A 109,327-nucleotide genomic window follows, 5' to 3' on the forward strand; every position below is an offset into this window, starting at 1 on the left:
ATATTTAAGAAAAAAAGTTGTCTTTATTCAATTTAAATACAATAAGAAACAAAAACATGTTTATACAATAAATTAAAAGAAATATAACGTCCGAAAGATAAAGTCAGAAAATCCAATGAAATGCAGCAGAAAGATGAAAGGGGATGCAAACTTCTGTGTGCACATCAGAACAAGATGCCAGTCACCGAAACAGAAGATCATTGCATTAAACATGTAAATCGACTGTAACAAAGTAAACACAATTCTTACACATTCAAATAAAACACAGAACAATTTGGCATTAAATATGACACGGAATCTACACTGCAAAGAAAATAATGTGAACCACAACAGAGGAATTTTAGCTCATTTCAAGACTTACACTTACGTGGGTGACAAGTTTCATTTTAAACTGTGCTCCAGTATTATTGTAATCTAAATGTTGCGTTTCAAAAAAACAGCTTCACTATGAACAGTAAACTACTTATAGAAATACAGACCTACAAAAGTGAGAACTTTTATAAAAGCAGTCTGTGCCAGTGCCTCGAAGCCATCGCTTTTCTTGTCCCTGATCACTGCCGTATTCGCCTGCTCAGGGTTCATCCAGAGGCAGAGAGAAACCAAGAAATGTTGGAGAGTCGGACCTGAAACCAAACCAGCGGAGTCCTGTGCGCCGTGCGCCTCCAACTCCCTCACTGCAGCGAGACGCACTTTGGCAGACGGATTTCAAGGCCCAGAGCGCCCCCTTTCTGTCACACACTCTCTTATATACACAACCTCTCTCTCTGCCGGACACACACATCCTTTGGGATGAGAGAGACCACTTCACATCCTGGTGTGGATCTCAGTGCTGTCTGTTTACAAGCCACAACCCCCATAACCGACTCTCAGGGCAACAGACAGGCACCTGCAGCCTGTTGTTATTTCTTATGTTTGTGTCAACACATTAAACTCGTCCACTTTTCTCCAAACTCTTACAGGACAATCCTGAGAGAAAACGTTAAGTCTGAACTCTTTCCATGGTCAGGATGTGGCTTTATATACAAATGTAATGCTACACAGAACCTGCAAATATGTAGAAATAAAGAAAATCAGGCTTTTTAACACTTATTTTATTTGGGTTGACTTGGAACAGATAAGGCATAATTTAATTTCGTATGGATTTATTTGAGTGCTGAAAACGATTTGGTTATGGCAGCAGTACAAATAAGATAGTATTTGATGCTAGACTAAATAGAGTCATTATTTCATAAGCTTCTGAAGTTTAGGGTGTACCTGTGTGTAAATGGGCTCTTATCAGGGTTAAGAGAGTGAATATAAAGTGCCATATTCACTTAAAAGGGGGGTGAATAACATTTCCTGCAAAGTGAGACATTCAGTCCGGGTTTTTTTTCTGTAAATGAGCAAACGGACCCCTTTCTCTTCTTCTCAGGCCGAACCGGTCGGTGGGGCTCTGGCCCCGCGCGCACCGGTAACCAAGTGAACGACATAAGAGCTGCAAAGCACGCGCCCCGGAGCGCCGGTAGCCCCCGGTAGCCCCTCACACCAATAACCCCGGACAGCGCGAGGCTTCCAGCAAACAGACAGAGAAAAGAGAGAACATAAAGGAGAGACTAGAGAAATATGCAAGTACTGTAAATCAGCCCTGAGAGGGAGCCTGTCAGAATCCCTGCGTGCGTAAACCCGAGTGTGTGAAATAGATAAAGAACACACAACATAAAAAGAAAGAAGGAAAGGTAAAAACCAACTCAGGAACCTTTACTCAGTGATTTCTCCTCACACAGTGATAGACTGAAGCTTGCAGCTGCTTTGAACTAAGTGTCTTTGTTGCCATCAGATGTTTCTAGGAAATTATTCACAGAGGGCTTCTGACATTTGATGTGGCTTTATGGTCAACGGCTAATTTTTTTCTTCCTGCAATCAATGAAGGACACAGAGGAGAGGCCTTGTCCCCACAGAGACAGAGACAGCAGACAGCTGACATTAGAGACATTGGCCACCAGTCAGGCGACAGCTCAGACTCTGTGACTGTTTGGAAAACATCTGTCACCTTTCATGTTGAGCTTTAGTCAAAAAAATCAACCCAGCGTTAAGAATCATAATGCTGTATTGGCTTTACTGGTGAAACAACATATCAGTGACACAAAGACAAACCCACCCATATATCACAACACACAAAACAACTCATTTAGACCTACAGCACAACCCCTCAGAAAATAAAAAAAAGAAATCCACATGGCATGAAATCAACGAGCTTTAACTCTCCTGCTTGAATGTAGGTTACTCTTCTCCCCTCAGACCATTAGTGCGTCTGACTCCACTATTCATTGTGTGAGTGAGAGGCATCTCATTTCCATGACAACCAGAAAGGATATGATACCTTCCCAGCGCAAATTAAATTCAAATCCAGCTTCATTTGGCTCTTTGGACATACGGCCCAGGAACAGGCGATATAATGAATAGCGTGTTGAAGTTTGACATATCAACAGGTTAGACGCACAAAGTTGGAAGAAACAGACAGAGGGTGATATTAAAGGGAATACTCAGCTTGACATGTAAGATTTAGGAAATAAAACCATGCGGACACATATGCCATATTTATAATCCATGTGTTTAGTTTTAAAGTCTGACAGTCAAAAGAGTATGCGCTATACCGCACAATATCAGACACTCATTCATTCATTCCGAATTTACTTACTGGTTTGCTGTAGCGGTTCCGTCTTTAAATGTGGTAATAACCTTGAATGAAATATCCCTTTTCCATCCAGAATAATCACCAAGATTCGAAGTGATGTCGAGAAAAATATAAATGTAAAAAAAAAAATCTCTTAGTAATATCGTAGAAGATCAGGATGCATCGGCGACAAAAAAAAAGTTTCTTCTTGTCACCCTTTTCTAAAGTAAACTTACCAAAAAGTAGAAAAAAATGAAACCGAACATTACAAAATAAAAATCTCCCGGGTGTAAAGGAGTGTGTCTGCGTCCGATCCCGTGAATGTGTCGATGCTGATGGTGTGCTTTGCAAAGTGTGGAGTTGTAACGCTGGTTTGTTTATGTGCGCCGTCTGAGGGGAGAAAGTCATTTATGTGGGCTCTGCCTCCACACTGGTATGCACTACGTCAATGTGACGCCATGGGAGAGGTGACGTCACTCAGCGCCCTCTCTCTCCCTCGCTCTCATACTGTACCAGACACATAAGCCCTGCCGAGCCAGAGACACAGAGACAGAGAGAGAGAGAGCGAGAGAGAGAGAGAAAGAGAGGGGAGTGAATGAGAGCGAGAGAGGCGGTTGGTTTGATGGTTGCAGCGGATGATGCAGAGAGGGATCCGGCGTGCGAGCTTGCATTACCTTGTGCATTGGCCCAAATCTTTCTTTTTAATCAGTAAAACGGAAGGTTCATTTCAACAGCTTAATATTATTTATCAGTGAGGAGTGTTTCTCTAAACGTTCACTTAACACTATCAAAGCACATGAATAAGCGATAAACTTTCTTTGAGAAATAAAGAATATTAGTGGTGTCACTAGTTGTATTTGATATGGTCATTTTATTTCTAAATATACTGCTACTTAGTTTGTTTTACCATGGTGCACTTATCTGTTATCTGTTTTTACTCACTGTTTTTTTTAATTATAACTAACATGTGCCTATTTAAATTTATTTAATATGCAAGTCTATTCCCTTCACTTTATTTGCACTATACTTCTGACGTAAACGTCCCCGTTGTTGGTCAAATAAAGGAATTCTTATTATGAAAAGTAATCAACTACTAATACTTAACTGTACACCATACTTATTGTACTTCAGTATTTCCATTTCATGCAACATCAGCCATAGTTTTTATTGTTGCCTGCACTTGAGAAGGTGTTCAATATCTACTCTGTGCCTTTAATCATTAATAAGCCAACAACAATAATTCTCTGTCATGTTATCTTGTCATGACACAGAACATCAGCAACCCTGTCAATGAAACCTACTAACAGAATATCTAAATTGCTTTTTTCTCAGAACCTTCTTTAACTCATATATTATCTAAAATCCCCACCCTATCATGTAATTTAGTCAATTATCAGGTGTTATGTTATTTTGTAAAGTGGAATAATCTAATTAGACAATTCCCTTTTCTCAAAACAAATCAGATTATTTCAGTAATATCGTTAAAATCAAATAACAGTGTCCAGCCTTGTTCTGTCAAAAACATTGGCACTGAATCCTGACAAAGGGAGTTGCAGGTGGGAAAAAATGATTTTCTCAGTAAATTTTTAATCTAATAAATTACATCATGGGGCTGTTAATAAAACAACCTGAGTTAAAAGCGTGCTTTTGTAATAATAATAATAAAAAAGGCTATATACGAGAACAATTCAAATATATTTTAAAAAGGATATACCCCATGCTTGAGCAAAAGTACTACAACAAATAAACTGTTGCTCAATTTTACTCTGACGCTATTGCAACTTGCATCATATTATACTTATTCTAATTGCAACAACATTTAGTCAATAGTGAGGAAATACTATCACTCACCAGATTAAGAACACTATAGCGGTGGACAGGATAGGAGAAAAGGAATAATCCTTAATTCGTGCTCAACCAACTCAAAATTAAAAAGTTCCTCCGGAGCTGCGAGGAACAATAAATCACAACAGCCAATCAGGAGGCGCGTATTTTATCGTTCAGCGTCCCCACTCTGACCAATGACGAGAACCAAGGGGCGGGGGATGGCTTGACGCACTGAGGCTCGTGATTGACGCAAGCTCTGTTACTAAATTTAGCATCACAGAGGTAGTGAGATAGCAGAGAGCCCATTCATTGTGCCGACTATTTTAGCGGTGTGATTGTGATCCAGCCAAGCCAAATATAGTCGTAGACAGGTATTTTTAGCCGTACAGCGTGTCCCCGCTAAAACCGACCTGGGCGATATAGGATACATGTTGTAATGAGCCAAAATCAGCACACTCAGTGTTATTTATGTTATTCAGTAAGAGATAGTTTTACAGTCTGCTGATATAGCCGTCATACCCAGAGGGATACAACTGTAGAGGGTACATCTCCCTGCTGCTCATAGCTTTTCTCTCTAACCGGGGACGAGGCTGGAAGAGCAGGGAATAAAAAGTCCGTAGTCCCGAAGATATTCCCTTTGGTTCGTCAAGCAGACACAATATACAACAGGTTTGTGAATGTGAGGGTTTGCAAGCATCGTAAAGCAGCGATGCTTCTTCCACACCAGCTGAGCGTACACAGATTTCTTTTAGCCAAGACGGAAAATGAAGTTGGATACAATGCTGCTGCAGGAGAAGTAGCTTTTAGAACTTAAGGTAAAACAAAATATAGCAGAAAACAGCTTCATGGAAGGCTAATGGGAACTGGTATGCCCCAGGAAACCCCTCTCCTTGTTAGATACACATCTGTGCTTTTGCATGCATGTATTCAGAGAAAACTACTTTCAGAACTTGTCATTACCCCAAACTCTCCCCATTCATCACATTTAAGTATATATGCAGTGATTTAGCAGAGTATTCAACATTCCAGTCATGCTAAGTTTGTTATAAAGATTGAGTGATAAAAGCTGCAGAACACTGTGGTCAGTGCCAGGATCAGCTGCAGGGTTTGTACATCACATGCCACCAGGGCTCAGCTAAAAAAAAAACCTCCTGAATCACAGTGCATGGATTTTAAACATAGTTCAACTTGAAAATCCCCTCATCAATTCCAATTATCACACTTGTTCAAACAGTTATGAATAGTTTGTACTATTGTTTTCCATCTAAATGGGGGTGAACCGAATTGGTTTGGTTGAGTGGTTGAATATTACACCTATCATGCTAATCCAGGCATCATTATCAATTATGTCCAGCTCTGATGGGGTTCTCCGTTTGGCATCATGTGCCAGTTTTCAATACACTTAATTGTTGCTGAAGTTGATTTCAGTCCAACTTCATGGTTTATTAGGACAAAACATGTCCTATAGGCAGATTTCTAGTTCTTCTTCATGCCCTGTTCTGTTCTCCCTCTTGTCAGATTTAAAGCAATGTCTGGGTAATCCAGGGTATTTTTTTATGAATCATGAATTAAATTATTATATAAAAGCATGCTTTGGTCTAAGGGTGTCACAATATACCGGCACTAGAAATATGATATGCAAAAATAAAACATTGATATGTTAATAATACATATGATCAAATGATGTAGGTTTATGTTTCGGCAGGTCGACTTTTCCTTTCGGCAGGTCGACTTTTCCTTTGGTTTTCAGTTCATGTTCAAGTTCACTCATTTCATGCTGAAGTGTAATATTTATTTCTGTAAAGTTATGGTTAAAAACACTCCATTATATTTTCATTGTAATTCATTTGCAAATGTAGTTACCTGTTCTCTCCTTCTTGTTAATAGATACTGCATCTTTAAAAATTAAAAATGAGAAGTTTCTAATTGTCTCCTGTCTTCTACCTGTCTTTGTGTTTCCCCTCTCTTTCCTGGCTGGTCAGGGTATCGGATGCCTCGGCTGTGACCTCACCATGATGACGTGTAATCCAGATTAACCTGCTCCCTTTTTTTCTGCCAGACATGGAAGTGATTAGAGATTATGACCATGTCCTTTTTATAGAATTGGACACGTGTGTAATCAACTGCGTCCACCAACATCCCGTGTCAGGTGACTCATTCACAAACACAGTTACACACACAAGCACTTGTTGTCACCATGCAAGAAATGCTTGGATTTATATTCATTTCATTTGTGTCTTAATCTACCCTAACCGTAACAAATGCAGTCTTAGCCAAAAACGTTAGGTATACCTAACGACCCCTTAGAGTTGAACTCTTTTCACTTTGACTTAAGTCTTTAAAAAATCATCTTTATACTGTGGTCAGAGCAAAATCAGAAAGCACATAGTTTTTTATTGACTTTCAACAAGTTAATAAATATAAATCTATTTACCAAACACGCTATCCACTGTAACATCACTTTGTCATTCATGCAATATTATTGTTACTTGCTTCATCTATTCTTCCACTTATTTAGTGTAGTACACTTACACGTGACTGCTTTACAATTTACTTTAAAAGTCACTATTCACTTAGTAAAGACTACTCAGAATAACTACTTCCTAGTAGTATTTAATTTTAGCAACAAAATACTGTTTTCATACATTAATTGCAATTGGGGTTACTTGATATGTGCTTTAAACATATTAAACATTAACCAAATCTCCTAAAATAATGCTATTTATAGTTGCACGTAACAAATCAAAGTAGGGACACAGGTCAAAGTTCAACTATATGCCTTTTATTGTTTTTCCTTCAATAAAAAAAATGAGCTCATCACAACAATAGTAAGCTGTTTTCTTGGAAGCTTGTTCTTGCACACATCAGTCAATTGCAATTAAAGTGTTTTTAGTGTCTTCAGGGTAGTGAAGTTGTAAAGTTTTACGACAACCCTAAAAAAAAGGAAATTTACTGTAGATCATCGATTACAATACCTCTTTCAACATTGATGGCAGTAAACACTGGGTCATGGTGGAAATGGGGAGAAGCTCATCATCATTGATAACATTCAGCATCTAAACAGACTCTTGCCTCATCACGGTCAGAGTCCTGTGTAATACCAAGCACAAATCACATTACGTCAAGGAAAAGTTAATAGTCATGATCAATCGTCACTGTCATAATCTGTCCTGACAACAGGGCCTTCCAGTTTGCACATTAACAAATGTAACAGCAAAACATTTTTGAACAGTTAACAGGTGTCCAATAATGCAGAAGAAATAAATAAAACAATACAGATATAAAATTGTCTTTGCTCTCCTCATTGGTGCAAAGTTACTGAGTAGATTTACTTAATGCATAATGAGTACTTTTACTGTTGGTAATTTAAGTATATTTGATGATAATACTTTTACTACTTGAGTAACATTTCGATTGCAGGACTTTTACTTGTATCAGAGTATTCCTACACTCTGGTAGTTCTACTTTTACCCAAGAACAAGTTCTGAGTATTTCTTCCATCGCTGCATGCACTAGCTAGTGTATGACCACCTTTTACAAAATCCACAACCACTCGGAAAGTCTGCACGCAGATATGGCGAATGACATAATATGAGTCAGTAGGACCAAAGTGGACACGGGAGGCGGAACATACATGTCTTTAAAGTTTGACATCTTATTTTAGTGCCAGAGAGCCAAGTATAGGCCTTATCGGCGTATTATGTGAGGCTACAACGCAGCATGCAACTCTGCAGTCACTTGACGCATAACAACATAGGCAATTCGGAGTAACTGTAACTATGGTAATGTGTTAGAAAGACTATCTGTCACAGGGACCCACATGGATCTATTGTTTATATATACAGTGTATGATTAGGAAAACAGAGAAGTAATAAACCCAGTTAAATGTAAACACCCTCACTATTACCTTTTCTGTGCTTTCACTCAAACTAGCTAGCTAAAGTTGGTTAGAGCTAGCTAACATTGGCAGAAGTCAGAACCACACATTCAGTTATCATTATTTATCGATTTGTGACATAGCTCATTTTCTTTAAAAGACAACGTAGGATTCACACAATGGTAACAATCTACCGACCTCTCTTCCTTTCCTCGGTTTCTGAATCAGCGCCAACACACCTGTAAACGCTTAGCTGAACCTTGGCTACTGCGCATGCTCTGATCAGAGGCTTTCCGTGTTCTTCTTCTGTGGTTTTTAATTCAGCATTTGATGCAACATGATTGTTTTCAGCTAGCCTCCCAAAACAGATACGTTCTTTATATCACACTGCAACTACCACTTCTTCATAAAAAGCAAACGAGAACATTGAACAATCAAACTTGCTGAAGAGGAAGTCACTATGAATCTTCTCTCTGAACTTTGCTTGACATGTTCTCTCCCTTGTTGCAGGGTATATTTTGTCATGACTTAATTCCCCACAAAAAACATCTCGAATGAATGGTGAGTGCATTTTTGAATAGCAGTGACAGGTTGAGTGTCTGCTAACTGTTTAACCTCTGCAGGCTTGTCTGAGTTGTCAGATTTATGAGCGAGGAAGTTAAGGCCTTTGCAAAAGTGCACCTACTAGGCTTTCTTGCCATGGTTGTTAGAGCAAAGCTGTAGCTAGTATATACAGCGGCATAGCATCTTTAGACCTTCTGTACAGAGCTGCTGACAATATGGTTGGCATATTGCAGAGAGACACTCTGAACTCTGGCTTATCACAAAGCAGAAGTGAAAAGTGATTGTGTCAGTTTGAATGAGCTCTCTATGTCTATGGCCAAGGCAACAGCACTCAGCTCTCTGGTGACACGGGAGAAAGAGGAAAGCAGAGAAACAGAGGAAGGCTTTTATCTTCGTGTCACCAAATCTGCTCCAACTGTACGTCAGAGTGCAAGCGAGGACGGGGAGGGGCGGGGGTGCGGGGGAGAGGATTGCTGGCGCAATGGCAGTGTGCTCAATGGTGGCATTCTTCCCTTTCTGAAGAGACACACACAACTCACACACATACACAGCAACACCAGGGGGATTCCCCCTGGGAGTACCCAAGTGAAGTAATACAACCCATCACAGCCTTATCACACCACTGCCCAAAGACAGGAGGGAAGTAGTTCCATGAGCCATGGCACAGGAGGTGTACTGTATATCACTCAGAGATTCTGTGCCATTATGTGATGCTATCATGATGTGTTTTTACACTTTTTGTGTTTGTGTGTGTGTGTGTGTGTGTGTGTGTGTGTGTGTGTGTGTGTGTGTGTGTGTGTGTGTGTGTGTGTGTGTGTGTGTGTGTGTGTGTGTGTGTGTGTGTGTGTCCTATCAGAGGGCAAGAAAGTTAATGCGCAGCAGCTTGTACGTGATGTTCTGTAGTTTCCCTCGCTTATTTGATGGCAGATTTATCCCCATTTTTTTATTATTGCCCCACTATGAAATTTAACAACATGATTCACAGCTCTGTAAATTTGGTGTGTGGCAGTGTATGTAAAACCTGACCCCATGTTGGTTTTTTTAGGTTAATTGGGTGCTTGTTTATCTTATGTACATATGCAAACGTTTTTATATATATGTACAGTAAACGCCTCCTCCATGGATCAATATCTTATACTCAAGGATGAAGAATAAGCATGATAGTCAAGCAAGCCTGTTTAGTGTGATGTGGGATTGGGTAAATTTGCATTCTTACAAATAAATATTTCCTTTTAAACTTCTGCATTGCTGCTGTCCCTGTGAGTACGCATGGAGGCTTCTTCTGACGCAGGTCAACTGGTGCAGTTCTTTCTGTGGTGCAACTCTGTAGCATTGTATCTGTATATGATTTATCATTAAAATTGGAGGTTGAATACAATCTCTGTATTATTATTTGGTATATAAAGCTGCTTATCATAAAATCTGGCTTGACTACTTGTAATAACTGTGACTGTGTGTGGAAAGTTTGTCTACACCCTTCCATCTGGTAATACTGGCAGACAAAACATATATCCATTATTAACCAGTCATCGTTATTTGCTAGGGCGGGTCACAGACGGTATTCAACCAAATTGATAACTGGTGTTGTTCCATGTTAAATGAGGCACTTCAGTTACTGTAGGCCAGTAATTAACAGTTAGAATTGTATTGATGGGTTTGGTCCGTTGATGGATGGGGATATCAGTCATTGTCATGCTACACAAAGCTCAGACAGACTGTGAGCAACAACGATCATGTTCTTGACTGGGCACTGACAAAGTGCAAGTGTTGACAATTGTTGATTTGCAAAAGTAAGGTTGTTTATTTACATCCTGAAAATACTGACAGAGCAGATCTACAATAGAACCCTTCCTCCATCTGCTTATTGTTACTTCACTCGCATATTGCAGAATGATGTAGTGAATATGCAGAGTTTGAGTGTTGAGAATAATTTTCAATTTCTATATTTTAAAAGGATAACGTGTCTCTGCAATTACTGTACCTTACATTTGAGTTAAAAACATGTACATACAATCATGATTTTGTGACATTACAACTAGTTCGTAAGCCAATCATGGTCCTAGATGCATCTTGAAAATTGGAGACTTCTTGTCCTGCAGATACACTTTTGTAATGAAAAATATTTTGTTTATTCATGCAACAGAAACAAAAATAAAATAAAAAATGTGTTTCTATCTTTCCTAGTACATGTCTGATTCTGGTCTTCAAACCAAAAATACTTGAGCATTTGCATATTCTGAACCCACGTGGCAAATACAGAAGTGTGCCAGGTTGCAAACAAGAAAAACAACAAATATGAAGCAATCACTGTATTGAGTAATGGCATCAGATTAAATATTTTCCATGCCTCCCAGGTGTTCCTGGTTTTGGACTTCTTATGAACATCTTTTCTTCCAACTATGAAGCTCTGCTTTCGGTCAGTTTAGTTATCTTGCATTTAAAAAGAAAAAAATCATGTCAATCAATACCAGTGTACCTGCAAATCCAAGCATTGCAATTCACCTGTTATGTGAGATCACTGGAAATAACTTATTGCCTCATTCCTTTGGTTGTGGGTTTAAAACTTAATTACCAGTGGTTAAGTGTGTGTGGGTGTAATTTGTAAGATAGTGTGTGGAAATATGTGAACAGTGGGCGTATGAGTCACCTCAGTGTAGGCAGTTGTTTAAAGGCCACTTTCTAGGACATGTCAGAAACAGGAACAAATGTATTTGTGTATGTTTGTGTGTGTTTGCATGTATGATTTATCCTTTGAGTTTCACATCACAGGATTCCCCGTTTAAATTGAAATACCAGGCAACACACGGCCAGACTCTCCTTGTGGTTGAGATTCAGTAGGTGTCAACTTGAAGAGAAACGATGAGCAGTGCATCAAGTGATGGGGGATTAACCAAATATTTGCATGCACTCTATCAATAAACATCATATTCAACAAGGTGGAAATGGCCCTGAATGTTACTGTGGATGCTATTATTCAAAGTTTGGGAAATTCAGCCTTGTGTTTATATGTATTGTTTGGATTAATACTGATGTATTTGTGTGAGAAACTGTTAACCTTTCACGTGCACTGCTTTGGGTAGAAACTTGCACCATCAGGTTGAATGCCCTCTTGCTGCTCCACTCCCACAACTTCAGCGCTCAGGTATCTACCCGACAGCTCATAATTGCAGTTCAGGCTTAATTAATATAAAGGAGTGATGACATTTTGGAAGCTGAGTCAGTTTCATCGTTGCCCTTCAGATATTCAACACTTGAGCAGAATGTGTTGTGTGTATTCTGTGATTTTTTATTCTGCGTATTAGGTCTAAATATGTGCTTTGTGTTTGACGCCTTGCTTCGGCTAAGAGTAATGTTAGCCTGGGTTATACACTGACCACATGGACGTGTGCATAGGGAGACACACACGCACTCATGCCCGCACACACACACACACACACACACACACACACATACACACACACTTACAGATAAACAAGTGGTTGCATTTCTGCATGAGTCACAGTCGTGGGCAGAGGTGGAAAGTTTCCTTGTTTGGGCTATTCCCCCCTGCTGACACTTTTGATACTTTTTGAAGTGTCGGATGTGTTGCTAATGCAACTTGTAGTGGACAGTGCATTTAGCTCATACTTCCTGCGACTACAAACCTGACCTGAATACCTTCCTTCTCTATTTGCTCGCTGAGAAAAAGACACATACCAAATGTTTTAAAAATAGCAGCTAAGAGGATACTGTTTTAAATAATACATTAAATTAAGTCACTTGGTCACTTATAACAATATCTGCATTATTTGGCTTATTGTATTTGTTTATTTTCTTGACATGTATAAAGTTTATTTCGTCTTCATCTATATTACTTGCACATTGGTCTGCACTATTCTATTCTAGTCAGTTTCTTCTTGCACTATTTTTTAATTTTATTATTATTCTTAGAGAGTACTTAAGATTTTCATTGCCATTTATATACTGTAGCTTGTGTGCATATGACATTAAAGCCGTTGAATCTTGAATTAAACTTGATTATTATTATTATAAATTGATAATCATATTAAAAAAGACTTTCTCAGCACATATTCTCTTTTAAAGATTATATATATATTGTTCTTAAGTAATACCTTATGCAATTTAACTAAAGCTGCAAGAATCAATCCATTAAACGGCAGTTTATTCAATGTTTGTCAAGGAAACTACCAACTAATTACTGGTTCAAGCTTCTTAAATTTGAGGATTTGTTCATTTCTTTTCATAATAGGTAAATAATTGTTAGTTTTGGTATGTTGGTTGCAGCACTAGTTTTAGATTTTGATGGAATAAATCTGCACAGGGAAAATAATGGAGCAAAACATGCCCCTCTTTTATAAACAACCACTGAGGTGTCGCTGAGCATAACCCTGAAACTTAATCTGCTGCAGTTTAGCTACACACTGTGGTTCTACCGGGATTCCACGTGTGAAAGTGTAGCCTAGTCAACATGTTGTTCCTAGAAAAAAGAGTGTGAAACTGCTCTCAGAAAAGTCGACCAAAGAAAGGTTAAGAAAGCAATTTGGCATGATTTAATGGTGTGTTATATCATCACAGTATTTAGTGATGTTTGCATATCAGTTGTCAGCAGAATACTTATTTCATAATGCAAATGTTCCATTTTGTTGCTGACTGGTATTTTTTTATCCATCTAAGTTTTAACAAACACTGACAACTCTACCAGCCATGCACTCACTTCCTCACGGTGTATGAATGAAATGCTTGAAAGGCTGTGTAGAATCTATTGTTAATGGGAATATGTGAGGGTTTATAAACTTCAGGTATGTGCAGCTTAGTTTAGAGAGAGGGAAAAGCAAATGTCATCTTGTAAGGAGGAACCTGTCTGATCATGTCTTCAGCCAGTAGCTGTCTGTGAACATGCACATTTGTATATGTGTGTGGGTGCTTGCATATACATGTAATTGAACAAATTTGCATGTCCTTTTTATAAGGTGACTCATTTAGTGTCATCATTTCATTTTCAAACCTATTAACCTTAGACTCAACTTGTGGGTGGTCATGATTGAAAATAGTTTCTCTATGTAGTGTCACACGATACTTAGCTTTCTTAACCTTTACAAAGGTTTATGGATGGTTGACCTTTAGGAATTTACAGGTAGCAACAGTGTTCAGATGTGTTTGAGCTGTTGGTGATTGTGGCAATATTCAAATATTTTTTAAACATAAAACTCTCAGCTCACCTGAACGTTTTAATCTGTAGGGTATTTTCACTCCTGCATATTTTGGTTCATATTTTGGTGTTTAAAAAAAAAGAACCTCAATGATTTAATGAAGACATGATATTTGTTGTTATTTTCTTCTATTTGCTACAAAATGCTCTCATAATGAATTTTGTTGAAAACATCACCAAAATAACATACCAGACAAATATGAATCAGTTATGGGAATTTTCAAACCTTTCGGTGGTCTGACCTTAAAAAGGTCTTTATTTAAGGTTTTTCAAAGTTGTCCCTCGTAACAAAACCATTACTTGATGTTATTTAAAATGTATCATAATTTGACAGCATGAAACCTATTGCAATCAGTCAAAACCAGAAACAAAACAGTTTCACTTCTTATTTGGGTCAAAATTCATTTTGAGAACTGTTTATTATTTCAGGTTTCAAGACAAGGAAATATAATATAATCATTATTAAAATTGTTTAGATTTATATTCTCAAAATATTTAAGAATAATAATAACAATAATATTATTATTAATAATAATAATAATAATAATAATAATAATAATAAAATATAAATAAAAATATTGCACAAATGTAAAATACAGCTTTTCTTTGTAATTGTTTTTGTTTGCGCAATTTAAACTGTCATGGTACAATTCATGTAACAACTAAGTAAATAAATTCAGGAAATTAAGGTCTAAACATTTTTTAATATTATTTGTTTATGAATTTAATATAAAGTGTCATTAACGTCAGTCGAACAAGAATAAATATGACGGTAAAAAGGAATGCAAAAAAGGAACACAAGGTAATTAAAAGAAAATATGTGAAACATATTTTGCTAGATTCTTATATCCAATGCATATATTTTTTAAATGAATACATTTAAAACAATTTAAATGCAATACCTATTGATAAAGCATATACAGTTTTTTGTATACACTAATGTGAATAATAGACCATACATCCTAGCATGTTAGTTCCTTTCGGAATCTTTCTAAACAACTGTATGCAGTGACCTTCAGTACCCGCTGTTGCATTAGTGGCAACAAGAACTACGCTCTCGTGTAATTTGTCTTCCTTTACTCTCTTTTGTAAAGAAACTAAAAGTCACTGTGCTACAATATGATAAACTAATACAACACGGTGCCTCGTTTGTTCTCATCAGTAACACAAGGATTCATTTTGTTATTTCAGTTGGCTTACACTCAGCCTTGACCTTTTTCTTTTAAAAAGTTCACCTTTTATGATTCACCGCATCTCAACTTTGACATTTAAATTTCACCCTCTTCGCACGAATGAAACCTGGCGCTCAACAATACCTGTGCACGGGAATCTAACATATGCATCATGGCTTATCAGGGCTACTGCGTGGGTACTAGCAATCCACATAAAACATCCATGGGTGCCATTGTGATCTTCCCAGAAGCCACTGATGCGCAGTGAAAGACACTCCCATAAATTTCCATAAGAAATTCTTCCTCTGATGAGAGAGTAGCATCATGCTGATGTTATGCCAGCTGCATACCTGCAGAGCTAGTATTTACGCGTGCCGCTCCCATGACTGGAAGTGCTGACTGTAGTGTGGGAGTGCAGTGCCCAAAAATGTGGATATAATTTGTTTCTGATGTAACATGTTAATAGTAGTTCTGCCGTTTGTGCATAATTTCCAGTAATAATGGAAATCTGTTTTATTGTAAGTAAACCCACACCCAAACACCCACCTGCTGGGGTAATGACAAGTTGGAGAAATTATATTTTAAAAAACAAACATCTTTTAGCATCATTTGAAGACTTAGACTCTCAGCGTCCTTTCCGACACATTAAAAAAACACTTTATAAGCAGACTGGAGGTTTTTGAGGGTTGAGGTTCTGCCGTCCTGGTCTTTCTGCAATTGTAATACCAGGATCCAGTGCTTGAAGTTACTTTGAAGTATGATATATATATATATATATATACAGTATATATATATATATAGCTCCGGAGTGGTCTCTTAATTTTTTCCCGGGCTGTATATGCAATCAAGATGTGAACTAGTTGTTCGATAAAAGCTAATATTATAGTTGTGTAGAAGAACATATAGTTGGAATGCTGTACTCCAACGCTCTTCTACGCACAAAATACTTTATGCTTATTATTATTCCGCCCACATTCCACATCGCAGAAACTCCATTCAAAGATCAAAATGTTCAGCTCGATCGGGAATCGATTGCTTCTATTTTTGTCATTCATAACTTTCATATTTCGACTGATATATCCCATAATTGATTAACATATTCTGCTTAGGAATGAATGGAAAAAATGGTCAGACTTGAAAAATCTTCAAGCAACTTCAACTAACTGCTCCTTCCCCTCAGAAACCTCATTCCAACTTTAAAATGTTACACATCTTTCTGACAGTATTCGTGTTACAAAACTTTTCAATCACCTTTATATTTTTTGAAATATTCAACCTTGTTTGCAGCTTGGTAAAGAGGCCTTCTTCAGATATTGCGCAGCTCGTTAAGGGTTAGAGTGCATGATGTCAGAGCTAGAGTGGAGGAGAGCTTGAAATTCGCCTTACATTTTATTTTTAAACCTGCCATAATTCCCAAACCCTACACTCCTGGGACATAATTCTATGCTTGATTTGTAGGAAAACCTCTCGTAAGTTGAAAAGTTAAAGAAATTTAAGCAAATAACTTTGAGGGCAGAATGTGACAAAAACTTTTCACATGTCTCCATCCCATTGTAAATTTAGCCTCAACTTTCCTCACAGCACCAGCCGGACACCTTTGCACAAACTGCCAAATGAGCCACATTACTGTCCTGAAAATACACAACAAGCACACTATCCGCTCATCAGGTTTCTGAGATGCTCTGAGCGTTGAAATTTCACCCATAGCTGCTACCATTTTTCAACAATAGTTAAAAATGTAAGAGGTTTATTTTTCATTCAGATCAATGGAAAGACTCTCCTTTCACTGATCACTCCACGTTTCCATTGAAACCTTTGATCTCTGGGCACAGGTGTTATGATAACGTCGTCAGCTCAGAGACAAACACACAGACTGGAGTTCAACCGACTGTCTCAGCCTAATCTACTGTCTGATGGAGACTTCATACTGACTTCAACATGTTCCACATATTTTATACATTATTGGTGACATATGGTTTTAGTTCAAAAGCATGCAGTTAAAATATTCTGCTGCCTTTCCAAAGCGGTTTTACTTTCTTTTCTCTTAATACACATTCAAGCCCCTGCTGCTCATGTACCCTTTAAAGCAGCCAGCCCCACTGTCTATTACCAGGTGTCATTGTGGTTCTGTGGTGCTGCATTGGTCACATACTTAGTTAAGATTTATCAATTATAATTAAACTATTGAACATCTTTTAAACATTATTTTTAAAAGTCACTTTTAAAGCCAGCATTGCAGTTCAGCGTCAGCTTTTTAGCATAAAGCATTCCCACTAGCAAATTCTTCAGGAATTGCGTTCTCTAGTTGTTACAGTTGTCTTCTATTTTTACTTCCATTAAGTTGGGTGACAGAAAAAAAGTTCTAATCAGGCCAAGCTCCAAAAGCGCACAGTCCTACATTTCCCATAATGCAACTCAGTAGCGTGATGACTGGATGGCATCATCAAGGTTATTTTTTCAGAATGTATGAAGCTGCTCTCAAACTCATTGAGGATGTTACAGAGCTGTTTGCATAACTTAAGTGCTCCTTGTGATGGATATACTGAACTTCATTGACCTTATTATTCACCAGTGAGTTGATGTATGTGAAATATCGGCTATTGTGACAATAGGAGTGACCATCAGAGCAGCTTTAGCTCTGTCACTCGGAGGAGGAAGACAGCACTCCTCCCTTCTCTTTCTGTTGAATAATCTGCTTACTCACCGGATGTGATTCACCAAGCTAACCCTGTTAGAGAGAGGGTTCTGTTCTCTAAATGTTTGCTCAGTAATGTTGTGTAATGTTTGGAAACTTGTGTGCTTATGAGATAAATAACTTCATTTGAGCCACAGTCTGGCTGGCTGCTGTGCTGCTTTGAAATCCTCATCTAATAGTTGGCTGAGGGGTCATTAGAAAAGGACACAGAGTGACACTTTTGTTTAGGATTGTACCATGACTGCAGAGAATAAACTATTCTGATTGGATAAGAAGTGTGTTGACTTCAATGTATTAGCCTCCATAACCTTAAAAACTCAGTATGTGTGCATTTGTATTTGTATTTGTATGTGCGTACATATACAGCATGTATTCACATTTTGTTTTGTACGACTTTAAATTCTGTTTTTCTGGGGGTTCAAAAATGGATAAATTGCAAATTGTGTATTCAGGTATTTTACACTGAATGTTTAGTAAAGTTGTAATGTTGCTTTTTAAAAAAGTGAAATAAGTTGTAGTCAGAAGGCTACTTGTCTCAGTTGCTCCCATGTCACGACTTCTCCCGCTGTACATGTTGTTAAGCAACATTCATTTTAAGGTTGTAAAAGAACATGTTGACCCATAATATGACAAAACCTTACTTTATGATACACATATTTTGTTTGCTGTAAAGTGGCCGTGTTATGCTGGGTAATGTGATTCATTTACAATAAAGCACCCTGTGTCCAGTGGTAATTTTTGGTAACAGGCCCGCATAGATCAGCATACATGTAGATTGTTCCTTAATCAAAGATTTGTTTGTTTATAAGAACATTTCACGTGATGCAGCCTGTAACACAAATTGAGTATCCTTGAGGTTTAAATCATGTAATGAATATAGTTTGTTTCTAAACCAGTTGCAAAGCCTTTGGAAGAACAACAACTTCAAAAACGTATTTATTTAAGTCTGTATTTTTTAGGAAATCCTACTTATTTTGCATTTAACGTTTTATGTGTATATCAATATGTTGTATGAACATGTCAGCATAAGGCAGAGAGGCTTCTCTTAGAAATCTCTCAGATAGTTTCCAGACCAGACCCAGGTCAAAGACAGGTCATGACTTCAGACTGACCCACTTCCACCGCCCCCTCCTCCTCCTCCTCCTCCTCACCAAAGCCTTCAACATCACTGTCTCTGTTTCACTCTCCTCTCCCCTTACTCTGTGTTCCTGTCTTGCTGTCTCCGGGTAGGTTCTCCTCTCGCTGTTGCCCTTTCTTTAAACTCCCCACTCAGTCTTTCCTCTTTTTCCCTCCTTGTGTTCCTTCACTCCATGAGGGGGAACTTCCACTTCACTTTCTATCCAGGAACAGGCTTCCACTGTGGAAACACAGCTACTTAACACTGCTCCGGTTCACTTTCCACACCGAGCAGGGGAGGGAGAGCTGGGCTTGATTTCACTGAATCCACACTTATTTCCACAAACATGTGAACACAAGCACACATACAGTACATTTTTTTTGACACCATGCTAAATAATGACTTAATTAATTTTGTTACATAAAATTATTTTTCTTGCTACTTTACAAATGTTTTCAAAAAGCACCTGGAAGCACACAATTTTACAGGCATAAGAGAAATATCCCTTTTTATCTCATTGCCATCATTAGCTGCAATCCTATTCAAATCATAGTATAACATCAGACAAACATCCGAAACAACAGCAATATGCAAAGCAGAGGTCTATATCAGTCACTGCGTGCATGGTATTTTAGATATTCTTCTGAAAGACACCTGCTATAATTGTCCACTTATCGCCGTTAATGAAAGACAAGACATGTAGGCAGGAGCTTGCAGGATAACACACACACACACCAAGGAAACACAGGAAGAGTCATGGTATTCAAAGCAGACAGGAATAGAAACAAAATACATGAGGTAACCACAGTTGCGTAAGCAGTAGCCTTTACCTTAACAATGACCATGATCATGGACTTCATTTTGTGTGTGTGTGTGTGTGTGTGTGTGTGTGTGTGTGTGTGTGTGTGTGTGTGTGTGTGTGTGTGTGTGTGAAAAGATGCCTTTTTCTTATGAACATATCTGTTCTTTATATAAGATACTCCTGGGACTTATATAATTCCTGGCACTTTAGGTTTCTGTGTGTGTCTGGAAAGCTTGTGGAACATCAATTGTGTGTGTGTGTGTGTGTGTGTGTGTGTGTGTGTGTGTGTGTGTGTGTGTGTGTGTGTGTGTGTGTGTGTGTGTGTGTGTGTGTGTGTGTGTGTGTGTGTGTGTGTGTGTGTGTGTGTGTGTGTGACGCCTTGGAAGCTCTCCTGGCCACGTCTATGGAAATGCTTCACTGCCCCGCTTTGCTCAGTGGGGACAGCTGTGGAAAGGAGGCTGGATATATCAATGAATGGGGGGTGGGGGCCCTGATGGTTGGATGGAGAAAAAGGAAATGTTAAACTGTAATTCTGCCGGAAAGCAGTTGCAAAATGAGAGTGGAAACGTTTTGCTTTCTTATTCAAACCAGAGCTGCATTTATTTCAATGGGTGCAGTGTTTAAGTTGATGTGACAGGCTTCTGTCAGATTATGCCACAGTTAATTAAGTTTCTTATGATTGTTAATCATGCTTACAGTGCAACCCCCTAACCAAAACAAGCACATTAAACTTCAAATGTTTTTGTTAAAAAGCTACAACAACCTCTCAATTAATAGTTTCTTTTGGTGGATCCTACACCAGATTAAAATATTTCAACAGATAAGTGATTGCCATAAACTTTGGTAAATGTTTTATTCTACTGATTAATTACCTACTTTCATTTACAGACTTCAACGATTCACAGTCCAAATACCCTAAAACTACCTTAAAAGACCCCATGAATGTTCCTCTCATGTCACTTCGAGGTTGATATTTTTTGTATTTGAATGAAATGTTCTGATAACTATTGGATGAATTGCTGTGACTTTGGTACACCCATTCAAGAACGCCTCCGGATACATTTGAAACACTTTGGGGATCCCCTCACTTTCCATCTATTGTTTGTTTACATTATCTACTATACAATATTTGCGTAGAGTCTTGTGGCAAGTCATATGACATTGACCTAGCGTGTAAAGAAAATGTGGAGTGTGCTATTTTCGATTAAGTCTCTCGCATTTGGTTACTGAAGCGTTAAGATTTTTAAACTCACAACTAGTTGTGAAGTTATTCAAATAGCCAGATATTTCAATAATTCAGTGTAATTTATTTCAGTATGCAGAAGTAACTTTTTATCCTGTATTCTAGGGGCTGCCCTTACTTTGCATAATGGGAAGCCCCATTTGGAGCTGTGTCGCATGAGGGATTTGCATGCTAGGTGCAGGTTGCGGTAATCTGTGCAAGTAGCAACAACCTGCCTGATCAAGTGCCTAAGTGCCACTCTACAAGGCACTAATATACCAAAAGGGTTTTCAGCTGTCAGAGTGACTGTGCTGTGCCTCTTTTGAGTTTTTTCTTTGTTTCCCCTTTAAAACATTAGACATGAATTCACCCTGAGAAGCAGCATGTGTGTGAGAGTGTGTATCTTACTTGTAGTGGAAACTCTTTGGGAATCCGTGCCATGGAATGTCTGGGCAGGATTCCCTCGTTTCCCCAGCGGAGCGGACAATTCACACACGACTATCTGTACGCAACATGAACACGTAGCACAGCAAAGCATGGAAACACATTGTCCATTTGTGTGGACTTAACCTCATTTGCAAAGTTCATGGGATCTATGCTTTGGGCTTCTTGCTTCTGAAATTACAAGATGATGTGTTACCAAATCACTAAAACATGATCTCCTTCTCTTTCTGCTTTTTACCACTCTATCTGACTTCTGACACCTTTGCTTTCACTTACTTTGACTTCTCTCTTTTTCTTCTCCTTTCACTGGAAAGCAACTTCAGGTTGACCTTGTGAGTCAGTTCTCCCACGCTGACCACACCAGTGTTGTGTATCCTACACAGACGCTCTTCTGACCCACAATATCATACAGGCACACACACTTTCTGCTGTTGCGTCACTCTCCTCTGGTGTGGCCTGCAACTACTACACAGCTGTTCCTGCTTAGCTGTCAGGGCCATGATGTCAGAGGCCGTAGCGTGTGATTGGCTGACGTCTGAGTGCGTCCTGTGTGTGTGGGATATAGTATGTGGGCTCCTTTCCTCTCTGCCACAGAGACTTGTGGTCGAAACGGTCAATTGATCTGTGACCTTATCCTGCAGGAGTCATTTACGTCTCTCATGTCTCTCGTATCATTTTGTCACCACATTGTAAAAATGTCTGAAGCGGGGGAGAACAACAATGCGAAAGATCCCAGAATTCATTTAGTCACATTTGTGATAAAATCATTGCTCTTTAAAGTTCAAACCAGTGCTTTATGAAGCTTAAGATTTTAAATATCAGAGCACAGGATCATGTACATTTCATTTTTGTAGTTTTGGCTAATGATTTATATCAGTTAGAAATATTACTCACCACATTGTTTGCTGCGATTTGGGTTTTTTGCTTAAACAAAGCCTGATAAGGACAGGAGCAGTCATGAAATCAGATAAGTTAACAAAACAAAACATCTGTAGAGCATATCAAATATATCAAAAATATATAAAACAAATCATAATAATGTAATAAATAAATCTTAACTATGCTGGGTATCGATTAATACTGCATCATACTTTCAGACCGAAGGAAAAACTACATGAATCCATCATGCATACATTTATTCAAACAGAATTAATCCAGGTCTGAAAATGACCCGAGAAGGAAGGCATTATCCCACTAAATCTGAGGATAATTAGATCTCATACAAAATATGGTGGAAGTTCACAAACATAAATAGAAAGAAACACACTGGCAACATCATAACCAGCCACTGAGCAGCAGTACATTTTCCCTTTTTTTACACAATCTTTATGTCTCCAAAAAAAATATTGTGGGTCCACTCAGAAACTAGATACAATGAGACCCTTGTTAATACAACAAGACCCTGGACTTCCTGGTCCTCTGTCAGGTCTGCATTAATAGGAACCAAATGAACCAGTTAAGACCGTCCTTATTAATCCTAATGGTTATAATAATGGAGCTGATGGTCTGAGTTTGAATATGATCAATAGCAGAAAGAGTGCAGCAGGAGCCTTTTGGACAGAAAGGCTTTTTTATCTCTGAATAACTAGGTCAGGCAGAAATGTGTTTGTGTAAAACGTAAAAGGAAATAACCAAAGTGTACCATTTAATTATTCAAGACATATTATTTTGCAATGGATTTAAATAGTGTGTGTGTGTGTGTGTGTATGTGAGTGTCCAGTCATGGTCACCATGGTGAAGTCCTGCTAATCGTCATGACAACTTAAGCCATCAACAGCCATGGTTGTTAGCCAAAATACGTAACTGTCTCCTACGCATCAACACCATTCACACATGCACTAATGCAAACGCTTGCACACACACACACACGACAAAGACGCCCACACACACATCGACGCATGCAACAGATTCAAGCGTCAAAATAGATTTATTTGTTTATGAGATAAAATTAGGGTGTTGTTTACCCTGCTCAGACAGGAGAGGTCCTGAATTACAACTAGATTTAAAAACACTCACACTGCTTTGGTTCCTTTTTAATTTATAAGGGCAGCCTTACTTTGACCATCTAGATAAAATCATAACTTAGAGATCCAAAACCATAAAGGTTTGGTTAGATTTTGCATTATTTTTATATTTATCAAAGCTAGAAGTGATGATTTCTGTTTCTGTCATGAAGTGTTTCTGTGAGAGAGAAGCAGCAAGGGCCTGAAGATGATGCCACCCTGGGGGCTCTCACCACCAGCTCACCCCAGTCACCTCTAAATATACACACACACACACACACACACACACACACACACACACACACACACACACACACACACACACACACACACACACACACACACACACACACACACACACACACCCACCCCCACACCCCCCCCCCCCCCCACACACACACACACACACCCTGCCCCCAGCACACTGCTCGAGATAGAAGAAGCCCCCCCTTCCGTTCCTGTATCTGACCCATTTTCCTTTCTTTGACTACTGTAGACACCGGTGAGCGGCCCTGCTATCCACCCCTCCTTGTTTCCACTGGGGTGGAAATCACTAGTGGAGTGGGGAAAAAGAGGGGAGTGGGTGGAAAGGGGCATTGGAAGATGAGCTCAAGGGAGGAGGAAAGTATCAGGGTGATTGAGTGCGTCCATTAACCCCCCCAGAGGAATACCGCAGGGGGCGAGGGGATGGCCCTTGTACTTGTAAGTGTGTGCATGTTGTTCTATGTGTTTATTGTGGAAGGTTGGAGTTGGTTCTAAAAACATATCTTTCTCTCTTCCATGCTACAGCATGATGTCCTGTACCTCGAACATCAAAACACATTTGAGTTGTGTCTCTTTTTTTTTACTGTACTATTTATTAATATTTTTATATTAAAGTCCATCAAAGCGGCCCTCCAATCAATTAATGCAGATTGCAATAAACATGCATTTTTTTTAATTGTATAAAACTTACAGAGGCTCAAATATAATGACTGATTATTACCTGTTTCAAGTTGAAAACACTGGATCCCACACTGCCTAAATAACTTCCCAATGTCTCTTTGTCAGATCCTTCATGCCTGATAAATGTCCACAACTGTGTGCATTGTATTTTTCCAGTTTAAGATGAGATGACCGGTGATGATATTTGAATAATATTCCCAAACTTGACAAAGCTCTCCATTACACACCTGTTTCACAGGAGGAGGGGTACTCCCCATGAAAATTCACCTTGAAGACAGTTGTGGAGACACTCGATCTAAATAGATAACATAGTGTTGTTTTAATTGATTTTCCACACTGTGTCATCCTCACGTAGTAATTCAGTTCTCAAACACAACTATTTTAAAACTCTTTGTGGGAACTCCAACTTCCAACATGATATGCCAACAATAAGAAACGACAGTATCACAGTAACATCACATTTTACATGACGTCTCTGTTCTCTTTTGTTTCCTTATTCCTCTGGGTGTGCATACAATACTTTAATAATGTCCAATTGGGGATGTTACTGCTTCCTTGATATTTTAAGCGTATTTTAAGTAACATGAACTTTTAACTTCACTATCAAACATAATGTTTCCTTTGAAAAATATGTACGAACAGTTACATTCAGTTTTTGCAATGGAATACTTATGAAGCTACATTTCTAACTGTGTTGAATTTTTAAGTGGGGCGGGAAATCCAGCATATGAAAACGGTATTCAACAATATAAAGGATCATATTTGTTCATAAAGGCCTAAGACATAATGTGTTCCTTGAATGGTGGGTTTGTGTTTGATTTATTCCTTAATGTGTTGCTTTACAAAAACAAGGCTGTGTTTTTGAAACAGAAAGTCTAACTGTATTTTTCTTTTAAAAACAGCATCAGATGGGCCTGCATTTTAAGTTTCAGTGAAAAACACACTATTGGGTAACAGGGTAACACTAATGGTGTTGCCGGAGAACGAGGCTTGTTCTGTGTCCTGTGGGGATCGAGGTTTAAACTGTAAAACTGGGATCACCCGGACAATCTATCGTTCTCCCTGAGCCGTCTGGTGGACCACAGAGAGGGGGGTTTGTAGTCTGGTGATCAAGGTACTGTCGCCCACTCCAGTCTCACTTGCTGGTTTCATCCTGTTAACCATGTGATGTAAATGGAACTGAAAACACCCACTGTGTCTACAGTGCCATGGCAATCACATGACATCAGTATTGTTATGACACAGCTTTATTATCACCTGGTAGTCTCATGGGTTATTTCATAGAGTAGGGTAAAATAGTTGCCAAATGGTTGGTTAGGAGATACTTAATCTGAAACAGTGTTGGAGTCCCTGTGTACTTCTGAACTGAGTTGATGTAGCTGATGACATGAGGATGTTCTGTTAGCTGCAGATCAGCACATTGTTGTAAGAACATTTCTTACGAGTGATTTGTGCATTTCCTTTAGAATCACTACACATATTGCATCTGATTCACCAATGTGCACAGCTGGGTGACTATTGGTGTTTGTGGCAAGGAAGTGCGCACTTTCACTGGTTACTTTTATGTGTAAGTGGATTTCTGTATTTTGGGTATTTGCTAATCCAGGAAAGAGAACTGAGGTATAGACTCTTTTCTAAAAATATACCTTCCATTGCAGCGTTCATCACTTCCTCTTTCTGACTCACCATGCCTGAACTCACACACACATACAGTGTATGTTCATGTAATTTAACGAGGCTTAACAATTTCCTTATCTTGCATTGCGTGGTTACAATGTTGTGTGTGCCTTTGATTGTGTGTCTGTGTGTGTGAGTGGAAAGTGCTTTGGAGTAATGGCACAATGTGTGGGCTGGGAAACAGCTGGTGGCTTCAATTAACACACATGGATGCAAAGATACTTGTGTTACAAAGGGTAACATGATGTACTGCGATAGTACATGTATGTATGTATGTATGTATATATATATATATATATATACATATATATATGTGTGCACTATGTGTCTGTGATTGTGAGTGTGTGTGTGTCATTGTGTGTTTGAGTGGCTTACTGAGAAATAGTGAGAGTTGGAAAGTGGTGTCTCACCATGTGACGTAGGTTTCTGGTGTTTCCAAACCAAAGAAGTGGAACCAGTAGTGACGATGATGTGATGTCATCGCCGAGCCTTCTTTCTCAATCTAAATGCGACCCCACGTCTCATGCTTCTCTTTTGTTACTTTCTTTTTATCTTTGCCTATATTTCCATCTCTCTTTGTGTCTGTGTCTGAACAGTATCTGTCTCTCTGTGCACTTGTCTGTCTTTATCTCTTGCTTTGCCTCTCGTTGCACTGTAGGGGAGTAGGCGTTCGCTGGCTGGTTTTTTTTTTATGAATGGGATGTGTTGTTTACTCTCTTTGACAGAGCTATTTCTGTCAGCGCTGATGATGAACACATACACTGTGACCACTAACTTCCTCCTCTATTGCCCTGCTTCCTCTCATTGGCTAAGGCTCTCCTCTCAATGGCAAAGGCTCTGCGTCGTGTGTGTATGTGTACGCATATGCATGTGGGCCAGATTTTGAGGGGTCTCAGCAGGGATAAGAGATAATTGATAAAAACATATCCTGTTTCCAAGGGTGAAAGAAACCGTTTTTTTCCAATTGATGTCACACAGCCCAAACGTCAAACGAACACATTTACATTTCAAAAGTATGACTTCAGCATCCTCACAGTTAGCAAGTAATATGCAACTTTCTTGATGGTTGGGAGAATATATCTTCACCCAAATGACAATTTTTACATCCTTCTACCATGAAAAAAATACTAGTGAAACTTTACACTGAGTATATGCTTTTCCCCTTCGCCCCATTGTAAATGTTTTTAACTGACAAAAATACAATTATTTTATTGAACTTCATTAAAACAGATTTTCCTCCAGATTGTATGTTTCTTTCGAAAGATATTTTGCTTTTACTAAGACCGCCATCAATACTGATCGGAACTGTATGTTTGTTTATCTGCTGTGTTAAACTATCTAAAACGGTGTAGCATGGACCAAATAAGAACCCATTTATTTGTTGTGTTTATCCAAATAACTGGGTGGAAGCACATTATTTTGCATCTTAACAGTCATGAACACATATAGCCATCCAAAGAGCTTGTGAATGCAGCAAGTGCCATTCCAGTATATAATTGTACTATGATTATTAGATAGATTTTCCTGTTTCATTTATCCCCAATAGATTAATTCCCAAATGTGTTAAATATATGGCTTAGAATAAATACATTAATAGTTTAACTCCCTTAAGATCACTTAAGAGTCTTTCATTTTATTGCAATATTGGTGTTATTATCAATGACACTTCATAAGTTGCTGCACCTGCATAGAGAAGCGGTTTTGTAAATGCTGTCAGGATTATGAGTTTTTATGTAACCTCCTCGAAGCCTGGAAAAAAAATGCACAGGAACGCTAGAAGGCATTTACGCTCACATACTCTAAATGGATCCGCCATGCTTAGGATCATGCAAACATGCAAAGCCTGAGGTTGCATTTTTTTGGATGAGAATATTAGAGGACAGGTGCAGTCCTGTAGCTTATTACCCATGTACTTGAAATACACACATGAATGGAGGGTTTTTGCATGCTTGTGCTTGTGTGTGGGTGTGTGTGTTAGTAGTCTTAGTCGGGGGAGATGTTTGACTGATGTGTGAATGAGTGGGGTTTGTAGGGTTAGGGTTTTAAATTACAGGTTGTGTCGGAGGGCATGAGGGTCATGGTTACGTTGACTTGATCCTTTTGTTATGTGACTTAGATGAAATGCAACGTGCAGAAAGTCAAAACCTTATGTTTGAATTCCCTCTAGTGTTATGTTGCTTCTTGGACGGTTCAGATGAAGATCTGAATTTTTAATTAGCATGCCATAAAAGATATTTTGTAACAAGTGACATTCAGTGCTTAAAAACACAAACACACTTGAGCACACATGGACACTCACACAACAAAGCTCTCAAATATGTATCTCTACTTTACAGTATGCTGTAACACATTCAACCATTATGTTTATTTTGTGTGTGTCCTGAAGAGATGAGTGTATTACTACATCATATATCATACTTAATCTGTATGTGTGCTGTATAATGTAATTTAATAGAGTTTGGTCACCTTCATTACAAATATATTTTAGTTAGAGTTAGTTTTAGTTTTGTTTTACTGGTTTTTGCATTGTGTATCTGAGATTCCTGCTGACAGACCGTGCTGCCAATAAACCTTTCTGTCAATCTTCCCCATGGGGCAACTGTGGTACTACAAACCAAAAAAATATGCACAAAATGCATTCTTCCCACAGAGTACCAAAACATTTGACAACGCACCCACCACGTTTCGGCGTTTTCAACAATGTCAACATTTTAAAACCTGCCACCGTCAGTCCAACAACCGCTTTTTGCTGGTATATACTGTACATGCAGGTGTGTGTATGTATGTGTGTGTGCCTGTGTGTAAGGCGCGTTGGAGGAAGATCATCAAATTAGCAAAGAAATCATAGAAAACAGACAACACACAGATTTAGTCATTCAATTCCCTGACCCTACCTCCAACTGCTTAAAAATGTAAGTATTACTGTCCATAATATTACTTTTTAATACAATGTGCATTCATGTAAATCTTTCCTAGAGCCTCTTGGTGTTGCGTCTGTGTGTCTGTGTGTCTGTGTGACTGTGTGTCTGTCTGTCTGTGTGTCTGTGCGTCTGTGTGTCTGTGTGTCTATGTGACTGTGTCTGTGTGTCTGTTTGTCTGTGCGTCTGAGCGTCTGTGTGTCTGTCTGTCTGTGTGACTGTGTGTCTGTGTGTCTGTTTGTCTGTGTGTCTGAGTGTCTGTCTGTGTGACTGTGTGTCTGTGTGTCTGTGTGTCTGTGTGTCTGTGTGTCTGTGTGTCTACTCTTAGCCTTGTTGCTAATTTATCCCAATGGTCATTTGTGGTATGCAATAGAAAAATCCCATGCGGTTTTAAAAACATTTACAAATGACATACAACTCAGAGACAGATCATTATGTTAGTATTTCAAAACACACAGAAACTGCAAAGCCAGGTTTTGATGGACAGTAGAAACCAGACACTTAATATTTAATGTTTAAAGTGAGACTCAATCAGGTGGCAGTGACATGTCTCTTATCCTTTATAATTTTTCACAGCCTGTTATCATTTCTATTAATTAGTTACCCTAAATACACATTGTTGTGTTTAAGCAACTAAAGAATGTATGAAAACAATGTGCAAAAAAGTTTGAGTTTTAACAAGTTATCCTGCTCTGTCTCCCACTCACTACACTGTCCAATATTTCTTTTACCAAAATTCAGTATCGACATCTTCTCCTGCCTGCTGAGTGTGTTTTGTGTGTGTGTGTGTGTGTGTGTGTGTGTGTGTGTGTGTGTGTGTGTGTGTGTGTGTGTGTGTGTGTGTGTGTTTGTGTGTGTGTGTGTGTGTGTTTGAACTGCTCTGAGGACATCCAGTTTGAGTGTTTCTCCTCCAGTGCTCTTTCCGGTTGAGGAACAGTAGTTTTTCTGTCGATGGGGCTTATGGATTGGCACATTCAGCGTCCCTGCCCCCACTCGCTCGCCCACACATGCAAACACAGGAACAAACTAGATTCATACTTTGTTTCATTGGTCAGGTGACAGATGAGGGACTTTTTATTGCGTGAATTATGCAAAACGCTAAAAAAGTGAGACAATAGTCTTGTCATATTGAGCACATAATTGTGTTGTTGTTGGTCTGTGCATTGTAGAGAGAGAGAGACACACAGAGAGCTCTTTCAAACACATGTTAACCACAACGCCTCATGTGCTGGAACAGAAGAACATGCTGTTCCTTCAAGAACATCGCCAATACTGATACCATACAGAGTCATAAGAAGAGTCTGTGTGTTTGTGGAAATGGGTTTGTGTCCGAAGTCAAACAGCCAGTGCATTAGCACATTAATAGCAAGTAGACTTGCAGTTACTATGTTTGTAGGTTCATGTATTGAAATACTAAGTCATTTTCTCAAATGCACAAAACAAAATCCACATGTATTCATCATTAATATGAATGGCAGACTTTTTGGATTGGTCTAGGATGATACTTCTCGTCATTTTAATGTCCTTTCTCATTACATTAAGGATTAAATAGTCTTCAGGGGTTTGTTGTGATTCTTTAGGATTATTTATATTGTTACACATAGAATAAAATAAGTCTTCCATTCCCGTTAATCAAGTTTAACTCATGGGAAAAAAAACAACACAGTCCTAATCTTACAAATGTATGTTGTAATTAGGAATAAAAATAAACCTTGATCAATTTAAAACTGCTGCAGCCTTTTTCTATTTCGACCACAAACAGGTGGTTGATGTTAGCTGATGCTATAAAACACTAGATAGGCATTGCTCCATATAATGCTAATAATTATGTCATTTTACTTTTGCAGCAGTCACACTACCTTTTTGAACTTACCATGATCCCATAACTGTTGTGTTCAGCAGAAGTGACGTTTGCTTTAACCTGGTCAGGGTTTCAGGGAGTAGGAACCTATCCCAACATGTACAGAAGCAGTGAGAAGCAGGATATTTCAGCAGTAAATCACAAGGCATGCACATTCGTACCTACAGGCAATACAGAGCTACTACCTGCGTTTATATTGACTGTGAGCGAAAACAGAGCACTTGGAGGAGCTTCTCGCTTTAACACGAAACTCCTTACCACTGATTGGCATCCTTTATCTGTACCCTCTTGTTGTTATTTGCAGGGTTGTCAGAGTTGGTGTCACCTAAAACTGGATATGAATTAAAAGGTCGCCAGTCTATCACCAGGTTAAAATAGAGTATAGTGTAAATCACGCACATTCACATCTATTAACAATTGAGAGTCACCAGTAAAATGTACAATAAGTGGGATTATTTGGATGCGGCACCTAGTGAGGATGCCACCTGGAGGATAGACCTAGGACCAGGTGGAAGGATTATATCTCTTCGCTGGCCTGGGAGCGCCTTGGAATCCCCCAGTCAGAGCTGGTTGATGTGGCCAGGGAAAGAGAAGTTTTGGGCTGTTTGCTGGAGCTGTTACCTCCGCGACCCTGACGGATAAGCGGGAGAAGATGGATGGATGGATGGATGGCTTGTAAACCCAAAATTCAAAGTTGCCCCCTCCTTCTCAACTCAACGAGATTAATGGCTTTGTTTGCTTTTTGTCTTACTACATTTGCTTGACACCTTCAATGTCACAAATAACTTCTCCTGTTTTTCAGTCATTTGATCCTGTCAGGTTTATAAATAAAACTGATTCCATCAGTTTTGCTGATGAAATCTCCGGGGTGTGTTGCTGTGACAGCAGAAAAAAAAATTGGTGATGGGGTTAAAACTGCGACCAGATAACTGCATTACAGAATGACATTACATGAATGTCTTACTCCAAGAGCTTTACTATATGCACCGGGGACACGGTAAGCTGGGAAAGACTACAAACAAACACATGCACACACGCACATAGCCACACTCACTTATCCAATTAGGACATTAGTTTGTTGCAGGCTGGGCGGGCCTCATCGGACCAACACTGATCCAATTATTAGTGGATGGATAGGCCGGGCAATCCCAGTGTTTCCCAGCTCTAAGGTGCTTAAGCGGCAATATGCCACCGCATCAGGAGGACACCTCATACGCACAAAGGATCCCCTTGCTATTTTTGTGGACATATACGCTGTGTGCCCGGTGAGTCAACAAAGATGAGGAAGAAGCCAAGAAGCGACTTCCACTCAGTCAGCATAGTTGCAGAGAGTGAACGTAGAGCTTAGCCAGGGAGAGAGACTTTCCCCTACGCACAGCTCTGACTACACAAAACTCCTAATCACATGCCAGGAATAGTCACAGACATATACACTCTGGAAATTATTAACACAAACCCAGAACAATCAACGGATGGAAGACCTTGGGATGCTGCCTTCACCCGCCAAACATGCACTCATTTTCCATGTGCTAGAAAACTATTGATACCATTTGTAGTGTGTGTGTGTGTGTGTGTGTGTGTGTGTGTGTGTGTGTGTGTGTGTGTGTGTGTGTGTGTGTGTGTGTGTGTGTGTGTGTGAGTGTGTGGATATGTGTATTTTCCAAGAGCCTCTTCATCAAACAACACACCACAATGAGGCACACTCCAAACAAGGCCACAAGTCCATACAGTTGCTCTTAACTAACACTCACTGTGTAGTGAGGCTCTGCAGAGCTGTTATATTCTCTTTTATTCTCTTTTACTCACACACACACTCTCACACCCCCACGACACACACACTGTGTACTATATTAACGGCTGCAAAGGCAGCGTGGTTGAGTACAATGGCCTTAACTCTTTTCATGGGACAAACTGTGGTTTTTCGATGTTGAAGTCACTTACTCACGTGAATATTCCACATAAACATTCACAGAATCAAACACACACTGCAGGCAGGAAAAATATGCCACTGTCACTGTCCATTTTTGTGATACAAAGCTCATAAAGAGGAGAGTTAATTGTGTCTACCATGTGTCATGTCAGGTCCTCCCTGATGCTAATGTACCATTCATCTGTGTTAAAGAACAATAATGACTCTCAGCACAGAGAGCCTCACTGAAGCACTCAGAGTGAAGCCCTGCTGTCCACTTGTCTGTCTGTGTGCTCCACTGTTTCAGCTATTACCCTGTTTGTATTTATCTGTCTGTCTTTCATCCAAACTTCGCTGTCCATCTGTTTGTCTGTCTATGTTGCCTTTTATTGTCTGTTTCCATGTTTTTGTCTCTGTCTTTTTCACTGTCTTACTTTCCCTTTCTTTTCTTTTGTGTCAGGCCTTCCGGTTGTACAGACTTACAAAGAAATTAAAACAATTTCGCGAATTTACACCCAATGTCAAAACATATTATTTTTACTGGAAAGGCAGGCTTGTGACAAGGGGACATTGTTTACTGTAAACTATGTGGTACGTTGTCTTCATGCAGCAGGCAGCACTGCAATTTTGGGTGTGCACAGACACAAAATCTAATTAAAATCTGTTTATCTTTGCTGCTTTTAAGAAATCTGGCCGCTTTTTTAGTCCTTTCAGAGCCTTATGCATACAAGTGTTTGTGTGGGTGTGCGTGTGTGTGTGTGTGTGTTGTACTAAAGTCTTATCCTGTCCCAGACAGCTCTCTATGTTTCCCAGGCGAGCAGCATATGCTTGCAGTTGTCCAGTGTGGGGGAATGGACTGTCTGACATGGAAAAGTGAAGGGAGGAGAGGAACTGAGGTTTCAGCTCAAGGGGACGTGGGGGGATAGCACATAGCCCTGGGGAGGTTTAACGATGAACAGTATGTGTGTGTGTGTGTGTGTGTGTGTGTGTGTGTGTGTGTGTGTGTGTGTGTGTGTGTGTGTGTGTGTGTGTGTGTGTGTGTGTGTGTGTGTGTGTGTGTGTGTGTGTGCGCAGGCCTGAGGTAAACTAGGGAATGTTGATGCTGATGTGTCTTGATGGACTCTTACACAGACAGACCCTGCCTGTGACTCACAGACGAGACGCACGTATCCCCTGTGGGACGGCCCAAGGAACACACACACACACACACACACACACACACACACACACACACACACACACACACACACACACACACACACACACACACACACACACACACACACACACACACACACACACACACACACATTCATATGCTTGCCAGGTTAGATATCTGTGGAAGCCACTCATGGATCTTGTTCTAGCAGGAGAGAGGAAAGAGGGATTGAAGCGGCGAGGGGGTGTGGGATCAGCAGGACGTTTGACTGCAATTCTTTAGAGACTGAATCTTTGCACTTGAAACATTTTATTGTGCGCTGCAATTTTTTCCTCAGTAAATTTCCTTGTGAAATTGGATTGCGATTTCTTGGGGTTTCGCGCTCACCTCTGGTTCACCCTTACATTGGAATAAATGTGTGCGAGTACAATGTTCTGTTCTGTTAGCGCCTATCTGCCTATAGTGTCAAACCATGAATAGTGCTTATTGAGCTGCTGTGGGAGTGCGAGGGAGTTTTTTTGGGTGCATGGATGACTTCTCTCAGGGCAATGACCACACACGTTTAGGACAGTGGCCAAAGGATGCAGGCTTAATAAAGATGGATGATGAGGAGAGTGAGGCGGCAGTGAAGTCGTAGCTCTGAGCCAAAGACTTTGCCTCATTCTGTCCCTGACTCACTCAGACATTAAAACATGAGTAAAAAGCGAACATACATTAGCCATTCCATGAGTACAATCAATTGTGCGTGTACATTTGTTAAGATAGAGACGAAGATAAAAACACAATCTTGCAGACACAGAAAGAGCCAACGGGTTAATATGAGCTGTTTGTGACTCCAACCGTATGCTCGTTATTATAGTGCTGGGAGCCGTCAAGTGACAGATATCTCACACACACACACACACACACACACACACACACACACACACACACACACACACACACACACACACACACACACACACACACACACACACACACACACACACACACACACACTACACACACACACACATACACACACACACATACACACACACATATACACAATGGATGATCAGTCTGTCATTTAGAGATCCAAGCATTCCTCACAAGTGACTGCCCATTTATTAAAAAGAAACAGAGGTTGACCTCGATATCAGCACGGTCCTGTCATCAGCTGTTAGATGCTGCATGTGCTTCTCTGTGGACTTGAATCCAATAAGTTTGATTTTCTGAGGTAATGATGTCTGTGTTTAAGGAGATGGTAAGAGACGAGATGTACCATCACAGTTTGAATTTCTGTAGTAAAATTAAGACATAATTGGAGCTTGCCCTTGGATAGATATTGTGCTTTGTCAGATGCTGAAACATAAATGAACAAGGCCCAGGGGCGAAAATATAACCTTGAAGGTTCTTGATGTTTCTGTAAATTTATAGCACAGCAATTTAGGAGCATCATTTCGCCCTATTCAAAAGTTCTCTGTAAGCTGCCAGCTATTCATACTTGAATGCATCTATTGTCCCTCATGGGCTATACTGTAGGTAAGTTGTGGGAACTGGTGACAGTGGGATTCTTTCCATTACATTATGCGTATAAAGGAAGAAAAAAACATGAAACCCGAAGTAGAATATGTTGGCTCTACAAGCCAGCAGTAGGAGTAAAATGGCAAAAACTGTGCCATAACACAAAACAGGGAAAAACAGAGGCATTATTATTTTCTGTGAAAGGTTTCCAGCAGTGGAAAACAAGCGTGAATGTGTGTACATTATGAGACAAAACAAATAAAAATTAGACAAATGGACTGCATATTTGCCAACATGCATGTATTATGTCTTTGTTTTGATGTTGGCATTCAGAAATATGGTAAAGTGTGTACGTGTTTATTTCGGGGTGTGTGTGTGTGTGTGTGTGTGTGTGTGTGTGTGTGTGTGTGTGTGTGTGTGTGTGTGTGTGTGTGTGTGTGTGTGTGTGTGTGTGTGTGTGTGTGTGTTGGAGAGGCTGTCCCATCCCAACGGCAATGAGGGATGCCCACAACTACATATTGTGGTTAATCTGGCATGAGCCCTGTGTATCAGAGGTATAAGGTAAGCGTGTCATGTTCTTTCCCTCAAACCGCTCCAACATCCGGCAAGGTGTGCCTCTATATTGTTTCTGACATCATGTTAATATCAGTTCCTGAACCTGATCCGTGTCCATTGTCTCAGCCATTGTAACAGAAATGATGACGGATAGGACAGAAAGACTGAAAAACAGATGATCTACGCCACATGTGAAAGGATCATAGTTTTGGCTGTCAGCTCTATCAGTAATAATATCATTGTACTAACCAGGATAAAGGGATTTTCCATTGATATTATGCATATATTTTCATTTGTTAATACTGCTAACTATGCAAACAGTTATAAAAGTTTAAGTAAAAGCTTGATTCGCACTACAGACATCATCAAGTCAGGATGTTTCTGCTTCTGCTGCACCACTTTTTATATTTTATTGTCTGTCCTCTGCTCACTCATAAGTAAAAACAATGTGATCCCATAGTCAACAGTGGAGCCAATATTGCTGTTTGACGTAACTTCAGAATACACCAAATATATTAGAAAGGTCTGTCCTAAGCCATTACTAGTTTCTGCAAAAACTAAAATTCTACTGAAATTCTGTTTTTCTTGTCTTTTCAAACTTTGCTGTGCTGAGATTGTGTTCTCTGATCTCAACAATTCTTTGGTGTGTAAATTGTTGTCTTAACTGATAAAAACAATGACAACAACTTTGGAAATTAGACTGAAATAAGACCCTCTTTAAATCTATAGTCATTCTTTAATGAATAGTTTTTTAATTTGGCCTTTAATTGCTGTCTAAATGGGTGTCAACACACTCTAGATGGGCTTTGAACTGATGGTAACAGGGACAGAGAAAGTGTGTCACCTCTCACCACCTTCTCCCTGCATTCCTTTCATCTGTGAGCCTCTTTCTTTTTTCCTCTGCATGACTTCATGACTGCATAGAATATGTTGTATTGCTCTCTGGACTGCTATTAGGTAATTGTCTGCAGTGCTCGTCTGCAGTGAGGAATAAACCTGACCACTTAGGTATCTGAGGAATCCAAAGTATCAACACATTCTGGCTGATAACACGGGAACAGCCTGATTCCTATCACCTGTGATGGTGTAATGGTCTCTGTCTATGAGTGTGTTTGGGTGTGTGGGAGTCAGATGTGTTGTGTCCTCATACCATAATAGGCTTCTCCGAATAACTGTGCCATAATTCTAGTCTCGTGAGTAGATACAGCCGGCTCTGGCCTCAAAAGGAAGAGAGAGAGAGGGGGAGACAGTTGCTGTAACTCTCACTTTCACTCTCTCTGTTTGAAACACACACAGACACTGGACTCTAATACAGACAGCAATGTTTCCGGAAGGAATTCCAGGCATCCCGGGAACTATCTTTCTGATTCCTAAAGGCTTAGTATTATGCTCATCCTGTCTAGATCCTCAGCCAAGAAACACACAGTTCAAAAAGCCCAGATATCCACTCGGATGAGCTGAATTTACGTTGTGACTGAGCAGCGGGGAATGCTGCTGTAATCCTGGCAGCAGTGAAACCACGAGTGATGAATTCCAACAGGGATGCTGAGCTGGCAAACGCTCACGGGAATACCACAGAGGCAACAGGATATTTGCAATATGGTCAGGAGAGATAACCTGTTGATGACCAAGATTGTGTCTCACTTCACTTAAATTCGTGTTGTGGAGTTGAGAGGTGGGATTTCACCAAAGCTCCCCTTACTCTCGAGCTGCTTTCAAAGCTGTTTATGTCAAACCCACAGGCTCCTAGATACATTTCTATCACTGTGAGGGTAAATGCAAAACGATACGATAAACGTTTATTGTCAGATCAAGTCTGAAATTGTACTTGCATCACAGCAGCTCCATTTGCAACATCAAACAAGGGCAGATATTAAGGCACAATACAAGGAAAACAAACATTTAACACAACATCACCATCGTTGAGGAGAACCATGTCAAAGACCCTCAAACGTACATTTGACCTGGGATTCAGCTCTGTATTTAATTTGAGGATTGACTGGTTCAAGGAGGGCATCATCAAAACTTTATCAAGTCGTAGGGCCGTGTATCTACGAATTCATGGTAACAATTCATCCTCAGACCTTCATGAGTGAGGGTCTTGAATTTCCTGTAATTAAGTTTGTGGTGGTCCATCAACTTACTAATCCACTGTAGTTCTTCTTTTATCATGTGCTGATACTGTTGTGGCAGTTTAGTTTCAGTGTATTGAGTGTGAGCTATCGGAATATAATCAGAAATATTTCACATTCAAGGCCAATTCCCACTTGTTCCGTCACTCAAATTTGAGATCTCGCACTCCACAGTGGACGACGGGTGAGTGAGTGCTTTGGAGTGTGTTTGAGTGTGCAGCCGGTGGAGTGCTGTGTCCATGAAAGACTCTTCTTCCCCACACTCGGCGGGAAGAGCAGAGTGGGCTGCCGTGGAATTGAGAACCCTCGTCCCCTTCAGTACAGTGGGAGTGAGCCACCGGGTCCGCGCTAAGTGCTACCGGGCACTATTACTGTGAAAAGGACCCCTCTCTAGGGTGTCCTTTCAAGTGTCTGCTGAACGGGACACTACTGAAAGCCACTGCCAAATAGTGTGTGGGTTTGTGTGTGTGTCTGCATGTGTGGGCCAGCTTGTAAAATATGTTGCTGGGAAGGTTTGTGCAGCTGAAACCAGATCAGGTATGTGTGACAGCGCACCGCGTGAGTGTGCATTTATAGAGCAGTGCGTGTGTTTGTGCCAGGTTACAGTATTAAGCGACAGCAGTGTGTTTGTACAGGAAACTAATAGCTGCACGGCTGATATAAGTGGATCAGTTTCCATCACACTCTGTGGTGTAGAAGCGCCTGATTCAGCAGGTGTCCCCCCTGAATGTCCTCGCTGTTCTCTGGCTCCTCGCCAAGTGACGGAGTGTCCTGAGGAGGGTTTGGCTTGTGATGTTTGCTGATCACTGACCTGCCAGGGGTCACACTCAATCTTAACGTCAAACCAGATGAGGTATATTTTTCAGTCAAAGCCTTGCAAATGCTTATAAAGCAGTTAATTCATTCATATGCCAGGTATTTATTTCAACAATAAAGAGATGGAATTGAAAGGGATACAAACAACTAATAACATATTAATACAAAAACTAAAAAATAATTGATCAAATTGAAATGAAAGGAATACTTCAACTACTCGCCTAGTGTTACTTTGAATGCTTACTTTTTATGCATGTCTCCTCTGTGAACAAAAGATAATAAAATTAATACAGACTCTCACACAACTTGTGCATTATCCATATGTCATTCAACTAAATGGACGCTCACTACTTCCCTTACACATTTGTTTGCACTAAAACCCTCCCTGCTTTTATACACCTCAGATACTTGGGAAAGTCGGGTGCGTGAGAATAAGGCGCAAGGCAAAAAAAATCAAGAATTCAAGGTATCCAGTCGTTAACAAAGGGTGAGTAATTATGTCAAAGTCAACTTTATTATCATTATCTCTGATTGTGTTGCTAACAGGGAGACCGAAAAATCTGTTTCGCACTGTCCCAAACACAAAAAATGGTGAATACAGACATACACAAAATAAAGATTAAAGATTTAAAAAAGGCACATTTCTAAATATAATAATTTAGCAGTCTGGTAGATTAAAAACAGGTGAGTATGTGACAATGAATGAAAATGACAATGTTACAAATATTTTAATACACGTATGATCTATTTTTTGGTTAAAATAACAATAATGGAAAACAGAAAAAGCAATCCTAACTTAAACAGTATAACATAAGATAGGCTTATACCAATATTGTGAAAAATAACATGATATAAAAAAGTAAATGCTAACTGGATATTAAAAGGGAACTATTTTATTTACCAATGGGCTTAATGCTGATGCCAACCCTATTATCAATGATGGGGTGCTCTGGGGCCTTGTTGTGGCAAAGCTCTACTAATCTTCTATGAGAGCTCTCATAGGTTTCATCTGTGCTCGTTGGCAACATGCACCCTTGAAGACTTTAGGATTGCAGTGATTAATTTGTGGCAGAGGTGTTTCTGGAGTATAAACTAATGGAGAAGGAAAGAATCTTTGGAGTTTGTTGACAAAGCTAATTAAGTATGTCTTTGAGTTGAGTGTTTCTCAATTGCTAAAACATGGCTCAGTTGAGGGTGTCAATCCTCTTTGGGTGTCCGTCATGGAAATTAAAGTACACCTGGTGCTTTAAGGTTAATTTGCATACTCTAGATGAAAATTTGCCAGAAGGCTTACCAGTGCTGGCAGGAGAAAACCTGCTATTTAAGGGTTCAGCTGACAGGGATGACATGTCAGTGGTTGAAGTTACGTTGAAACTGGATACTGATTCTTATCCTGAACTCTTTCCAGGCGCTGATCTGGGATGTTGCTACAGTACTGCATTGGTAGTTTTGAGGAGGGTCAGTAAGTAACACTATTAGCAGAAAGTCTCTTCAAGTTAAAGCAGTTGTGAAGAGTTTGACAAGTTTAATTCTTGGTCCTATAATTTGTGGGGGGCCGTAAAATGACAGGAGGTGCGATCATGTTCGAAGCACATAAACATATGTGTGTGTGCTTGTATGCACATGTGTGTTACATAAACCCATAATTACACTGTAAGAAGGAAGTGGAATAATACATGAATACAGTATGTTAGTACACATACGTGCACACACACACTTTACTTAAACAGCATCATGAGTTGGCAGTGGGCTCCTTTTCCACCTCAGGTCAGGTTTAGTTCATATACAAAGAGTGTGTGTATGTGTGTGTGTGTGTGTGTGTGTGTGTGTGTGTGTGTGTGTGTGTGTGTGTGTGTGTGTGTGTGTGTGTGTGTGTGTGCGTGTGTGCGTGCGTGTGTGTGTGCATATGTGTGTGTGTGTGTGTGGTGTGTGTGTGTGTGTGTGTGTGTGTGTGTGTGCGTGTGTGTGTGTGTGTGTGTGTGTGTATGTATGGTAACTCTGCTCCAGTTTTATTTTTAAAGTGAGCGCAGACAAAGGCCTCCAGTCAGACTGCTCTGAGAACAGAACCTTGGGAACATGACCAGTGGCTGTTGCGTCACATAGTGTGTGTGTTTGTTTGAAAGGGAGAAAGACTGTAGCTGACTCTTGTCTTGTAAAGAAGTCACTTGTTCAAGCTGAAAAGAAACTAAGAGGAAAAACTTTGAAAATCCTTGCCAGATGTGCAAGCAAACACACACACACACACACACACACACACACACACACACACACACACACACACACACACACACACACACACACACACACACACACACACACACACACACACACACACACACACTAACACTGTGCCCTTAAAATCTGGATTAGTGGACATTAGAATGTCAAGAGACGTCACTGTGTGATGTCATAGGATGGATTTTATAGGCAATAGGAGAAATTCTCCTAAACACACAGACGCACACACACACACACACACACACACACACACACACACACACACACACACACACACACACACACACACACACACACACATACACACACACACACACACACACACACACACACACACACACACACACACACACACACACACACACACACACACACACACACACACACACACAAACACATTGTTGAAGCACAGTGATGAAAATGTGCCTGTACACAGACCACAACACCGCCAGCAAAGAACTTTCTCAAAAGGTTTATAATGACGAAAAACCAAGAGGAAAGGCAAGAAGGTGTAAGGGAGGAGTGGAAGTGAGGAGATGAGGTAGGAGGAGAGAGGAACTGGAAAGAAAAGGAAAGCGTCAAGTAGAAAGGACGGATACAATTGAATAGATAAATAGAAGTGACATTAAAAAAGAAGAGAGGAGAGGAAATGATAGAAGTAATGATAAAATAAGTATAGGGGTTAAAGGAAGGAGAGAAGACAAGCGGACATGAAAAGTAGGAGAGGGTAGAAGATGAGAGGTAGTGGATCACCTCCCTCATGTACTTTCACTCTGTTCATTAGTACTTATGAAGCTTCATAAACCACAGACAGAATTCAGGGAAGCCTAGCCTGAATAACATTACATCACACACACACACACACACACACACACACACACACACACACACACACACACACACACACACACACACACACACACACACACACACACACACACACACACACACACACACACACACACACACACACACAAACTTCTGCCAGCCCCCGTCTTGCATTTCTTTCTTTCTTCCTGTGTTTTCAAGTCTTTATTTTCCAGCCCTCATGACGCACTCTGGCATAATGAAACTGTTAAGAGGAGTCCGGTAGAGGCTGGGGCTGAGACCAAGAGGGGGTGGAGGTGGGTGGGAGTGTAAAGTGACACCACACCAGGGCACTATATTTACAACGTGCCTATTTAACACACCAACTATTTATAGTTCCCAGATCTTTTCTCAGCGTCCGGCACACACTGTTGCACCGTCACAACCACAGGCATCAGATGGCACCGGAGGATTTACACTGCACTGCGCTGCCAAAGGGAACACGCCTTATCCTCTAGCATGTTCCTGCACAGACCCAACCTCACGCTCCAGTAGCCCCCCCACCACCCTCCAGTTCACACTTGCTCCTTTAAGACAGTCACTCTTTGCCACTCTGCTTGCCTTCTTGTCTCTCACAGATCTGTGTGTTCTTAAGATGAAACTAAAGGAAAATGTAATCCTGTTTCTTTCTCAGGTTGATTAGGCTACTACCAAGGACAAGGAGACAGGCAAAACAGGTGGGTTAAGCGAAGAGGTTTCAAATGTGATTGCACATGATCATATGCAGAAACATAACACTCAAGTGGAGAAGTATTTCGATTCTTGATCGAAATACTTCCTCCACCGATTCTTGATCAAAATACTGCAATACAAAAATCAATCACAAGTAAAAGTCCTGCAATGTGAAAGTAGGTCATTCATATCGAAAAAAGGTTCAAAATGACAGTCACAGTAATAGTTACATTATTATTTTGTACATATTACTGGTATATTAATGTGTGAGGAGCATTTTATTGTTAGCATTTGTTATACTCTTGGTTGGTTGTATCAACAATAGTGACGATGATCATACTTATGTTTGTATGTCAAATCTGAATATGTTGGTAACTAGTGACTAAACTTAGAGACCCCCCTCCCCCCTAAATTGTAGAGCAACAGGAGCAACACAAGACTTTATCGTGTTTCTGTTATGGTTTGACTCATGAGGAAGGGAATTTATTTATCTGTTTCTGTCTCTTAGTGCCCAAACCTCACTAACAATCTCTTATACACTAAAGTCATAAGCTTGATTACATATTTGATCACATTGATTTTTTAAAGGGAGTTATAATCCCTAATTTTCAGAATTTCTTCCAAAACATGCTCAATAACTCACGCTTTGCTCAGAGACACATTCTCACATGTAATTCTAACACCCTCCATTTAGTTTTTTGATCAACCGGCCACCCGAGGGTAGCTACTTAAATCAAGTCTCCTTCACACCATTACAAGATCCCATCGTGCCCTTCATGTGAGAACATTTAACATATTTTCACCATAACAGAGAAAATATGCTTTTTTTGGCTCAATAAGATTTTGCTTGCGGCTCACAATCATTTACCTGCTATTGCTGCTGTTGCTTGTTTTTTGTACGTGTGTTGATGTCAGAGGAAATAAACAAGGCAGATACAGTATGAACTTTGGATATGAAATGAAATAGATGTATTTAATCATAAAGGTCCGTCATTAACTATAGGGGGATATGGTGGAAGGTGGATTTGGTCATATACAGTAAAGATGCCATGTGTCTACTGTCTACTGCATGGACTTTTCTTAATGGGAATAAGGAAACAAAATAGTACACATAAAAGACATATGTTCAAATGGCTATGGCTTCAGCAGAAGTATTTTTCATAGTTTTCACTATCATCAACTGAACTTAAGAGACATGACTTGGCCTTGAATATAAGTAAAACAACAAGAAGGAGATTATTTGTTTGACCTGTTTCTTTCCCTGTGGGGCATGACAGTGAACCCTGTTGACAATTGTGGGCCGTTAAACCATAATACAGGTAGTGCTGCTGTGGTGGCTGCATGTGTGGGAGAGATGTAGCTGTCGCTGCCCTGAACCCTGCACCGGCGCTGTTTGTTGGGCCTGTCCCCGTTAGCCAGATGGCAGTAGACATGGCCGAGGTGCTTATAGGCATCTGAGTGTGCAGGGGCTGTCGTATTTTGCTGCTGTGGTGTGAGTTAAGGTGTGTGTTTACTCAACAGGGTGTTAACGTCAGTCAAGGAAATCGATGTTTATCCTCACACGTGTCAAGAGAGAAGCATGTGCGTGTATGTACACCACTTTGCTTTGCCATCATATCTTCACTGTCCCCAAACACTCACAGATACACACACATACAGAGTCTAATGTGTCCTGACTCAGCCTTTATCGAGCCAGTCTCAGTTCATAAACCCACCAGCTGGCCAGCACAACCACAGGACATCTCCATGGTAGTTTTCCACAGTTGCTTAGAAGCTTGGGCTTTCCATTGTAATATCTTTGGTGGGCGGTGTGAGAGCGTCACCACTGCTTCCTGTGCTCACACACACAGACACAAGATGATGTTAGTGACTACGCACAACAATGTGGCACACAGAAAGAGAGAACAGCATCACAATGCATCCACTAATAACATGCTGTAGCTGGGTTCATCCCTTATCTCTGTCTCTCGCTTTGTCCTTTGGGAAATAGGATTGTGGCCACTTTCCCAGCTCTCCCTCGGGAGTTTGTTCCAGCTGCTGCATCTCCACATCATCCCAAACCTCAACCCGACTTCACTGACCGCAGCCTGTGTGCTGACATCAGTGTCCAGACGTCCTTGCAGCTCAGAGCAGCACATACGCAGCTCTGCAGAGACGTCATTGTCACTGACACGCAGACATCTCTCTGTGGACGTTGTAGTTTCCAGGGCCTTTGAGTTGTAGTTCTCAGGCATTACTGAGTGACTACCAATATGTACAGTATGAGTTGCTATTAAACACTGACCCATTTGGTGGGAAAAACCAGGATCTTAATATTATTATTAAAGGCGTATTTAGAATGAAATGGAGGTCAGTGGAGGCACGGCTCTCTTTCTCCTCATCCTTGTCATAATTTGCTTACACATTTGTTGGTTTTCACTGCACATGAACTCATCATTGAAACAGTAAACACTGATTTCAGGGGCCTCCATGTTCTCTCCAGTTAGAAACGTCTTTGTTATTGTTGTTGTTCTTTTGGGCATGTTGGTCAGTTCAGGACTTTGACCTGTTCAGACCGTAATCTGATATTGGCCACATTTAAAAAATAGCATGAACGCACCAGTGCACTTCAAATGCAATGTGTCTAAATGTCTCCGGTAAAAGGCTTATAACCAGCCCTATACAGTATGTGAAAAAACTAACACGTTGCTCCTTCGCGTTGAAAGGAGCCAGTTGAGGTGGTTTGGGCACCTAGTGAGGATGCCACCTGGGCGCCTCCCTAGGGAGGTGTTCCAGGCACGTCCAGCTGGAAAGAGACCGAGGGGTAGACCTAGGACCAGGTGGAGGGATTATATCTCTTCGCTGGCCTGGGAGCGCCTTGGAATCCCCCAGTCAGAGCTGGTTGATGTGGCCAGGGAAAGGAAAGTTTGGGGCTCTCTGCTGGAGCTGTTACATCCGCGACCCTGACGGAAAAGCGGGAGAAGATGGATGGATGGATGGATGGATGGATGGATGACTAATACGTTGTGGATGAAGCTCATGAATTCTCACATTTGTATACATTTGAGATGTTGAGTCTTGGTTCATGATTGGAGTGTGTGTGTGTGTGTGTGTGTGTGTGTGTGTGTGTGTGTGTGTGTGTGTGTGTGTGTGTGTGTGTGTGTGTGTGTGTGTGTGTGTGTGTGTGTGTGTGTGTAAGTGTGTGTGTGTGTGTGTGTGTGTGTGTGTGTGTGCGTGTGTGTGTGTGTGTGCGTGTGTGTGTGCATATGTGTGTGTGTGTGTGTGTATGTAACACGTTTAGGGATTTTGGTTGTTGCATATTTGATGGGCCTTAGAGGTATTAAGCAGCATGCATGGATTGTCCCTCCCACCCTGTCGCTCCAGCTCTTGGCACACCAGTACTGTTTTCCACATGGAAGAATACAAATATGCATATGTGTGTGTATGTGTGTGTGTGTGTGTGTGTGTGTCTGTGGGTGAAACTGTTGCATGTTGAGTGTCGTGGAAAGCGTTGACTGTAATATCTGACTTTGTTCTTTCTTAAGTTTCAGTCTAAAAATATGTTTTTAAACTCATTAATTTATGGGACTGTTTTTTTGGTTGTTGCACTGTGAGCAATTTTCAGTGTTTTATTTAAGCTGTGACCATTTTTTATACCAAAAAACTTTGAATTAGTTGATTTGAAAATGAACACTAATTGTCTAGTTACATTACGTTCATCAAGGTTACTTCATGCCATAAGAAAGCATGCACATGCACACGCACGCACACACACACACACACACACACACACACACACACACACACACACACACACACACACACACACACCTGTCATTGATGCAACGCTGATGAGTCATAGGTTACAGAAACAACAATTGACTGCTCATTATCAAGTGACTAATAAGAGTTTATATGTTTAAATAGCTTAGAAATGATGGGACGGACATAACAAGTTTACCCTTCCCTGGTCATTGTTGTGTGTCTGACACTGGTGTTCGCCTCGCTGCCTCACACTGACTGCCGTCCCCTTGAGGTGAACACTCTCAATTTTCATGTTCACAGCGCTCACAACTCTATCTCAGCAGAATAAAGTACTGTCAAGGGAAAATAATCTTCAGAGAAATATCGAGGAGGAAGGATGAAGGGGAACAGAGCTCAGGGGGGAAACGTTGTACTGAATCAGGCCTGGTTGAATCTCAGCATTGATCTCATGAATAATTGAGCTCCATTGGCCACGTGACGATATGAGACGTGACATCCAATGAAAACCTGGATCCATCACTTCTCAAAACACGCAATTTCACGTGTGCATACTTGTATATGTAACCTTGCAAATGATTGACAAATCCAGTCTTATCGGTCTGACATATTGAATAAAAGTATTCAAAGGTTATTGTAAACTTCCCTAAACATGAAGTTGAATCAAAATAATTTCTGTTTGGCTGCAAATCACTGACTCACAAAAGAGTCATCAATATGAAACACCCTCATAAAAGAAAAACAAGGTCCCTGCCAAACAAGGCGATCTCCTGTGATCCTTGTATTTTTCAGCTTTTTAATAATACATGGAGAAACAGATGAATTCCAATGCTCAATGCTTGCACACACATGCTCCCACTGTCATGTTGACTTGTGTTTACTGTCTGTCCCAACTCATCAGCCATTCACCCTGATAAATCTCTGTGAGAAAAATTTGCAAGTCTGCATTTTTCACCCTCAGCAGATTGTGTCTTTGGGTTTGTTTTACTTGTTCTTCATTCTCATACATTTATTCATGAGAGCAACTAGTGAACATCAGGGGGGAGAAGGAGCTCGGACCAGGTGAGGTGAAAGGATGAGGAAGAATAAAAAACAGGGACAGAAAGAAAGCAAGTACATTGCCTCAGATACTTTACAGGAGCTGGTTTATGTTACTAAATACTTCTACTCCATCTAAGAGGGAAATATTAATATTATTAATACTTTTTACCCAATTTTTATTTTAGGATAGCTCAATTTGGTTTCATTTTAATAATAGTTTGAGCTTAGATATGTCAATCTTTTAAACTTTAGAGAAAAGTCCTAACAAGAAATACATATGTGTGTAGTAACACAGTTTTTCCTTTCCCAATATTATCCCACAACTTTTCAAGTATCTGGTGACCTTCCTAAATGGGCCGACCACTATGTTGCGTGTACTTGACTACTACTACTACTACTACTACTACTACTACTACTACTACTACTACTACTACTACTATTACTACTACTACTACTACTACTACTACTACTACTACTACTACTGTAAAAAACTGCAAAAGTTAACTAAAACTTCAACAGTAAAATGCTACGCTGCAGTATCAAGAAATGGGTTGAAGAAGATATTTTACTTTGATACTTTTAGTTCATTTTGCTGATAACACTTTAGTTGTAGTTTAACTTAAATGTGAATTTGATTGCTGGACTTTAAATTATCATCATGAGAAAAGGATCTAAATATGTCTTTTACCACTTTAAGAAATAGTGGAAGGGAGCTAAGTTTAGAAAGCAAGGAGGAAGGCAACATTTACAATAGGTTATGTAACATAATAATAACCTCATATTATTTTTCTTACATGAAGAAAACCAACCTCAAACAACCCCACACCTCACCCGAAGGCTACCGGAGAATTATGAGTGGAGGTCTGGCCTGTTATTATTATCCTTTCTATTACTTGCTTTGACAGGTGTACTGTATGTTCACACACACGCATTCATACTCGAACAAACACACATTAGGTCCCCAAACACTGACTTACACTTTAACATTACGAGGGGATTCCCTGCCCAGGCCTGCAGCAGGTAGACAGATGAGCGAGTGACAGTGATGGATCCACTTACATCCAGAGAGTTAAGTATGGTATGTGCACATGCAGTACATAAGAGCCTAGATACTTAGAGAAAACTGGAGCAATATGCAAATGCTTGAATCTCGTGAGCAGTGAGAAAAGCTTATGCAACTCTTCTGGAGGATGTGTAGGTCGGGGTAGTGTTTCAGAGGGTGGCTGCTGCCTGCTGATTCAGGAATACATCTGGTGAGAAGTTAGAAAAGCTTTGACATTGGCTGAAGACAATTAGAAATTAAAGTTTTGTTTGAAAAGGGGTTGCACAAACATTCTGTGCATCCACATTTGTTAATCTGACTTCAGGTCCCAGCAAATGAGAGAAACACTTGTTTCAGAGCAGTGTTGGCTGGGTTTTGGATTTGATGGTGGGGAAATGCACTAAACAGGAAACCGATTCACCTCTCCACTCCTCAAGCGCTTCCACTCCCTGCTCATTTAAAATTATGTTATGCACCCTTACCTGTTAAGATGGAATGAACATGACTTAGTACAGAGCAAACAAATGCTATGCAAATTAGGCGGTCATAAAGAAGATTTGATGGAAGGATGTTAAAAAGCCATACCTTTTGATCAGGGAATCTTTCATTGCTTTTGCAACAAAGAGCTGCATAGTTAAATGTGTGGGCGAGGTATAATTTGGTTGTTATGAATGTTGCTTTGTGTTTTGTTTGTTTACTGCTTGTTTCTGCATACCACAAGTGGCCAACAAATGAAACAGAAAGATAGGAAGATACATGATGAGCAGCTCAGCAGAGGTGTGATGCTGTTTATTGGTTTATACGAAAGATGCATGTTTGTGTTGGTCCAGCAGACGTGTAACTAAAGGCTGCTCTCATTGAATGTAAAGGCCTTTTTTTTATATCAATGATGCAAATCTTCCACACATTCTGTGCAAAGCTTATTGACGTCAAAAACCACATAAACTGCCACGCCTGAAGTGTTCAAGTTGGTTGGCATGATGCCGAAAGGAAGAGAAAGACACTCTGAATGTTGGCAGTCATTGAAACATGTTATAATAATAACAATAAGGCACCTAAGGAAATCTTCCTTTAGTTAAAAGGAACCACCTAACACACCCATTCGATGCATCTGTAGAATGTATATACAACACTTGTGCCAAAGTGATTCACCTGACAAAATCATTTTCTTTAAGACAAAACCAAATGTAATTTAATCTGATTCAACACTTTCAATTTCAGCTTTTTCCCATTCAAAACATTGATCTCAGAAAATGTAAGAAGTATTTCATTTAGAATCACGGGAAGGCTGAATGAGCCAAGAAATGATGACTATGACTGAGAAATAATAAACTCTTGGCTCTATCTTTAGGAAAATCTAAAAAGAAAGACTGTGCACGTCATTATTGAACCATGGCTGCTGTTAATGTGGGTTTATAATGATAAAACCATTGTCGGCATGTAATCCCAGCCCGTGTTGGACCTCAATGCTAAAAGAAATTAAAGAAATATTACAAAAAATGATGTGCTTTCAAAAACTAAAAGCATGCTCAGGATTTCTTTCAGACTTCATCAACATATTCTAATGAGGAACATTATTTTACAAGCAAGGTGATCCCCATATCCAATGAACACCCCCCCCCTCCTTTTGGGAGCTCTGCACAAGGAGTGGAAAATACAGTCACCTAAAAATACACTGCACATAAACACACTTATAGCACATGGGAACACACACAAACGTTCGCAGCCACACACATACCAAGTGTGTCTTTAATATTAGAAAGCACAAGGCTGACACCTGAAACACTCAGCGCAGCCGTGTCACCCCCTCCTTACGCCTTAAATTAGCAAACCCGAGGCCAGTGTGTTCCTGAGGGTCCGGTCTGATCCGCTCTGCTGTGGGCCGGGGGACACATGCTTATGACATCACAGCGCAGTTGGCCTTGCATGCCTGTGGCAGTCACACGGGGCATCACCGGGCCTGACGTGGCCGTGCCACTGATTGGAGGGGATGTGTGGGAAAAGGTCAGAAAGACCAGCTTGGCCTCCTTACCGGGATTCTCCTTCCTGTAAACCCCCCCTATGCACACACAACGGCACCTTTACACACACAAAAAGACTCCCCCAGGAGTTACATGTTCATATTATTCAGCCTAATTTGCTGGTGTTTTTGCACACGCTGCCTTTTCATGAAAACAAGAGACTTTTGTGACGTTTCCCCTCCCGCTCCTTTAAGTTATTATCCAGTTCTCATCTTTGTCTTTATTTGAACCTCCTCATTGTTCCACTCTTTTACATTTTCCACATATATTGCCATAGTCGTGTTCAATGTCTCTTTGTGTTCTCCCCTCATTCACTGTCTCCACTTGTTTCCATCTTCCTGTAGTTATTCATATCTCCCTGCAGCACCTTGTGCCCCTTCTTCTCTCTCTGTTTCACCTCTACATCTCTTTATAGTTATTTTTCTTTCCTCTGGGTTTTTAACCTCAACCTTTACAGCCATATCTTTCTTTAAGATCTCAATTTCCTTTTCTATTGACATTTTTTATTGTATGTTTTTTTTGACAACTTCTGATGCCATTTGTAGTTCTTGTTGTTCCATTTACATCGTTTTCATTTTTCTCTATATGTGCTTTGTGCTATGATTATATTGTTGTGTTTCAAGCTTCCCTTATCTCTTATCTGAACACAATACACTGGATCTCATGCAGTGGTGGAGAAATATTTAACTTCATTGTGATCTCATGATATGTTGTTCTTATGTATTGGTTACATTGGATTGAACAAGCTTCCAAATACTAATATCCATATGTGCAAATATCTTTTAATGACCACAAATCAGTAAATCCAAAACTGATCAAAATGTTCTTTTTTACTAAGCTTTATTTTCCCACTCTGTTTGTTCCACTCTATTTGAAATATACATTTTAATCAATGATTGTCTTCCTGTATCAGCTAAAATATTACCTGTTAGCCAACCATTCACACTGCACAGTAGCTGCCCACTGCTCCTAGTACTAGGATGGGTTAAATGCAGAGGACCAATTTCACTGTGTGTGCTCTGCTGTGTGCATGTATGTGACAAATAAAGAGGGTTTCATCCTCCGATTCTATCTTCTATCTTCAAGTAATGTATTTATCGCTTCTGTTGTTTAGTATGGAGCAGTCACTGTTGTAATTTGTGTATTTGGATATGAATGGTTGTGATGTGGATGGCCAGAGTGTAGATATACCCTGTCTATACACATGATCGGAGAAATTAGATTTCTTTTTTCCATCAACGGAGCTACTTGTGTTTAAGTGCTGTTGATGAAAAAAAAAAAAAAAAAAAACACTACAGTGATTGTTTCAAATAATATACACAATAAACAGTGGTGTCACTTTCACTGAAACCAACTATTACAATTGCTGAAAAGCACCCTGGGGGGATGCAACAGTAATGAATAGAAATGTAGGCTTGTTATTATTAATCCTATTTCTTATAAAAGGTTCCCCTCTCTGCAGGGTGAACGGGTTTCACGTTATTTATTTCACTTACATGAAGCACGAGGTGAGTGTCACATTAGGGATCAGAGAGCGAGAGATGCAGACTCAGCCTTGGCTGCGACTCTAGCTCTCTTATTTCCCTCTGAAGGGGAGTCCAGGATGATCAGGGAGCCTCTGGAATGCAAACACATTCACAAATTCTCTCTCTGTGTCCCTGCACCCGCTGACCCTCCTGTCACCCATACAGTTCATATGACAGCGACCATGTGGTCTGGATACAGAATATGGAGTCAGATTATTTTACAGTGAACAAGCTCTCGCCTCTCAGCAGACCTGCTACTCTATCTATGTGTTAAGTGAGTGTTTCACCAATTTGCTGGTATGTTACTGACGAATCACAGCTTGATCTTTGGTCTTATGATCACAGCGACTGGGTCAACGTGAACACATAATACAATAAAGATTTCAACATGTATGGTATGCCGTAGACCTTCTTTAATTTCCTGATCCTTAGAGGTGGAAAGTAACAGAACAAAACTAAATACATTTATTTAGATACTGCACTTTGGTAGCATTTTGATGATTAAACATGTTTGAGAAAAACAGATACTGCACAATGACGACACAATAAAAGCAATGAAGAAATATTCTAAGAATTGATCATGTAAAAAAAATTGCAAATGAATGTAGAGATGAATGTTGTAAAAAAAAAACAACTATTTTATACAACTTTATACTTCTTTTAAGTAGAAGCACATAAATGTAAAGATCTTTTGATTTCACTCAAACGCATTCGTCTGGTGGCTTTTATCACTTTTCTCGTGAAGGTAACGCTTGCAACAACAAACAAAAAACATATGAAATATGATGCCATCCATCATAGATTAAGCTTCCCATAAGTTTATATAAGCTCATTACATTGATTTATTTAAAATTCTTCTTCTTTTGTCAGAAATATAACAATTTGAAAGGGAACATTACTGAGAATAAATACATTTACTGATGACACTAAAGTAAGAAGGTGCATTTTTTATATTCTTCTAGCATTTATATTGTTTTATTGCTGCTTCTCCTCTTGCAGTGTAGACCCTGTCACAGGTGTCCCTGTTTCCCCCTAACCAGCTCTCAGTTTTTGGGACATCCCTCATGATTCACTTGGTCAGCGAGCAAGGATCGATTCCAGCCGCCTGTCGATTCAAACCACGCTTTACCAACCATGTGATCTGTTCAAAAACACACACACATAGTTGACATGCGTGTGTGCATGACTGAGCGGCCACACTCATCTAAAGAAGGAATATCCTGCGCAGACTTTAAAAGGAAGGAAAAGTTTCAAATCATAGGCTGTGCCATCTCCGACCATAAACAGTATGTAGGATGTGTGAGTGACAGTCATTTAGAGAGAGGGACTGCAGTCTCTTTTTCCTTCATGATAACAAATAGATGTGTTTTGTAGAACAGAAAGTACATGTGACCTATTTACAAGTCTCCTCTCAAGTCTGTATGTGCAAAAACATGTGCATGCTCACCTCTGTATATGTGAGGGGCCTTCCCTTCGAAAACATGTGGTTTCTTCACAGGATATGGGTTTCTGGTGAAAAGACACAGAGAGGATGCACTCTGAAGAAATCTTTTCTTTTTTCTTTCACTCTCCCCTTCTCTTACTTCTCTCTTTCTTTCAACGAGACAAACTTCCCCTCAAATGTGGAAGTTCAGGAGGATTTTTTTTAGAATAACAAAGAAAGTTGCATAATAACTCAGATTTAATGATTTATATAACATTCTAAAGATTCATATTTTTGGAATATGCCTTCTGAAATTATTAGTCCGGCTCATATTTAGTCCATATTATGGTATAAAACATCTGAAAACCAACACGCACAAACTGGAGAATCACCAGACTACAAATCTTTTGAATCATTACTTCCTGAATGATTGAAGAGAAATACTGACGTAGACTAACGACCAGCGTAGAGGAAATAAAAAAGAATCTACCTCATTTCTCCCCCTTCATGAAACACTGACTCGTATAGACGGTGTCAGGAGGAGTTTGTAACTACAGGTTGCAGCGCTCCACATGCTTCCTGGGCGAGCTTCACCACTGCTCCTTCATATTTAATTGTTACGTTGAATTATTCTGGTTCACTGTCGTGTTGTGCCACCATGAATTGGGCCGCAGAGTTTGTGGATGTGTGTGTATGTTTGTGTAGGACAGGGACGAGAAGGAGCGTGATGTGGCAGTAGTGCCCGAGTTTACCACGAACACTGGAAGCCTGTGGGAAAGTAGAGCCATAGCAACAGCATTAATAAATGATCAGAATTGAAATGCTACGTTTAACACAAGGTACAAGCTCTCTCTCTCTCTCTCTCTCTCTCTCTCTCTCTCTCTCTCTCTCCCTCTCTCTCTCTCACACACACACACACACACACACACACACACACACACACACACACAGGAGCACACACACAGGAGCACAGGTAGAAGGCAGCTGGTGGTTTCATATTCAACACAGGTAACCTGGTGATGCAGGTTGGGCCAGAACTACGTCTACAGCCAGCAGCTCGCAGCTTTATACTGAACATCCTGTCATAAATGCTTCTTCAGGTTATACAGTTGTATTGTTTGGATCAAATCAAATGTGGACCATTCATATCTGAAGGTTTTTAGCATCGCTCAGTTTAGTCGACATTCTGATTATGAAGCGTTTGAGTGCAAAGCAGATGGGGTTTGGATAAACACACATGTTTTTCCTGATTATATCATTAGGTTGAAAGTAATCCCCACACTGAACAGGTTTCCATGCCTCTCCTCACTGGTATATCTTTATAGTCTATGAGCCAGTTATTTTCACAAAATAGACTGCAGCGCCCCCCTCAGGAAAAGAGAAAAATACACCTACAAATTCAGATGAAGGACATTTAGGTCTTTCAGTAGTTTTATGCAGAGTGTTCTTTGGATTTTGCAAGCTTATTTTTATATCAACCAAAAATACCAGCCAGCTTTTTGGTTTCAATGCTGCATAAGAACTTCTCAATTTATGTTTTATTTAGAGACTTATTTAAATTAAAACCTTTGCTGTGCTTTGGATACAAGTAAAAACGTACTTTCTCTAAAACATTGATTGTTGTGCTTTATTCTTCTAGACCAACTGAAAGATAGAAATGGAAATGCACGGTATAGTAAGTGTGTAACATTCGGTATTTAAGTCATCAGACCTAACCCATACAACTTCTGATGTGCGTGTATGCCTTCCGGTGTAACTTTGACACTTCAAAGAGTTCAATAGCCCCTTCTCAAAAACTAATTTTGCCTGTCTGCAATTGTTGAGAGTGGTAGAAAAAAAAGCTGCAGTACGGCTGGTGAGGACAAACCCCAGGGCAGCCCATGTTGGAGGCTGATGCCTTTGAACCTTTAGAGGTGTTCATATTTAAAAGTAAATGTTCATAAAGTCAGACTTCAGTTTAAAGCAGCTGGTATAATGCATGCTGTATATATCACAAGTCTGGGCGCAAAACATCCAGTTAGTTGCAAGTGGCTGGACTTTGTTTAAATAAAGCATTAAGCTTTAGGGCAACTATGTAGCAAAAAAAAATCTGTGATATATGTGATGATTCCTGTTCTGTATGAGTATATTTTGATGTTTTAATTTTTGTTAATGCCTTTTGACAAAATGTACAGCTTTCAATAGTATGGTAGAGGGATCAAAGAGAGAATATTACTTAAAAGATGTTTGTGGAAGATCTTTTCTCATCAAACAAATTATAATTTCTGAACACAATGAGAGTAAACTTCAACATGCACATAGATTTTTACTTTTTTATTGTACAATATTACAATTACATTTGTACAAATGTTGTTAACAAAAAAAAAAATCTATTCAGGCTACAAGAGGAAATGTTTGCTGGGGCCTGAAAACAACAATGTCCTTGAAAGCTGCACTGAACTTGATGCAGCTGCTGCTTGAAGACGGGCCATATACAAAAACACAGACATGGCTTCCTCACATTCTCCCCATCAGATATTTAAAACACAGGACGGGGGTAGAAGCAAGGTGGATACCAACATCAGTGCAGATGAAAATCCATCTACTGAATTTAAAAAAAGTTTGTGTGTCTGCGTGTGTTGTAGTGCAGAAGGGAAGCGGGGGGAGTAAGGTTGTTGTTCGTTTGTTGTTTGGTCCAGGTCCAATGTGTTAAGAAGCCGAGGCGCAGGGTCAGAGGTTGTCCGGCGGAGTTTAAGAGCGGGTGTACTTTCCCCAGATGTGAAGCATGAAGACCGAGGCGATGAAGAGCAGACTCATCACCAGCACGGGCACCGGGCCGCTGTCACAACAAAGAGAGACTGATCAACACTCGGATAAACAAGCAAACACACAAAATCCCATCATTTGCTCTAAGCCCGATCACAGCGCGGGGCTTAAAAGAGTGGCTGATTTTATTGATGAGCTTAGGAAACAAGGAGGCGCCCTCATCTCTGAAGGAGGGACTGAGTGGGGTGTGGGATGGAGGGGTGCATCACTAAGTAGCAGCATTGCCATGCCAACCATCTCCTCGGCGGCCCCCTCCTCTCCCTGTCAGAAGGCTGTAATTGAGTTGACCTTTCAGAGTGCATCCTTTAATGAAGCTTTGAGGCCGGCGTCTAACGCAGGAACAAACACGCACTCGATATAAAGCACTGTATGGCGAGTCTGCCCTCCTTCGACTGCTGGAGAGACACTCAATAACCACCACGGCACCATCGATCAACCATTGCCAGGAGACAGGACGTCTTCTCTAATATTAAGGCCCGAGGATGCAGCAGAATAGAAGTTTATAGAGGTTGAGAGTTTTCTAAAAGTGTGCTTTTCTAACACTCATAATTTTTTGTGACTATATGAAGACACACACACACACACACTTAAATAAAGCCGATCCACCACTTAGAGATGATTTGTTTTACCACAGAGGCACGGCTACCCAATTTCCTGCCATTACATATTCCTCGCATCCTACCTGATGAACATGTAAAACACTAATCAAAGCGAATGTCGGAAATCCTGAGTATTAAGTGTGTGTTTGTGAGCGGGATTTAGAAATGTCAAGAGGCTAAATTGGTCTCCGTGTATGTTCCTGTGTTTTGCCTTTATAAATTAGACTTACACTTTGAGCCCTGGCGAGTCTTCTGTGTAGAAACGCCACATGCCACCGGTGCCTGCCGATCCTGTGGTCCTGCCACCGCTGCGTGTGCCACTGCTGGTGGCTTTCCTGTGGGACACACACATAATCCAGTCAAAAATATATCAACACTGCCCAGTGTTTGAATGATTTATCAGAGCTCAATATTAAAGAGCATAATAATCTGATCTTAAACACTTCCAAGTTTCTCTCTAATATATGTTTTTCATTAATATAAAAGTTGATGTCTCACAGTACTTTATTTTAAAACAAGACAACTAGAAGAGAAACACACTTCTGAGTGCTGGGTAGAAAAGGGGAGGGGTATAACATGAAACAAAGGAACAAAGGTTGCATGGCTGGAATCGAACCCAGGACATTGTATTCACAATGAAACCAACTACAGTAGCTGCTGATGAAAGAGTAGATTGATTAATGGCTGCTTCACTCATGTGATGAGATTAAACGGAGGTTAATGAGGTAATGAAGACGACGATAGTAATGGATAATAATAAGAGGTAACAGCCAGCCTCTGATTAAACACTGATTAAGCCCACAGCCCAACATCTATCTCTAATCTAAACAAGGAGCAGAAAAAATAAAGTGATGGCTATCTGAAAGTCATCAATAAGTCTTTGCAGTGTGATGACGTGAGCAGGCGGGGTCAATGCTGTAGGTATTTGAAAATTAATTTTAGAAAATGTGTGCAGGATAAAGATAACTGGATAACTTTTTACTCAGGTTTAACATAAAGTCGTTTTCAGTGAACAGTTCTTCACACCGGTGTCCAAAACACAGATTTGTGAACAATGGAGAAAAAAATCTAAACGTCTTTTTTGTGCATGAAAAGCAAAAGTCACCAGAACATCCTCAATGCTGCTCGCAGTAATTCTCAAAGACTGTCACTCTACTTCTGGGATTACCTTAATTCTATAAGATATAAATCAATATGGTGTTTTGATTAGAGCTGACCCCTTTTAGTCAATTATTTGGCTGTTTTGGTACCAATCAACAAAAAAAATGTGCGTTGATCGTTAATTTACAAAAGTTAATTTACGCAGAATAAATTATTACCAAAAACAAAAAAATGCTACTGTAACAAATGAATTAAAGTATTCTTTGATTCTTTGAGGGGGAAATCTGTCGATTAAAACAGTTAAATCGATTATTCGAAAAGTTGTAGTATTAGTCGACTATGAGTTTCTTTGGTCTTGAACGTCCCTAGTATTGATGATGATGATGATGATGATGATGATGATGATGATGATGATGAGACCTGTCAAAAAAGCCTGACTAAAATGTCCAACAGTTGTTCATATGGGATAAAATCTGTTGACTGGAATTACTTCATGATTCAGTAAGTCCTTGAATTCTACGTAGAATAATCTTTATTAATGAGGGTACTGCATCAGTTTAGTCAGGTCTGCTGCACATCTGTATACACTTGTGCAGAGTTTCCTCATTTGTCACCTGGATGAAGAGTAAAAGTTTGGTAGATTGTGTGTACCTTTGTCGGACTGTGGATCCTGCTGCACGGGGAGCCACTGTCTTACTCGGGGAACGGCTAGATGCCCCAACATTGGTTGCACTTGCTGCTGGTCCAGGCTGAGGGGAAGACAAATTCATACAAATTAATAGTATTCACCTCCCTCCATGATACCCCCTTCAGACATTCGGTCTAATGTCTCATACATTTCACATACATTTCTACACATTTACAATTAAAATAACTTTCACATAAAGATATTTAGGAATAATGCTCAGTTGTATTTGATTCTCAACTGTACAGTGTGTTTATGTCAGAGACTGATGGCAAAGGCCTTTAACTGTATGTCCGCACCTTTCATTGAGTTCAACTTCTAGTGATCAAAAGCAGAGTTTCAACTGAATGTAAATGTGCTTACTAGCTTAGATAAATTAATACATCTACTCCCTTGCCAGCTTCACGTTTGTATTGTGGGACTGTTTAACTGGTTGAAAGAGAGCCACGTCCACAAATGATGAGCTAACATTAGCAAGCAAGCTAACAGATCCATAGATTGGGGCTTACGTTGAATGAGTAAATGTTAGCTTGTATGCTTTGCCAGTAACATTTGTAGATGGAGCCGAGAATCTTACCATTTTGTTGTTTTGTGGTTGTTGTCCCGATTCAAGTTAAAAACCCTGAACCCTCTTCAAGCTGATGTCCACGTCAATTGAATAGCAGACTGCCGGCGTGTGATTTGGTTAAAACTTGAGAGGATCCCACAGCGCTGACGTTTGTCTAAGAAGGACACGACTGCAAAACACAAGACCAGTACATGTGACCAAGCGGATGCCTGACCGGCTGATCCCGTTCACCAAAAACAATAATGAACTCAACCTTAGTTTTAGAGCTTGTTTTTGTGCCACATCAATGAAACTTATAGTTAAAAGCCTTTGGGTATTTTTAATGCATTTTAATTTGTATGTCCTTGTACTTAAATTCAAAGGCACATTGTTGGTCTGCCTTAATTCTGAAGGAGACGTGTCTGAGAGGAAGCGCGTCCGTTTACATGAATTGAGGAAACTAGCGCCATTGTGGCTCAAATACGAAGTGCAACTAGCCTTACGACAACAAATAATTCGAGCCAACATGGCGTCCTAACGTTACAGTTTCATGACAGTTGTACATGCTGATACTGGCTTCTAGAGAAGCATAGTCATAGGTTTCCAAACTCGGACAAGATCCAAAGGTAAATATAACTCAAACATTATTAGATTGTACGGATATTTAGTTGTGTTTCCAAAACCAACTGCCCATAAAATCAGCTTTCTGAACGATTATTTCACTAGCTACATAGGCTAGCATACATAATCTTATCACTGCAATGTCAAAAACAATAGGAAAAAAGACACCCGGGATAACTTTCTTTATAGCGAACAGTTACTTTACTAAATGTCACATAATTTGAATAGTCATTTCTATTCTTGCCGTCAGTTGGACTTCTTATTCTCATAATCACACATAAAAACAAGCTGGAGGTTTTCCTCCGTGACAGACATTATGACAGCAACACTTGGCTGCTAAAAAGTCCTGACATTAAGTGCTTCAAGGGTTGTGAGTTATATATTAAATGAACCTATGTATGTTACACAACCACTCAAAACATTTTCAAGGTCCTCTGAGAAGTTTTTCTAATTTTACGAGAGATTGGATTCATAAGATTCTGGTTGTAGAGAGTTGTTTGCTTAAGCCATCATCAAATTTTAGATCGTTGGAATATAATTGAAATAAATGTTTAGGATCTCACTCTCATTAAGGTTTTTTCATGAGATGCATTTACACTTTGTACTTCTGACTTCTGATGATTCAAACTGTCTCACTGTGCTCATCTGTTAACCTGTGTTTCTGCATGAAATAGTAAGGAACAATGTGTTTAACTTGAACCCTTTCTGCAAACAAGTATTTGATTGGGGTAACATTTATACGAGATTCCATTTGAACTCATGAATACATTTCTGTGTGCAGGATGGCGCGGGTGGTGTTCCTCCATCCAGACCTTGGTATTGGTGGAGCTGAGCGTCTGGTGGTCGATGCTGCTGTCGCTCTGAAGTCTAAGGGATGCAGTGTTCAGATATGGACGGCCCATTATGATCCAAATCACTGCTTCTCTGAGACGCTGGATCCAGAACTGCCTGTGGTACGTAAACGCACACCTTTCTAGCTGATACTGTCCCTCAAAGATCCACAACAAAGACAACGAATAGTAAATTCTAATGTTTCATTGTTTCTATTGCTTTTCTTATAGGTATGTGTGGGTGATTGGCTACCCACAAATGTGTTTGGTTACCTGCATGCCCTGTGTGCCTACCTGAGGATGATCTTCGTGGCCCTCTACCTAGTCTTCCTCAGCGGGGAGGAGTACGATGTCATCTTCTGTGATCAAGTGAGTTGTGTCATACAGGAAGAAATGTTTCCCTCTGTTTGGTCACTCTCATTGTAGCTTTCTGCAGCTCGTAACTTTATCTTTTGCTTAGAAAATTACTTGCTTTGTAAACAGGGAAATGTCTCTTTGTGTATCCTTTTTGTGACACACCTCTTTACTATACCATATCGTAAGGTGTACACTACCTTCCCTATTCCACTTTCCACTGTGTTTCACACAAATAACCACAGGTATCAACTTTCTCTTGTAGATAATTACGCAGGGTTTCGAAGGTTGCTAAAAATCCTTGAACACTTTGGATTTTTGCTCAAAGTTTTGCTTAGGTTTTGAATAACGTGCCTGATACTGCATGAACCATAGACTATATATACAGTCTATGGCATGAACATATTTAGGCTACATGATGCCAAGTCTAGTTACAAACAGATTAAACTTTTTAAAACAGAACACTTGCTTTTTCCTCCATTTTTCAACACTTTTGTTAAATGCAACAATGTTATTGTCTTTAGCACAAAATCAACTTAATTTTTGTGATGGAGTGCAATAATCTTAGACTGTATGAGCTATATGTACTTTATACAAAAATGTAATTTACCACTGTTAAGTGCTGAAAAAGCTTGAACATGCACATTTTTTAATACTTAAAGAGAGCTTGAATGACTTTGGAAAAGGTGCAGGAAACAGTACAGAAATAACTCAGTATTAAGTGCAATGTACAGGGTGACAGTAGGAGAAGCCTCACTACTTCTTAAATGAATAGAACTGCAATCTAACAAGATGTAATGCAAATGTCACATAGAGCTCAACCAGTGCTCCTTGCGCATTTCTGATCATAAACCTTCCATTCTACACCAGGTGTCAGTGTGTATCCCGGTGCTGCGACTGTCCCGTCACAGGAAGAAGGTTTTGTTTTATTGTCACTTCCCAGACCAGCTGCTGACCCAGAGGAAGTCGGCCCTGAAGAAGCTATATCGGGCTCCCATTGACTGGATGGAGGAACGCACCACTGGCATGGCTGATATGGTAACGGCTCAGGGTTGAAGGCTGTATTGTTGTGGTGGCCTTCATGTTACAGGGCAAGACTGACGCACGGTTCCAATTTAATTTCATCCAGCATAAGAATGTCCTTTGTATAGCATTGTTGTAAATAAATGTTTTTTTAAACAAAAGTACCGTACAAAACATACATGTATGAGTTAAAAAATGTAATTGTTGCTATTCATTACGAAAATATGCTTCTGATGTGTCCTCAGTGTTTGAAGGACCCTTGATAGTAAATGCTGTGTGGTCTGATGGGTAGATTTGAGAGTGGCCTGAGGGTCCTATACTAGGATTTCAGACAGAATCATAAGAAGTGTCTTGGGCTGAATCTATGCATATAAGAGACATCCTAAATTAACAAATAGGATAACACAGTTTTGTTTTTTAAAATATTTTAATTCCTTGTTTTGCCTATTGCAGACAGGAACGTGATTTTCTAAGCAGTAACACGATTAACACAATTATGTTCTGAATTAAGTTGACTCTGATGTGCAAAGTCGGTTTATAGCGCTGTATAGAAAATGTTAAATTTATATTCATATAGATCATACATAAAATATATCAATACTAGAATGTCCAGTGCAATGCTAGCAAAGTTACAAAAATGTTTATAGCTCAGTGGTTGAAGTTTGCTCATAATTACATTTATCTATACAAGGCACGGTTTATTATTTTTAAGAGATTGAAAAAACCAAAGCGAATATTTATAGTGTGATACAGCCCAATCTCTGCTGGCGAGCTTTAGTGAAAGCTCAGGGCCCTAATAGAAAATAAATTGACATTTAGATTTTAAACTAGACGTTAATAATAAAAGACTGCAGGCTGTCATACACTTAGTCAGAATGAATTTAAATGCCTGTGCTATATGTGAGATCCTTATGAACTAATCTCTCTTTACTTCCTCTCAGATTCTGGTAAACAGCAGGTTCACCGCAGGCATCTTCAGTGAGACCTTTAGTGGTCTAAGAGGAGTTCAGACGGATGTCCTCTATCCCTCCCTCAACACAAGTACCTTTGACCAGCAGTCCACTGAAGCACAAGGCCTGGAAGGGCTTCTTCCCGAGGGTACCTCCTGCATGTTTCTCTCTCTGAACCGATACGAGAGAAAGAAGAATCTGGGGCTGGCTCTGGAGGCTCTCGCCACCCTGAGGAGCTGCCTTCCTGCAGGCCAGAGAGCAGGTATTCACCTAGTGGTGGCGGGGGGCTATGATGACAGAGTTACTGAGAATGTTCAACATTATACTGAACTGAAAGAGCTCACAGCGCAGCTCCACCTGGAGGACTGTGTCACTTTCTTGCGCTCCCCCTCTGATTCAATGAAGGTGGCTCTGCTGCGGGGCAGCGCAGCCGTGCTCTACACCCCGAGCAGAGAGCATTTTGGGATTGTTCCTGTAGAGGCCATGTACTGCTGTTGCCCTGTTATCGCAGTAAACTCTGGGGGACCCCTGGAAAGCGTGGCAGACGGGGAGACAGGCTTCCTGTGCGAGCCTCAGGCAGAGGCCTTCTCTAAGGCCATGGAGAGGCTCGTGAGGGAGCCACAGCTCCGCAGGGACATGGGACAAGCTGGGAGGAGGAGGGTACAGGAGAAGTTCTCTCTTGAGGCCTTCTCAGACCAGCTGTACGGGTACATTGTAAAGCTGAGCCAGTGATGGTAACGCAAAAGACAGGTTAAACAAACGATCCTATACTGAACTGTGAATTGTCTGTGGTCTACTGGGGTCTGCAGTGAGGTGAAGTGAACGTCTGCTAACAGAGGATGTATGTGTAGATGTGCGGGGAGGCGGGAGTATTATCAGGACTCAGAGGAAAATCAATCAGCATTCCCCTGGAGGGGTTGCTGAGAGGGAAAAAAAGGGCGGAATCTCTATACCAATTAAGACAAGAATAACGAGTTTACCTACCATATCTCTGGAAATACCACACCTGCAAGTGTGTATGTGAGTGTGTGATATTGTACATGTGTAGCAGCGCCAGTACCAAGAGCCAAGCAAATGAGCATACCAAAAGGATTGAGTGTTAGACAGAAATGTTTTGCACTGTGTATGTTTTTTTCCCCTTGCTTTGATACAGTAATCTTTGTCTTTGTGTGTTTGGGTGATGAAGAAGAAGAATGTAGTTACCACCATGTGCCATCAGGCATTGCACAGTCCCAGATCGATAAACGGGATGCTTTCCTCCACTTCCTGTCCGCGCAGAGCTTTGTTCCACCCCTCGCATTCAGAAAACGCTGGCCTGCTCTGACTCTTGCTGCTGTGTGGAAGTTATTAGCAGATGACAGAGAGTGTTTGGCTTTATTAGAGGTCTAGTTGATGGGCAGTGTGACTGTGTCTGGGTCATTATCAATGAGGAGAATAGCAGAAGGTCATTGTGTCTCCAGCTGGCCTCCTCAGCCCTCCTACTGTATAGAAAAGCTTCTATTGACATTCCTGAAGTCTTAATAAACAAGAGGACACATACTTTCATGACTCTTTATGGGGTTTGCTTTGTTGGTAAGTTTTTGGTCTTTAATAGCCTTTGCTTGGAACAGAAATGTTGTTAATGTTTTTTCTTTCATTGAACAGGTTTGATTGTTCCTTGTTTTGAAATGAAACATTCTCAGACAATGAATCAGCTAAAGAGTTTTATTTTTGCTCATTAACAAAGTCAATGGGACAGATTGTGTACGTGGGAGGCGCCGCAGAAGATCTTAAGTTTCTGTCTCCATCCGTTGTTGCATTATCATGTGCAGAGTTTGAGATGTGTCCCCAGGTGTGTCACTCTTTTCCTTAAAGGGAATCTATAAAAAGAGTAAATAATAATTATGATATCAAATCATATGAAGATTGACTATAGATCAAATATAAAGCCCACCAAACAATCACTTGGATAAACCAACCTGGTTGCACACAGCATGGCCGTATCGAACAAATGTGGCGAAATGCTCACTGTTGAAGTTCATCAGGTCGTATTTGAACTCCTGATGCAGGAAAGTCTCACAGCGATTGGTCATCGTCTCCTCTGGAGATGGAAACAGGTTGTGCTTGTTGTTGTTGACCCTGATTCGAGTTCCCAGCGGCACTTTGATCTCTGTAATGCGCTGAGTGCAGATCCTGGTCTTCCTCAGAACACGATCACCTTTTGACTTTGGAACCATTTGGAGAAGGAAGCTGCGGCAGGCTCTCTGTGTCATGTTCTCATCTTACCATAACCATGAAACACAGTTAAAGACATTTCAGTAAATTAAATCTGGTTGATTTTAAATGTCTCAGTGACACTTTTTAAGTTCTAGAAATGCAATGTGATACATTTTAAATGAAGTCCCATTTCATTTTCTTACCTCCCACTCCAAAATGGATAACACAGCCTTCTCCAACATAAACACCCCAAAGAGACATTCCGGACCATGGATGTGCAAACTCAATCAAGTCTCCAATCTCTGCTGTGGACACGCTCTGATCAATCTAGAGGTAAAAAGGCTAAGTTAGAGCAGTGAATAGAATCCAAACATTATTTTTCCTTGCAAAAATTAAATGAAGAAATGTTTTCACATGATGGAAACCAGGGAAATAAAAAAAACTATGGATATAAAATCAAATTACCTTTCACTGTCATTTGTAAGAGAGCAACCTTAAAAATAGGGGTCATTAAAAATGGAAAGTATACATAAAAGCCTTTTTCAGCAGTATTTGGAGAAAAGAAAATCTGACTAATTACACTAACTTAATTTCACAGTGCTATCAGAGTGTTCTTCACTGCTGTCACCAAAATACTTCCACATCTTATACCAAACATAGAGATGCACATACCTTGAAAGTATATACTACATCAAGTGAAATGGAAATGTAATAAATAAATACAAATTCTCGCCTGTCTCCATGTCATTTGGGAAAAAAGGCTGTTCCAGTTGCCCATAAGGTCCATTGTTGCTGTGAGCTCAACAGTTCAGCAGACGGACTGAGGTGTATTTTCTCATTAATGGGATGCTGTAACCATGTTGTGTAATAAAACTCCTTCAATAGCCGCAGTTAACCTTGATTGTGACACTTGCAAAATGATAGACGGTCTAATAAGTGACCTATTAATCTATTATGTGCTCTATTGTTCTGTGGTTTGGCTGCCACTGTGAATCACTTAATACAAATACTAATATATAATTATTTAGCTATTTGCTGAAGTTTGTTTAAAATGTGTGGTTAACCTGCATTGAGTTTTCGATTCCCTCTTCTCGTAACGATTCAGAGATTTCTTCAGTCAATTTCAAAGGCTGAAATGCAGGAAAACCAACAGCGCTGCTGCTTGTTTTTCAGAACTGAAAACTATTTGTCCCTATAGATCCAATTAGTGCAGGTGGCCTTGGTTTAATTTGAAATAAATACTATGGTCTAGCATTTTGAATACCTCAGTGATACAACTCGGTCAATTTATAATAGTGATCCTGATAACATTGGTGTGTGCAAATAATGTGCAAATAACGCGGAATGTATGCATATATTTTTAATTTAAGGTGTTGGTTATATAGGCTATTAAATCTCAGATTTATATATTCATGACATTAATTGTTGATATTCTTTCAAATAAAAATAAGATTAAAAATGAGATACTAAATTGTCTTTTTAACATAGTTTTAGGAATGTGGTCAGTGAGCTCATCTAGAGCCAAGCCACAAACCTCATGACTACACAGAAGACACAAAAACAATTCTTTACATAACTTTAAATTAAATAGAGCAATTGTACCAAAGACATGTTCCATGTTGCTGTCTTAAATCAAATAACCCATTATATTTGTAATCTTCATATTCAGCTGAGCTTTTTAATCCCTTAATGAAACATTGGTGGGTTATGAAAAGGAGAGGAAAAGGGATTCCCTGAGTCCAGCATGTAGATATAAAACATGTTTTAAAGCGTTTTAATAGTAAAACAAAATATATAATTTTAAAAAGCAGCAAGGTATGTGTGTGCATTTGCGGTTTACTGCCGTGTTTCCACATGCAGATGTGTTAAGAGTAGATAATGAGGAGGGCGTTGCTGCAGTGATTTAGGGGCCCCGGTGGGCAAGATGATAAAAAGGCCCCGTGGAGCCTGTAAGGGAGGCAGAGACGCACAGACTCCTTTAAATGTGTCCCACTTTGCTGCATACACAGAAAGATGGTGTCTCAAGTCTAATTTCTATCTCTTCCACTTTTTTCTCAGTCTTTAAAAAAAATTATCTTTACCTTTAAGTTGTGAAAGAAGAACCCCTCAACCCTCCCCCACCCCCTTACTTCAGTGCCCTGTGGTGGGGTGGTTATTGACATCATGGTGTGTCTGAGTGGCAGCGATAACCGGTACCCAGGTGCCACTGGCACATGGCGTTTAATTAATTAATGAGACCGCGGGGTTGGTTTTTCTAATTCCAGCTAGCCAGCACCGGGGTGTAGGGGAGATAGCGGCGAAATGTTTAGGTGTGTGTTTTCAGGCGAGGAAGGGGAGATGTATGTGGAAATGTGTGCGTGTTAGGAGTGTATATCTATTTTGTTGGCAGTTTGGGAACTGGTTTCCTTGTTAGTGGAATATTAAATATGTATGGAATATTTTTACTCTGACTTTTAATCATGCCATATGATTGGGAGTTAATCATGAGCTAAATGCAGCTGATGATGAGAGAAACTCAGTTAGTGTTAATACATCAATCTGAACCTCCAGCATACAACCAGGTCACGGGCTCATTACCCTAAAACACATGTGCTTGATATTTAAACCTAATGCAACAAGGGATGGCGGTAGGAGCAGTCTATATTATGTGATTCGCGAATTTAAATATTGGATGATTGTAGGGTTAAGATTGGTATAATTAAACACAAAGTTACTAAGGATCTTTTAGATTTAACTTTAAAAAATCTGTTCCAAAAATAAGTTATCATAAGGCTTTTTAGATTTAGCAGTTCACACATAAATTACTCTATTATAGACATAACTCTAGTGCATTATATACAACAGCATTTTATTTAGTGTTTTCCATTTTCATTGGGGTTGGGTCTCAGGCAGTTTCTGTTGTCTTTACATAATACAGTAGTAACTTTACAAAATACACATATGCAGTTAGTATCAGAGTTATTTGTATTATGCTGAGCACCTAATGTGCTAAAATGTCCATTTCCACTCTCACAAAACTGTTTTTCTGTGATATTAATCAAGATCAAATGTTACTTTACATAATTCTGTTATTTTAAACATTTTTTAGCAGTGATAAATGGAAAGAAAAGTCTGATTCTGGATCTACGGGATTACACTCCTAAATCTCCTGTGGTGGGTGAAGATGCATTCGTGTAAGCCTTCCTTCTCATTACAAACATTATCAAACTTCGCCAAGAAGACAGGAGGAGTTTTACTGTCGGATAAATGCAGCGAGGAGAAAGAGCCTTCCTGATCATGAATGATAGAATATGCTTAAACAATAGAAAGTCTGCATTTGTATTCATAGCTCATCTTTAAGAGCTGTTTTACATGGTACATGTTAGCAAATTATGTATTATACTCTTTACTGCTTCCATAAACTATTCAAATATATTAGCTTACACCTCATAAATGTTAAAACTGCACAACTCTTACTCGCACTGGAATAACAGGGAGCTGATATCACAGAGGAAAGAAATGATTTACTTAAGCTACATAAAACTCTTCTCTCTGTGGGAGATCACAATAAAACTTCTATATTCTCTGATAGTGGAATATTAAAGATAGCCTCTATAAAAATATCTTTATGGCCCAGGAAAGAGAAGCATTACGACTTGTTCTATCCTGCACGTTGTAGTTTAAACTATCTTATAGCTTAAATATAAACGAGTCCATAGATTTCAGACATCACACGTCATCTAATTCACAGGAGGTTTATCCATAAAAATGTAAGGAGTCTTGTTTCAGATGTAAAGTTATGAGGAAATGTCCAGCAGCATTGATGACTTGCAGTCAGATAAAATACAACACAAGATTACTCTGAGAGAAAACATACTTGGCATTCACACTGTCCTGATAAATATGTGACATATTTATAGTCATCATAGTTTCCACATAGCATTGGTCTGTTTCCAATATCTATTGTTCATGTTTCAATTAAACTGAGAGCATAGTCAGGCATTTTGGGTATATTTTGAGCCTTTTTCTCTCACCATACTAAACCGCTGCTCTCGTTGACAACGAATGATTCTGGAATAGACATACATTTTCCTTTTCTTTTCTCTGTAACACAAACCCAATATAGTTTTGACACTTACAACCGCAGCTAGAGCAAACCCTTGGCATAGGCGGTTCAGGAGAATGCTAGGGGTACCATTCATCTATAAGGGTGCTCTAAATGATCGAAGCAAGAAAAAGAAATCCAAAATCAAAGCTTTTACTAATTTTGCTAATGCTATTATAATACTGTGATTTCTAAATGATATAAACAATGCCACATCATAGCCGAGTTACCTTTTAAATAGGCTTTTTTCAAAATGTGATTGTAATCTAAATTTAGATTCCTTTTTTTCGTCTACCCTTTTGAAAAACATTGCATTTAGATTTTTTAAGTATGCGTTTTAATACAACATATGAGAAATGTGCTCATTGGAAACATGTTTTGTGCATTAACGCCTGGTGTTATTACTCATGCTGTTTGGGTTTAAAATGTATCAGGCTACAATGTGGCCTAGGTTATATTATTGGATGGGTTTTTCATCACCAGTGAAAATATTGCCTGTGGGACATTATTAGTCCTATTGGCTCTGACCACTGCTGTCTTAAATAAAAATGACTGGTGGAACAGATACGTCATTAACAAAAAGAAAATACTGTTTTTTGCAAAAAAATGCAATTACATGAATGCAATGTGATGCTGAATAATTGAAATGAAACTAAATTACAGTTCTGTCAGATTAAAAGCTAAAGCTAATCATCTCTTTGCTCCATTTTTTATTACACAAACATGAAAGTGGTATCCTTTTCACTCTCAAAAAAGAAAAAACACGTAAATCCTCAAAATGTTGGACTTAACCTGCAGGTATTAGAAAAAGGTGGATTTAGACATTTTAAATTCAGATTTCTGCTTTTTCTCATCTACTATCTAAAGTTGTTGTCCCAATCTGAACAGACATTGATATCCTGACTCCCTGCTTGCTCTTCCTGGAGCAGCAGGGTAATGCAAGAGGAGGGATGGGGGGAGGCAGGTTGGGGAGGTAGCAGACCTCCCATTGAACTTGGCTGGCTTCCAGAACTCATTTAGCCAGTAATCAGCTGTGAGTCAGTCAGTCATACTGGCTTTAAACAAACACATTAACATTTGAGTGCACATTACACCAACACTCACTTGTGCACGCACAATCGCATGCTGTCATCACAATCGCATACTGTCATCACAATAAACACACACGCACACACACACACACACACACACACACACACACACACACACACACACACACACACACACACACACACACACACACACACACACACACACACACACACACACACACACACACACACACACACACACACACACACACACACAGGCAATGTTTAACATCCTGGTGGTTTTTGATGCACTTTTACCTGGTGGATTTCTCAGCTTTTCATGCTTCTCGCCCATTGGCCTGAGGGGTGAACGTTTGGTGTTATTCTGATGGGGACTGGCTTAGGGCGACCGAAGCAGGGGTCTTTAATGGTGAGGATGGAGGGGTTGGGATTGACAACAGTGCACATGTGGGTGTTTGTGCAGGCGTATAGAGTAAGAGGCTTGGTGCACCCTGATCAAGGGGTACCATCGACCACCTATGGCCCAGAAGGAACTGACACTCGCCTGCGGGTATGACTTTGCTGCACAGGAGCTGCTGAGCAGAACCCCACACAGCTTGGGAGGGTAACCTCCAGAGATAACACTTGCAGGGGTGTATGTCAATCACGCTGCCTGCCTGAATGTGTGTCTGCATGTGTGAGACAATGCCCCTGAATTGTTAATGCAAGTATGCTTTATGTACAAATATGTGTGTGTTTGTGTGTGTGTGTTTGCGTGCCCAGTGCCCAGTGATGGCCTGTTAGATTGAGCTGTCAGTCGGCAGGCAGCAGATGAAGATTAATGGAGCACACAAACAATGAGAGGCTGGCAATGATCATAAATATGCTAATGGCCATTATCAATACACACTCACTGTTGTGTGTGTGTGTGTGTGTGTGTGTGTGTGTGTGTGTGTGTGTGTGTGTGTGTGTGTGTGTGTGTGTGTGTGTGTGTGTGTGTGTGTGTGTGTGTGTGTGTGTGTGTGTGTGTGTGTGTGTGTGTGTGTGTGTGTGTGTGTGTGTGTACAGTATTCATGAAGCAGAGATTTGAGATAGGAGGTGACTCAGGTTACTGAGTTAAAATGGTTTTCCTTCCCCTTGTGACAACACACACACACACACACACACACACACACACACACACACACACACACACACACACACACACACACACTTTAGACTGTGTGTTGGCTGACTGATGTGAGAGATGAGCGTCCCATGTGTTTTGTTTGCATTGTGGGCTACATGATGGAGGTGGGGGAGGGCTCATTGAGTGGATGACATGATTGGTGTTGCATTAAAATGTGTTTATTTAGTGTTTGTGTGCGTGTGTAGGTGTGTGAGAAGGGCAGTAGTTAGTGATGATGTCTGTGCCAAGCCTCTGATTAAGACTACAGGTTGAGCTAATGGCACAATGAGAGGCTGATTAAGAGAGGAAGAGGTGCTGAAAAAATGAGTCGCAGGAGATAAAAGGGATAGATGGACAGATGCATTCACTCAAGTGATGATGGGGCTCTTTGTTGTCTCATCCTATTCTGTGGTTCTCTGGGGTCCTTCCTGTGTCTGCAACATAAACTAATTTTTTCAATGAAAAGCCCCTTTCTTTATTTCTCTCTACCTCCCCCTCGTTCCCTTTTTTCTCCCTCGTCGCCCATCTGGGTCACACACCACAAAGGAGAGCAGCACAGACCAGGAACTGAAACCTGGTCATCCACTTCATCATCTGAAAACACACTTTTGGACCTCTTTCTACCTTTTCACCCCTGGTTGTCTCCTCTCATGGCTTCTCCCGCCCACTTTATCCTGCTCTACCTGGGTCTGCTAAGTTCACTGGGAAATGTTGGGGTCTGTCCGACCTTCCTTGTCCTTTAAACACACACTCCTCCAAACACAAACACGTCCCCACACACACGTATACACACACACACACACACACACACACACACACACACACACACACACACACACACACACACACACACACACACACACACACACACATATACACAATCCATCCGATCCTGATGGAGAGTGTAATTTGTGCAGGGTAGGGTGGAGATGGATGGAGCATGTAAAGCAGACATAGGGAAGTGGTTATGATTGGGGCTAATGAGCTCACAGGGGATGCTTGGATAGAGGAGGCCGGCCAATGGCAGGCCTGGCTCAGATTCTTGTTTCTGGAGGGTCCCTGCTGAGCTGAGACCCTCATCACCCCTTGGGAATGTGTCTATGTGTGTGTGTGTGTGTGTGTGTGTGTGTGTGTGTGGTGTGTGTATGTGTGTGTTTGGGTCGTTCCTGTTTGAAAACCCAACAGTCCCTGTGGTCATTATACACATTGTGCTGAGCTGGTTATTATTGGGCTCCTTGGCAGGGGTAGTTAAGCATTTAGATGTCGGATCACATGCGTCGTTAAGTCAAGGTCACTGCTAACTGGTGAAACACAGAGGGATATGCTTGCTTTTTGACTGCTATTGAGCATGAAGCCCTTTTCTTGGTGCAGCAGAACAAATTCATAGAAACTAAGTGATGATTGCTAACACTGCATCAGTGGCAAGTGTGGGTGTGTGCTAACAGGTGTGTGTGACAGTGTGTCATTCTGTGTGTGTCTCATTACCATGCATGGTGTGTCAGTGTTGTCCAGGAGGCTGAGCCTCCGTGTAGTGCTCCAGGGAGGAGTTATAGATTACTGGCTGGAGCATGCAGGGGCCAGGGGAGCCACTGAAGCCGGGGCCTGAACACTGCAGGCTGGGCACGGCTCTCAGCTCATCAGCCTGTCTCTTGAGGCTCCGGAGCTTAACCTGGAGCAAGGCTCTGATTAACCAGACTAATGACGGTGCAGCCCCCAGCTCCCACTGCCCAACACCATAATCACTGCTTAAGGCCCCGGCCAGTCGGTGTCTCTAAATGGAGAGAGAGCGGTGTCACAGCTTAATGGATAAGTCTACAGACAACGAGCATTTTAAATCAGCTGTCAATACACACTTAGAGTCACTCACATGGCCGGAGACGAATGTATGAGAGGCTGGAATGAGATCTAATACATTCAGAGCTTCAAAAATATTTTCTGTGTTTGTCAGCTGTACGTCTTCATGTGGCTGGGTGTGTACATGCAAATATGTGTCACCAGGGTCGGATGTGTTTAATGAGTGCTGATCGATGGCTCATCTGTGCCTCCTTATCTCTAAAGCAAACATTTCATCAGCACAATGGAAGCTTTCATCCTTTGGTACACACCGAGAACCCAACAGACAAACTGTAAAAACCAATAGATGTATGCAAATAAGACAAAGACAGAGCTGCTTTTGTTCCTACAACTCTTACACAGTATATAGCAAAAAGTGTAATAAGCAAACACCAATGAGGACGAATGTCTTTTTGTTCTCTTTTTGGGTGTGAAGGTGTGAAGGATGGGCTGAGGGTGCATTTGCTCTGCAGGCAGAAGAACATGCCAATAGTGTTTACTATCCTCTGTGTGTAAAGTGATTTCTGACAACTCCTAAATGAAGCCCTGGGGGAAGGGGGGGCTGCAGCTAGATCACAGACCTGCTTTATGACTGTTTGTGTGTGTGAGAGAGTTAAAGACCAAGCTAATAGCTTGACGTTATACGAGGGGGTGAATCGATAAGTGATCTAACCACTCTCTGATAGGGAATGAGGTTGTAGGTATCTAACATTGAGTGCCAAAATAAGACAAAAGCTATGGGTTTATTTCTGCAGCTCTACCAGGAGATAAAATGATACATCTGCAGCTGTACTACAAACATTAGCAAAAATAGTAACAGGATATAAAGAGAAGAGTGATATCTTAACTACAGGACATATGAAGGCAAACACGAGACAGACCTGGATTAAAGAAGAGGCTATATATTTTATATATTAACAAAACCCATTAAAGGCTCAAACACTTCGAACAGCCCTACAATGTTTTTACAAATAAATATAAATACACTTATTTAAAGGGTCAAAAATGAATTGCTGTATTTAAATTATTTCTTTAATCATTTCTTAAGACAGTCAGATATTTTAGTTTAGCCAAGGCTGCTCAAACCATGGTAAATAGTGGCATTTGTTACAATTATCTAGGATAGCCAAAGTTGTGCCTCCCATGTTTCATCATTACAATGAAATTACAAAGCTAAGAATCGGTTTGAAATACCTGTTCATTTTATAATTTTTATTAAGGATTAACTCATAAACAACAGCCCATCCTAATGAAGGGACACCTCCCTTTTAAACATAGCAAATCAGCAGGATAAATATCATTTTATTTTTTCGATTTTCATATAATTTGTTGACAGATAACGAAACAAAGTCTCCATCGCTTTTTCAGTCAAAGGAAAGCAGCTCTTGCTGAGTAGATATGAGTATGCAGGACTCATATTGCACAGGCCGATCTGCACAAATTTACTGGGGCTGTTATTGACTGACAGCCCTGACTAAGCCATCATCACTGCTGATCCTCTATAACATCCTGGGCTTACCTTGTGTGTCCAGGCAAAAAATTGTGGGTGGCTTGATGTGTGCCAGCTAGCATTTTTTACAAGTATGTGTATATACTATGTGTGTGGGGTGAGCTCTGCATTTACAAGTGCTGGTTGATGGCTAAGCAGAAGACAGATTCAGGCATGCACTCATAGCAGCTGTGTTTCTGAATGGATCCAGCTGCCATTGTTCTCCTGTCACTAACCCGTCTCTCAGGCCCAAGAGACCCACTGCTGACATTTACCAGATCTCCCCCCATCCTGCCTCACCCTCTCTTCATTGCTTCTCTATCACCATCTCTTTTCTCTCTCCTTCTGCTCCCATCAGGTCCATGTTCACTCTCTCCTTCCATCAGTCCATCTCTCTCTGTGGCAAGATGTGTGGAGACAGAAGTGTGTGGATAGATGTGTATGTGTGAGGGAGAGTGAGTGTTTTTGTTAATGAGTGGCCCTTTAAGGCTATTAAGATAAGATTGCTACGCCCAGAGTCCCTCATTACCCAGCAAGCATTGCCCCTTACAGGGAATGGTAATTGGGATGGAGAGAAAAAGAGAGAGGGTCGGGTGGTAGAAGTGGGAATAATAGGAGGATAAACGATAGATAATTGGGTGGATCGAGAACAAGAGAAACGATTGATCCGGTTGATTTGTGTCTGCAGAGAGAGATAGTGTGAAGGGGAAAGGGTTAAAGGTTACACACTCCTTGTATGAACACAGACGTTTTTGATAAAAAAAATCCACATTTTGGACATACATTGTACATTGTACATTGTACTTTGTGTGTGTGTGTGTGTGTGTGTGTGTGTGTGTGTGTGTGTGTGTGTGTGTGTGTGTGTGTGTGTGTGTGTGTGTGTGTGTGTGTGTGTGTGTGTGTGTGTGTGTGTGTGTGTGTGTGTGTGTGTGTGTGTGTGTGTGTGTGTGTTAAGCGTGCATGGTTGTGAGAGTATGATTGTGGATATCACTCAGTTTTTGATCTGTCTTACAGTCGTTATTGTCTAGTTACACGGTTAGTCTGTTTCAGACCGTGTAACACCAGCATCACCTACAGGTCATACACATGAACAGCAACGTTCCTCAGCCTATCTGTGTGTTCACCTGCAGTCACCGCTGAATAAAATAAGGAACTAACAATACTTCTAATACTGTGGTAACTTTTTCAACAAATACTAAATAATAAATGTATATATGTATATATTCAATTGAAATCAATTCAAACAAAACCAGTAGTCCAAAAGTGCAATATGTGGGCATTAAAGTGTGACACATTAAATAACTGTTTGCACCATCTGTTACAAAACTAATCAAATATTAAGTATTGCAATTATTTGTAGGTATCACTGCCGTCGTTATGTTTTCAATAGATGGTATTCTGATGCTAATGTTCTGTCTACCCTTCGATTGACTTATTATGTTTTGAAAAATTAAAAGAAAGGATTATAACCAGGCATATGTAACTGTTACATTTCCGTTCATGACTCAATTGACTAGGGCAATTCTGTACATTTTATTTCCGCAAGAGGCATAGTGATCTATCATTACCTACAGATTCTCTAGATCTGTTCTGCATTTCTGAACCAAGGATTTAATCGTTCATTCAGAAAGTACCAGGTTATCATCAGCTTTATTTTTCAAGAAAGACAGGCAAAATGAGATGACCGAAGTTTTGAAAACCATGTAGCTAAGTCATTTTGTCCTTCACCTTTACTGAAAAGAAAATGACTTGACATTTATTTCTTACCCACTGCAGTCCAGGATAATAAGTAGGCCTACTGACTGCATCAGATGGGAAATGTGAAAAAAGATAAATAGTTGCCTAAGAACCGTCTCTCTGAGCCGGCCTGAAAATGAGGTTCAAACTGTGGCTTTATATCACCATCGTGTGGCAGGACTGTGTACAACCACTGAAAAAGACAGGATGGAGTATGACTGTGAGTGAGGACTTAAATGATGTTTTGTTCAGTAAATAATGCATATTGAACTATTACAACACCCTGCAAACAACCATGTCTGTTTCAGATGTTGTAGGAATTCAAAAAAAAATCCCCAGTACTGTAGAAACACATACAAGTTCAAACGTACTGTTTTACTAAAGCAGTGTGATGAAACGTATTGGGTCAATGGGAACTAAATGCATACATTAAAGCTGAACTGCACATTATTAAATAAATATTGCATTAAGAAGGTGCATACAAGGCTGCACAATAATCATACATTTTTAATTGCATCTATATTCAGACCCACATACACATGTTTTTACCAAACGTGGCACACATGCCAGATTGTTTTCATTAAAGAAAAACCCAAAATTAAAAACATGGTGAATATTTACAGGCTGATTTTATTATTTTTATTTTATTTAAATAAATAGTCGATTTTATTATTACCTCAGAATAATGTTATGTTATTCAACCAGTTTACATTTAAATTAAAACATTTGGGTAAATAGATTGCAAGTTTGCAATAATGTAATTCGACTAAAACATGTTTTGATCATTTGTTTTTTGTTGTATCAGGAGTGGGGTGGGTGACATTCTGGCTATGACAAAACATGTATTATCCAACAGACTTGTATTTTTATTTATTTTACACTTTTCATGCCTTTTCCTCTGCTATATGACACATTTTCAGCAGAAGCATACTTACAATCCATCTACTCCAAATGACCGATTTCTGTTTCATAAACAACCTCTCACTTTCGGACGATGGGAACTGATCCCCAATCGATTGATCCTGATCACAGCACGTAGCGGCTCCTCATTGGATGTTAGTGTGATTGACTGAGGAGGAGAAGAGAGGGAGGCCGGGCGAAACCATTTATCAGCCAATACTCCGACTGGAAAATATTTGAAGCTTAAAGAGCACTGCTATGAATCTAGATTCGGATTTCAAAGAGGATTATGGTCGTGTAGCTGAATTAGATGGTGCGATTACAAATAGGGGTAATTTAGGATTGGATTAGCTCTAATCACACGGTCATCGGCGCTGAATCCCCCCACATCCCTGCGAATAAACAGCAAACAGGCAATTGGGATGCGGGGATGATGTTTGTGACGCTGCGATGGGTAGGCCCTACCTGCGAAGATACCGAAATTCAAACAATAATGACGATCCGATTTGATTTTGAGTTGCTTTAGTCGTATTTATCGCTTCATTTTGACAATTTACTGAGCAATGATGTTCCTGCGGAGGCTTGTGCAGTTGTTGGTGCTGGTCGGACAGAGCGGATGGTGGGGGGTTGCGCCGAGTCCCACCGATGAGGGAGCATACAGGACCGGCCACGGGGAGCACGGAGAGCCGGGACATCAGGAGCCTCACAAGGACACCTACAGCACCTTCGCCTCCGAGTTCCTGGAGTCCAGACATCTGTCCGATGACGGTAAGGTTGTAATGCATTGGTAGCCTACTGATGGCTCGTTGGTGGATTTTGTTGACATTTCATGCACAACAGACACACCTCTAACACAGAAGAATAAAACATTAACAGAAAAATAACTAAAGCAGAAACTGAACATTTGCTGTTTATTTTTGTTTCATTCAACCTGTCTCCACTGTTACGGGCCTTTCAGCACCCAGGCCAGCTCCCTGCCAACCCCCACTTCCACACACACACACACACACACACACACACACACACACACACACACACACACACACACACACACACACACACACACACACACACACACACACACACACACACAAATACATAGTGCAGATGGCCTCCCCCAGTTGGCCCCAGAGTGTCTTGAAAACAAGCATCCATTGTTTTTGTGCCGAACCAACAGTGCTGATTTTGCATTTTCCAGGTTATCCATTCCCCACAGCCCCACCAGTGGATCCCTTTGCCAGGATCAAAGTCACTGATTGTGGAGTAACCAAAGGCTGCATAAGGTAAGAGAAGGGTGAATGCTTTTCAGCTCTAACTTACTGTGCAGATTTCTGGTGCAGATGTATTCCCCAGGGTTGCTTTATCCTAGATGCTGCAGCCTGACTTTAGAAAGCTGGTCTAAACATAGACTTATCTACTGTGCTGTCTATGTTTTTTGAAACCTGGATACAATTCATTTTAAAAGTTTAAATGTGGTCTTCACGCTATCATGTAAAGCTCATGTTTTCAACTTACTGTGATCTGTTCATAAGCAGTGGCTTAAAAGTGAAACTTTCTATTTGTTTATGTACAGATATGGAAAGCCAGGGTGTGATGCAGAAACGTGCGACTATTTTCTGAGTTATCGCCGCATCGGGACAGACGTGGAGTATGAGATGAGCGCAGACACAGATGGCTGGGTGGCCGTAGGTTTCTCCTCTGACAAGAAAATGGTGAGCAGTTGCACAACAACAACTACTCTGACTGTAATACTTTTTTCGAGACAGCACAACACTGTTGTACATGTTTAAATATATATAAAATTCATAAGAACAGTTTTTAGTAGTTAGTACAACTAATTTTACTCTTGTTTTTTGCCTTGACGAAGTTACTAGTTCATACTCTAAAATCAAACACATGGAAGTTTAAAACATAATTTACATTATAAGTGTGGATAGAAAGAAAGCTAGGCACTATATTAGGATTTATCAGTTACTGTCTAATAGCTAGGGTCACAGCATGAGGGTCTTCTGTGAGGAGTTCACATGGAGTTTGCATGTGATCTGTTTTTTAGTTCTCTGACTTCCTCCCACATTCCAAAGAAATGCATCTTAGGTCATTTGTAAATCTGAATGAACTAAAGGTGTGAATTAAGTAACTGAAAGAACTTACTAAAGTAATCTTCCAAGAATGAACTTTGACATATCTACAAATTGAAGATGAGTTTGACAGCTTACCTTGAAAACCAACTCATGTGCATTGAGGATCAGAGTATAACTTTGACTCCATTCTGTAACTCCACTCTAATGTTGTGACAGTTCTTTGAAAGAAGACACTAGGGGCTGAATGTCCTTGCATGAAGAATAATAGTATCCATTCTGATTATCATATTTATACTTTGTAAAATAATCTAACTTTTTCTATCTTAAATCATTTGTAGCTGTTTGTAATAATAAAGCAACTAATTATTTCCTCAGGGAGGAGACGATGTCATGGGCTGTGTCCATGACGATAACGGACGTGTACGGATTCATCACTTCTACAATGTCGGCCAGTGGGCCAAGGAGATAAAGAGGAACCCTGCTAGAGATGAAGAGGGCATTTTTGATAACAACCGGGTGACTTGCCGCTTCAAACGGCCGTTATATGTTCCAAGAGAGGAAACGCTTGTGGACTTACACCTGTCATGGTATTACCTGTTTGCATGGGGACCTGCTATACAAGGTGATGGATTAAGCTTAGCATCAAGTCAACTGTCTTTGTGCTTTTATTGTCATTCATGATATCTTACATGTGTATTCATGATGTCTTACCTTTTCCAACAGGTTCCATCACGAGGCATGACATCGACAATCCGCCTGTCAGCGATCGCATGGTCAGCATCTATAAGTACGAGGACCTTTTCATGCCTTCCACAGCCTACCAGACCTTCAATTCTCCTCTCTGCTTACTGCTTATTGTAGCCCTCACCTTCTACCTACTAATGGGAACGCCATAAGGAAGAACAGCAGAGCACATAGTGGAAAAGAGATGGAAGAAGAGATGAAGCAGCAATACAAAAAGGTCTGATGCCACATTCAAGTGTGAACTTTGCACAAAGAGACACTGTATTAGATATGTTAAACTCTAAGGAGTCTATAATCATAACTCTGAACTCATAAACTGAATTTTGCCAAATTATTATACCTTTATTGTAGAGGTGTCATGTACTGGTGTCAGTACAAAACGAAAGGTTTGAGAGCAGTGTTATAGTAAAATTAGGTCAACTATTTTCAGTATTTATAGCTTTCAAATATTTACAAAAGAGGACTATATACCACAATAGATAAATCTCACAAGTCTACAATATAAAGCATGCCCTGGGAAATCTGAAAATGATTTCAAAAACCAGCTATTCAATGAGGAGACAGTACCTCATGTTGGACTCAGGCTAAAATGAGCTAAATAAGGACAAAAGAAAACAAATAGCTCACAGCCGTTTGCACATTATCTTCCTGTCTCTTTACCATTGTATGTTTAAATGGACTTCAGGCTTTGGAAAAACAAAAAAAAGTGGTTTGTTGCTGTCACAAAATATAGTTTTCAAGGTTTTATTTTGCAAAAGCGTTATGTATGGCACTCATCTTTTCCTAAAATGAACTTTAAGATTGTTTTCTCTTTTATGTCACCGTGGCTGTTGGGTTTGTTTATCAGTACTGTGGAACTGTGACTGCTACACGAGTGCAAGCAAAAACAGTCTGAACTAGAGCAAACTGTGTATTGAAAAGTTTGCATGTACATGGACTTAATTCCCCCAATCCCCGGGCGATTATTGTAGCGTTTTGATGAGAATAAAAAAAGGATGAATATGTTAAAATCCATCCCACTGAATCAATCTGCCATCGTTGTTCACTATCAATAAACCTTTGAAGAATTAAGAATACATATACTCAAGACAACACAGATTGTGCTGTGCATGAACAAAGAACTCTGTAAGTCATACAATATAAGGGTATAGAAAATCATTTTTAATAGAATTCAAATTAAATTATATCTAGGGATGTAGAGGATCAATATCCTGTTATCTGTATTTTAAAATCTGGGGGCTTCTTCAACATGTTTACTGTGTGTGCAAGTGTAGAAATAGTCTTCCAGGGTAATAGCAAACCTTTAACATGTAGTTTAAAGACAAACAGATGCCATACATGAACAATCAAATACAATTATCGTTTATATTACATTCAACCACCAACATTTCAAGGGCCCTGCTTTCTTGGCTTCAATGCAAACAATGTGTTTGCAACATTTACCTGAAAAAAAAAAAACATGTCAATTTAAATGTGTGTTGTTAAGACAAATTGGGACTGTATCCATATAAGTCAACTGTTGTCTTTTTTTTAACAAGGCCAAATTAAAACACTTGTTCATAAAATGTAAGTGCCAGACTCAGTTATGTGCTAACATCACTCAACATTGTGTAATGTGCATTGCTGTATTCAAACGCGTACTTAAATGTGGGGCAACGCCAGTCCGAAATGAAAATTGGTACAACAGTATAATGCCTTGTATTACATAATGCAGCACCACACTTCAGGTGTGTCCAAACTACGGCCCGCGGGCCAACCGCCCGGGATCAATTTTGTATTGGCCCGCAGCAAATAATGTGGCCCACATGAAACTTGCGCTTCACTGTATTGTAGTTCTTAGTTTGGCCAGTAAAGGGAGCTAAACATTACCTGCAGTCCTAAGGCAGCTTCTCCACAAACAAAAAAATTAATCAAAGAAAAAAATTGCCGCGTGATGACTAAAAACGGCAGAACCAGAGAAATGCAAGATAGCAAGTGAATGCAGAACATTTCAGACAAGGTGGGGAAATGAATATTTCTTGAAGGAAAGTCAAGGGGAAGTGTGTCTGTTTGATTTGCAATGAAACGGTTGCAGTGATGAAAGAGTATAATGTACGACGACACTACGAAACCAAGCATCCATCCTACACCGCTGATGAGCGAGAGGAGAAAGTCAAGCAAATGGCAGCTAGCCTGCAGGCTCAACAACAGTACTTTTACCGTGCTAACAAAACACAAGAAAATACTACAATAGCCCAGTGGTGGCTGGCCAATAGAGGGCGCTAGGGCGCCGCCCCACCACTCCAAGACATAAAAAAAATGAAATAAAAATGAAATAATAAAATACAAATATTTCGAAATATATGTATATATTTTTTTTAGATGTGCAAGATAAATATTTCATAGTTAATGATGAGTAAAGTTGTTTCGTTCGTTGACATTGTCTGATTGGTGACGTATTTCCGCCCTGGGGCGCGCAGTAGCTCCTCTTCAATACAAGAGATAGGACGATGTTGGGGCGCACCTCTCCTGCGCCCCGAGCTGAATGCAGCTGGATTTGGCCGCGGGGCTGACGTCACAGCCTTCTGTCATAAAGTATGTGTATTGTCCATGTTATATATGATATATATTATTTAAATCTATAGAGATATATCTAGAGATAGATAGAGAGATAGATATGGAGATAGATATTTTTTATATATGTATATTGGCCATCTGTATAGTAATATAGCACATCTGTATATTTGTTCATACTACATCTGTTTATACTATGCCAATTATTCCCACCTCTTTATACTGCCCTTATCTTTACATAATCACTCTTAACTGCATATACTGTACATACTCTATATATCGCACTTGTTTCTCTTTGCACTTCTATCTATCTATAATGTTGTTTTTGTTGTTTTCATTTATGTAAATACACTCGTTTGATACCTTAGTACATGTATGCATGCTTTTAAAAAAAATACATTTTGGAGTTAAGAAGCTCTCTGTGCCAAGACAGTCCAGCTTGGCGATGTGATGACCACAGTTGTGAATACTGTCGATATAATTCGAGCACAAGGGCTCTACCACGGAGAATTTCAAGCTTTCCTATCTGATGTCGATGCTGAATACGGGGACGTACTCTATCATTGTGATGTGCGCTGACTTAGCCGTGGCTCCGTGCTGAAGCGGTTTTATTCCCTGAGATCAGAAATTGACCACTTTTGAAAGAGAAGAACCGACCTCTTCATGAACTGAGTGATCCTCTATGGTTGGCAGACCTGCCTTTCTAGTTGATCTTACTGGTCATCTTACCTCACTGAACGAGCCTAGAAGGCAAAGACCAGCTTGTACCACAACTCTATGCACACATCATTCTGTGCGGAACTTCGTCTTTTTGAGACGCAACTTTGCACACGCTGTCCGAAATGAAATGTGCTCATCCAAAGGCCGACCCTTCTGCTAAAAAGGGGAAATATGTGTCTGTGATCACATCTCTTATGACAGAATTCAATCAGCGCTTCCAAGATTTTTCTTTCATTGAGAAAGAAATCAAGCTGTTCTCAACTCCCTTCTTGATGGATGCAAGAAGTGGAAGAGAGTCTGCAAAATAGAACCAATCGAAAAGCAGTGTGATGATTCTCTGAAGAATCAACATCAGCTCCTCTCCCTACCCAACTTCTACCAGAGCTTGGAAAAGACCAGGTTTCCTCTGATGCGACGTCACGCAAAAACAATGACGAGTCTGTTTGGCATACATATGCGAGCAAACATTTTCTCTGTTAACTCTGAACAAAAGCAGATCGAGAACCAAAATGACCGACGGCCATCTCTGTGATGTGCTTCGCATCTCAACCACCAAATTTACTCCTGACCTGCCAGCCATCCTTCAGTCCAAAGCGCAGCATCACTGCTCCAAGTGCGACGCTGCTCCCATTGTAGGTAAGTTATATTAAAGCCAAATAAATTACTTAATAAATCCAGTAAATTAAAGCTGATAACCTTTTCTAAAAAACGTTAGCTGATGTGTTAACAACTGCAATACATTATTTGCATAACTATCTTAAATATAGCCTACCATTCCCCTTGTCTTCTTATTTTCCCCTCTTTATACAGGGCTGTGAAGGGGGTCCCCATCCTGGCGAAGAAGCAATCTGAGACTGCTGTTTTGAGAATGAGCTGCCAACCCTTTTTGTAAAAAAAAAAAAAAAAAAAATGAAAACCCATTAATGGAGAGATGTGATGTAGGCTGTTTTTTCCCCCTATAACTATATTAAATTATCAAGCTAAATTGACCTACATTTCATTGATTGATTTTGATTACTGTTAATACACTAGAGGTGAGGCGATATACCTTAACTTTAGTGAGTGGCCCAACCTTTTGCATATTTTTCTGCATGTGGCCCTCAGATGAATAACAACCGGAAGCGTATATGTTTCTGTTTTTCACTACATTTCCCATGGTGCCTTGGGCCTTTCGTTAGTGCTACGTCACATGTTTTCCTCCCTCCCTCGTCGGGTTGGATCCCTCCAGTAGACTACCGAGGTAGAGTCGGGGAACATGGCAGACGAGGAGGACTCGGTGCCGGGCCCTGACGCCGCCTGTCCCCCGGGGAGCCCTCTCCCTGGGCGGCCTCACTCTGTCTTCTTCTCCGAGAGTGTGCAGCCGGCCGTCGGGATGGTGAGCCAGCTTTTAACCCAGCCGTCCTCGCTGAAGTTTGATAAAAACATCAAACAGGCCTTCTACAACACCGGGGCGATGATCTTTGTGGCGATATGCTGCGGAGCTACTGTGCTGGTCTACTTCATCCTGGAGGCTTTCCTCCGGCCGCTGCTGTGGGCCGTTCTCTGCGGGACCTTCCTACACCCCTTCAAGCACTCCCTGGCTCGGCTCGGCCGCTCCTGGCTCAGCGGCCTGCAGGAGACCGGTACGCCCATCGTGATGGGGACCCTGCTGATCCCGGTGTGGTGTGTGAATTACGTGGTGGAGGCGATGGGCAGGCTGGTGCTGCAGAGGCTCACGGTGCTGCTGGTGATCGGGGCCGGGGCGCCGCTGGTTTACTTCCTCTACCTGTTCTGGAGCGTCATCGGCATGCAAGTGATCATCGGACACGTCTGTGCGGTCATCGGGGCCGCGCTGGACTGTTTCCACTCTGTGTGGGTGAGTGAATGGACAGTGGTACCCCACCACCACCCTGTAATGATGACAAAACACCCTGTGATCAGTGTGGACGCTACTGAGTGGGCGAGATCAGCTCTGTCAGGTGGATCCCTGGCCTAAACAGTTCAGAGTGTACCTGGGACGCAGGGTTAAACTCAGCAACACCATACATTATATTAGGTCTTCCATTTGATTTGACTATATTTCTGTCAAAAGTTTGTTAGGTCTTATAAAGCAGTTCATTATTGATAATGATTATTTTTCTTATTTCCCCTGTTTGATTAAAATGACCTCGGAATAGTTAGTGTTTAATAGTGTGATCAAAAGTGAATTAAAGATAAAAATGGATTCAAAGAATTGCAGAATTGCAAAATGCATCAAATATTTTGAAATACATTTCCTTGAATGGGTCTGATAATTGGTTATTCCTTTAACCTATTTTTCTTGGAAATAACATTTCCTGCCGTTTCAATATCTGATCAATAAATATCTTATTATTCCAAAACAGCCTCAGGGGTCCGAGCCCAGCTACGCTTTGACTAGAGACAATTGGATTAAATGTTCCTCCTCAGACAGCCTGTCCTTTCTCTAAATGCAGATGTAGATTGTCACAGGGCCTCTGTCCAAAAATAGGATTGAGGACATTATATTAAATTACATTGATAGATGTCTTTGTGATGAGTTAAATCAGGTAATGCCTTTGAGAGCTGCTGATTACCGACTGAAGGCTTGCATTTCATGGTTTTCCTACCAAAGAGCAGCAGATTGTCCAGAAGTCCAGAAACCACAGTTTGATCACATCAAAGTTTGGGAAAACACTGAGATAGTTGCAGGCACTCTTTTCATGTCTACAGTATAATGAATGTCATCATATATATGCATATATTTATGACATATTTGTTCTGATATTTATATGTATAAGCAAAATCACATGGACAACAAACTGTTGGTAAGATGATCAACACCAACCAAATAGAACTGTATGGAAGAAGCATTAGATGAGCGGATGTTACAACATGTACCTTTTACTGATTGCCACCAATACCAACTTTATATTTTCATTGTGTTGCAACTCTGCCTCTTTCTCCTCTCAGGTGTGTCCCGTGGTGTTTGGCTACTTTTTGGCTGTTTGTTTGAAGTGGAGTCCCAACACTGAGCACTACCTCAGGGCCGTGGCTCTCCCTGTCTGGGCCGTCCTGCTCTTTTACATTGGTAAGTGTGAGGAGGAGGGGAAGCCTGCAGAGTCTGCTCAGACATGTTGGTTTCATTCCTCACTCCATTCAGATTCCCTCTTTGTCCCTAGGAAGATTTCTTCACGTTTCACATACACTGCAGGTAGTGAGTTGCTTGAAACAGGCTTCAGAAAATAAAGGAAACTTTTTTTTTTGTTGCAAGGAGTCAAGGCTTTTTTCTAGTTCCCCTAACACTGATCACATACAGAGTTTCATAAGATTAAGTCTCCAGTATTTTTAGCACACTTGAGGATGCCATAAAACACTTGTTGAACTCCGGGCATGAAAGGTTAAAAGTGACTGAGAGCAAGTAGGGTTATCCCAAGCCTGTAGGCAAATCTGATATCTGATTGGCACATGCCTTTATAAAAACGTTGCCATATGATTGGCCAGGATAAATAATATTATCGCCGTAATTAAAGCAAGACATATGTCTCAGCTTAGTGCACCATATGTAAACATTTTTCTCAAGAAATAACAAATAATGTAACAAAATGTCATGAAGGTAAAGAGCAACATGTATCTCTAAATATTGAGATATACTTATATAGTTATTACAGCCCTGGTTTCTGCATCCGTTTTTAGTGTCTCTGACCGGCTCATGGAGGGTGCCCATATTTGTGGTTGTGGTTGCACTCATCATCGTCGGCTCCCAAGAGAAACCACCTGTCCCTGGCAGAGGTGAGGATTTATGAACATACACACATTCACAGTTACCACAGTAAGAAGCCTCTGCTACCCGTCAACTGGGTATTCATAAATAACTTAATAGGGTGTTGGTAAATGTTCTTTATATGGTCATTTGTGAACTTTAGATGTGCTGGTGCAGCAGGTGCATTTTCTTATCAATGGACAGAACTGGGCTTGGTTTTTTCCCCCTGTCTATAGTTTATATGCTAAGCTAACTATCTGCTGGATGTACTCTTAAATTATATGAACGGTATCAATACTCTCATCTAACTTTCAGCAAGAAAGCCAACAAGTTCTCAAAACGTCAATCTATAATTAAGGTGGGTGTAATCATCTGGTAATACAATATGTTGAACGACCTTAGGAAAGATCCTGTTCACAAGCCACCATCCTTTTAGCAGCAGAAACATAATAACACTTTTATAATGTGTCCAATCTAGTCCTCTAGCTACCAGTTAAATTGAGTTATACAGTATCTTAGTAAAGCTTGAACTAAAACATGAGGTGGACAATTTAGAAAAACTCATAAAAAAATGTGTTACTTTTTGCTGTGCTGTTATTTGTGACTGGTGTTTTTTGTCTGTCTTCATCTACCCAGGAGAACTGTCGGGGCAGGTGTTGTCGTTTGCTGCTAACACTATTTACATGGCAATCTCCTGTAGCAACCTTAAAATAAAAACTGAGCCAGGTGAAGACTGTACTACAGGTAAGAGAGCTCACTTTATATTATTATAAATGGTCAACAGCCACCATACTGTATTTAATCAAGTAAAGAGAAAATAAGTGTCAGCAAGTTTTGAACCCTGCAATCTGTTGGTGGGTTTAAAAAGCACTTTTTTTTACAATTTGCCAAACGGATACTATTTACACAGACGATATCATTGGATTATCACATTTCCCATGGTCCATTAATTGAATCATGTGTGGCCAACCCTTCTACATAAAAATGATCAAATCTAAGGATCAAGCCATGATGGTGATGTTTAAATATAGGTGCAGGAATTATACAAACATGTGTATTGCAGCGAAAAACAAGCCAAGCTAGTACAAGTACAAAACAGGATTTTAAAAAAATCCTGAAACAGCTTGGATTTCACATGGTAACGATATTAATCTCCTAATTGCTTTGTGTTTTAATGTTGGAGCTGCATTGTTACATACATTCAACATTTCTCTGACCCAGCTTATAGTAACCATAAGGAACTGCAGCTCAAGACACTTCTGCTTTGGCTTGAACATTTAACCATGGTGGTTTTTGAGTTTGTAAAACAAACCGTAGTCCATTGTCATCGCTTTGATTTTCCTTTCTCTTTTCTTCCTCCTATCTACTTCCTCTGTGCCATCGCCCTCTTCTCGACCAAGATGGTGTACACTCTGCGGACTCTCTTCCCTCCACGCCTGGGTTCCCTAGGGGCTCTCGTTCGCTACCAGGCGGCCTCTTCCAGAAAGAGAAGAGCGCCCACAGAGCCAGTGATATCTACTTTATTCTGCTGGTCTGGGCCATTGTGCTGGTTCAGGTCTGGCTCAACCTCTGGATCCTACAACTGCTGCCTATCCCTGTGGCTGGTAACACATACATGCATTCCCCCCAACCCTCTCACATTCATCTCGTCCGACCTACTGTACTCTGACTAATGATGCATTGATACTTCAGTGTGGGTGCTGAAGAAGCTGGTGGTCCACTTTGGCCTGAAGGACTTTGCAGAGCGGACTCTCCTCTCATGGTGGGCGGTGCTGCAGAGGCATGGACGTGAGCGGGAGGAGGCCCTGCTGCCTGGACCAATCAAAGGCTTGGCTCAGTTCCTGCTGCGTGTCGACACTAAGGTAAAGTCTCTGACCGATATCCAGGTGCTGCTGGTGCAGGAGCTGTCCTTATGTCGTCTGTCTGTGATTTCACACACACACACACACACACACACACACACACACACACACACACACACACACACACACACACACACACACACACACACACACACACACACACACACACACACACACACACACACACACACACACACATTTTCTGTTACACTAGTACATTTTTTTTAGTATTCATTTGCTATGGTCGTCACTGTCACACACACTTTAAGTCTGGACCTACTGGGTATTTTAATACAAGAGAAAATACACTTTTAGCAGTATTCCGAAAACAATTAAATATTTGAGCAAATCTGAAAATTCTGAATGTAGGGTATTACAAATGTTCATTTATACTGAACCCCACGCATCGCCCGAAGTTCAAAACTATGGATTTAGATTCAGATGGGTTTCTGTCATTGTGTGGAATCTTTTCTTCTATCATCTTTTCTGATGGACTTTAGTATATCCTGGAAATATATATCCCTTTCTTCAAAAACCAACAAACTGAAATTATTAATTTATTGGGATTTTTGACTCATCTGATCCACGGGTAAAAAGTGGCACAAAATGAACAAAGTTGAAATGCTTTTAAGGAGCATAACCAAGTGGGTTTTGTTTATTTATTTTCACCATGTTAAACACACCCGTTACTGTAGTTCAAGAGAGCTTTATAACATCTTTTAATTCATTGTTATAAAAAAACAGCAACTTTACTCTTATCGCTCACATAGCCGTGATTAGAGAAGTGGTGGGCATCGGTTTTGAAATGTGTTAAACTGACTTTAAAACCTGCTCAGCAACAAATGGCTGACAAACCAAATTAGCAACTAGCTAGTGAACTAAGATCCAGGTTTTGGACGAGAGAGAGCAGATGAAAGAGAGTGGCTTTTGGACTTTGTCAGGTTAACTCAAACATGAAATAAATTATCATGATTCTTTGTGTCTGCTTTGTTCGAAGGTAGGCAATTGTATGAAATACATATTGATCTTATCCACTTTATAGTATGAGGCCTTTACACTGAAAAATATCTTTCTCTTGATGTTTTTTTTTCCAGGAATAGTTTGTTTATAATCACAATAATGTGCGTCTTCACTGTATATCCGCTCTGCACTCTGTAATTAAATCCTGCCTGCCACGCTCCACTTCTGACCCCTCACTGCCTGCTCCCAAAGAGGTCGTGTTCTTGTTGTCCAGGAACGTGTGATGACTGCTGCACAGGTCTTTCCAATAATAATCTTCCCAATGTCTCTTTGTCTCCCCAAGCTCTGGCATTGGCTTAACAAGCAGGTAATTTGGGATTTGGAGGAGCAGAGTGCTGAAAGAAAGAGAGACTGACACAGAGCAGTGTGTGTGGGAGAGAGCGAGAGAAGCCATATAAGAAAATAACCTGTACATACTGAGCGTGTGAGTGTGTGTGGACACACGCTTGGACCGGCGCTTTACCCTTCACTGTCCCCACCCTCCCCCTCATCTCGTCTACATGTCTGTCCTCTTGCCGCTTTCCTGCTTATTACAGGAAGCTACGGTCGGGGAGCTGGGACTCTTTTGTCCGTCGGCCTCGCCCGTACCTTCCCTGCTGTTATCTCACTGGCAGCTCTGGCCTGAGAGTGTATGAGCTGCATGGAGAGATGGCTGATGTAGTGATGTAGACGGAGCAGAGAGGAAGGAGGGTGCAGTGTTTCTGAATATATTGTCGATAAGCCTGATGTTTACCAAGTGTTTATTGAGATGTAAGAGAAACACTGACCATGAAACCTTTAGATGGATGTGGTTCAGGAGTGGGGACAAAACAATGGAAACACTTAAAAGTTTGTCAATATGACGCACTAAATAAACTAACGTATTGTATGAGTGGTATTGTAATGCCTTAAGTGTCATGTTGAGGTAATTGATACTCAACAGACTGCCCTAACTTGCCTGTTGGATTGGCAGCCCTTGCTGATTTTGTGTTTCCATTTCTTTGTTAACCAAGTTACTGATGTACTGGATTTAATCCAAATCAGTCAACCTTCCAACAAGTACCTTCTGTTAAGCAAGGATTATAAAGACTGTAGTTAAAGTTAAACATTCACTTGTAATATTTAACGGTTTATTCTGGACTTAAATACTATGTCCCTGTTCAGGCCAAATGCAACGGGGCTCATTTCAATTAATGAATGTTACTGTCATTTATTAACTAACACCCACTTGCCATTGACTTCAGTAACTTGACTCATTACACGTGATTTTGTGTCATTAACACATAATACAAGTGGAGATTAAGGTGTTGTAAGCTGGAGGCTGATGCAGGGTTGGACCATAGAGAAACATGTCAACAGAATGAACTTTGAAGGACTGATGGATGGGCTTGCAATTGCTTTTAATACAAATATACTGACAAAGGCCATGCATTGTCAAACGAACATGCATGTTTCCATATTAAAGTGTAAGGATGTGTGCATGCATAATTGTACATATATTGGAACACTCGGCTGTATACTTTGCTTTTCTTAGGGCCAAAGGGGGCAGCTTTTACATCCAACATGGCTTCTTCAACACATGGGAAAAGGACAGGTTTCTCCATGTGTCTGATCACTGTTTGTCTTGAACCTCTTCAAAACTACACTGACTTCCTCCCTGTTTCCCCCCTTTTCTTCTACCGCTTCTTCTCTGTGTCCTCTCTATGTGCGTAGATGATCGTGTGGCTGGAGCGATCTCTGGATAAAATCATCAGCATCTTCATCATCTTCCTCCTGGTAACAGGGACCCTGCTCATGGCTCTGCTGCTCACCGCTATGGTAGCATTTTTGTTACTTCAGAATTACTTTAACACATTTCAGATGCACTAACATGTACTTGGATATCAAAGTACCTTTTTATCTTTTAGGTTCACCATGAAAGTGTTCACATGATTGACGTTACCAGTAACCTAATCAATGAGACCGTGTCTAACCATCCAGAATGGGCCAAGTATGACTGTCTACTCTCTGTCTTATTTGTATTTTTTTTGTTTGGAGTCCATATTTTCTTACTCTTCTCACATTGTTCTCTTCTAGTTGGCTCCCAGAGGCTCGTGTTGTGCAGAAGGCTCTAAATTCAGCTGCTACCAATGTTTATCAACATGGTAGAGAATGGATAACACAAAAAGTAAGAAGAATTATGGCCATTTTTTTATTTATTGAGTCAAAATATGGAAGCCAATCTCTTTAATACTTCACTAACTTGATCTGCTTTGAATCTTTCCTCTTCTGTGCAGCTGCATAAGATGTTAGGGGAAAAAGGGAACAACACAGCCGTGATCGAGAAACAGGTTTTGGAGCTCTGGGACAGACTGTACCACTCGTGGTTTGTGAAGGTGAGACCAGTCCATTTAACTTTTAATGTTGAGGAAACAATTTTCGTCTAAAAATATAATGTGCAAAATTCTCTCCATTATTTTCCAGAACACGACCAACACTGGACGCCACCGGGGTCAGAAGCTGATGGCTCAGAGAGGGAACAGCTGGCTGGTCGACATCCTGGACTGGAAGGACATCGCCTCTTTTCTGCAGGAAAATATTGAGACTCTGCTGTCTGTAAGTATGCCACTATCTTCTGTGTGAGGCAGATGATTCACATGTATTTTCCTTTCATAAATCTATCAATTGATTGTCATACACAACACACTTAATAACAAAAAACTCGCCCACAGCAAAGGGGGTGCTACATCATTTGTTTGTCAATTGTATCAGCCACTGATTGGTCTACAATAATAGGTTGAATGTCATTGCAATATGTATAACTATGTCTCTAAAAGGCATACAGTTTTTTGTGCCTGACAGGTTTGCTGTTGTTTTGTAGATCCTGGAGTCTCTGTGGGTGGTAATGAGCAGAAATGTTGGCCTCCTCATCTCCACAACGACCACTCTCCTCTCTGTCCTGTTCCACAGCGGCACGGCTCTGCTCAACTTTGTCCTGAGTCTGGTATAAACCACTTTACTAAATAACAGATGGCATGGGTTTGGTTTAGTTTATTTACATTGATCAAATAAGTTAATTTCATGCTTAGTAACACTTTTTCACGTCCCATGAGTATCGGCAGATAGTGATCGTAATCTGTTACTGTTTTTTTCCCTCTCTTAAACAACAGATTTAGTAATAACACATTTGGATGCACATTGCTATATTAGCCCCAATAAAACATGTTGCACTAACTGAAATGTATACACAAGTTTCAATCTGAATATTAAAAGAGTTTTAAAGTTTAATTTGCTAGCTCGAGACTTTTAGACTCGCCTCCATGGGAGCATTTACAACAGATCTTAAAGCTTGATCAATCTGTGAATGGCATTTTAATCCTAAGTGTTAAATGCTTTTGTGGTAAAGTAAACACTCCAAATACTCTATTACTGTGTACAGAGTAATATGTTTGATCAAACTTAAATACACGTTGAATTATCTGAATCAGTTTAGCTACAGCAATCATATTTGTGCTGTGTCTTGTTTCTACACAGGTGATCTTCCTAACCACTCTCTTCTACCTGCTGAGCTCCAGTGGTGAATACTACAAACCGGTCAAATGGGTGATCAGCCTGACCCCCCTCTCCCAGCCTGGACCCTCCTCAAATATCATAGGCCAGTCTGTAGAAGAGGCCATCAGGTAGCCACACACACACACACACACACACACACACACACACACACACACACACACACACACACACACACACACACAAAGTATTAAACTATCTGAACACGGATCTAAATCAGAATATTTTTGACCATGTGTGTACTTGGGTTTTTTCTGCAGAGGAGTGTTTGACGCCTCTCTGAAAATGGCCGGCTTTTATGGCCTCTACACTTGGCTAACTCACACCATCTTTGGCATCAACATAGTCTTCATTCCTTCTGGTGAGTCATCATGTTCACAGCACATTGTGTCGTCACTGTAGCTGCACCTGCCAAGCTGGTCAGTGTTTTCTCACTCTTTGAATCCCTCTCTGCTGGCCTGTAGCTCTGGCTGCCACCTTGGGTGCGGTGCCGTTCCTGGGCACCTACTGGGCCGCGGTGCCCGCAGTGTGTGACCTGTGGTTGGTGCAGGGCGAAGGTGTCAAGGCCCTGCTGCTGCTGATCTGCCATCTGCTCCCCACATATTTTGTAGATACAGCCATCTACTCTGACATATCAGGGTATGTATGCATGACACTGTGGTAACCAGCTTCTGTTATCTGAGCTTCCCCTCGGAGCATTGACACATTTGACCAACACCTTTACATAAAACAGCTGCCTGGTTTGTACCCAAATATGGCTTTGAAAGGAAACCATTCCGTTAGTGAAGTGTATGAAAAGTGTGTGCATTTGACTTTCTCAGCTTAAGGAACAGCTGTTGAGATAAACCTGATAAAAAAAACAACCCCAGGCAACAGACCAGATCATGCTGCATCTCAGCGTGACCATGTGACCACATCTGTTTCCTCTTTGAGTAGTGTTTCCTGTAGTGCTGCCCTTTATTATTCAACTCACTAAGGTTGGGTTATTGATTTGATGCCATTAAACAGACTAGTTGGGATGTGTGTTAAGGTAATGGGAAACACACATTTAATATGGGGAATGGGGTGGAAAGGGACCAAAGTAAAACATCTTTCACTTTCATTTTTCTTTCATTTTCAACCATATTGGTCCAGTAGATTCCAGTCCCACAAATACAGTCATTCATCACATTATTTAGTATTTTCAAAGTATACTTTCAAAGTTCTTAATCAAAGTCATATTTTCTGTTTGGTAATGCAGCAGCAATTAAAATGAATGCCGGCCATAACGCAATGATCTACATTGTTAGTAGTCACAATGCATTTGGACAATGTAGTTTAGCGGAAAGAGAGTTAATGGTATGAAGGCTGGAATTGAAGTCTTGATGTTTCGGTAATTTGACAGTTACAACTTGGCTACCAAGTCCACTATTACATTACATGACAATGTAAAGAAAGACAATTTCTTTGTGTTGATCTATTTTCTTGTCTCTTTGTGTCAGAGGGGGACACCCGTACCTGACAGGTCTGGCGGTGGCAGGCGGAGCGTACTATCTGGGTCTGGAGGGTGCCATTATCGGGCCCATCCTCCTCTGCATCCTGGTAGTTGCAGCCAACATCTACAGCGCCATGCTGATGAGCCCCAGCTCTGCAGCGCCGACACCGGTGCATTCCAACTGGCCGCACCACCCTCTCAGGTAGAGAACAAATCTGAAACAGATTCAATGAGCTGATCCACTCTACAGAAAAAGGAAACCTCACTATTAATTCTTTGTCACTCTCAGGACCATGACTGACTCCACCCCCTCGATCCTCAAGAAGAAGGGTGAGTGAGCTTGAGGGTGTCACCCTGTGGAACGTCTTTTGGCTTCCTATTGGCTGAGTGCTCAGGGGGAAGCACTCCCCTCCCTGAATCTCCTCCAAACGCCACCCGGCTCTACAGGAGGCCTCGTCAGAGAAGGGATGGCGCCGTAGCCGCTTGTCTGCCATGATGCCGTCTCCTTACCAGAGCTGTTTCTCTGAGCAATATGGCACTAGCAGTTCAATCAAGACCCTTAAATTACAGATCATCCTGATTCCTAATTTGGCCCAATGACATCACATTGGGCATTTACGATTATGAATGACAGCGATGTTGGTGTTAATCACATCACCTCTCGGATCTCCAGTGCCTAAATTGATTTGTAATGTTTAGAAATGCCAAAATATTTCTGTGCGGTTTGTGGTAAATTGTACGGTAATATATTTTATCTACAAAGCCCCTGATAGCCACCTTCCACACCCGGCTGGGTTTTAAGCTACAGTATGTGGTTGTGCAGTATTTGTTCTCCCTACCTCGCTCCTCACGGAGGCTCACCAAGAGTTTGTAATGACGGCTTGTCATAGAAGTCCTCACGCCTGGTTCAAGAGAACGAGATGTTTAAACTTAAGTGTCATTCACGTTTCAGTGATAAAAGCTGTGAGTTGCAACACCAAGTCTCATTTCAACTGTTCCACTGTTTTACTATCTGTGCAGTTGAATAACAGCAAATGTCTGCCTATAATTGATGGTAACTCCTTCAGTGAATCCGATTAGACTTCCTGCTTTCAGGGAGTCTGGTCGGAATGAAAAAGCATAGAATAACTGATTTATTTCACATTGGGGTTTTTTTACACACTGAGTGCACGTACACAAATAAATGCAACCAAGGTTTTCATTTTTGACACACTTAGTTGATCGGTTAGTATTGAAGCACGTTTACACTCAGAATAACTTGATATTGACAAGTTTGACTGAGTATTTCTGTGAGCACTTTAGAGTTTGGTCACTGTCCTCCCTGTTACATGTTGTTTATCATAGCTTTGACCTCAAAACCTTATTTAGAAATATCTATGTTTTCTACTCTCCTCATCCACTCATCTACCCCATACACAAACTACAGTCACAGCACTTTTCTAAACAGAGAGGATGAAGTAGTTAACATCATTTGAAGCTTTAATAATTGAGCTGTACATATGAATAGTGTATTTCATGCGAAACATTGATCATACATGGCTACTGTGTTAGCTTTCAGAGGACTGTGATGTTTTCTGGGTTGGAACAAGCATTCATTTACATGTCATTCTTTAACTTCTATTATAGTTCTCCTTTGGTACTGTTGCATTGACTGTTTTTTAACACAGGGATATGCACTGACACAATAAACAATACATTTAAACTGTAGTAGCTCTGTTTGATGTCTTTTTACTGGTTTGCTTTTTTTTTGAATAATTAGGACTGCATTTAATATTATTTTAGTTTATTTCAAATAGTTGAAGAATTATTACAATGTTTGGTTCAAATGTTGAAATTGTTCCCAATTTTTAAAGGGGATGTTTTGTTTTGGTATTATCTGGTAAAAGTACAAATTCAAATAATTTCAGTAATTTAACTGCATTTTAAAAGTTAGTCAACGAATGGACTTGTTATATTATGTTATAAAATCATTTGTAAATCGTAATCGTGAAACTTAAATGTTGTAAGTTTAGTTCATTTTAAATAGTTCATATCTGGTTGTGTAGTTTGGTACAGTTATTATACAGAACATTAAAGTTCAATTTACAGTGAAAATCTCTTGTAGTGATCATGTCCGGGTCGAACTGATCACCACAAGCAGATGTTTAGAAATACGTTCACGTCAGTACAACAGATAGGAATAGGCTACTTAGCCTCAGCTTGGCGGTGGTTTCAATGCTTATAAATGCCAAATGGTAGGATGTCAGTAAGATATATAAATATCAAAAAGTTGTCCAATTAAAAAATCTAAAAGTATGGCCATCTTAATAGTTAGTGATAAATATTCTCAATGTATTATGCCATAAAATAAATGTAAATATAGAATGTAAAAAATATATTGTAAATAATATGCCGTTAAATTCATGAGAAATACGAAAATATCATAGTATAGTTTGTTACTAAGTATCAAGTCATAGTACATGCCAAACAAGAAATATGGTATGGTTTACCCAAAACATTTCATGGATATCATTGTTGAGCATGCAACAAAAAAATAGAATGGAATAAATACGTCAAAAAAGTGGCATAAAATGTCATAGTTTAGTATGCCTTAAAGAAGAAAAACCACATTAAAGTATGAACAAGTTAGAGCTGGGAGGTCATAGTGTAGTATTTCATTAATTAACTAAACCTAGGTTTCCCCTGATAAATCAAAATTCTGTGTTTATTTTTCAGTTGAGCCAGGCGTCTGTTCTGTGAAGTCTTAACAGATTGTCAGTGTGTCAGCGCGACTCTGTACAGATGGACGGAATAAATATCAAATCCTTGGAAAGATGCAATACATCTGCCGGTAGAGCTGGCATCTTTCAACTGAAGTCTCCAGTAACCTAATAAACAAACACCCACATGACATGTTCATAACACAATTTTATACATTTTGCCATAGGACTTAAAAGATGTAGTTCTTGATTAATTAATACTTAGCAATAGCAATGTTAGCAACAGAGACCGTGTTGAAGAATTATAAAATGTAGGTCATTTTATGATGTGCTAGAAATGAGAGAGAAAGAGAGAAAATATGGGCTGGATGAAAGTGAGTCATAAATGTTTTTCTAGAGGTTCTTTGTGATTAATTTATTTGTAATTTGTTTGATGATTAGTACACTATATTGACAATGATATAATGAATATAATTTTTAAATGATACATTTACAGTTAAACAATTTATCTTATTCTACATGTACATAGAATTCTGCATGTATTTTTCTGCAACATTTGGCTTATTGTATTTTATAATTTGTTGTATATAGTTTACTTCCTCTGCATTACTTGGATATTGGTGTTCTTGCAACATAATATTGTACTATTTTATTCTTCCCTGTTTCTTCTTGCACTATTTAACCGTTTTAATTGTTTTATGTCTTATATGTAAATTTATGTTGCATTATTGGAGAAGCCTTGGACTTGAGATTTTCAGTGCCATATCTACACTGTAGCTATACTGTGCATATAACAATAAAGCCTTTGAATCTTTGAATTTTTAACATAATGTATTAGCTGAGACTAAAGGCAAGCAGAAATGTACCAGAAAATATAACATCTTATTAACCTCAGTTGAAGCTCCACACGATGATGCTGCTGCTGGCTATCCCACCGGTTCAGGCTATGAATCCACACTGTGATGTGAACTTAAATTGTTGTACAAATTGCCTCCAGGCAGCCTTCTGCGTGCAACACCTCCCATTAAACACATGGGGGCAGCAGCACTCAATTGAGTCCAAAAAATCTCTATAATACTGTTTCAGATTTGTGAAACCTTTATTCTATTAGTGAAAATACAAAAAAGGGAGATTTCGCTGCTTTTTTCACACCCAGACCACACAGCAAATTTCTGGAGTAAAATAATCTGGAGTTAGAAAAAAAGGGTTAGATTTTGGGAGTTTATTTCTAAATAGACTACCGTTTGTGTTAAGGGATACTCGTTGGCGGAGTAATATTTCGGCGTTCAGTCACTGCGTGTTCAGGAGCATGATATAACACTGCTCTCGTGTAGATTCATCAACTGCTCTGCTGTCACGACCACGAGGCTCTACTTGGACTGCTGTTTTTGTTTTTCATCGCAAACTATATTTTCTGTCAGCTTAAAGTTAATGTGTGTTTATTTTCGCTAGGACAAATTTAGCAAGTTTAACTAGCTGCTGAATTTAATGCGTGCCCTAAACTTGTTGAACGTGGCGAACGTAACTCGATGACCGTTCTATTTTATGCCTACTCCATGATTTAGGCTAATGGAAATTAACTTTACACTCATCATTACTTCTTCTTTTGTGTGCATTGTAAATTAGTTAACGGTAGCTTGCTGTGTTTCAAGTTCTTTCAACAGCGAAAATGCATTTTCCTTTGCATTTAAGTTAGACACTGAACGGCTACCACGGTAAGTCTTTTCCCAACATTTTGTTGAGGTAACAGACATAGTAAATGGCGTCTTAATCACGACGCTGAAGTTCACGTGCACATACACGTGTGCGTATTACGTAGAGTTCCACAGTTTTGACGTGTTTCGAATTCATAAAACACCAAAGCTAACGCTAGGTTCCGGAAGGAAAGAACGATTCCATTTCTAGTTCTGAACTCTCAGCAGGCAGCAGACAGTCCAGAGAACCACAGAAAGTTATATTCATCCTAGATAGATTGACGTTAATTTCTCTACGACTCATCAAACAGTAAGTAATCATTGCTTGTTAGCCTACATAGGCCAGACCACATTTCTGAGGTTTCCTTCTGAGTGGGGAACATTTGCCTACTATACTAAATTGTTTAAATGGTCAATATAAGTACATTAATATATGATAGCTTTTGCATAGCTTTTCATCCTATTTAGACCTATTTTCCATCATTTTAACCTTTGGAAAAGGTTACAGCTAACAGTATATTAACAGTGGTGTAACCTTAAACCAAAGACAACTAAAACATTTACAAAAGTTGTTTACAGGAGTAAAAGCAATGTGTTCAATCAAAGTATTTGATACAGTCAAAACTATATTGATGAGTAAAAACATTTTCTGAGAAATTTGTCAGTGAATGACTGACACCACCTCTGCTCTTTTGTTTGGTATACAGTCATGCCACGGAGAAGCTCACGATTAGACTCCCAAGGATACTATGGAAATGACGGACAACCGGTCATTTGCTACAAGGAGAACCTGTACAGGTAAGCCCAAGTGTGTGTGTGTGTGTGTGTGTGTGTGTGTGTGTGTTGGTGGGCGAAGCAGACATTCTTGTACATGTGCTCATGTCATATACTGTATTTGTCTACTATCTTCATTGTACATCTTCAGACCAATAACCTTTTTCTCATTTAAATTACATTCAGGTCTTTTCAAAGACGATATTGCAAGAGTGAAGCAGAGTCCACAAACAACTTAGAAAGAGACAACACCATCGACAGCAACATAAATACTAACAGAGACAAGCGACAAATTAGTGACAGCGACAGCACAAGCTACATTTACAGCTTCAACAATACTAACAAACCCAGCAACAGCAACAAAATCAGCGGCTCGTGCAGACAGGATGACAGGAACAAAAGCAGTAACAAACACAGAAACAGCAGGCTCTACACCATATTCAACTGGACGTTTTTTTACTTATTGTTCTTCATACTCGTCCTGTGTTTTAGTAAGTGTAACAAACAACTCTATCTCATTTAGTTCATCATATTTTGATTTCTTCATTGTCTTATCTTCTGCAAAACAAATGTTCCTGACCTGTTTCTTCCATTCTTTGTTTCTCTCTATCCCTCAGGATTTGCATACAAAGAAGAGATTTTAAGATCAAACATAGTCCTAAACTCCCTGCAACTGGTAGCAGACACTATGCCCAACTTTGCTCTGGAAAGTAAAGGTGAGACATTTAATTTAAACATTTATTGTTTTCATCATCAACCAAATTAGTGACTTTTATATTGTCTATCTTTTGAAAAACATGAAAAAAACCCTGTTTCTTTTATGCTTAATTTCTCTCCATTCATCAGGATGTGCATGCAGAGAAGAGATTCTCAGATTAAACAAAGTCCTAAATTCCCTGCGACCGGTGGCAGACACAATGCCCAACTTCGCTCTGGATAGTCTAGGTGACACATTTAAAACATATTTATAATTTTTGTCTGTTAGATTGTAATTTTGCAGATGATTTTTTGTTTTGTGAACAATCTTTTTCACTCTTTTTGTGCTTGATTTTTTTCTGTGCAGGGGCATATGTTTTACCTGATCTGTCTTCACAAACGTACAACACAAAACAAAGCTGCTCCTATATTGGGGGATTTCTTTGTAAACGGCTTGTCAGCCCAAGGATTGTCATTCAGGTAGGAACTACACACACTAAACAAATGGCAAATGATATAACAGTTTGGGATTTTTAAGAAACATACCATCTCAACTCCATTTTTATACTCTTTCTTTAATCAGGGAGGCTCATCCCCGGTTGTAGGACGCTGCTGGCCCTTTGAAGGTGGGCAGGGACATTTATTCATCGCCCTGTCACACCCAGTCTACATCAGCCATGTGACACTAGGTCACTTTACAAAGAACTTGTCCCCAACTGGCACCATTGCTAGCGCCCCAAAGAAGTTTTCTGTCTATGTAAGTCACCCATGTTACATTGTTACACTGCAGATGTTCAGTTGAAGCGGGAACAACCAGATGTTCAACTGTGTCTCTATCTTCCTCTCTTGCAGGGCATGAACTCTTTAGACGATGAAGGAACCCATCTAGGAACGTTTCTTTATGATCAGGATGGGGACTCAGCACAAACTTTTGAACTACCTGTGAGTATTACACTATGCAATAAACCCATGTACATTAATCTTAAACATTAAAGGAGTAACAGTTTAGTCATTAGATCCCTTCCTGTCAGTTCTTGCTCAACTAACTCTTTCTGCTTGTTTCTGACATCTCTTAGGATCGTGAAAATGGCGTCTTCAAATACGTGAAACTGCAAGTTGAGAGCAACTGGGGCTTCCTGACTACACCTGTTTGTACAACTTTAGAGTTCACGGAAAGCTGGCAGAAGATACAGACATAAGAGACAGGTAAGTATGCATTTCATTCATTTTTCCAGACTCAAACCATCTGGGAATAAATCGGCGTAATTTACCATCTGTTGTGGAATTAGCAGGCATACAGTTTTTATATCCTGATTATTATTATTATTATTATTGTATTATCATTTATTATTATTATTATTATCATTTTTATCATTTGTATTATTACCTTTGTGATTGAGTAGGTTGGGATGTGTGTGTGGGGTTTCACAACAGCAGATCTTTATCTACTCAGAGATGGTTGAGTCTAAGGCTACACGGTGGGGCAGTGAATAGCACTGAATCCGCACAGAGGAAGTCCAAGTGATTGGTTCTCTGTCTGTGTGTAGATTATTCTCCCCGTGTATGTTTGGGTTTTCTCAGGATTTCTCCAGTTTAGTCCTGCATGCAGAAATGCACAGTTTAGGTTAATTGGCTTTAAATCCTTATATACTATAACAAATACTTTAACATTCAACACATGCCTATAGATTAACAAACAACATAAACACTGCCAGATTCAGATGAGAAACATCACATCCACTTACAAACTCTAAAAAGTCAGGGCAGTTATTATAAACAATGCATGCGCTCTGATTTCATAGCTCATGCTTTTTATTAAAAGTCATGTGTTTGATGCTAAAAACTAATGCACAGTCTACAGTACAGGCTGTACATGTAATATGATGTATTCAAAAACAAGCAACTACTTCAATGTGTTGTAATCAACATGTATGGCTGTTAGAGCACTTCCCTATTTAACTAGTATGTTCAAAATAGACCCCAACTAGTTAACTTGTCAGCATTTTTGCATTGAAAAGTTTTTCCTTAGTATCATTAGATGTTAGTGCTGCATTTGTGACTGTTGACCACAACATATAACTAGACCGACTGGAAAACTGAGTGGGTCGGCAACAGTTCTAAATTGGTTTGAATCCTACTTAAAGGACAAGAGAAATGTTGTTTCAATAGGTAATTAGGGGTTGGGAAGGTTACTTTTAAAATATAATAGGTTACAGATTACTGGTAATGTACCTCATTAATGTAATATAACTTATTACATTTGATTTGTTTTTGATTACTTTTCAAACAAATGTTTTAAACAAAGCAATAAAGCTGGCAATAAAGATAACAACTCTCAACACTGACTACTGTCCGACTTGTGTTAATAGTTCTTATAACTTGAATTAAGATTGGAATGTTTTGATTTACAATCTACAATGAAGTACCACGACCAAAACAAATCAGAAGTCTGCAGATCACAAAAACCAAACCCTGGCTGCAGTAAAGGTACTTGAATATGCTTTAAGAAAAAAACAGCGGATCCTTAAAAAGTCTTAAAGGTCTTAAATTTAGTTTTTGATATTCAAGGTCTAAAAATGTCTTAAAAGGTCTGGAATTTTAGGAGGGGAGGTATTACATTTTACCTGGGGCAGAATGAATGAGTGTGTCTATTTTTAGTTAAATGTGTATGTTTTATTTTACTGGTAACGCTATTTTATATCCTGCAACGTCCAATTCCTATTTGTGTTTTACGTGAAATAGGTAGGCTAGCGCACACTCCGCTTAGTAGGTGGCGGTAGAACGCCTTGTATGACTGTGATCTGCATTTTAACGTAGAAGAAGAACGTAGTTATCCAGCTGCCGTGAAAACACGACGCTGAGGTTGACAATGGGTAAATTTAATGGTAAGTGGTTGGAGGACGACAAGTATCGTGGCTGGCTGAAATCGTCCAGCTCCTATGAGGCACGATGCGAACTTTGTCGAAAAACTTTCAAACTTGGCACAATGGGGTGCAAAGCACTAGATTCACACATGAGAAAAAGCTATGCTGGTATTCAAAGGAGTACAATGCCCATAGAGTCGTTCGCTGGCGTTATTTCTAGGTTGGCTGTTACAACTGTAACTGGCAAGGTCTTCAGGGCCCACTTCCAGTCAGACACCATTCAACTCGTTTTCACCCACAGCCACGATGAAGGCAGAAGTGCTGTGGGTTTTTCCACACAGTTAGTCGTCACCAGTCATACACCTCAAACGACAACATTCACACGGTCTTCCGTGAAATGTTTCCCGATTCCAAAAATGCTAAAACTTTCACTTGTGGAAGGGACAAAACTGCGTACCTTGTTCGGTTTGGAATAGCTTGCATAAAAAAGCAGCTCATCTCAAGAGTAAACAAAGATTTGTTTGTCATTATGTTCGACGAGAGCATGAACAGGACCACCAAGAATAAACAACTACACCTGCATGTAAGACACTGGGCAACCAATGACACTGGCACCCACGTTCATCCGTTTATTTGGATCACAATTCCTGGGCCATTCGACAGCACAAGACTTGTTGGAACATTTCAAGGTAAGCCAAGTGAGCAATGCAGTAAAAACTAAACAGATCCTGGACTATTTAGACAAAACTGTGATTTTGTTCAAACTGCTTTTGTATTCCTTTTCATGCTTTCTGTTACAATTATGTTAGACTTGGAACCCATTGTTATTAGCTTATTATAAGAATGGTATTGCTTGGCAATTTTCATAAAAGGAATTTGTCTTGGTTGTTGCTCACCCTAAAAGGACCAAAAAGCAACACATCTAGAATAATATAAAAGGGATTATGGAATATATAAATGGATAACACAACATATTAAAGTGTGTGTATGCTTGTCATCATTGTATCAGAAATAATTTGGCTGTTTTTTTATTTTTCACATTTTCAGGAGTGCACAAAGGAACTCAAGCTGAAGAACATGGTCTCCTTGTCGATGGATGGACCCCATGTTAATTGGAATTTTGTGGAACTCCTTCAAAAAGAGCACAGCCAGCAATTTGCTGGGGCTCAACTCGAAATTGTGGGAAGTTGTGGCCTTCATACCCTCCACAACTCTTTCAAGAGTAGTTTTGCAGTATGGCAGCTGGAGAAAGTGCTCAGAGCCCTACACTCTCTCTTCAATTGTGCACCAGCAAGAAGAGAGGACTTCAGCTCTGCAACAGAATCCTCAACCTTCCCTTTACCTTTCTGTGGAACATCGGTGGCTTGAAAACTTGCCAGCCATCGAAAGAGCAGTACAAATTTGGCCCTCCATTGTGAAGTACGTGGACCTGGTCAAAACAAAGAAGCTTCCAACCCTGGTTCATCATCATTTGACACCATCTCTGAGGCCCAAAGGGATGCCCTTCTTCTGCCCAAGTTCCATTTTTTCATGGCCATTTCGAGAGTCTTCCAACCTTTTCTGACAAAATACCAGACGGATGTTCCAATGATGCCCTTCCTCTGGAAAGACCTGGAGGATTTGATCAGGGTAATTATTCCAAATAATACTAATAATAAACTTTAATTATACAGCATCTTTTAAAAGCTGCAACACACACATGCACCCACAAACTCATACATTCTCCACTAGCCATACAACCACTCACACACACAAACTCACTCAACTTGCAGGTTTAAATGTAATTGTCTTTTCGAGTCTTCCCAAATGATTCATGAAGCGGGATGCCCTGGCCGTTACTCCATACAAGCTTGTGAGGCTTGACGTCAAAGACCAGAAGCTTTGGGTCAGTCCAAAGGAGGTTGACATCGGTATGGGTGCAGCAGTTGCCCTCAAAGTGGGACATCCATATTCATGCCTTTTAGTCATCAGAGCAATTCAAAAATGACATGTGTTTAGGGATGTTCAGGCAATGTGATGTGAATTCAAAGATGTGTGACTCATTTGGAATGTTTTAGCTGTAGTTTGTTAATCAACTGCTGAGTTTATGTGTAGTTATTCTGGAGATTTGACAAACCACTTTTTTTTGTCAGGGACTGTCAGGGGCCAAAAGCAGTGTAAGCGAGCTTGGTGTGTTGCAGTTTAAGAAAGACTATGAGATTGCCCTCTCAAGCATCTGCAAGAAGGCTCTCGATAAGTGCCCTCTGAAGTACTCCATAGTACTAATCATGTACTCCAAGCCAGATGAGGGCCTGCAGAAATGAGGTTTCTCATCCAGAAGTTTGTGCAGGATAATCAGTTGGCAGGCGGTAAATTATAGGAATAAGAATAGAGTGGAATAGACTATTACTGTTAAATTATATTTTTCTGTCTTCATTTTTTTTCTAGAACAGGGCTAATGTTGGATTTTAATATTGTCTTGACAAATTGGCGTTGTCTTTCCCACACCAAGTCCCTTAGGTGGACAGGGAGTGTTCACTTAGTCAGCATATCCATGTTGGTGTGATTTGATTGGCTACACACTGACACTGAGTGCTGACATTTGACTGACATTGAATTCAAATGATGGTACACGTTTTACATTAATATTGTGTGAATATTTACATTTTTTTTTCTGCATCTAATTGCAGGAGATGTGATTTCACAGCCGTTTGAGACCTTCTTGTTCAACGAGGCCAAAGCTGTTCACTTCATGTCCTTCAGTTCTCAAGACCAAGGCTCCAGAGTTGATGTGTTTTTACGTCAACACATCAGCCCTTCTTACCCTGAACTCTGGAATTTTTGCAAGAAGTTGCTGCTCTTGTCCCATGGGCAAGCAGAAGTCGAACGGGGGCTTTCAGTCAATAAAAAGGTGGAAACATGCAACATAGCAGAGGAAACCGTTACTGCACAGAGACTGGTCTGTGACCATGTCAGAATGTATGGACAAGGCCAGATGCTGAACTACTGTGCAACGGCACCCACCAGGTACAGAGCTTACCTGGATGAGGAAAAAAGCAAAAGGGGTGAGCAGAAGCTCAAGAGAAAGAATGTTGAAGAGAGCCTTGAAGAACTGAAGAAGAGGAGAAAATCAATCCAGGATGTTTGCGTGAGTCTCCAAAAGGACGCAGACACCTTTGCTGAGCAAGCAGAGAATTCTGCAGGGACCAAGATGGCAACACTCATCACCAAGTCCAACGTACTGAGGAGACGAGCAAAGGAAAAGCAAGAGCAGTTGCTAGTCCTAAATACTGACATTGAGAAGCACGCTGCTGAGCTGCGACAAATGAGTGATTCATGAGTGGGCGGTCAAACAATTTTCTGAAAACAAAATACACTTGTTGCACTTTTCTTTGCATTAATTGAACAAATTGACATGTTAGTTGTCGTGAGTGTTAAAGTGTTTCTACGGTGCCATCTAATGTTGGCCCGCTGCACTTTTCTTGAACAAATTGAGATTTTTGTGTTTTTTTTTGTGCTCCTTGTCCGTTGGGGGCCCTGTCATCACCCGTTCCGATGGGGGTCCCGTCAACATCTGCTCCTATCCTGTTGGGGGCCCTGCCGTCGCCTGTTCCGATGGGGGTCCTGCCAACATCTGCTCCTGTCCTGTTTGGGGTTCCGTGGTCACTTGTTCCGCTGGGGGTCCAGCCGACATCCTGCCCATCACCTGTTCCGCCGGGGGTCCCGTCATTCCTGTATGTTTCAGTCCTGTGATCCCCAGTCTGTCCCGCCTGTCTGCCTCCCTTGACCCGGTTTGTTCAGTTATGTGTTGCTTTTGCTCTCTGGCCTGCCCTTGGAGTGTTACTTGTTTTTTATGTACAGCTTCTAATAAAGCTTGCTTTTTGTTGCTAACCCGCCCTTGCCTGTCCTGCTGTCACTGCTGCACTTGGGTCCTGTTACCAAACCTTGACAGAACCGTGACAAAGGAAGCTTCAGATTGATTTTAACAACAGGAAATATGAAGGGTATATTTCAAGCTTGTTATGTAAATTAGTTATTGGGCTTTTTTTTATCAAACAAGATTTTTTAGAAAATGTTTTTGACATTAATTGATTGAATTTATTTGAAAGTCATATATTTGTACACATTTGTGGGCCATATTTCAGTATACTTTTTGAGAAGTTTAGTCTGCAATGTTCAAAACAACCAAAAAAGCCAGAAATCTAGGTTAAATCATGGACTCTGACTGGAATTTCAATCGTCACATTAAACCAATAACTAAGTCAGCCCACAGTACTATAGCCTTAAAGAGAAGATATACAAATCATTTTGTTAACTGCATTGACATTAACACCTAATCTCAATCAGGAGAGATTCATTTTTTGCTTGAAGAAAATGTATTGACATGTGCACCATATGATATGAATGGTAATAGCTCTGGCGATTAGACCCCGCTCCTCATATCGTGTATCTTAAGGAGGAAATGCTGCCGTGAGTATAATAGGAAAACCCCTCTGGGTCTAGATACTTGGTGTAATGTTGAAGATCTGGATTTGATGGGGAGATGGGAAGATGAGGATGCTGAAGATCTGGATTTGATGAGGGGATGGGAGGAACAGGAGGGGTGGTCTTTGGATTAGCTCTCCTGGGCACTGGACATGATGACAGCAGGTAGATGGGGTGGAGGCTGGCTGCAGCATAAACACCTGAAATCACAACTGACCGCAGGACAGAGGACAACAATTTTAAAGGTTTGACTGCAGCATGATGCTTTTCTACTGGAGATTGTGGTGGAATGTAATTGGTTAAAAGAGAACACCCATGATGAGCTGTTTGCATGCGGCTGTGGAGTGAATGAATACATACCTAGTGTTCCTGCTTGAACTTGTTCTTGAGCTTAATTAGTGTAAGCCAAAACACAAGTTAGCATTGTTGAATTTGGTGGTTTACATGAGAACATCTCCTGTCCAAAAGTTAATTCCAGTTAAGTCAACTCCTGATGTTCTTGTTCTTGCAAAATGCTGCATTACTACTCAATATTACCAACATTGATACAGTTACGTAAAGTTCTTGATAATTAAGTTATAAATGCTGGTTGTTCCAATATTTCTACATGTATATTTTTATCTTATTATTTAAAGAATCTACTTTCAATACATTCTATGAATCTAAATACATTCTCTGTGTCTTAATAATTAAATATTTGACAAACACTGATCATTAAAACAATAAAACCACTACATTAGATTGACACATGTCTAAGTATATACATTCACTCTGATCCTCAGGACTTGCTTCAATATTCTGTCTTTTCTCGGCAGTTTCCCTCCGGGC

The 109,327-nt window shown here is 40.2% G+C and overlaps 6 protein-coding genes and 1 long non-coding RNA gene across 13 annotated transcripts in view; 3 read left to right on the plus strand and 4 right to left on the minus strand.

Moving 5' to 3' along the window:
- Nucleotides 1-3,081, minus strand: part of nr4a3 (nuclear receptor subfamily 4, group A, member 3) — a 20,070-nt gene extending 16,989 nt beyond the window's left edge. For 2 of the 6 annotated variants that reach the window (XM_063879348.1, XM_063879346.1), the window contains exon 1: nt 2,678-3,043. Coding sequence is in view for 3 of the 6 variants with exons in the window: in XM_063879345.1 (XP_063735415.1) it covers nt 2,678-2,734; nt 2,890-3,061 (229 nt within the window). In the remaining 3 variants the exon portion in view is untranslated. Of the gene's footprint in view, nt 1-479; nt 783-2,677 lie in introns of those variants that run through there. The other 4 variants (XM_063879345.1, XM_063879343.1, XM_063879349.1 and 1 more) reach the window with 4 other exon arrangements.
- A 49,521-nt stretch (nt 3,082-52,602) lies between these two features.
- Nucleotides 52,603-54,224, minus strand: LOC134862386 (uncharacterized). The gene is made up of 3 exons (XR_010165504.1): nt 54,125-54,224; nt 53,659-53,720; nt 52,603-53,352 (listed from the first exon to the last, which is right to left on the minus strand). It is a non-coding gene; the product is annotated as an uncharacterized LOC134862386 (long non-coding RNA).
- A 1,708-nt stretch (nt 54,225-55,932) lies between these two features.
- On the minus strand, nt 55,933-59,651 carry sec61b (SEC61 translocon subunit beta). Its single transcript, XM_063878119.1, has 4 exons — nt 59,402-59,651; nt 58,791-58,888; nt 57,269-57,373; nt 55,933-56,452 (listed from the first exon to the last, which is right to left on the minus strand). The coding sequence occupies exons 1-4, from the start codon at nt 59,402-59,404 to the stop codon at nt 56,365-56,367; spliced, it is 294 nt and encodes a 97-aa protein (XP_063734189.1). The 5' UTR covers nt 59,405-59,651; the 3' UTR covers nt 55,933-56,364.
- A 228-nt stretch (nt 59,652-59,879) lies between these two features.
- alg2 (ALG2 alpha-1,3/1,6-mannosyltransferase) lies at nt 59,880-66,231 on the plus strand. Its single transcript, XM_063879997.1, has 5 exons — nt 59,880-59,997; nt 60,774-60,945; nt 61,054-61,191; nt 62,047-62,214; nt 63,141-66,231. Exons 2-5 carry the CDS (start codon nt 60,775-60,777, stop codon nt 63,879-63,881), a joined length of 1,218 nt encoding a protein of 405 aa, XP_063736067.1. The 5' UTR covers nt 59,880-59,997; nt 60,774; the 3' UTR covers nt 63,882-66,231.
- LOC134862231 (phospholipase A and acyltransferase 1-like) lies at nt 64,840-66,176 on the minus strand. Its single transcript, XM_063879998.1, has 4 exons — nt 66,079-66,176; nt 65,549-65,672; nt 65,108-65,409; nt 64,840-65,008 (listed from the first exon to the last, which is right to left on the minus strand). The coding sequence occupies exons 1-4, from the start codon at nt 66,130-66,132 to the stop codon at nt 64,919-64,921; spliced, it is 570 nt and encodes a 189-aa protein (XP_063736068.1). The 5' UTR covers nt 66,133-66,176; the 3' UTR covers nt 64,840-64,918.
- An 11,172-nt stretch (nt 66,232-77,403) lies between the features above and the next one.
- LOC134861427 (DOMON domain-containing protein FRRS1L) lies at nt 77,404-81,977 on the plus strand. Its single transcript, XM_063878631.1, has 5 exons — nt 77,404-78,355; nt 78,786-78,870; nt 79,161-79,299; nt 80,044-80,290; nt 80,392-81,977. The coding sequence occupies exons 1-5, from the start codon at nt 78,151-78,153 to the stop codon at nt 80,562-80,564; spliced, it is 849 nt and encodes a 282-aa protein (XP_063734701.1). The 5' UTR covers nt 77,404-78,150; the 3' UTR covers nt 80,565-81,977.
- Nucleotides 81,978-84,926: 2,949 nt separating this feature from the next.
- tmem245 (transmembrane protein 245) lies at nt 84,927-97,015 on the plus strand. 2 transcript variants are annotated; one of them, XM_063879860.1, is made up of 18 exons: nt 84,927-85,540; nt 86,635-86,752; nt 87,358-87,453; nt 88,061-88,168; nt 88,825-89,028; nt 89,117-89,286; nt 90,590-90,613; nt 91,999-92,103; nt 92,193-92,275; nt 92,362-92,452; nt 92,562-92,660; nt 92,749-92,880; nt 93,146-93,268; nt 93,799-93,944; nt 94,095-94,195; nt 94,299-94,473; nt 95,316-95,510; nt 95,598-97,015. In XM_063879860.1, the coding sequence occupies exons 1-18, from the start codon at nt 84,941-84,943 to the stop codon at nt 95,644-95,646; spliced, it is 2,619 nt and encodes an 872-aa protein (XP_063735930.1). In that variant the 5' UTR covers nt 84,927-84,940; the 3' UTR covers nt 95,647-97,015. The 2 variants fall into 2 exon arrangements, with proteins under 2 accessions (XP_063735930.1, XP_063735931.1); XM_063879861.1 differs by lacking the exon at nt 90,590-90,613.
- Nucleotides 97,016-109,327: the final 12,312 nt, after the last annotated feature.

Source organism: Eleginops maclovinus, chromosome 3, assembly GCF_036324505.1.
Source record: "Eleginops maclovinus isolate JMC-PN-2008 ecotype Puerto Natales chromosome 3, JC_Emac_rtc_rv5, whole genome shotgun sequence".
Taxonomy (NCBI): Eukaryota; Metazoa; Chordata; class Actinopteri; order Perciformes; family Eleginopidae; genus Eleginops; species Eleginops maclovinus.

Coding starts and splice junctions, on each gene's coding strand:
- sec61b (XM_063878119.1), bottom strand. Junction 57,374..58,790: donor GGATCCACAGTCCGACAAAG/GTACACACAATC, acceptor TGTGTCCCACAG/GAAAGCCACCAGCAGTGGCA. Junction 56,453..57,268: donor GACTCGCCAGGGCTCAAAGT/GTAAGTCTAATT, acceptor TTGTTGTGACAG/CGGCCCGGTGCCCGTGCTGG.
- alg2 (XM_063879997.1), top strand. CDS start 60,775: ATGGCGCGGGTGGTGTTCCTCCATCCAGACCTTGGTATTGGTGGAGCT. Junction 60,946..61,053: donor TGGATCCAGAACTGCCTGTG/GTACGTAAACGC, acceptor CTTTTCTTATAG/GTATGTGTGGGTGATTGGCT. Junction 61,192..62,046: donor ATGTCATCTTCTGTGATCAA/GTGAGTTGTGTC, acceptor ATTCTACACCAG/GTGTCAGTGTGTATCCCGGT.
- LOC134862231 (XM_063879998.1), bottom strand. CDS start 66,132: ATGGACCTTATGGGCAACTGGAACAGCCTTTTTTCCCAAATGACATGG. Junction 65,673..66,078: donor CCCAAATGACATGGAGACAG/GCGAGAATTTGT, acceptor TTTTACCTCTAG/ATTGATCAGAGCGTGTCCAC. Junction 65,410..65,548: donor TATCCATTTTGGAGTGGGAG/GTAAGAAAATGA, acceptor GGTTATGGTAAG/ATGAGAACATGACACAGAGA.
- LOC134861427 (XM_063878631.1), top strand. CDS start 78,151: ATGATGTTCCTGCGGAGGCTTGTGCAGTTGTTGGTGCTGGTCGGACAG. Junction 78,871..79,160: donor GTAACCAAAGGCTGCATAAG/GTAAGAGAAGGG, acceptor GTTTATGTACAG/ATATGGAAAGCCAGGGTGTG. Junction 79,300..80,043: donor TCTCCTCTGACAAGAAAATG/GTGAGCAGTTGC, acceptor TTATTTCCTCAG/GGAGGAGACGATGTCATGGG.
- tmem245 (XM_063879860.1), top strand. CDS start 84,941: ATGGCAGACGAGGAGGACTCGGTGCCGGGCCCTGACGCCGCCTGTCCC. Junction 92,881..93,145: donor ATATTGAGACTCTGCTGTCT/GTAAGTATGCCA, acceptor GTTGTTTTGTAG/ATCCTGGAGTCTCTGTGGGT. Junction 94,474..95,315: donor ATCTACTCTGACATATCAGG/GTATGTATGCAT, acceptor TCTTTGTGTCAG/AGGGGGACACCCGTACCTGA.